The 144,179-nt window shown below is 41.6% G+C and overlaps 3 protein-coding genes and 1 long non-coding RNA gene across 10 annotated transcripts in view; 2 read left to right on the top strand and 2 right to left on the bottom strand.

Annotated features, from left to right (window-relative positions):
- The window catches only part of IL13RA1 (interleukin 13 receptor subunit alpha 1), an 18,819-nt gene extending 6,726 nt beyond the window's left edge, over positions 1-12,093 (top strand). The window contains exons 4-11 of the mRNA XM_017815360.1: positions 851-971; positions 3,123-3,307; positions 3,696-3,847; positions 5,054-5,186; positions 5,649-5,745; positions 6,012-6,096; positions 7,206-10,597; positions 10,990-12,093. Coding sequence (XP_017670849.1) covers positions 851-971; positions 3,123-3,307; positions 3,696-3,847; positions 5,054-5,186; positions 5,649-5,745; positions 6,012-6,096; positions 7,206-7,325 — 893 coding nt within the window. The 3' untranslated portion in view covers positions 7,326-10,597; positions 10,990-12,093. The remainder of the gene's footprint in view (positions 1-850; positions 972-3,122; positions 3,308-3,695; positions 3,848-5,053; positions 5,187-5,648; positions 5,746-6,011; positions 6,097-7,205; positions 10,598-10,989) is intronic.
- Positions 12,094-15,442: 3,349 nt separating this feature from the next.
- On the bottom strand, positions 15,443-37,259 carry CUNHXorf57 (chromosome unknown CXorf57 homolog). 3 transcript variants are annotated; one of them, XM_017815352.1, is made up of 16 exons: positions 36,876-36,969; positions 36,680-36,791; positions 35,209-35,351; positions 33,901-34,093; positions 31,342-31,450; positions 31,117-31,208; positions 30,899-31,021; positions 29,672-29,779; positions 28,389-28,556; positions 27,734-27,894; positions 27,062-27,270; positions 25,884-25,952; positions 21,039-21,118; positions 20,155-20,448; positions 18,792-18,974; positions 15,443-17,961 (listed from the first exon to the last, which is right to left on the bottom strand). In XM_017815352.1, the coding sequence occupies exons 2-16, from the start codon at positions 36,714-36,716 to the stop codon at positions 17,816-17,818; spliced, it is 2,115 nt and encodes a 704-aa protein (XP_017670841.1). In that variant the 5' UTR covers positions 36,717-36,791; positions 36,876-36,969; the 3' UTR covers positions 15,443-17,815. The 3 variants fall into 3 exon arrangements, with proteins under 3 accessions (XP_017670841.1, XP_017670847.1, XP_017670832.1); XM_017815358.1 differs by having other exon boundaries at positions 36,680-36,784; positions 36,878-36,936; XM_017815343.1 differs by having other exon boundaries at positions 36,680-37,259.
- A 3,905-nt stretch (positions 37,260-41,164) lies between these two features.
- On the bottom strand, positions 41,165-140,688 carry NRK (Nik related kinase). 2 transcript variants are annotated; one of them, XM_017815323.1, is made up of 31 exons: positions 140,631-140,688; positions 136,019-136,084; positions 103,334-103,390; positions 98,153-98,278; positions 97,273-97,383; positions 95,438-95,528; positions 93,246-93,376; positions 90,415-90,469; positions 88,199-88,277; positions 87,610-87,785; positions 85,751-85,823; positions 85,164-85,359; positions 83,695-83,859; positions 82,789-82,950; positions 80,866-81,018; positions 74,325-74,456; positions 73,584-73,651; positions 71,913-72,028; positions 69,936-70,033; positions 68,824-68,957; positions 65,049-65,142; positions 62,417-62,590; positions 62,015-62,144; positions 61,476-61,634; positions 59,674-59,817; positions 58,359-58,487; positions 56,473-56,573; positions 55,765-55,914; positions 52,623-52,782; positions 45,690-45,829; positions 41,165-44,903 (listed from the first exon to the last, which is right to left on the bottom strand). In XM_017815323.1, exons 1-31 carry the CDS (start codon positions 140,685-140,687, stop codon positions 44,820-44,822), a joined length of 3,711 nt encoding a protein of 1,236 aa, XP_017670812.1. In that variant the 5' UTR covers position 140,688; the 3' UTR covers positions 41,165-44,819. The 2 variants fall into 2 exon arrangements, with proteins under 2 accessions (XP_017670812.1, XP_017670819.1); XM_017815330.1 differs by having other exon boundaries at positions 82,789-82,947.
- Positions 45,772-52,470, top strand: LOC108497619. 4 transcript variants are annotated; one of them, XR_001874915.1, is made up of 5 exons: positions 45,785-45,824; positions 46,068-46,232; positions 47,194-47,528; positions 49,588-51,180; positions 52,036-52,470. It is a non-coding gene; the product is annotated as an uncharacterized LOC108497619 (long non-coding RNA). The 4 variants fall into 4 exon arrangements; XR_001874914.1 differs by lacking the exon at positions 52,036-52,470 and having other exon boundaries at positions 47,194-47,329; positions 47,404-47,528; positions 49,588-52,003; XR_001874910.1 differs by lacking the exon at positions 52,036-52,470 and having other exon boundaries at positions 49,588-52,003.
- Positions 140,689-144,179: the final 3,491 nt, after the last annotated feature.

Raw genomic sequence — 144,179 nt, 5'->3', positions numbered from 1 at the left:
TTGTATTTTCCCTGAAGTAGCAAAGTACATTGGGGTTTAATACGCATTTAATTTTTGGCTGATGGATATGTTGCTACTTGTTAAAAGGAAAAAATATCCAATATGCTGTAATAGGATAATACAGTATAAAGAACCTGTACCATTCAGAAATGCAAGATTGAATATGAAAGACTTTATTCCATAATTGCTCTGCCTGGGAGATATGTGGACATCTCTCTTTACAGTTGTTATGCACTTCCTTGTATTTATGTTCTGTAATTTGAGTTTTCCATATGTTGAATTTGAAAGTCTAGAGGTATATGGGTCTCAATTAAAAAGTCAACTTACTCAGTGTTGCTTTTGTCCATATTTAAGACCTACAGGCAGTTCCATATTCAGAATACCAAGAAACTAATATTGTATCTGGAGAAGATAAAAACAGTCAGCATTTCATTATAGTTTATGTTGATGGCTGTAATAGCACTAAGCTTTGTTCTAGTTTTCCCTGTAATTGCCAGTTACTTTGGCTCCTATTTAAAGTATCTGTCATTTAATAGAATAAAATATTTTCCTGACTCAACACCTTGTCCTTAGCATCAGGTAACTCTGAGTAGTAATTCAGACATGGTGAAAACTGAAATTTACTGCTGTGATTGGCTTGCATTTAGAAGTTACTCTGCTGAGATTTCAGCTATTGCAAGCTATCAACAACTGGAATTCATCATTTGCTGTGCTGAGACAGCCAGTGTAGTCTGAGAGATAACCAACCCATTTTTGCCTTCCGGACAGTTTCAGTTGTGTAAAGATGGAAAATGGGGGAGAAGAATTTGGCAAAATAAATCTTAGAGAACCTTTCCAACTTGCCTTGTAGGTATTCCAGGTACTGCTGCTGTTGACTTGAGCTGTGTTTGGCACAATTTGGAGTACATGGTTTGTACGTGGCGTCCTGGGGAGAATGTAAGCAGTGATACCAACTATACCTTGTTCTACTGGTTCGTATGAGCTTTTTATTCCCAACTCAGGTGCTTTAGTGCTAATCTTTAGTTTTACATTACACATTCTACTTGTCTACTTCCTCTGTTGCTTTGAAGGTTCCCAGAGCATTGTGTCCAAGTTAGTGTTCAGTCCTATTGAACTCAAGGTTCCAGAGCCTGCTGTGGCCAAGACTTTTTGGGAACTTGATATAACTGTTACATGAAGCACTGTCTGCTTCTGTCACCCATTTTAACATAACTGCTATTGCTTTCTATTTTTATCTAATTGAGCATTTGATTTGAAGAGGGAAGAATTACGAATTAAGCTAGACCAATATATTAATTGCTTTCTCTGCAGTCTGACAAACATGGGCTGTTCAAGTCAGAATTACTCAGTAAATGTACATGTCAGCTCATAAACCACTGGGAGATGTTATGAAAGGATTAATAACTGGGCAGTAGTTTGCTTTGCATCTTCGGTATCTTAAATAACAGATTCACCTCTGAAATTATGAAGAACATCTTTTTATCATCATCATCATCCCCGCTGGCCAGTGGATTGCCATAAATAGTGTCTTGTTCCAAAGGAGCAGAGTTGTGTGAGCAAACTCTTGGCGTCAGTATCTGTACATGCTAATCTATGCATACTTCTGCACCTTGATAGGGCTTGTGAAATGCCAGATTGCATGAGCTTCTGTAGAAATAGTGAAGTTTTGTTTTTGAAAGCCCTATGTAGTAGTTTTAAATCATGTTTCTGTCTTATTTGAACTAACTACATAAACTTTTTCCTATTCCTCTCCAGTAGCAGTGTCACAGGCTGTTTGATTCAGGAAATTTTGGGAACAAACAGCAGAAAACTTGATGCTTTAGTTAAATACGGGGGGACTGTTTGTTCTCTCTCTCTAGACTGCTACTCAAAGAAAGAAAGAACTAATGAGGCATTTAAGATCTGAATTTCTGGGTATATGGATATTTACTGGAATAATGCTTTAGATTTGAGCTATATATTTTGAACTTGCCCCTTAATTTTAATGGAAGATGCAGCTGCAGTGACTGCAAAGTGTTTTAATTTGTGCTGCTTAGAAAGAAGAATAATTTTTAGATTTTAAATCCAAAAACTAAAGAAGCACTTTATTTTTAGACTGAAAGATACATTTTCCACAGTGCAGGTGAGGTGGTGGTTTGTTTTGGTTTTCAGAAATGAGTAAAGAACTGCCGGAAAAATTATTACCTAGTTCCATTCTACGTTATTCTTTGATGTCTTCCTCTAAAACACTGTCTTTTCATCTAAAGTGGATGTGAATATAATGATAACTTAGAACAAATGAATCCAGCCAGTACACAGTAATTCCTGCTGAAATGGAGGCATATGAGAGCAGGTTGATGCATCTGCACTGAGCTGCCTGCTCTGAATGCCTCTGCCCTCATCAGCCCCAGGGCAGGGAGGTGGGAAAGGTGAATAAAAAATGGGTCTGTGCTGAAAACAGGACAGAGGGTTCAGCTTCCCGAGCCTATATATTGAGATATGAAGTAGGAGAATACCATTCCTTTTGTGCTCCTAAATGAAGCTCTGATTCACTCTATATCACTTTTAAATAAATAAATTGTTAGGTTTTTGGTATATGTTCATTGGGGCTTGGGGAACAAAGAGAAGCAAGGAAAAAGGTTGTCATAGCTTCTCTGTTATTGGAAGTGAATAATGACATTTTGAAAAGCAAATGCAGGTAAATAGGTGAAACTCGACCATCTCAAGCAAGAGCTGTGGTACCTGAGGCAGAGCTAAAGGAGATTGATCTGCTCATTCTGTCACAGAAGTGAAATTCTCTTGACAAGAAATGGTCCAAATTAGTGTGCTTTCTAAATACTTTTTTCCCTTGAAATTGTTTTCCCGTTTGGATAATGTGAGCCAGAGCTGACAGCAGCTATTATCTTTGATGCTTTGATATAAAGCAACCCTGCCTCTCTTTCTGCTCAACACTTAGAATATTCTTTATAACGCTTGAGATAAATTAGAGGCTTCTTACTTTGCCCAGCTTTACTTTTCTATATGCTATAGTACAGCTTTAATGCAAGATCAGTCTTTAGAATTTGTAACATGGGTTTAAAACCAAGTCTGTCCCTTGCTGTCCTTTTCTTCTGAAGTTTACAAAAATAATTTTTTTCCTATAGGTTTGATGGTTTGAAAAACCCAAAGAAGTGCAGCAACTATTCTACAGACCAAGGAATCTTTAGATGCGTTTTCAATTTTACCTTCCCAAAAGTCACCAATACTTACCCGACTATAAGTATTTTGATTAGAGATGACTCTGAAGAAATTAGGCCTGTGTGTGCAAGTAAAAATCCTACCACCCTTGGTACGTTTAACACCACATCATAAAAAAAATAATGAAAATAAGAAGTTTGGTAGTATATTGCTGTGTTTGAGAAACTTGCACCTGATAAGGTGTGGATGAGACAACATGATTAGATGCTTCCTTCTTCTACTGACCTTTGATTTGAAGTGATTTAGACAAGGTTTGGTTTCCAGGGGGGGTGGATGTTAGGGGTGGAGGGGTCATTTTCCATTCACTTCTACTCTTATTCTTTAGTTGGATTTATTCTTTTTTTACTTTCTGCTGCTAACTTCTTCCTCTTTCTGTTCCTCAACTGGCATAAGTGTAATATTCTCCAATACAGGACTTGAACAATTTTTGTAAGCATTGAAATAGACTTTTGAACTAATAGTGTCATTTTGCGTTTCAGTAAAACCTGCTACACCAAGTCAAGTGACATTGTCAAAGATTAATGATAAAATAGATGTAAAATGGAGTGAATCAGAAACCTTTCCAAAAGGCTGTTTGCTTTATGAAGTTAAATATCACAATGGTGATTTGGACACCGGTCGGATAATTCCAGTAAGTTTTCATTATTCATTTTTTTTTTCCTATATCTCTTTCGTAATTTGTGTTGATATTCGCAGTAACTCAAATATTTGCTGTTGCAATTGAGCTGTTAATATGCTGCATGTGAATGGGGTGGGTGCACTAGCTGGAAGTGTTGTGTGAATGTAAAGTTTTTCTCTCATACAGTCGGTTTCTGTTATCATACAAGTCTTGTGAATCCTTCCCATCATTTGTTAGGGCAAAACAGTAACGTGTAAGAACAGTCTGATAAAGAAGTATATACTAAACTATCAGGAAATGCACTGTGGTGCCTGTGCCTGTTTGCTTCTCAGGGATATGGGCTTTCGTGTGTTGGTGTTGGGTTTTCCTGTCGTGGTCAGATGTGGTCAGATGGGAGCCTTGTTTTTGAATGGTGGGACCTGATTACTGTATAGGAAAATCAATTGCTGGTGCACACAAGAACACAAAATGTCATACAGAAAGGGGAATAAAAAGACTGAAGATGGAGGGGAAGAAAAGAAGAAAGAGGTGTGCACTCTGAGACACACTGATTTAAATGTACATGTACAAGCGCTGAGTTCAGTGTCTGGATATACTTATGCCTGTATCTGTATTGCCAAACAGACTGTACTTTTGATCAGAATGGTAAACAGCATAATAAATGTCAAAGTAAGTGGCAGTCTTCTCTTGTGGAGCATATTTAGTTGTTTATTCTACCCCAGACTCGAATGATGTCAACAATCCTCAGGAAACTGGCATTTTGGATCAAAAATAAGTGATGTTGATACTATCTAGTCTGTGTGCCTCTCTGTAGAGGCATCACAGAACACTTTGGTATGGTCAAAGTTAGATCAACATTGCTGCCCTGACAGAGAGGAAGGCTGTGTAAATCATAGATGTTTTCAGAAGGGGGGGAAAAAAAAAGATTAGAAAGGCACCATTCCAGACACTGAGTCTTAGTTTAATCATTGATGCCAAGTGCTGCATGATAGATGTAGCAGTGAATGAGATTAAATGTTAGCTTTGGAATCGCTGTTTAAGCAGTGTGCTATTTAAGTGCTGCTTTGTCCTTTTTTTTTAATGAGGTTCAATAGTCATAAAAAGATGTTCTGTCAAAACACTCAGAATACATTATCTGCACAATGCAAATAGGCTTGTTCATGACTGAGAATGCATTGGTAATTGAACAGAGCAAATTACCTTTTGTTTTTACCTTAGTCTGAAGAGAATTCTGTGTCAATTGCTGGCATTGATCCCAACAGCAAGTACATCTTCAAAGTGAAAGCAAAGCCAAAGCCCGACTGTTACAGCAGCGAGTTCTATAGTGACTGGAGTGAAGAAAAGAGCATTGGTGAGAGCAGTTGTCCCTGTGTTTTGTTGCACTTTATTCTTCATCTGTAAGGCATCTAATACCTTTTGTCTGCTAAATAAATGGGAGTCAAAGATCATCTTCCTATGTATCTATTTAATTTTGGGTGAAAAGAGGGCAAGAGAGTTCTAGTCCTTCAGCAGCGCTGTCAGTTCCTGCCTGTGCTGCTAGATTTGCCATCTGTGTAGCTGGGCAATGACCCCTTTCCAGTGTGGTCAGCTTTTCAGCCCTGTGTCTTGGTGGTTTGCATTTTCTTGCCAAATATATCTATCTACATTATAATCCCATTTTTGAAAAACAAGTCTGTCCTTGCCTACAGAAGTGATAGTGTATTTGAAAAAGCATTGAATCTATGAACAAATTAGAGAATTAACTTATTTGTTGTCATTATTCCTCAAAAGCCTCTCAAAACATCCCTAAGTTTCTACAATTTTTGTTTTCCAGGTGAGAAGAGGGACTTTACATTCTCTTTGGTTCTAATAATCACTATTCCATTATTAGTAGCAGTATCTACAATAATTCTACTGGTTTATCTGAAAAGGTAAATAACGATCTCCCTCTATTTGCTGCTGTCTTTGTCAAGAGTGAAAGTTATTAAGAATCTGTCTGTGTCAACATTCCCCCTTCCTTTTGGTTTGGGGAGTAAAAATAAGAAATAAGTGCAGTTACACAGAGAATGAAGGCTGGCCAGTGATGCCAAAGCTGAGCCCACAAATTTTCTTGACCGTACCCAAATATGATTTTCAAAGGGTGATTTTTAAATTAATGTATCTCTCATCTAAATATTTTATTTTTAATTTTTTGAAGGCTGAAGATACTAATTTTTCCACCAATTCCAGACCCTAGAGAAATTCTTAAGCGCATGTTTGGAGAGCAGAATGAGGATTCCCAGGTTAGTAAGAAGCTGTTGGGCCAACTAATCTATTGAACTGTGATCTCTAGGCTTGCAATTTTCTTTTTCCTACTACCTATGTCTATCTTATAACTAACTATATATAAGTGAGTATATCATATGAAGATTAAGTGTTTACAATAGTAGGAGTTGTTCAGAAACACTTACCCAAAACTGAGATTTTCCCCCTTTGCAATACTTTTCTAGTTACACGAGTAGAATTGCATTATTCTCTTATTTCAGACTGCTAGCCCGTTAAATGTGTTTCAGGTTGGTTTTCTTTAGGTGAGGGTTTCCTGATTATCAGGATTCTTTTCCTGTGTGGGTTTTGGTTTGAGGTTTTTTTTGTTTGTTTTTGCAACTCCATTAGACGACTTCTGCTGAACATTCATGTGTTTTTCTGCTAGTTGCTCATATATATGATACTGAATGAAGCTATTCGTATTTGACTTCCAGAAACTTGTATTTTTAGCATTCTTACATTTCTCATAGTCAGTTAGCTTTGAAGGAAACCAGGATGTTTAGCTTCTCATTGGCAAAAGAACAAAACTAGCTATAGCCACTCCAAGCTATGGTGCCTTATTTTGGGAAAAATAAACATAGTACTGATTATGGAAACTTATTTCTAAATAAATGAATCTCAGTAGTCCTTTATAAAAACCCTAAGGGAAATACGCTGAGAAGCCCTAATTTAAGCAGTGTATGTTGTTCTCAAAGATGGGACTCCTGGCCATGAGGACTGTAACTGTGGTAGCTGTTACACTTTGTTGTGCTTTGGCAAGTGCACGATTTCTCCGTGTGCTCAGTGAAAACCCTGCTGAGTGTGTACAGCCTCACTTCTCCATCCTCCTGCCTGAGCTTTACCCCTTAGCTATAGTTGGAAGCACTATTAAGGTGGGGACCAACATTCAGTTTCTCCTCTCCAGAGAGAACAACTCTTCTGTCAACCAGGCCTCAGCCATGTCTCCAAAAAGTAGTTTGTTACCCAGCTACCTTGGCCTTTTCACCATAATATGGGGTATATGTTGTGGAACACGGGTCTGTCTTACTGGTCTGAAAAAACAACACCATGAGGAAGTGCTGTTAAAAATGTTGTTCCTCTCTTTCAGAGCTATGCAAAGGATGAGTCCGTGAATGCTTACGACAAGTTAATTATGGAAGAAGAAATTCATTCTTTAATTTTAACAGAAACTTCGGAGACTCCTAATTCTGAAAAAGAAAACAGATGAACTGTGCTTTCAGTGAAAGAGGAGGAAACTCATTCCTGCTCATACCTCAGGTGACAGTGTAGATGTGAAGAGGCCCATGAGACATTCAGCTCTCACCTCACTGAGTCCTCCTCTGATGCACAGGAGATCCATCACTAACTGTGGCTGTTCTTCCATCTCTCTGATCATCCAAGATCACTCCAGAGGAGCATGTACATAAATCCTGTCACTGCATTGCATCATTTCCCAGCTCTGCCCTGTTACTTGTCACTTGCACTTGAGTTTGTGCCTCACAGGAGACTGTCAGTGCGTTTTTTTGGAGCAAGCACTGTGACTTCTCTGAAATATTTGTCTCTGTTTTGCAGTAGGTGAGATAAGGTTCATGTACAGTACATGGCTCATTAGTGCTCTTGCATGGAGCTGCTGCCAGGTGTGGTCCCAGAGCACAGACTGTTTGTGGATGACCCCGTGTCCGTGTGTGCCCTGGGCACTTTCCGGAGGGCACTTAAGGACTGACCTTCTTGTGTTTCTGGTTGATGTGCATCAGCTGTGGCCTGCTCAGATATCTTAAAAGAGGGTGGTTTTTTTCTTTGAAAATGTGTATGAAAAGCCTCTCTGCTTTCCAGCTGGTATTCAGAATATTCATAGAAAAGGCTTAGTATTGTATCCTTTCAGTGACCTGTCCTCAGATGCCTTGCCTTCATGGACTTCTTGGGTTAATTATACTTTGTTTCAAATTATATAGATTTTTTTACCTGTGCTGTGCAGAGGCAGATAACTGTATTGAGTCTAACCAGACTGTGATTCTACTTTGGCCATATTGGCCTGAAAACAAAATTTTTGGAAGCAAAGTCATCCTGAGTCTGTCCAGCAGAATTACCAGGATGGATGCTTGAGTCAAAGGAGCTGTGGTCAAATTGATAGCAAGTGTTAACCCACCGAAACTGAAATAATTCAAAGGCTTCAAGACCCATCCTTACTGCCAAGCTGATGCTTTTGGGAGAAGGGGGGATAACAACCTTGGCCTGTTTTCTAAGGGATAAGTTTTATTATTTCTATAGTGATGAGACTGTGATTTGAGCTTCCCTTCTAGGAGCTTAGCAATATAAAACAAGGTGCTGACTGGACTTCTAAAAAAAAAAATTCTTCTATGTTTTACTGCAGCAGGTTGATTTTTTTTTTTTTTTTTAGTCATTAATTGTTTTGCTCATTTTTTGATGGTTTTGTTTTGAGGGTGCTTTACCCAGCAAAGCTCAACAGATTTTTTTGGCACAACTGTGGTGTTTGGTGTTTCTCTGCTCTGAATTCCAAGCATTGGTTTCCATCCTGTGCTGCAAGGGTGGTAACAGCAGTACCTTAATTGTGCAGGAGGAAGAAAGTAATGTAATGAGCAGAAAGGGATCCGTGGAAGCCCTTTATAGTTAGTGTTCAGGAATTTCTTGCTCCTCCCAGCTAAGTGCAGACATGTTAATCACTGATATGGTCAGTCTTAGCAGACTGGGAAGAGATCTCCTGATAAGTTTGCTAGGAACAAACTCTATAGCCACTAACCTTTTATAGTTCATCCCTGTCCTCAAACTCCAGTCAAAAATCTGAAACAAAATGCTACATTCTTAGAACATAATGTTCTGTGAGAAATAGAACAAATGTGCATCCTTTACCCACTTGTGTATGCCCTCCTCAATAAATTCAATTCTTTCCCCAGTCCCTACTGAGCCTCTCAAATATACAGTTTCTTCCACATTCTTACCTACCTTCTGTTAGTGGTAGAAAGGGGAGGAGAAATGTAACAGAACTAGCAGACTCCATATTAGCATTTAGCTTTTACTTACAGCAAGGCTAAAAAAAACCCCCAACATTATAAAAATTGATAAATGAGACAAAGTGAGAATAAAGCCTCAGGGATTTGAGTGAGATAAAACTCAGGTTATAAAAAGTCAGTTAGCAGCACTGTGGGAAATTTCAGAGGTAAAGGAATAGCGTGGGGGAGAGAGTAATTAAATTCCTGTGCCATCTTCATTCCCTCTGCCCTGCAACATTTATATCATTATAGTGATACAAATATTTTTTCAATCTACCTCATCTAGAATGTTGCTCATCACAGACCACTAGACAAGCAGAAATGTATGATTTCAATATAAGTAAGCATAACAGTGTAATGTAAAGTTTTGTGGCTTTCAGTATAGCCCTCTAGGAAAATCAGTGCTTTACCCTAAATCCTTTTGACTTTTGTGCTGGTGTTTATGGTAAAACCAAAGTTTATTGTTTCTTAAAAAATCCAAACTAACAGAATGACCCCAAACAAATTCATTAAGCCAGAGAAGTAGAAAAAAACCCAGATGTAAGCTGTAAGGCCAAAAGGAAGACTTAAATACAAAGGATGGTTTGGATTGCTGTATAGAAAAGTTTTGGATAACTCTCCTGAATAACAGCAGTTGACATACTTCCTAATGGATTAATTTCTTGAGCCTGTGTTTGTGCATGTAAAGCAATTGTCTGAGTGTACTTTCATCTTTAATGTGTATTTTTTAAGGTTAGAGGGGTTTTAGCTTGAATTTTTCCGCATTTTGCTATCATTTGTTTGTTCTTCATTGCAGTTACTTGATCTGTAAATTTATTCAAAGAATTTATATTGAAAAACATTCAATAATATTTATTATGTTGTGGCATTTTGTTCTTGAGTTGAGTAGATAAACTAATATAAGAAAGATGGTGTTTTGATGGGAAACCATGTTCAAGGGTTGCAGAACCCAAACAAGAAAAACTTGTGTGTTGCTTTGGCCTCTTCCCTCTCAAAAGTGAACTTGAGCCACACAGGCAGAGGGGAATACTATAGCCATATGTTTTTGCTGGGATAATGGAGCAGAGATGGAGCTGTGAGACTTGTGCTCTCACTCTCAGGGTACTCAAGGCCACACTATTTTCTGACATTGCCATGTTGAGACTTAATAAATGATCAAACTGGAATTTGACTGAGAGTGCTGCAGCCTTCCCAAATATAGCTCCATAGTCCTTGCTAACTGCTGAAGTCATTGAAAATGCCAGGTTGCTAAACTACTGAAAGCCATTATTACCTAGTTGCTGGGACCCAAATGTGTTTATTTGGCGCTTGAACACATTAGTGATGGCTTCCTGAAAAGATTCAGAGAAAGAATACTTTGTTCCCTTCAGTTCAGCAGATCATTCAAAATTAAGACATAACCATGACATGACCATCCAAGACACTCTTTGGATTCCTCTCTCCCAGTCCTCCTGTTTTGGTGGTAATGGTGACCAACAACAAATCTCTTGCTGTAAGTGACTTTTTTCTATGTTAATACATTCTGTTAAATAATTTTTCTGTATTTGGCATCCTAGAAAAATTGAACAATTAATTTCTATCTTTTTTTGTTAGTTTTGATTTATTTCAATTAAGGAATGCCATGACACAGTTGAACAGCTTTAAAGGAGTCATAAAGGCACACGTCAAATTTTAAGCCATGGTGTTTCAGCACTTACTGGGTAGAACTATTCACAAGTTGGGCATTTCCATTCACTGGAAATTATTCAATAAGCTTAGTTCTGAGCTGGAACTTCAAATACTCAAAATTTCCCCTGGAAGGAAAATTATTTTTTTAATTAAAAAAAATAAAGAAAAAAAAAAGAAATAAAAAAATGCTAACAGAAAAAATTTTTTGGTTTGCAGGGTTTTTCCCTCACCCAAGCAAGAGCAAGAGGTAGGTGAAAGCCCAGGTATGGCCAGGACATTACAGGAACCTCTCTCCCTTGTCACTCTACTGCCATGGTCAGGCAGCAGCTGAGATCTGCAGGTCCAGGAATGGGCACAGTGGGGCTGGGAGGAGCAGATCTGTGGGTTATTTAAGATTCATCAAGATGATTCTCAAATACTTAGGTTTTATTCAATATTTGCAAAAAAGTTTTCAGGGGAGCAAGCCCCACGGGTTGCACTGTCAGCTGTAGAAATGCAGCCTTGAAATAATACTGAAAATCCAAATACAAAACCAGATTAAAATCTCTCTATTTGGATGAGCTTCCTGCAAGCTGTCTTGAATCATGGTGATAGCAGGAGACTTGAGATAGTTGATGTAACTAAATCCATGCTCTCACCACAGCAAAGCAATGTGGGTTTGGGTGGGTGGCACGGGAGAGACAAACTTTCTCTCAGGCCCGGAAACTCTGCCTCAGTTTTGTAACATCTGAGAGCCTGAAAGCTTGGTGATGACTCTTGGGGGTTTTTTGTGCAGCTGTTTTTTTCCCCCTCTCTTTTTTTCCAGTTATATTGGTTAGGTTAATTAAATCCTTTCTCTTTGCTTTTAAAGCTTGTAGAAGCGTCCTTTTGACAGCTGTTCTTTAATTATTGCCAAGTAGTGTTCTGAAGGTAATAATTCAGTGGGGAAAACTGTAAACTAGGCAGTGTATTCTAGTAATAGTCTCTGTTCCTTGTTTTGCTCTTGCCAAAGTACTGCAAGTATTTTGATGACTCTTGCACAAAGCATCTACAAAGAGAGACTTTCCAGTTAACCAGTGCTTCCAGTAATCATACTCTTTGCTTAATACATCAGTTTTCCTCTATTTAATTTAGCTCAAACTGCTAAAATGGACTTGGCTAAGTGCGTGATGAAATTAAAAGCTTACTGAGAAAGAGGTTTTGTTAAGCTCAGGCACTGCCGTTTTTTGGAACTTGGGCAAAATTTACAAATTTAGATCAAGTGTTAGGGGCAGGAGTTAAGCTAATGCTCTAAACTTAGAGCTGCCCCTTCATCTTCTGTGCTGAAAAAAAAAAAAAAAAGGAAAAAAAACCCCCAAACCCAAATAGGTATGTTCTCCATGTTATTAACAAAATGGTGTGTGCAATAGGCAGCCTCTTATTGATATACTGAAATTGCTGTCAGCAATTTCTGTCTGTTTTCTCCTCTGAAGCACTAGAACTTAAGGCACTTAGCAATGTCATTGCTGCTTCTTAACCAGTTTTCTTGTAGCAATAGGAACAAAATCCACTGATTTTTTTTTTCTTTTTTTTTAACGGCAAGAGATCACCAAAATTAGCTTGTTTTGCCTCTTGGAGCCTTTCTCCCTCCTGCACTTCAAAGCCTCTTAGCCTCACTAGTTTCTTTCCTTCACACAAAATGTCAGTGTGGAAACTTCAAAAATGCCAGCTAGGTACTCTTAAAAGGTGTGAAATTGCTCAGTCCTTCAAATGTCAAAATCAGCTACAAGGAAAGCTGTTCATTGTATGGCTATTCAGTTTTAATGTCACACCCTATCATGTTCTAGGAGAACATTCCTCTGTAGACACTGACAAGAACAAGATGAATGGGTCTGAACAAAACGTGTCTATCTGCTTGTAGATAAGGGGAATAAGAACCAATCAGCAAAGAGAAGGATTTTGGGGAGTTCAGCTAGCCTGGACTAGATGCTTCTTGACCGAGGTTATGCTGAACTTCTCAACTCTTCAGGCTTAATGAGGGTTATACATATTAACTTCTATGCCCAGAGTGGGCTTAGAGCTAATTTTAGTGCTCATACATTTTATGTGTAACGAGGGGGAACACACTTGTACCTCCCAATTACCTCAGGCAATGGGGAAGGGGAGAGGGTGGTATGCAGCTGGGAAGTTGGGATAAAAGTGAGGCTGTATCCCTCGTCTGAGAAAGTTTTCATTGGGCATTGCCTTAATGACCTTTCTCCCTTTACCTGGATAAAGCTAGAAAAAAAGGTAAAACCAAAAAGGCTCTTCTGTCTCCTTTGTGGACACTAACCTCCAGCAACGTGACTTTTCCTCACAATACCCTTCAGTACCTTGGCAGGTACTAAGGCAGAGCAATTAGCTGACATTTTTTTGCAGCTGACTTTCATAGCACTTTTCTTGCATTCAGACTTTGTGACTTGTTTTCCTAGGAGGTAGAAAAGCTGGCAACATACCAGGCAGAGAAAAGGGCATCTGCCATTCTGTACATGGGACTTCAAGGACTGTGTCTGAGCTTGGTTTGGAGCAAAAACCCTGTTTCCAAATCCTTGGAAACACTGAGTCATTTCGTTTTGTGCGTAATACTAATTCTTTTGTTTATGAGCTGTATGTAAAATAGTATTGATCATCTGTTTATTAAAGCTTCCTTATAAAGAAGGAAGATTTATCAGGGGACCTGCTGCTGTTTTCTTCTGCTGAGTGGTGCCAAGGCAGAGCATTCTTGGTGTAGATTTGTCCAACTTGTAAAAAAACTCTAGTGAAAGTGTCTCCCAAATGTTCTGTCTCACTGCTGTTTCCTCCTTAACTCAAAAACTCCCCCACAAACTGACCTGAATTGATTTTGCTGCAAATTGAGTTGCCTTCCCCTCTGTCCTCCCCTAATCAGGGAACAGAGTAGTTCAGCATCTGGTTTGCACTCTGCTCACGCTGTCCTGAGTTCTGTTCCTGCTCTCTTCTGCTTTGGAGAAAAAAAATCAAAACTGAACCTTTCAGTCTTATCTCCTAAGTTATGTTTTCTAAATCATTAATCATTGCCATTGGTCTTCTGTAGAGCTGAGAGTGTTGCTCTCTAAGCCAGGCTGCATCATCCCCAAGCCAGCAGAACAATTACCTTGTTTGTCTCTCGGTCCTCTTTCCCCAACTTCCTGCAGAACTAGTAGCTGCTGCTTTCTTGGCAACAGCTCGTTGTATAGCTGCTCCTTGGTTTGTGGCTTTCTATGATTTCTGATTTTTTTTTTTTTTTAGTAACACTGCTGCTCTGTCAGCTACTTTCCTTACTACAAAATTGCTTTCTCCTGCCTAAGAGGAATTGCTTTTGACAATTTTACTGGATTGTATTTTTGTGTTGCTCTGCCAATTTGGAAAACTGGTGCAATTTTTTATACTCTAATTGTGGTTTTGAACATCCTTGTAATCATTCCTCCTTGGGTATAATCCACAGAGGGTCATTTTTCAGATAAGCAAATTGTTTAAAATGCTGAATAAAGCTGCTAACCTGACACATTCCTGCAGAACAGCAGCATTTGCTGTCCTGCTGGGTGGTCAAGTGCTCTTTAAGACTTCTTTTTTTTCAGATAGCTGCATACCCATCTCAGTGATTAATTTGTATTTCCTCAAGCTGATTAGAAGGATGTTGCCTCATATGTTAGGTCTGTCCTAAAGGGAAACTGGACTTGTTTGGTACAAGCTGTTCTTGATGGTTAGTAAAAACCCAGGGAAAGGATTAAAAAACAAAACTATTTACTTTGGTCCAGAGTTACTCTAGGGAGAAAAGCTGGGCAAATGGACCAATAATTCCTTGGATACTTCGTTTCTGAGGACAACATGATGTTTGTCCTTCAGTTTTTAAAGACTTCTCCTGTTTTTTACAGACCTCAAAGAAAACTGCCCACATTTCAGGTTGCATGAAGTGTTTAGATCGTTACATGCTGCAAGATTAATAAGGACCTGTCCACCTGAAGTCATCCACTTCAGCTGATTGTTCTCCAGCCTGTTTGTCTGAATGTATTTGCTTGGAGCTTGTTCTGATCTTTCCTATCTGGTCTTGAGACTGCACTTTGTCTTCCTTTAGCCTGCAGGGTATCCAAAGGCTGTCCTCCAGTCTGTTTTGTTCCGTCAGTCAAGACTTGGTTTAGCCTGTTGCCTTCATGCCCTCAGCCATGTCACAAGCTGGATTAAGTTCAAGGCCCCATTCCCAGTGAGGTGAGGGCTGGAGGGCAAAGAAAGGGCAGGGCTTGGGGCAAATGAAAGTCATCAGCGCTCCTTGAGATAGTGACCACAGATTACAGCAGACAGAACAGCCTGGCCAGGCTTTTCCTTTGTCCTCATTTCTCTACCAAATATGGTACAAGTGCCTGGTGGGGCTGAGGGGAGGCAGAGCCCTGCTAGTGTGCTCCTCAGCCCATTTCCAACATGCAGCTTTCCCCTGCCCCGAGTGCTCTCAAAGGTGGTTCAATGTCACTCCTAAATAGTTCACTACCTTCTTCCTGTTTTTCTGCAGAAGTCACACAGCACAGTGTTGAAAGCCACGAGAAACTGCAATTGGTGGCACATATTTTGACAGAACCTCAGCCATCTCCACAAGACTGGGGAGAAGATTCTTGGAAAAGTGAAACAACTTTCAAGAAGCAAAAGGAAAAGGGAAAGAAATGGAAAGAAACGATCCAAGATGTTTACATATATTAATTAATTTATTTATATTCTTTACTTTTCAGTGTTGCACTAGTTCTACATCACATTAATTCAAAATCGATCTTTCTTTACATGATCTATGACTTAGCAACTATTATACACTCAAAAGTACCATTAGCTACACACAGTCTGCCTGCCTCTGCAATTAATGCTGGAAACATAAGAAACATGCAAATATAAGGTTTTAGAGTACGGTTCTTTGGTCGGGTACAAATTCTGCAGTTAAGGAATGTGCTTCCATAGTATTTTGCCCTCAGCAGTGACAATACACAGCAGCAAGAAAGGCAATTCCTGTGACATTTTTCAGGAGTAAAGAGTCCATATCTTGGCTTAACATGGCAAAACAGGTGCTTTCTTTGCAGAGAGCACTTTTGCTCCAGTGCGACAGTGCTGGCTTGGCAGGGAGGAGGGAGACAGGCAGAGTGGAACTACACAGTAACACTGCAGCACTTCAACTGAACTCGATGGATTAAGTTCAGTGTTACTTAGATGGTGCCTCTGTGGATTGATCCAGAGTAGTAAAATTAAAAGTCTACTACAGGCACTGGATATTCTCCAGCTACACACAGAAAGCCTGTGCTTCTAACATTGGCACTCCATTCTGCAAGAGTAAACATCTCTCCTTCACAGCTTTTCAAACAACACTTGTGTAAAATAAAATTATATCCTTTAACATTTTAAGTATGTTGTCTATATTCCACACCATTCTGATATTCTTTTAGAGTTAGGAAGTCCTAATATATAGGGTGAACTGATTAATGCTACGTATTACAGGTGTACTAAGCAGTGCAATGCCACAAACAGCCTTTGCTGCATTTCTAAGGAGGTGGCTGGAACAACTCAACAGGGTGGCTCTGTGACAGCGTTAGCCACATCAGTCCTTTTGTACAAGGATAATTACTTTAAATTGCTTTGGGAAATAATGATTTCATTAAAATTAGACTTCGACCTGAAGTATATCTAAATAAAAAACACTGGCTGACACAGTCAGCATTGGCTCAGTTTGGAACATGAAGTGCTGGTGCGTCTCCAGAACAATGGTCGCTCAACTTCACATACCCATCAGCAACCCAAGTACACAAATAACACTGCAAGCAACACCCTGCTCTTCTAGGGTTGGTATCTTTTCATTTTGCCTTTTGTGGGTACTCTGAAAGGTATGAGTTGACAAACATTGCTCTAGAGCTAATACTAAGGGTCCATACAAAATAGATACATACAATACATAGTCACATTTAATTAAGTTTTACTCCTTATTCTCCTTAATACATTTTTAAACTGTAAACTATATCAGAAACAGAATACTTTTTTTCCTTTTCATTTTTTCTTAATTTGAAGTTGCCTGTGAACTTATATATAATAAAATCAGTTATGGGTTTCCTTCAAAGTACCATTAACTGAAGATAGGGCACAGACTTGAGGGCAAAGTCCACTGTCCTCAGGGCAGACAAGTAAGCTACTGGTTCACAGAGATAATCCCCAATCACCAACAGGCTGCTAAAATATGCCTAGAAGTTTTCCACAAAAGAATATGTCTGTTCCTATAAATTAACTCTGTGGGCTTTGGTCAATAATGTTACAATTGAACTGGCAAGCTTCCATAATGCAATTATTTCTTCTTAAAGAATTGAATGAGACCAGCGTTTCAAATGGGCAAGTAGTCAACTGCCAATAAACTCCTGCTGGAGAATAATTTCCAGTTCTGGATGAGAACTGAAGCTATTTAACATGGGAGGAAAAAGTGCTACTTGATTCTGAACTCAGCAGGAGTCAGCTGCTACCTAGTACACAGGCAAAAAAGAATTTTACAGAGTGTCTTGCTCTTGTGGAAGTAGCAGCTTCTTGTAGGTGCTGAACTCCTTCATGTACTCAGAATACAGCTATAAGTGGTGTGACAAACTGTGCATACTGCCATGTTTACCACTCCTTAAAGACAGTTTTTCTCTTGCAAAGCTAGAAGCAAGTTCCAGTAAAAAATTTTGTTTTAACAAATATTTCATTACTTTTTTATTCATGAATAAAACATGTTAAAAGTGTTTGGGTGCTATACTCACTACCCAACAGTATGTACAAAAGCAGACATATAAAAACACAGGAGCTGCCCTTGCTAAGGCAAAAAAGAGCAAAGTAGTTTCTTGCATTACAGTACTAAAGGCACCATGTTTCAAGACTGAAAAATAAAGGCAACAATTGTCCTTGCCAGTTCCATGGATGACCATTACAACTGCCCCAAGAATCATAACTTTATATTTGTGCCTGCTAGTTCTAGAAAAGTGCAATGTTTACGTTCAAGTTACAGAAATTTTATTTCCCTTCTTTTGAACAATATAAATTTGAAAAATAAGTTATTAAATTATACTGGATCCAGCACACCTGGTTCCTCTGTCTTGTAGATTTTGCTCAGAAAGACTTCCACCTTGTCATCACCCAAGTGACAGATGTCCAAGATGCAGACAACATGTTTGCCATCGAGATCCTTTGCTGCTTTTACAATTTCATCTAGAAGTTAAGAAAGGGTGTTTTTAAAAGGTATTTACTGTATACTGCGTGTACAATAAAGAGGTATACTGAATTGATACTGTTTGCCATACAGTGATGTATGTATGTTCAACCTTTTTTCAGTGAAAAATTTTATTAGTAAATTCAGTCACTAGAAATGATAGCATCAGAATTAGATATGGAAAAGCTGATATATGGATTAATTAACCACTAGTGATCTCAGATTTCATAGCGCTATTGAAGGAAAAGTAATGATGTATTTAAATAAAATCAGGTCCGTATGTTCTATATAACCATGCAGGAAAACACAATGTTTATCTAGCACTTTGCAGTATGACACAAACAGTAATGCTCATCATATTTGTTCTGATGTACTAGTAATTAGAAGCATAATCTGAAGTAATTCAATAGCAGGCAAATAGTTCAGCACATAGGCACTGCAGGTTGTGTTAAAACAGCTGTTCAAAGGGTCATCACTTAAATGAACTGAGTTACTCCATTTTTTTTCAAAGCACACACTGACTTCCATCTATACCAGTATAACTTTGCATCAACAAATAACTGCCAACACTATCTAGGTCACTTAGGAGTTTGTGGTTTGGGTATTAAAATACTGTCTTCAGAGTATGAGAACAGCTCCAGTAAAAACTGCCTTGAAAGTTCAGTTACATCTATTTACTAAAGGTGGAGACATAGAATTCATGTCTCTCTCACTGAAGAGGTGAGCAATGTCTGACCTACACCAGAGATTTCTACAGAGAACTACCTCTTGCACTGAAAAATAAAACAAGAAATGATAAATGAATAATGCCAGTGAAAGCCAGTCTCACCTGAAAGAGAAAACACGTCACAAGGCCTTCCATTGCTAGTGGCCTTCTGCTGATGTGCAGAGATGCAGCTCATACAAGACAATAATGTGTCATTTTGAATCTCTTCCAGTTGAAATAAGTGGGGATCTTCAGGACAAAACAGCGGGAGAAATGCAACATCTATTGCTACATCGTGGTTTATACCTGTTGAAGAAAAATATTTCAGTTAGCAGAAAACTTCATGTTCAGCCCATCAGCAACTTCATGCACCATTTCTTTTTTTTTAAACACACTATTGCACTGATTTTACATGTTCTTTGACCATTAATTAATGACTAACATCTAAAATATGTTTATATTATACACAAGCACATTCAAACTGATATGATGTTATAACATACTATGGTTTAAGGGTAACAATGCTGTTAGCTCAGAAAATATTAAACCGACATTAAATATTAAACCTGCAAGGGCAGAGAAATTAACTTTACAACCAGTGTATGTATGCAGTGTGCAGTACAGAGTTGCTTTCATCTTGAATATCAAATTGTCAGCCCCAGCATTCTAATGACTGTAAATATTCAAACACCTTCTCTGCAAATCCCCATTAGCAAATAATGAAAATTTTTAAATTATGGGAACTTAACATAAGCAATGTTAAGCAAGGCAATTTCCCTCTCCTTTTAATGGAAAGACAAAATCAAACAAATTAGTAACCTACAATAATGGTAGCAAACAGATACACATCGACTTGCCTATTTATATTTTAACAAATAAAGATGAATAAACAGACACTTTCTGTTAGCCAGAAGCAGCAGAGGGCAGTTAATGAGTATGGCTAAAATACAGCCCTTCCTTTTTTAACCCTGGAAGGGAGGCACTTTAAGAGCAACAGAACAACCAGCTCAATAAAGCTGAAAAGAAGCATTTACAGTTGTTCTTTTCTCTTAGAGAACACTGACTCATTCCTGATGAACACCTCTCCAGTAGGAAAGCCGGCTGACAAGTGCAATTGAATAATCTACCTGATTATGTCAGAATGGTCGAACTACTGAACAGGACCTACTTCTAACTGAACTAATCAATAGCTTAAGGGCTGCACACATTCTTAAAATGACAAACAGAAGCCTATACACAAAACTGAAATTATATGAAAAGTGATACTAGAAACAAAATATTCAGTAACTTCACTGAAAGGTATTTCTTATGAGAATTACAGCTTTCTAGTAAAAAACTTACCCTAAATGAGGACTCTAACAAAAATGTAAAACATCAGTAATTTTTATACTCAGAATCCACTGACTGATTTAGAGAAATCCATGCAGTTTCTGATGAACTTATATACTGCTTTTGCTTAACCTTTTCTACAGGACAAGTTACTTACCCAGAACTGTCACTTCATAGTACCCAAGGCCACTAGCACTTTTAAACTCATCGATACTTTTCTCTGCTGTGGTTTCTTTTGGCTGGTGCACTGCTGCATGAAGGTTGTACTGTTGCATAAGTAAGTCTTTGTACACATAATCAAATTTACGTGGGATACTTTCAGGGAAAATTTTGCTGTGATGCAAATATTTCATTAATTTGTCTTTCACTTGTGTCCACAGGTCACTCTGCCAGGAATCACAAGTTCTTCTAGTCTCTTCAGTTTCAGGTATATCACTCATTCCTTCTTGGTCTGTTATAAGCACAGAAAATATTTAGTTGCTTATAGGCTTACATAATTGTTATCACTTCTCTGCTAGATGAGAAATAATTTCCATTAGAACATTTCAATTATGAAGACATGGAAGAATGTTGGAAACACAACACAAGGAATTAAATTAGAGTTGGAATGTCAGTAAATGGGTAACCTTAGAGGCCAGACTTGTAGTAAAAATACTTATTTCACTACATGAAGAGCATCATCATGGCTTGTTTCTGGAGAGCACTCAATTCGTTCAATTAACAGCCAGAAACCATAAAAACAGGTTTAAAATGGGTACAAGTGAATCATAGAACTATTTACATCGGAAAAGAGATTATCTTACAGCCCAGACTGCAAACTGTTCTTCTTTCTTCTACCAAAAATAGATACCAAGAAACTAACTGCATGAAACATGAGTTTATTTTTTGATTGCAGAGAAAGAAAGAAAAAATTAACACCAACTTTTAAAAAAAAATCCTTAAATCAAACATTATTCTTATTACTGCCTTGCACATTTCATCCATTTCCTCCCCAAATCTTGTATTAGTCTAAAATTAATATAACAACTACTTGCAATGTACCTGTGCAGTACTGCAAACTGGCTGATACAGCCTGTCCATTTTTATCTTGCACAACATCTCCGTGTTGATATTCATCCAACCTAAAAAAATAAAGTTATAGTGTGTATACATATATATGTATATATATTTTTAAAACCTGTTTAACCTCAAATACAATGCAGGCAAAAGTTCAAACCTTGACAGATTTCTAATGATAAAGGATACAAGCCTGAATGAATGAGCACTAGTACCGGTTTCATATCATGAGAGTTCTAATACAGCGGTTTGACACAATGAGACCTCCTCAGCTCAGGAAATCGGCTTTGCAGAGGTCAGGACAAGCCCCGCAGGATTCCCGGGCTTTGGGAAGCTGATGGGGAATGATTTTACACTCAAAGCCCGGTGTCTGCTGCCCTCTCCCGGGCACCTGCAGGAAATATCACGTTTGACACGGCTCAACATCGCAGGTGACCTGATGCTAAAAAACGGTGCATCAAGTGCTGCTGCACTTTCATCCCATCACCCTGCAGCAGGCAAAAAGAAAGCACGAATGGAGCCATGTCATCACTCCAGAATCCAAAATGATACTTTCCTGTGGACATACTACCCTGTTACAGAAACCAGTTCAATGAAGCAAACTAGATTTTTGTTATACTTTCTTTTCTTTCTTTAACTGCGATGTTTTGAATTAATGGTAAGAAACTATTCTTTACCAATCTCTAACGAATTACGCAAGATATCAGGGAGGCGAAAAATCTATCAGATACTCTGCAACCAAACATGGTAAAATAAGCTCTTAGGCTCATTTATTCCTGTCTTCTTTGATCCATTTTTCTTACTATAATATGAAAACTCACCAGGATATCTGAACAAACTTAGGAAAAGGACTATCTTGATTATCTTGCATCACAAACAACTGCAACACGGGTAAGACTTTGTTAAGGTACCATTAAAATTCCAGACTGCCAAACTAGTTACTAATGAAAGATTGGAACTGCAAATACACAGAGACAATATACAGAGACAGTAAAAAAGGAATCAAAGATGAACATGCTGTTTAGTGGCCCATTCTGTATTTCATAAAGATTTACAGGGTTTATTTCAATTTCTCTTATTTCATACTAGAATGTATCTTGAAAACTTCATGTCAATGTTTCTTAACATATAGAATTACCTAAATATCTAGTGAAAAGATAAAAGGAAATACACTGTGGGTTTTGAGTAGGAAAGTACATTTTATGAAATGCACTATCATCATGGATATCATCACTGAAGTGATCACCTTCTCGTGATCTCCAACTCTAGGCACAGAAGAATCCTCACTTAAGCAGCACCAACTATGCAATTACTGCCCACAAAATTAATTTTCACTTTTGAGATTTGGACTTCTCAAAAAGAGACATGAAACCCCAGCACAGTGTTAGGAAAGGCTTGCTCAGAAACCAGTATGTCAAGTCAGACACGTGCCAACTTCCCTCTTCATAACAGCAGAGGATTAAACCAAGTCATACTGCTGATGGGGATATTATGGAAATGGTTTTTTCCTTTTAGTGTTGTCTAGTTTGGGAAGTGAATAGGCTCTGATTTAGAGCTAGTAAAGCCTCTGAATAATATGAAAATAACTTGTCATGATTTTCCCCCACTTCTTCCTCAGATCTGACATATCATTCCTCTGGGACTGCTTTGTGTTGGATGAGAGTACAGCCTAACTTGAGCTAGGCTTGTAAGGGAAACCTACAGGTCTATACATACAATCTATTTGCTTATTTGCCAGCCAGTACATCTGCAAGGCATCTGATATAACCCAAATCCTTCCATTTACTGCGATATGCTTTGGCTGTTGTACACCCACATCCTATTTTGCCCACACCAGCTTTAGGAGAACTTGTGCCATGCCACATTTGCTGTTCCCAGCCTGCATTCTGCAGGCCCACCTTTTCACAGATGCCCACTTGCAAAAAAAAGGCCATTATACACTATTTCTAGACACTGGTATTCACCTTTTCAGTCATTTTACTTTAAAGTATTGTCAATGAAAATAATGTCAATCAAAATAGATGGCAGATCAATACTTATAGAAAATACTGGGAAAATAAGCATGTCTCGTGCTTCACACATATTTCCTTAAGCACTGGGACTGTGATAAAATTAAGAAAGGAAATAGTTGGATCTTGAAGCTATGCTCAAACAATGCAAGGAATTGAAGTGACTCAAAAAACCAAAACACCTCACTCACTGATATGACAGGTAAAACTTGTTTTATAGACTGAAGTCAACCTAACTGTCCTGCCACCATTATGGTAAACACATCTATCACAGCAAGTAAGAGAAACCAAACAGCCTTCTGTGATAACTTGACAAGTCTACACAAACTGATTATTGGTACCTACCAATTTCTCCCTGAAAAATTCTAATTTATGTGAAAAAGGGCTCCAAAGGAAACATCACATTCTAGGAAAATTTCAGTCATGCAAACTTCAAGTTGAATTTCCCCATATTACAGAATTTCCATCCCTTAGCTCTCATCAGAGGGGATGAAAAAGGAGAAAAGGGTTTAGGTTATATAAACATTTAGAAGTGAAACTGCAAGGACAGAATCAATCAAACAAGTTACTTTCAAGCAGTGTGGAGTGGGAGCAGGCAGTGCACCAGCAATCCCACAGTAACACGCTAAACTTACAAACATTAAAATGCTATGAAAACTACTGTGGTTTTTTTTCACTTCCACATAAAAATAAGCCTTTCTGAAGTTCCCAATCTTTTCCCACTCACAATCACTTAATTCACTATAAAGTAAACTACTTTCGGGTGTATTAAATGCTTAAAAGTACCTTTATGTGGAAGATCTTTACTAGCAAGGCAATAAATATTAGCAAAACTATTAAATGAACCAGTTTCCTTGTTCTTTCTGAAACCCTTAATAATCAGGTAAGTTACCAAAGAAATGCAGGAACTGAGGCTGTCAATAAAAAAAACTCAAAATAAGTTTGCTTATTCCTTGCTTAAAAAGGAAATTAAAAATGCAACCACATGCTGAGAACAAAACAGAAAAAACCTTGATGCTAAATAGTCTAAGCTAGTCTAAGCTAGAATATGTACTTCAAAATGTATCTCTGCTGTTGGACTTGATGATCCTTGTGGGTCCCTTCCAACTCAGAATATTCTGTGCAATGTGTGAAGTTTATTAAAACTAGTGTTGTTATTTCATTAACATATGAAAATATTTCAGTGAGAGCTTACATTCTGCTGCATCTAAGCAACAGAACAGAAAACAATGCAATTTTAAGGTAAGTCAGCTAACTTTCTATTTTTCTTTTGCAAATTGGAGAATTCAGCACAACTTCATAGTTAGTTACAGAAATACACAAGTTACCTTTTAATTATATAGAGTGAAACAGCTTTCCATAATCCAACACAGACTTTCTCCTCCTTTAGCTGGGGTTCTAGCATTAATGGCACAGAGAGGACACACAGGTAGCAAGGAGAGTAGCAGATTGAGAAAAGCAGAGAACAAAGTAAACATGCCTTAACTTTCTGCTTCACCTACAAGAAATGGGGAGAAAACATTCTTCACCCTCCACCCCCAAGAAAAAAGGGAACATTCCTCAGCAAGCAAAAGAAAACAGGATTCTTCACAGTCAAGAAAAACCTCCTGATTTTCCTTTGGATTTGTGCCATAAGTCCCTGCAAACTCCTGCACCACCTGCAGAGATGGGACCCTAAAGCCAGGTGATGCTTTTAAATGAACCAGCTTCAAAGACAGGCAACCATTTCCCCTACAAAATGCAGTTTCTACCAAGAGGACCAGAACACAACAGACACACGGGCTCAAAAGAGACTAATTTACTCCACAGAGAAACTTCTGCAAATTAGTCCCAAGGAAAGGGGCATGCTTTGTAGGGGGGGCAATACTGGCAGAATGGTCAACAACTTTTGATCAGCTCTCTCGTTAGCATTGTTGCTCTATCCCTAGCACCATGATTCTTTCGTTTTAGGGGGAAGGAAGAGATGCTAAAAAGTAAACTAAAAAGGCAACTGAGCTGTAAAAGTACTCATGACACACACCCAAATCACCACTGCCAAAATACATAAACATCTTAAGTGACTGACACCAAAGTGTTCAAATACTCAAGTTGTCCACACTGTGTTTCGAACAAATTACAAGAATTTATGACTCTTAAACAAAAGGCACAAAGAAAAGTTCCTTTTTACCCCAGACTAGCAAAAAAGAAAAACACTCATTCAGTTTTCTTAATAATTTTATATTTGTGGTTATTTCAATAGGTTCTACACTTGTCAGGGCTTGGATTTGAAATTCCTACCTGGATTTCAAAAAACCCCACCTTCTCTGGATCCAAACTGAGTTCAGTAACAACTGAGTGTTGGGGAATGGAAGGAACTAAGTGGCTTCTCAGGGACTATACTTACCCCTCTGTAGCATCAAGGATAATGTATGGCTCAGCCACCACTAGCAAATCCATTAATACTATTACATTTTCACTGTTTGCTAATTAAGCATCCCTCCCTCCTACCTCTGACTTCCCCACTTGAACTGTAATACCTCTGAAACAAAAACTACATATAGTACACTATGATGGACCTCTGTAACTATATATTCCCTTAGCAGCACTAGCAGCAATATAAAAAGATGTTTAATAACACACTCAAAATTATGTTTCACAGTAGTCCAATATATTTGAAGTAGAATCAGTGCAGAGGACTGAGCAGAAAATTAATATTAAACTCTACCCTGATCTGTTTTTTCATTTCACTTCCACACTGAATCCCAACCTGTAAAATTTTCACTTCAAGTATCTTTGTTTCAATATTGCAATTATTCAACATAATTAACTTCACATGACTTACCTAAATTTTCTTCTTGCAGACCGTGTAAAATAGGGGCAAGATGATCCAGCAATAACAGATGTACTTCCCCTTAAAGTAGGAAATTCACTATTATTTTACAGTATTTATTTAAATAGAAATACACAAAGCAAGGAACATTCAAGTTTTCCTTTCAGGCAGAACTAAACTAAGACACTCAAATGCTGTAATTTTTCATACAGAACAGAATCCACTAACAAGTTTGCTGTAACACTGCCAAGACGGAACTTCTATTCACTAGGGTCTTCTTAATCCTAAACTTTGATTCAATCCCAACGATATTTCATCTCATTTTTCCTCAACGTATTCTAAATACCCAACCTCTTCACACATTATGACTTATGGATGCGAAAAGCCAAGAATAAAAATATACCCTTTACAACATGAGAAATCCACTGCAGAAAAAACAGATGTGAGTGGCCTGACTCTTGCAACATTCCATCTGTCAATATAACACCAGGCTTTCAATAGGGAGTATGGCTACACTAGATTTTACACAAACATTGCAACAAAGGGCAATCTTATGCAAGCAGTTATTTTACTCTTGAATCTGATGTAGTTGTATCAGACAAATTGTCTCATTCCATTTCCTTACACTGGACTGATATCCTTTGTCTATGTCTGACCAGATGGGATACAACTGGATGAAATCCCAGCAGAAGCAGAGCCATAGTACTACAAGTTACTTTGAGCCTTTAGGTTAGCACATGATCAGCATCTACTTGCCCTTCTTACAGCAAGTTACAGCTACATGCTATTACCCACAAACAAAAAATAAGGTATGTTTGAAATTCTGTGTTTTCAGTGAAGAAATCTTATTTCCTCACACCACTAACTGCTGTTTGTTCCATGGCTATGTTACTAAACTACATATGGTTCAAGTATTAACAACTTTTATTTCAAATCTGTGACCTTAACAACAAAGTAGTATAATATTAATCAGACGAAAGCACTGCAAACCTGCTTTAATCAATTCCTCATTAGCATTAACAGTATAATTGTCATCACCCGATGCCAGTAAAAGTTTGTAACTCCACTTTAAAGATTAAACTATGTATGCTTTTAAAGCTTTCTTATATAATTGCTGTGGCCTGGGCTCTGAACTAATTTCTGTAAAGACTTTTCAGAAGATCCACTACGTATTTATGGAGAGAGCTTACTGTTCTGCATCTCTGTTTAATCTGCGTATCTTTCTCTTGACCGAACTCTCCTTTGACAGCAGAGCTTGCTGCTGATGTTGTTCCCCAGGAGAGCCATGTGGACCCAGAAAAGACTTAACTTCTTCATTTTGAAGGCTGGTATTTTTTCCCCTGTCAACAGAGTCTTCTTTGGAAACAGCAGAACTTTCAAGAGACTGAGAAGCGTCTTTCTGCAACAACAGTTAATTGTTTAAGATTTTCAGTGCACTTAAAGCTATCGCTTGCAACTCAAAAACCTGCAAGTTTCAGAGTAACTTTCTAAGGAACAGAACAATTTACCCTACTTTCTGAAAGTCATCTTTTATCTAGCAAAAATTATCTTCAAATCATATTAATAAGATAAATTCTGTCTCGGAAGTGACAGTGAGTGTTGCAGTAGTTGCCTCTCCCACTTTACATTAGGTTATCCAGTCAAACTAGCAATGTCTAAACAGTTACAAGTTTTACAAAGGACTGACAGAATACTTTCAGAAAAGCACTGAATCATTGCTTTTTAAAATTTTGCTCTCAAAAAGCAAATTAAGTTAATCAAGACGCAATGTAATTAAGTTCTGAACTCAAATGCAAAATTCTCCATTCTAATTACAATCCCAGCCGCTCAAGTGCTAAAGCATTAACTCTCTCACACTGTACCTGAACAAGTTCCACTCCTGAAACTTCTTCAGCTGTGTTGCTAGAGCTGATATATCTTATGGCACTAATTATTCCCTGAACAGCAATGCGCTTGTGTTCTCTGTAGTGCAAGTCTTCAATCTCTTTCCCTGTTTCACTTATGGTCTTCAAAACTGATTCAACTGCAAAAAAGAAATTTCCACAAACAAATTTTAAAGAAACAGAATACCAAAATCTCCGAATGCAAGTAAAAAAAAATAAGTTATTATTTTGTTAATAAATATTAAATTAATTTAATTTGAAGAATTTTAAATCTTTTTGTTGTCCACATCACAGGGGAAAAAATTTAAACAATAAACCTTTTTAGCTCACGTGAATCCCTTAGTATGCATTATCAGATATCACAATTCATGTTTCAGGTGAAATTTCTAATTCACTGTTTCATCCAGAATAACTATTTTTAATACTGATTTAACAGAATATTCAGAGTAAAACTTCTGGGCATATCTGCAGCTCATGTAAACTTCTACAGTTCTCCTGAGCTAATAGTGCTGTGATACTTTTTGTAAGATGAGGATTTAACCTGTGGAACATTTAGTCACGCAAAGGAGTTTCTCCTGGAGTAAGATTGAACTGAAAAAGGCCACAAATTTTACAGATATTTGATGCACGATACCTTTATTGCTTTTACAATAATCTGAAAAGTTATCCGGAGGTCGTGGAAAAGGGTAATAGCCACCAATGACAGTTCTCTTTATTTGATCAGCTTCACTTTGTGATTTCATCCACTGAATGAAGTTTTTCACTTTGGTGTCCTTAGTGTATGGCTGACCCTTGTGCCACCCTTTTAAAAGAAAAATAATCAGGTATCAAAACCAAAGCAGGTTACTGTAATCTCTTATTATCTTTAAACTTCCCTGAATACTACACAAAAAAACCAAATTAAGAAAATCTTGACTAGCGAGTACAAAAGATGTCTTTGCACTAGTCAACAGTGTTTTATCAAAACAAGCATCCTGAATTCCTTAACTACACTTGCATTTGACACTGAAAGTCAAACAAATATGAAGTAACTGAAGGAAATAAAACAACTAGCAAAAAATCTACTAGAATACTTTCTCACAGGAGCACACAAAACAATAAAATGATCAGAATTGGTTTTTTAGCAGGAAAGAGCAGGTTGGTCTTCTCTATAGGGTTCAGCAAAGACTGTTACTGACAGGTAACTGGCAAAGTATGTATTCATTGTTGGCTGGTTTAAAAATTAAGGTATGGATTAAATACCAGTTTTATCAAGTAAATTTTAATGTGAGCAGGGCTTCATCCAGCCTGTTAATTAAAACAGACCTTATGCAGTGGTTTGCTATCTCCAGCTGTAGTCCTCATTTAGGACCCATACAGATATAAAACGAACTAAAGCTAGACTGGGGGAAAGCTTAAGTATTTAATTGGAAATTAAGCCCAAATTATACTGAAGGAAAGCAAAGGAAAAAAATGAAATTCTCAGACCCTTTATTTAGGAGTAAATTAAATAATTAGAAATCTATGAACAAAACAACTAATTTGCTAGTCCAACTAAGCACAAAACACCCTACCCAGCCTGTTAGAAAAGACTGTGTGCAGAATTCGGTATGATCAGGTACTCTTTTTTGCACATATTTTTCTCTATTCCTACTTGCCAACAGAAGGATTCAGGCTGGGTGACTGATTTGTTAGGAACACTGAAGAAATGAGCTGGATTAACAAAACCAGGAAAGATACTCCTACTGCACCTTATACTGCCTTGCAATTCAGTCACTACATCGCTCGCCTGCAACACTGCAAAAATCTGCCTCTGGATTCAAGAGCAAAGACACAATTTAAGACACCTATAGCCTTTTTTTTTTAATTAAAAAATACCCTTTCCAAAGAAATAAGATGAGAACTACATACTACCCCAGCAGAACTCGTTTAAGTTACCTGTAATGAATATTTGACTTTCATTTGAAGTCGTGAGGTAAATTGTGCTGGAAGGATTCCCAGTGAGGTCCCGGACTACTCTCATCTGTGTGCACACCAAGTATGTCACTGGAGGAAAGAAACACCTTCATTCTTTTCCCGACAGTTCATTGATTTTAGAATGTCAAGACTGACACACACTGTATAAATTTTATTAAGTGGTCTAAACAAGACAATTTAGTTTTTGATCCTACAAATGCTTCAGCATGTTTTGAGTGTCCGGTATAAATTATAATATGGAGATATAATTAAATATTCAATTTAATTTCAGCATACACATCAGGACTAAAAATAAGACACTTCATCAGGTAGGATATCAAAGAAACAAATAGTATTAGATGGCTGTGTTTTTTAAGGATAAAAAGCATAAAATCACGAGAAATCATGACATGTCACTGCAAAACTTCTAAATAGAGTACAAACTCACTCTTTTGTTAATATCTCAGTTAAACACTGGAATGTCATTCTTTGCCATTCCCCCAGAACACTCAAGATGAATGCAGCCATAATCTTAACAGGGTTGTGCAGCTGGTCCTGCATCATATGATATAAAAAATGCACATGACAGCAACCAACCAGTGTTAAAGCAAGAATGAGTGCTTGGAGAAGAAGAGAAAGAAGGCAAGAAGAAAAATGTAAAGCTCTTTTAAAATCCTTAATTAAGGATTCCCCAGTTTGAAATCTATTATTCTTAGCTCACATGCAATAAATAACACAGCTGGGTGTTGACTGCTATTTGGACAAAAATATTGACTCAAAGAAATTAAGCTTTTCCACTTTCACCTCTCCCTTCATTCAATCCTCTTAAATAATTCCTGTCTATAAAAAAATCCAGATATTTATAGGACAAAAGGAATAATAGACTTGATCAGCTGCTGTCTTTCATTGCCTCTGATGTAGATGTTGCCCCAGGTGCTTCACTTAAGTTTCTGTCTGAAATTAATGAGACCAGGTGAACCCCACCTATCCATCTAATTCTTCACACTAACTGACACTGCAATATGATGAGGGTTTCAAATATTTAAACCATTTTTTAAGTTTTATCTGTTACTTATCTGTTTAAGGAGATAAACCTCAAACAGAGGCATTTTTTTATTCAGTGGCAGTTATGCTCAGAATTTGAAATTAGCAACGAACTAGAAAAACACTGTAAGTAATTATTAGTAAATATTATAGAGAGATGAATACTTGGGTGAATACGCTCAAACACATCTGGCTGAGAAGTTGCAAACAATTCCAGTATGAATGGTTGGTCTGAGGTCCCATCAATGGCATGAGCCCAACGATAGAGCCAGAAGTCTTCACAGTGATCTGTATAAACAAATATTAAGAAAAATGTATAAGCATTTATTCAGAAATATAAACATAATTTGATAAATTCTGAAAATCATATTTTATAGAAAAACCTCTTTTTCTGGCTCGTTCAGCCCTTCCTACAAATGTCACAAGACCAATGACATCACAGGAATAATTGTGTGGTAAGTCATCCAGTTCTGACCTAAAACCAAAACAGAAGAAATATGTGGGTAAGTTTTCTCAGAAACTTTGCAAAAAAACATTTCCAATTAACATTCACTGTAATGCAGTGTAATTTAAGTTATAGCTTGATAACCAACAAAATTCTGTTTTACCTTGTGATAAACCGATATTTAACTTCAGGTAATCCCCATTCTGGCTTAACCATTTCTTCTGGAATAATGCTTATTTTAGTAGGAGGATTTCGATCATTAAGGCTAATTTCTGACAAAGAAAAAAAAGGTAACATTTAAGGCATGAGTACAAATCAGCATCATCATCAATAACAACAACAGGTGCTACAGAATAGACACAAGACCTTCTGTTTTCCTTCATGGCCATGGTGTATTTATATAATGTTAATAATTACTTGAACTGGCATCAGGTATGGAAGTTCTCATCTGCTAATTCTGTTTTAGTTTATTGTCTGCACATCAATTTTAGAGCTTACTGGCATTTGGCAATAGAGCTAGTGTAGAAAGTACTTTGTATCTAATCAGTACTGTGGTATTAATGGCTGTTAAAATATCTGGCAGGATCGGACTTGTTAGCTCATGTAGGGAATTGGAAAGTTTAAATTACTCAGATTATAAAATTGCTTTGTTGAATTCCGTACCCGAATTCCTTACTTTATTTTGATGAAAAGGTAAAGTCACAGGAATTGATTAATAATTTAACAAACAGTGAGATAAAGCTGGAATCCTTAAGAAACTTTATCCTGGTTTCTTTATGGGTTGGTTTTTATTATTATTATTGTTGTTCTTGTTATAGACCATATAGAGTACTGGTGTTTTCTAGATGGTGAAGCCATTCTCTCTATTATTTATTCTGGTTGCTTGGGTTTGGGTAAGGGATAATTCAAATAATGTACCCAGAAAAGTAATTAAATAAGTATAAATAATGTATACAATTGTTTATATAACTGTATCTGGCCCCTCACCCTAGCAGAGCAAAATTAGGAAGGTGCTATACTTAAAGTCAGCCTCTCTACTTAGGAATATTCTTTTGGCTGCTGCTTTATAGAAATATATTTGGAGGACAATTGTGGATTTGAATACAGTGTTTTAAGACAATACCTCAGAGAAAATTCTGCAACCCAAAACTTTCTCATGCACTACTTATCAATTGTTTCCTAATTCTGAGATTAAATGAAAGTCACGAACTCAACAAAGGACTACACCCTGGAATGAGTCAGAAGATAAGATCAGGCTTTTGTCAGTGCCACACAAATGCAGTGATCTGTGAAATGTAAACATTGCCTGGCAGAGGAATTGAAGGTGGTGGTACCAACTATTTAAGCTGCAAAAGTTTTAGGTCCTGAAACAGCACCTCTCTGCATGTCATACAATGCTGCAGCTGCAGAGGCACGAAGTGCAGAATTCACTCCAGAGCAGGGGAGGGATTGCAGCAGCACACTGCCTTGCAAGCACTCTTAGTGTGGAAAGCCCTTTCCCTTGGGGACTTGTTAACTCTCCAGGTACACTGCACAATGTTTACAGGTGAATGGTCGTTAGGAAACACTGGATAGTTGGGATTTGATGAAATTATAAATTGGAAATAAATTATGGAAAAGGTAACAAGAAAACTTAAGCAATTCAGTGTAACTGAAACCTGAAATACTGCCCCATATTGGGCATATACAGAGATACTTAGTGAGGTATTAAGTTTCACTTGATCTGAACACAAACTGTCATCACGTTCCCTGACAAACTTCCATTCTTGGCTAAAAGTTTCTCTCTCCTGCCAACTCATCACAAATTCTTCAAACATTAAGATCTTGTTTTAATGCAAATATACATCAGGCAGAGAATACACTGTGTCTAGCAGTGAAAATATTGTTTATTTTTGTGCACTGTAGCAAGTGCTTTAGGAAACTGTCATGGTTAATAGGTTATACATACATCATCCTTCACTAACATGCATATTTGCTTGGTTCAAGGAAGTTATTTGAATTTTCTGAGTGCTGGCTGTCATTTTCTTCTGAGTATAAAAGCACAAAAGGGAAGGAATTCATGTTCAGTGAAGTAGGAGAGAAAAAACCCCAAAGCTGACCAAATCCAGTTTGAAAAGGCCATTACTGTTATACTGCAGTACTTGTATTTCTGTAGTGTAGCTCCTTTGAGTATCTGCCACACTAAACAACTGCAAGTAAGAAAATGCTTTTTCATAGCCAAGGAACATTCTTCATACACACACTCCCATGGTGATGCTCTCTCAGCACACAGCAGTCATCAATGCAACTTTTTATTCAGTGGAGCTGTGCAGTTGCTCTAGGCCTTGGGAATAGACACTAAAATCTAAAGTCAGATCAGGTGATAATGTGCTTCAATGGCCTGGAAGAAGGTGTGAGCAGTGCACAAATAATATCTGTATTATTAATCAGGAAGTAGAATCAGATTAAAATTCAGTACCAGAAACTTGTGTTTATAATGCCACTTGCTGATATCAGAGACTTTTTTTTTATTTTTAAAATAAATGTTTTAACTAATTGTGGCAGTAAACTTTGTAGACGTGATCCAAATATAAACAGGGAACAATAAGAACCTGGACGTTAACACACCTTTCAGAGGTGCAATTATACCTTATCCTTTAGTCTCAGCGATTGATAATTTTCTATTTTATTTCTATGAAGAACTAACTTTCCACAGCCAAAACAGGTTTCTGTAATACTTAACCAATTGTAGCAAATCTCTTCATCTGTGAATCCCCCGGTGTTGGCTGTGTTTTAAACGGGTAACTGTCTTTGATTGCGTACTGTTCAAGGAGAAGGACTGTGCCAACCTTCATGCTGTTATACCACTCAGGACACAGTGAACTCCACAAAACCATTGACGTCATGCCTGAACCATCAGCAACTTCAAAATAAGCCTAGGGGGAAAAAAAGAGATAATATTTATTCATTTTTTATTTATCATCATTCTGGTATGTGTTTATTTTGGGTAATGAACCAGCTACTTCACTGGTGAGCAATTTCTCTGATGATTACAATGGATATAGAGCATGTTCCAGAACTTGTATTGAATACTAGAGCGGAAAAAATCCCCACTTTCCGCAAAGAATTCTTCCACAATTCCCTCAGCCCAAACTCTACCCCTCCCAGTGCTCAGTAATGGTAGGATGACGCCAATTTCACTCCATGACTTTTGGAGGAGGTCGGGGAAATCCCAACCACAAGAAACAGCATGGAAAAGATTCTTCTTTATCGCAGAGAATGCTGTATTTAGAGTTACATTTCTAAGGATCCATGAAGGAAAAACGTATTTTGGAAGCTGAGAAGTTACAGGGACATTCACTAAACGTTCCTGATCAAAAAACTATACAAGTCTGATTTCCCGGCAAAAAAAATAATGCAGAGAACAAGGTACTTTGCAAACCACTACGTTATCATTGCAGTTTTTCTCACTACAAAGTTTGCTACATGTTTTTTTTCAAACTGGGCAAACACTGAATCCATAACTGAGTAGATCACTGAGCAGTAAAAAAAGATTTTTAAACAGTCTTAGAATGATCTTACAACATAGCAATCCACTGAAAAGAAAACCTCAGCTAAAATATATTAGGAAAGTAATTAAGAATTTTACAATAAAATAATCTATCTGGAAGTTACTTAAAAGTTGCTCAAATGTATTGCCTTTTTTTTTTTTTTGACAAGACACTCCAACTTCCAAAGCATAAAGAACAGAAACATTAAGGCTAGCCAACTACTAAAACCTCCAAATATCTGTATTTCTTCACAAAAAGTTCAACTGAACTATACTAACTGAAACACATCCACCAGTTTGTACATATGACCACTAAATGCAGCATTTCCTACTCCGAAGGGCTCAGCATTTTTACAAGGCAGCAAATTTTTCATATTTTTCAATATAAAATAGCTACAACATAAATCTTAACTTCATGAGCTTGTAACATGGGAAAAATTATTTTCAAATATCCTACACCTATTTGTTTGAGTGTTAACCTACGTATTTATGCCTCTTTACCTGATAAGGCATATCCATTGCTTTCCCTGGTTTTCCGTAGTACCTTAGTCTGGATTTGTGCAGGATTCTCACAAGGAGTGGATGGAAGCACACTCTGCTTCTCCATGTCATTTCCAGATGACCAAGATTAGTCAGCTTGGACACTAAGGTCGGGAGGGGGATGAGAGGTGGGGGAAAAGATCAGAAAAGAGCATTCATGACTGAGCATTCAAGTTTTCAGGAGTAAAGTTTTCAGACCAGGATGTCATATGTATTTTCATAATGTTTCCAACATCAAAAAAGGCTCATTTGTTGATGCCATTCACCATTAAATCCTGTTATGAGCTATCTGCACACAGCATAGTTTTGCTTTGTATTTTTAATTGAAAGAGAGTGATGACATATTTAAAATGACACAGAAGTGCTGTCACATGACCAGAAGAGCTACTACAAAAAACAGGCATTAGCCAACACAGGCACCACACACACTTGTGTACAAGTCCTGCTTGTACCTCCCTCCTCACCAGGCTTCATGGAATGGCCCAAGCCCCTCAATACTGAGCACGCTTTAGGTGCCAGCTGCTGGATCTGAGCACCCTGTCCCACAGACCAGACATGAGACTACTACTGGACTGGCTGTTTTTAACACTTCAGAAGACTGGGCACAAGCACCACAGCTACAGGTTATCAGTCAATGTTTCGTAGAGTTTAAAAAAAAACCTCTCAAAGTAACACAGTCATAAAATGGGTTAGGTTGGAAGGTATCATCTCCCAGCCATGGGCTGGGACACCTTCCACTAGACCAGGCTGCTCCAAATCCAGTCCAACCTGGTTTTGAACCAGGGATGGGGTATCCACAACTCGGCAACTCTGGGCAACTTGTGCCAGTGCCCCACCACCCTCACAGGGAAGAGTTTTTCCCCGCTACCGAATGTTACATGAGCAAGTGAACTGTGATAGAGGTGGCACACTTTGGCAGTGCCAAACACAACTGGCGGGTCACCAGGGATCTCGGCCCTGCTGACAAGCCATCACAGAATCAATTAGGTGGGAAAAGACCTCTCGGTTGAGTCCAACCTATGACCCAACACCACCGTGTCAACTACATCAGGGCACTGAGTGCCACGTCCAGCCTTTCCTTAAACACCTCCAGGGACGGTGACTCCACCACCTCCCCAATGTCTCATTGGGCAGCCCATTCCAATGTCTCATCACCCTTGCTGTGAACAAATTTTCCCTAACTTCAGACCTGAACATCCCCTTAAGACTATGTCCCTTTGCCCTATTGTCTGGGACAAGAGCCCAATTCCCACCTGGCTACAACCTCCTGTCAGCCCTGAGCCTCCTCTTCTCCAGGCTAAACACCTCCAGCTCCTCAAAGGACTTGTGCTCCGGACCCCTCCCCAGCTCCGCTGCTCATCGCAAACCACCGCGCCGCCTCCTCACTGTGGGATCCCCAGGAAAGGGCACCTCCCGCCTTCTCCCCTCTTACCGTCCACATCCACCTGCGCCGGGGGTCTGTCGGGCATCCACACGTCTCCATAGGGATCCTCGTTGTTCCAGAGCGGCAGGTAGTGCCTGTTCTCGCCGCGGAGGGGCTGGAGCGGGCGGGTGCCGTCGGGCGGGGTGCCCGCGGTGGCGGCGGTGTCTCCCGGCCCCCCCGCCCGCTCCAGCCCCTCCAGGCAGAGGAACCCGCGGTTCAGCCGCTTCTCGTCGTAGCGGTACGAGCAGCGCGTGAGGCGCAGGCGCGCTCCCGTCCGCAGGCGCGCGCGCTGCACGAGCCCGTTGAGGCGCGGCGCGAGGTGGCAGCGCTGCCGGCGCGCGCCGTCCGCGAGCGTCACGTCGTACCAGTACTGAGGGGCCGGGGGGGCGGCCGGGGGCGGAGGGGCCTGCGCCAGGTACCGCTCCACCGCCACCACCGTCACCGCCGGCGGCTCCTCGGGCGCCACGCTCAGCTGCGAGGAGCCCCGCACCTCCTCGAACACCTTCTGCAGCCAGGAGGCCCCGCCGCCGCCGCCGCCCTCCGCCGCCGCCCGGCTCTCCTCGGCGCGCTCCGGGGTAGGGTCCTGCATGACAGCGTCCTGGCGGCCGCTGCAAGGCGAGAGCCGCGGCCCGGGGCGCTGCCTGGGCGGCGGCGAGGGGCGGCAGGGACTGCGGCGGCCGCGGCGGCGGGTTCCTGCTGTCATAGGCCGAGCCGGGGCGCCGCCGCCATGGCGCGCGGGGCGGGGCCGCTGCGCGCGCGCGCCCTTCAAACCGCCAACGGCCGCCAACGGCGGGGGCGGGGCCGGGGCTGGGGAGGGGGAGCGGGAGCGGACCGGCACCGGCACCGGCACCGGCACGGGAATGGGAATGGGAATGGGAACAGGAGAGGAAGAGCGGCTGCGCTCGGGTGCAGGGACGAAGTGGAGGCCCGGGGAAGAGGTCGGCGATGAGCGGCCGGGTAGCGGCGGAAGAAGGGCGTGAGGGGGTTCCCGGTACCCGGCGGGCGTTTCCCCGGTGGCCTCGGGTCCGTGGCTGCTCCGGTGTTGGCCCGCTGCCCGCCCTGGTCTGTGCCTTGTGGCGGTGCCCGGGAGCTCGGGGGTGCCGGGGACGCCCCGCTCCCCGTTGGTAGGACAGGGGTGCCGGGCCTGGCGGCCTCCTGGGCACCGCCTTGGTCCCAGCGTCCCTTAGGGACTTTCTGCTGCACCTGTTCCCGGTTCCGTTTAAGTGGATGCAGGATACTCGTCATACCTTCTACCTCACCATCCGAGCGTGTTCCTAGTTGGAATGGAAGAGTCTCGTGCTAGCTCCTGAGATTGTATTTGCCTTTTACATAGTTACAGTGTCTGGGTAATCGTCATCAACCTGCCATTAGAACACTATTGAGTCTTTTTTCTTTGTTGTTTCCATCGTTAGAAGAAATTCTTAGCAGTGGACCCTAAGCCTGTGACCTTATTTATATAATTGATTCTTGTTCCACTGCAACTATCAAGATCATCCTATTCTTTATTGTACCATAAAATCACAGAATGGTTTGAGTTGGAAGGGACCTTAAAGACCATCTAGTTCTAGCCACCTTGCCATGGGCAGGGACACCTTCCACTAGGCCACTTATGATATTAATGAAGCTTCTGGAAATTAAGAACTTTGTATTCAATACTTTATTAGCACTCGCTAATACATATATTATATGTATTTTTTTCTATTGGAAGACACATCTCTTGTATGAGGAAAGGCAGGGAGCTGGGCATGTTCAGCCCAGAGAAGAGAGGACTGAGAGGGGACTTTATCAATGCACACAAATATCTGAAGGACAGGTGTCAGAAGTATGGGAGCAGCCTCTTTTCAGTGGTGCCCAGTGACAAGGGGCAATGGGCGCACAGACTGATACACAGAAGTTCCATCTGAATAGGAGGAATACATTTCCTTACCTTGAGGGTGACAGAGCTCTGGAACAGACTGCCCAGACAGGTTATGGAGTCTCCTTCTCTGGAGATATTCAAAAGCCATCTGGATACAATCCTGTGCTCCCTGCTCTGGGTGACCCTGCTCTAGCAGTGATGTTGGACCAGATGATCTCTACACGTCCCGTCCCACCCCAGCCATTCCATGGTTAGGCTAAAGAGCAACAGTACATAGTGAGGAGAAAGGGGTAAAAAGAAAGGCCAAGAAGAGCAGCAGCTTCCAGTCTTTATAGTGTTACTGCTCCAGATAGTCTTTGGAAATCCAGAGGACGAAAGGGGGGCTGCAGCTTAGGCAGAGCTGGTCAGGTGCTGGGCCAGAAGAAGCTCTCAGTTTACAGCTTGAAAACAATTGTATTCTTAATCTACTCCCTTTACCACTGTGGAGCATTTGCCTTGGGGAAATTGGAAAAGCTGCTGCTTGAACCATTTCAAACAGAGTGAAAAACTAGACAAAGGGGTATAAACCCCAAGCTTTTTCTGGCCTTTAGACTTTCCTAGGAATGGTATGAGTTTATGTATTTCATGCATGTATAACATGCATTCCTTAGTGAGAAAATTTAAAACAAATCAGTCATTTGTCTTATGTTGAAGCCAAGTATTGAGTAAAACTTGCACATGGTGTCTTTTTCCCCCCCAGTAAACACACGACTTGTTGCGTGGACTGATAAAATGGCATTTACCACTTAAAAAAATGAACATGACCCAAACACTGAGGTTGCACAGAATGTGATTTCACATCACATACAAGCCTTACCTGGAGAGCTGTGATGTAGACTTTTTTTTAGTTATTAAATGAACTTACAGGAATAATGAGGAAATCTGTGGACTGTTGCCAGCTTATCCCTACTTTTGTCTGTCCTCAAGATTTGATTTGCAGAAGAAACCTATTTATACAGAAGTAACTGTTACATGTACATGTGTTGCCAGATGTTTTTGTTATTGTAAGTCACTATGGTTTTATTAATGGAAACTGAAGCTGTAGCTTTTGTGGAACAATAATGGACTGATGTGGAGTGTTAATACTTTATATTGCATAAATGTGTATGCATTGCAGTTTCAGATACAAGATAGTTCGTTCTCTTAGGAACTTGGTCCTGTTACCTTCTCTCTCACCAGCAGAGGTCTAGCTTACATACTGATTTCAAAACAGGGTAAATCTCTCTTGCTGACAGCATGTCAACAACATGTTTTCATGACTGGTTATGTCTTTGAGTTCCTCTAGGTGTGATTTCCCTACCATAACTGAACAGTGGGACCAATGTGATTGTATTAAAAATGGGAAGTTCAGAAACACTTGGAGAATCAGTAATCACTGGAGATGAGCCATCAGCAGGTGGCTGTATTGAATCACAAAACCAGAGATTTGTGTTATGTTGAGCCTGTTCCATCGGGATGTGTGAGCAGCTCACTGAAGACAGTATCATTTTTATATACTTACAACCAAGTGTGCTGAACCATACCTGTGTTCACCTCTGGGGAATCAATAGTCTGGAATTCTCAGAGATAATGAGCAGTCAAGCATCTTGGTTTTTATGTACAACACACCTTAAAAAAACAGCAGTTAGCCTCTACAGCAGTGACAGTGAGGAATGAGCTATGCTGTGTAGGAGGATGTTATTACATTCTGTTAAATATTACATTTAAAATATGTTGGAGAAATGAAAGACACAAAAGAATAAAAGGTGAGGCTCTAGATTTAAAAATATTAGTTGGTGGGCAAGATCATGAAGCTTACTGTAAAAGCTGTTCACCACAAAGTGTTTTGAGGACAAAATGGGAAAGTTTTCTGATGCATTTCACCATTATCTCCTAGGTGCTTTTGTTGAATCTTCCTAGAGAATCACAGGAAGCGGTTAAATAATGCTAAAATAACATTTTAGGTGATTACCCAGCTGACATCCCCTTGCCCTTTAATCACCTCTATGCACTTTAAAAAGCAGTTTAAAAAAGTGGTGGGCTATCAGCAGGAAAATCTCTTACACTTTTGGTGTGTGGAACCTTGATATATTGCACAGGTTTTAGAATCTATAGAAGTTTTTTACATAGACTGCAGGTTTGCTTATGCTTCATTTAACTTAAATACAACTGCCTAAACATGGAACTGAACTTTTAAGCCAGCTTGTATGATGGTCTTTGGAGAAACAATTTCATTCTAGAGCAATCTGAGACTGCGAAACAAAGTACTTGTAAATGTAAAACAAACCAGTTCTTGTAGCATCAATGACTGCAAGGTGTGATTTTTGTCTAGTTCCACTGCCCTCATCCCACCGGGTATTTGTGCAAAGAGAAAGGTGGATGTGCAGAAACTCACCTGTGAAGCTCAGCACTGGCTGTCACCGTTACTGTCACTCTGTCTAGGCTGGACTCACACTGTCACCTCGACATCTTTATCCACTGCAAGGAAATATATTCATTTTGTCCCTATAGGCAGATGTTGATGTTTCCCGAAGGACAGTGAATGGATTTGGAAAACAATAACAAAGGTTTCTAAGATTTTTACAATAGCTTATGTCATTATAACAGCATGATACTAGTTTTGAATTTCAGAGTATTTTTATTACTGTTTCAATTGTACAATTTCAGCATTAGGAAACAATACATAATATACAGTACATGGCTTGCGTTGTTCCCAGGTTTTAAAGTTATGTGTCAAGGTTCAAGCTGCAGAATAGAGTTCACCTTTCCTAAATTGAAAGCAGGCACATACATAGAGTTCTGTTAGCGCAATCCTGTGTGGCAAATACAACATTAGGAGCACCACCTGCCATTAGGACACTGCATGTACCAAAGGATTACTGACACGGATCCTTTACGTTCTGCCCCACTGCCCCTGTGGCACTTGTTCATGTCAAAGTGATATCACTAGAAAAACACATTAAGCAGTTCACTCCTTGGTTTCAAAAGTTAGTGAAAGGCCACAGCTAGTGAAACACCTCACAAAATGAAGCTAGAAATCTGATACACATTTTGCATAGTTAAATTTGTGTCGGATAAACTTAGATCACTGGATTTTTGTTTTCTTCTGGCCTTTGTACTTTTGCTTCAAGCTGAACAGTTATTCAAAGCACACTCATTCAGTGTCCCCCAGTCACTCCAGATACCTTTCCATTTCTTTGGTTGCTCTCTTTTCCTTAACACCTCTTAACCTTTTGTATTCCTCCTACAGCTGAGCCAGACATCCACTCCCTCCCCTTTGGCTACTCCTACTTATTTTTCTTCAGCTTTTCCCTCTCCTCCTCTTCAGTCACTTCCACTCTCTTCTGTTACTCTTCTCAACGTCTCTGGGCTCTTTCTCATCTTCAGCCATTCTGACTGTCTCTTGATAGACAATGCTACAGTCTTCTTGTTCCATCCAGTTGCTATTGCTATTTGCAATACCACTTCTAAATCCTTTAAAAAGCATACACCTCTAAGGGCCTCATTCTTTCCATATTTACACATGGGTATAACCCCAAAAATTCCAACCGTTTTACCTAGTAAGTAGAAGATGAAAATTCAACCCGCTGCCTTGAGTTGTAGCTGGAAAGAAGAGAGAGCTAATAGAGGAAGACAGAATGAAAAAATAAAATCCCAATGTAATAGTGCACATTCCCTCTCTTGAATTTGGAGTTGTTTGTTCTTTCCCTCTCGGTATGGAGTTAAACATCTCCACAGTGTGTCAACTTACTGTCACAATTTTCTGTTACAATAATCTTAAACAAGTTCAATGACATTTGCTTCTTTGATATGGGTTGTTGTTCTAAATTTCCACTGTTCTCTGCTAAATTCTTCTTAACTAGCATCAGGAAAAAAAACAGCCTTCTACCTGTTGACACCAGAACAGGGGAGGGGAAATATTCACATGCATCCCCTGTAATGCAGAGGCTGCTGAGATAAGCACACTTTACAAATATTATAGGGCAGCCTGGATCACTTGATTGCTTATAGCACGAACAGTTTTGCAAGCAAGTTTTGCACACCTACTGTGTGCAAAATGAAAGCTGTTCTTCCTTCACAGTCTCTCAGACTCTTAAATCAAAAGCAAGTAAGTTGTATTTCTGATTGTCTGCAACTTATTTTTTTGCCTATAATTGTAACTTTAATCTCTGTTTCTCTTACAGGTTTAGGCTTGTTTGGTTTTGTTGGGTTTTTTTGTTTGTTTGTTTGTTTGTTTTTTCTGTGAAAGTTGAACTAAACAAGCCCAGTGTTCAGTAGCATAGGAAGCCACGCCAGGTTTTGCTCATTTGCCCCAGCCCTGGCACTGGCAACAGGTAGGAACATTACTACAGTCAGACAGAGCTCCTGTTGTCACACAGCTCTGCCAGAGCACAGCTCCCATTCAGATTTCAAGTCTGCTCACAAGCTGGTTACTTACTTACATTAAGAACCACATTGAGTATTTAACTGCAGATTTTTTTAGTATGGCTTTAGGCTTATTTTTCTGTTAGTTAAACATTTTAAAGGGAAATACTTCATAAAAAAACCCCTACACATTATGAGATAAGCTAGTGCCTGTGAAAAGTGCGAAGTTAAAGAACTTTGGAAAGTACAGTCCTCCACATAGCCAAAAATATAGACAGCTAGAGTGCAGACATCTCTGACCTGCCTGCAGCAGTTGAGGTGCCAACATGGGGAAAGGGGAAAAGGGTAATTAGCCCCTAGTTTGATTCTCTGCTGACATATACAAGGATATGAGTTCTGAGCACCTGTCAGTCACTGCACGACTGCCAACACTAAATGAACCTGTCATACTGTACAGCACACCTACCAGTTTGAACAACTTCATTTCTGCCTTCCTTAGTCAACATAGAATCATCATCCTTGAGGTAGACGACCAGATATTCCACTACACTTTCCCTGCACCTTTCAGTATCAAATATTTCAAGTAAAAAATACCTATTTTCAAACACTGTAGCTAGTGATTTCACTTTAGTATCACCCATACTGTATCATGTCTGGAATGAGCTCTTTTGTATTACATTTGATGCTTTACATTTTCAAAGCACATACAAAAATCAGCTAAATGAGGATTGCATTAAACCCTACAATTTAATCATAGTATATGATTATATATAGTATATATATATATTATATCTCTATAGTTTTATGGCCAAGTTATAAGCCCCTGAGAACAGAGTTTATGCAGAAACACTGGCACCAATAACACTAGTGGACGCAGCTTTATTTAGATGTAATTGGCATAGAAAGCACCTGGAATTATTTATATTTTCTATTTATAATAGATTAACTCTTTGGATAATTTCATAACTATATTAAGAATACATTTGTTAATCTTAACATCCATTGCAGAAAGATTATATTTACACACAAATACACAAAGACTTGATGTGAAAGAGCAGAAAGAAAGAAAAGAAGGTGCCTGATCCTGTGCCCTTATTTATATACATGGGTAGTGCCTTTAAGTCAACTTGTATGAGTGTGGGTCCCAGGTGTGGATAAAAATTACAGGTTCTGGTCCATAATACTTTATGCATCTATGATTTTGACAAACTACTATTTAAACTATTTTTACAAATACATTCTACAGTAACTGTGTCTATGGGCTCAGGCATCCAGCCCTGAGAGAAACACAAAGTCTGCATTTGTAAAAATCCCCACAACATGCTAAGAATTCACTGTTTTTACAACTCTGCACTGGAACACACCTGTCCAGCCAGCACAGGGGACGATCCCTCCAGTGTCCCAGGCTGCGCTGGGACCTACCAGGAACAGTTTCTCTTTATTATAAGACTTGGACAAGCGAGTCTTGGTGAAACAGTAACAGCTTGCTTGAAATGCAAAACAAGCCCAAATGCAACTCAAAATAGATTCAAATTGTGTTTTTATATCTACCTGCAAATGTTGCTGTCCAAAAAAGAGACTTCAGTTCAAGATAACAACATTACATTATCTGTGAAAATTAAACCATACACTTTTCAGAGTACAGGAGCTTCTTATATTGGCTGCATTCTTCATTAAAGTCTCCTAATACAATCTTGGTTTGAAACATACTTTAGAGAACAAACTAAACATGTTTGCAATACTTTGACAGGAAAACAGAATTCTTCCCAGACTGAAAGAATATGAATTTTGTAAGTCAATAATGACAACATTTTTGTAGGTAAAAAGTGCAAATTTGTGTATATTACCTCTAAGAATTTTACACTGCTACCTACAGGGAGTTTCAAAGCGTCCTTCTTTTGATGTGCTTTACCAGTTGAATAGTACATTTTGACCAAGAGTCATAAAGTATATTTGACTGCTGCCTCCTGACTGTACAGATGCAAAGAACACCTTGAAGGGGGAAAAAAAAAGAACAAAACATTATGCTACTGTCAGTTTACATTTATGAGAATATTTTTACTCATATAAGAAGTTTGATAGAATGCCACAATCCCAAATACAAGGATATATGGATATCACAAATCAACTTTAATCCCATGAGAAACTTCTTAAAGTGAAACTCTACTTGTGGTACAACTAGATTTTTCTTAATATATATTTTTTTTCTAATTTGAAAAGACACAGGAGAACGTTTAAAAAGAATTTAAACAGTTTGGGGGCCCCAGATTTTCAAATATGACAGTGGGACTAAGAAGGTTTCAGAGAACATTTATCAAAATTGCTATATACAAGAAATCAGACTTGATTATCCATACTTTGGTGTCTGCAATTAAGAGTGTTGTGGGATTTTTTTCTCCACGATGGCTGCTCTGAACTGCCTGTAATTTCAGTAGCCCAGGAGAGGCAGTCCTGTAGCTGGGTGTTTTTGGGGCTGACTCACCAGCCCTCCCCACTATACCTGTGGTGTGGCCACTTAGCAACGTCTGTATTTATTATCACCTCTGATAGCAGTGAAGGCTGGGTGGAATAGGAGTTCCAACAGAGCTGGTGGTGGGAAAGTGCAGAATATCCATAGTGAGGGCTTTGTGTGATCAGTGACTACACTGGCTTTGAATGGGGAAGTTATACTAAGGTAAGAAATAACCAATAACAAAGTTACAAAAATTAACTGGTCTTCGTGTCATAGTCAGCTATTACTCATTTTTGCTAAATCACCACACTCAGTAACCTCTGTACCTTGTCATTTCTTTCACAAAGAAATTTTAGCTTCTGTGCTTTCTTGTGCATAAATACTCCTTCCAGATTTCCTGTCTCCACAGAGCGTAGTTCAATGGCTTTCTCTCCCCAGCCCATGACTTGATTAGATTGAAGGTAAGCTAAAAGAAAAAAAAAATAAAAAAAAATTTATACTATTTAACACCTGAAAGACTGATTCTTGCCTCATTTATATCAATTATGGATCGGATGCATTTCTCTTTAATAACAATATATTCTGAATTATTTGTATTTTAAATTTACATAAAAAGCCTTGGGGATAGTAACTCATTTTCAGTTACTCTCTCAGACTTATTCTGGACTCTAGACATAAATCTTAACTACTGTTGTATGTCTTAGATTCACAAAAGGTTGAAGGAAACCTCTGAAGGACATCTTTTTGAACCCCGAGCCCCAAATCAGGGCCAAATTAGACAGGGCTACTCAGGACCTTGTCAGGACATGTTTTGATGGATATCTCACAACCTCTCCAAGACACTGCTGCAATGCATCACCAATTTCAAGGTTAAAAACTTCTTCCTAATACATTTTTTTCTTGGTGCAACTTGTGCTCATTTTTGCCTCTCAGCCTTTCAATATCCAAGAAAAGTCTTGACTGTCTTCTCTGTCCCCATCAGGTACAGAGACTGTTCTCTGTCACCATTAGGAAGCTCGGTTTGTATTTACTATAAAGTTCAGCTTAGTCTGAAACCTAAATACTTCAGAATTTGAGACTATGGCATGATTAATTTGGTGTCCTTAGCTATTGTCTTCCTGTTACTGGTTACGTGCAGTATCTCCAAAACCAAAAGATATTCCAGCACTGTGGAAGCTTACTATGATAAGCTTTAGATCTGGCAATAAGAAACGAATAGTGATGAAGGAGTTAACACCACAAATTTCAAATTAGGCACAGTTTCAGTGAAAGCCCTCTGATTATTGCATGTATGGGCTTCCAAGGTAAAATCACATTAGTTATGCTCTACTGGTAGTCAATGCTCAGAAATTGTTCTTCTTGCTCATCTATCAACTGTTATTTCATTAGCCTGAGAATCCTGGTGCTCTGAAATGATGTAAAGGGAATGTGTGCATTGGACTGGCTTTAGCTTCAGTGGACAGGGCTTGCCTGCCCTACATTACTAGTGTGAGCAATGTCTGTTTCTTAAAACCTTTCATGTTGCTTTAGGTTTTTGTATAAAAGTTAAACTTTCAGTACAGACTGATACAGGAAGTGACAGCCCGTGATTCTACTTGGAGAAGGACAATAGAAAATAAGGGCAATATGCCCAAGTGTCTGTATATACTTCTTCTAGCAGTGTTGATTTAATATTAACTTGGAATCTTTGATTTATAATTGTTGTTAAAGCAAGTGTATGAAAGTCATACCTCCTTGGAAACACGTGTGGTTTGGCTACAATTCCGTGATTTTAGTTTCCTCAAATTCTATGAATTTCCCCTACATCTGTTCAGATGACTTTCTTTTCAGTTACTCTTCGTGCACACCGAAGGCTTCCCTGTCACTAGAGCTGAGAGCTAGACAACTCTTTCCCAGTATCCCAGTCATGAGGAAAGAGGAAGAAACCAAGCTGTTTTAAAAGCAAAGCAGCAGTGAGCAACTGAGGGTAAGTGGCAAAAGAGGAGGGGTGTTTTCTAAAACTCAAACACATGAAATCAATAAATTTTTAAATTTTTTCAGTTCCTAGGCTGTACAACAGGGTATCATTGCTGCAGGCTGTGAGGGTGTCATTAACATCTCAACCCACTGCAGCAGTAGCCGGGTGAGCCCCAGGGCAGCACCCAGTGAAGTCAGCATGTGAAAAGGTAAGCCCGGACCACACATACAGTGAAAAAGATAAAAATGATACAATACTCAGACTTCTGCTATATTTTGTAACTGACAGCACATTAACCTCTTCAAACTTGGCTTTTGAAACAACAGAGGCCGAGGACACTACGGTTCTGGGGGGTGGGACAGTGAGGCAGGTGTATATATAAGCAGCATGGAAGCATTCTGTGGCTACACTGTTTAGTATAGGTCAGACAGGTTTAGCAACAAAGACCTAATCCACTCGTAAGTCTTCCTGATCTTTTCCACCACTTGAAATCTGCACTCCAGGTGTCAGTATGCTGTGTTTGTATCAGCTGTATCCGTGCCTTTGGCAGATTTCAATTTGATAGCTTCCTTTCAGCTCCCAGTAACCACTTCATTAAGCTCTGCTGCAACCTCTAGGTCATTTGGGATAGAAAGCCTGCATGACCGGACCACTACTGCTGTCTTCAGAAGAGACAAGTATTACAAGTATCCAAGCAGTATTACAATAGGAACATAATAAACCAGACACATCACTGGGAACTTGTCAACTGACAATGGCTGATTTAAGTACAAGTAGCATAAAAAGTCTTGTCACAGAATCAAAAAATTCTCAGATTTCATTTGTGAAACAACTTGCCAACAAAATGGCTTGATTATACCATTTGCAGGGTTGTCCAGTTATAAGGATTTAACTATACATGGAGATTAATTTGGAGGATAGCAGGCTGTGAATTCAGAGGTCAGTACCAAGTCTTGATAATCTTCCCATATGGGAGCACTTTACAGGTGTCTGATGTGAGATGAATTGAGAGCAGATACTCAAAGTTGTCTTCTTTTGGAACAATAGCTCCTATACTACAGGAAACTTGGGAATAGTTACTGTGAGTCCACTTTTCACCTCAACAGGCTTTAGATAAAAATGTCCTGTGCTTCTAGCTGGCAACATACACAGGTGCTTATATTACAGATTGTACAGGTTTTTAGCAACTCTAGACTTAACAGCCACTTTGATCCTTTGCGCAGTAGCTAAGCAGAAAAGGCATATACTGACTCCGAATGATGTGCCAGTAGCTGCTTAACCTACTGGAACAAAGTTATTCAGAGTTCCCTGAAGCTCCCCTGCTTCACCCAGATTACTGTGTGTATTAAAAAACCTACAACTGTGCATGAACTGTGGCTCTTGCTACACCATTTACTCCAGCAGTACTCCCTGGACATCAAAGAATAGATGACACAAAGCCAGTTTCTTATAATCGTGAAAGCATTAGCAATGCTCTAAACTTGTGCAAGACTTGGTATTTCCTGTTTACCCTGTGTATTGAGTAGAGCCAGGGAGTGACCGTTTCAAGGGTAAATGGTTGAGGGAGATAGGAAAGGTTAAAGAAATCACTGAGCCATATTGAATCCATTAACTCCTATGAAGTGTCACTGACATGAGCTAATGATCTCACACCAGTAGCATATTCACTGTCTGAATGAGACAAGTGCACTTGGTACCACAGAAGCCAGGTACTGTTACAATCTCACTTCCCTTCTTAATCTTTTTTAAAATGTTTCTCTTTTAAAAAAATCCCTCTTCTAATCTCATGTACTGAATTTGGCTCGCTGCCCTGTAAGCAGTTATTCCCAACTGACCTCTGCATGAGAGCAGAATCAGGCCAGCTTTTAGCAAAATATCATAAAGTTGGGCTTTTCTGATTAGTGTTACAAAAATAGGGCAGGAAAGGATCTTAATGCACCTTCTCTTCTATCCATATCCCTATGCTGCATCAGTATCACTGGTGACAATTGTTTGTTTAACCTGACCTTAAAGACCTCCAGTGATGGAGACTCCAAAAATTCCCCATGCAACTGATTCCAGATAAACCAAGAAGTTTAAAATGAAGAAACAGAACATGATTTAAAAGAGTCTGACCCACTTTTGTGTATCTGAGTCACGATATCAAACTCCATTCCAGGGTGGAAGAAAGTGTACACTGCTTTACTGAATTCCTTTTTGGAGACAATCGGTATGTGCACAGGTGAGATTCAATGCAAAAAAGCCACTGAATTTTGCTTTCTATACAGGTTTGTGAAAATTGCTTCAGGCAAGTGTGGAGCTGGGCAAAACACACTGAAGAGAATATCTAGTGACGACTCTGGTGACAGTAAAAGGTACCATCCACTGCCGAGTACACTGCTATAGAACCCTTCTTTGGCCCTTCAGTCAAACTCAGTACACTCTATGAAACCACAATATATTCAAGCTTTTTTCAATATATACTATATTCAATATATATAAGGCTTTTATTGGTTTCCCAGTCTTTGGGGAAAACATGTTTGTTCATTTTTAGACAAATGGAGGGGACACATACATATTGAGGACTGGGAATGAAAAAAGCCCACAGAGATACCAAGTGTCCTGTGATGCAGCAAAGTTTGTTCCCACAAAAACCCAGCTGAGAGCTCTCCAGTGATGCTGCTGATTACTGATTAGGGACTGATAGCTATTTTGCATGCTGTCTCTAGCCCATGCTTTAATACTTACTGACCATAAAGTTGAGCAGTTTTGGGTAGGAAAACTGAGGAAGATAACTTCTCTTGTGCAATTCTGTTAAATAGTTTTACTGCTATAATTTATGTTACCTGGATACGGAAGAGGGTGTTTTTCTTCTTCCAGTCACAGCTGTGGAGAACTTTTATTAAAAAAGAGAGGCTAGAGAGTCAAAATAAAGAAGGAAAAAAAGCTAAGGCTGAATAAAGTTAGAAATAGACAAATTAAGAAATTGGCCCTGGAAGGCCGGTGTTTTCCTGTTGTACATTTTGGTTAGAGTGCACTGGGAAGAGGGCTAACATACAGTAGAAGTGATACCCCAACCCAGAAACGCACCTGAGGTGGCCATTTGCTTGTTTGAATGCCATTTGCTGTTCCCTTGGGGAAGAGTGTGCAGGAGACCTGACCAACATCAGTCACTCAGATATGAGCGGGCATGTTTTGTGCACGAGCTGGACAGCAACTCTCAAGAACTAGTGAGTGTGGTGGTAGAACACTGAGGCGATAATTCTACCGCCTGTTGGTAACACTGTCTGTTTCTCTCCATAATATCCATTTTGCTTCTAATATGTACAGGGAAAATGAAATAAGGGCTTTTACTGCTTCCGCACTCTGGGAATATCCAGATTTGTGTCAAACCTCTGAGATTACATACTGTAAATAATTCATTACTCACACAAAAAGGCAAAAGTGCTCCCCAATCTTATTAACTTGATGTTTCTTAAAGCCTTTTCTAATCCTGTTTTATAGAAAGAAAATATTACATCTATATTTATATTTAGCCCTACATATGTGAAGTATCTTTCAGCTTAAACATAGAATACTTCTACAATTTTAATTTCCCATGGGATTTGAGCTTCCTCTCTCCAATTTCTTATTAACAGATCGGTCACAGAGGTCCCAACTTTAAGACTATGAGTAAGTTATATTTAGATTCCCTGCCTTAAATCCATTGATTATAATACAAACTATTTTTTACTTTTTGTATCAAAATATTCTCACCAACTACGAAAGTTTTCTTTCAAAATACTTGTTTAAAGAAATCAAGAAATGAGCAAAGGATGACTAGAGAGCACCCTGAGGTTAACACAAGACCCTTCTATCTCTGCAACATAGAAAATTTTGAGGTAAGCTCATACAGACTTCAGGAGGTCCGAAATGGGTCTGGAAATGTCCCCCTGGAAAACAGTTTCTTTTAAGAAACTCAAATTTCCACCAAGCTGGGCCATGCAAATAACAGTTAATTCACACTTCTGTCATAATAGTTAATGTTTCTGTCTGGAGCCAAGAATATCAAAGGATTAAGAAAATTAATAGGAGTTAGTGGGGAAAATTACTACAATAACAGTTAACAGAGGTTCTTGTTTAAAGTTTGAGTTGTGTGTTGAGTTATAGGTTGGGTTAGTTTTTAGTGGAAATATGATTCCAATCAGAAATCAAATCTGTTTTGTACCACATCACAAAGATTGACAGTTTCTGTTCCAATGAAATCCATTAATGAGATACCAGAAGTGCTGCAGCAGCAGCAGAAACTCAAGTGTTCTCAAGGTAATGTACTGGAAACTGTTCAAATGAAAACTAAGAGGGGCTGTTTGGAGACTGCCCTTGAACTGTGGAATCTGCCGAAGTATAAACAATGAGAGAGGCAGAGGGATGGAGACTGACACCACTCCTTCCAGAGAACATCCACAATCAAACCTGGCACTTACTCATGGGTGTTATTCTATTGATTTTAATGGGCTTTTCCTAAAACTACTCAGCTAGAAATGAAAGGAGAAAGGTGTACATCCTTGATTTTCACTGTGGCATCCAGTTTCTTCAAAGCTAACACCATGCTTCTGTACAGTCTAAGTGTCTTGGGCTTGTTTTGTTTACTGGCATGTTTGTTTTAAAATGCAAAACAACAGGAGTGAGACAGAAATTAAAAGTAACAAGTAATAAAACCAAAAATCTGCCTGTGTTGTTCTTGGTTTTCCCCATAGTGTTAGCTTGAAGCCCTCCAGGGAAGGTGAAACAAACAGCTGTCCTGGCTCCAGTACAACCAGAATCTCCTCCTACACAGACAACTGCAAGCATGGGGAGCTTGAGAATCTGTTATAAATACCCTGGGATGGCAGCCCTGTGAATTTAAAGTGATAAAATTAAGGGGCCATTTGACAGCAGTTACAGATCTCTTCAGTAACTGACCTCTGTAGCTGTGAATTTGTACATAAAACGTTCTGAGCTATGAACGACCAAAGCACCTTTTCCCCCTCTGTAATTCACACAATTCTCTCTGTGAGAACTGGTGGCAAGCTGCACTGTCAGTGAGGTTTGTCTGTACAGTCAAAGTGTGATGCAATAAACAGCGGGGCAATAAACAGACTGTGATCCAAATGTGAAGCCCCTATTGCAATCATTGGCCACGTTAACACAAACATCCATAAATCTGTTTACTCTTTACACATCTGGTTTGCTCAGAAGTTGCTTTATGTGCCATACACTTTCACATGGATACAAACCTCGTAAAGAAGTCAGGCTTCATGCAGCAGAATCTTGTATTTAATAAAGAGCTATTTTTCATACATACCTACAGACGCTGGCATTTCTCCCCACTGTAAAACAGTCTCCTTTGTGAAATGCCCATATATATCAATGTAGATGCCTTCATCTTCATAGGTGAGCAAAAGCTCCATTCCGCTGGTGTTCGGGAGGATGATAATGGCATGTGGGCGAATAGTCCCCTGGATCTAGAATCATATTTTACTAAGATTTATATCAGAACATGGACTGCAATTTTAGTGACGACATCAATCTAACTAGCTTGGCAGAGCAATAAAAACAACTGGTTCATGGAAAGTGAAAGAAATGCCCGTTCTCAAAGGCTCAATAGTTTGCTAGTGAGCCTCTGAAACAGGCTTTCTCCCCTCCTCCCCCCTTGAATATGACAGTAGCTTGCAAACATATCAATGTTCAACATTTCTCTTTAAATTTACCAGTGTTAATTGGTTTCAAGAAGCCATGGAGCCATTGAGACACAATAATATTTACTCAGTCACTCACAAAACACTTGCAAAATATAAATAGAAGAAAGGTGAAATAAATTTGAATTCACAATTATTTCAGAAGATGGAGGAAGGACAGAAGCTTCCACATTCCAGGAGATCAGTGCTTTCACTTTCCATGATATTTCCCTATCACTACTCATAAGTTAAAACCTGCAAATTCAACAATATTCACTTTGCTGTGAAAAGTTACCTTTCAAATACAAGCCACTCTCTGTCCTTCCCTTCCCAAATCCCTCACTACAAACAGTTCCCCTTTAACTGCTGTTGGGCACACCTCTCTGCAAGCCACAGGAACAGTGCGTTTCACTCACACGAATCTCTTCCAGAAGCCAACATGTCCCAAACAAAAAAAAAACCACAAAAGTTGAGGTATACAACCATGAAGGTGGGATTTTATGGAAGCATTTTCAAAAGAAAAAGAGGACAGCCTTAAAAAAACAGTAACAAAGCATTTCCTTGTTTAAAGCGCTACTCAAAACAGGATGTTACATAGTAAATTAAACCACCACAATTAATATTTTTATAGGAAGCATATGACTGGAGCTTTACATCATTCTCACAAGCCAGCCACACACAGAGATGGTTTGTTTTGTTTCTTCAAGCACAGACACTTATACACACCGTGAGGGCACAACGAACAGTAAAAGAAGCACTGAAGCTGTACTTGCCAAACCGAATACACTCAGGCCAACCACTTGACTCCGTGCCTCCGCAACAACTATCCGCAACACTAGAACGGGTATCCAGAGCCGCAGAGCAATTTTAATGCGTTGCCTTGGTACTCGCATGAGTGATCGGAGCAGGTAAGAGATGAAGATAGAGGTGGGGAACCAGGAAAAGAGGCTACCAGAAAGCAAGAGTATCTAAAGTCAGCCTGTTAAAAAGTCTGGGCTGTTGCTACCAAAAAGCTCCTTGAGAGAATGATCCAATTCTAGCAGATGCTCTTTAAAATTATAAAATACCAAAGAAGATAGAGCCGCTGTAGCAGTCAATTTATTTCAGGTCTAAGACTCTAAAGGGAAAATGTATTTTTAGTACATGTTAACTTTTGGTTGAAGAGTGCACACAAACTCAGTCAGTCTTAGAGGTGCCCCACATATTCAGGGCAGTCACCTGGGAAATCTCTCTCATCAGGTACCTAATTGTATTTGCAGCCTGTTGAAAAAGTAAAGCCTGTAAGAAGGTTCACTTTTTTCTTTGCCTTTCTTCTCTTGGGCAATTATGCTAATGATCTCTTTGACAAGTCACTGTTCACCTTGCTCAGCAACCCACTTCCAGAATGGCATGTGGGTACCACGCTTCAATTTGTAAACTGATGTGAATTTATCATAGCTGCATAGTTAAAGGTACTAATTGTCAGATTAAATAAACCCTCTAACAATACACCCTCTAACAGGACAAATATTAAGTCCCTTAAAAAAAACCCCAATGCAGAAATAAACAGTACAAGCCTTTAGCAGGTGATTAAACAGTTCCAACAGCTAAAAAAGTCACTTCTCAATGAAGAGAAGTTTCTAAACTTAGCAGCCATCCTCAAACACTGTGTCCATCAGGAACACAGGTCTGACAGGACACGGAGGCTGTCACTTCCAGGGCAGCAGAGTGATCAAATGGCTTGCACAGGAGGCTTTTCATTTGAGTTGAAAACGTGGGACTGAGAGTGGAGAAAAGTTAAAAAATAAATGGATTCATGGCACACGCTGCAACATGCAGATCTGGGATGAGATTTCTTCAGACATCCCAAGCGTAACTTTAGGACACGTGGCCTTGGGATGCAAGGAGGCCATGGCACCTGGATGAGCTAACCCTTGGCCCCTGTGGAGCACTGTTGACTTCAGGGAGGTTTCCAAGTGTGCACAGAAGTTTCCTTGCCAGGAGCCTCCCATTAGACTGGAGCCAGTCTGGAACCCGCCAGTTTACTGAATATAAGCCCCCAAGTTTCTCTGGCTTTTGAAAAGAACTATCTAGAACAGTGAAAAAATAAGCAAACAAACAAGCAAACAAAAACATTAAAACCATAGCACAGACTTCATATTGGATAGCCCCATGCCCTGTCATTCACTTCTGCAGGGGAATTTGCTGCATTTGAGTTTAAGCAGTAATTTAGTGATCACCATCACCTCCAACAGAAACACAATGCAATCAATTTGTACACATCAACCTCAAATCAACATTTTCATGCCAACTTCTCGACAATCTAACGAGAAAGTCTAGAGGAAAATGTAAAGCCTCTTCTGAATTTACAGACTGATTTAACAGGCAATTGAATGGTAAGAAGATCCACAAATTTATTTAATCCAAAGTTGGGTTTTTGCAAAGTCTGCACAGTGGCAGATTGTAAAAGTCAGCTAAATTCATGTAGATATTATTGTGTCTTTGACTGTTAAGTCCTCAATTTCCAGGACAAATCGATTAGAAATAGTAGTGTCCATACAATAGGCTTTCTGATATTAAACTATTAAAATTGATATCCTAAATGTGATAAAAGCATTTTAACAGGACTTCAGTGTTATAGAAGTACGAGAAAATTGGTTTTCTATTAGCTGTCATAAATAATTATTCTCTTATCCTGTCTTTTGAAAAACAGCACAACTCTTAACCTGATCATCATCAATATACAGCCCAAAGAAAAAGGCAATAATGTTGGGTTTTGGATTATCTTACGTGTGTTGGAAGATACAGGTCATACACAGATCCAGAGTCCACATCAATAGCGTGAAAGCCCACTAGTGACCCATATATAACCTTCAATCTCTGCCCATTTTCAACAGTCAGGTCAACTGATAGTGGTTTGTGATGAAGTGAGGTAAAGGACTGGAAAAAAGAAAAACATAAAATATAACAAAATAAACCTGCTGGTTTACAGATCAACATATACAATCTTAAGAATTCTCAAAACTCAGAAGTTAGCTATTTTTGTTAAATAGTAGGTTATATTTAAGGAGCTGAGTATCCATCATCCACTGAGTTGCAAGGACAGTTTGATAGTTCACTTGTAGAAATTCAGATTCTAGAAATGGACTAGGCAAAAATTAGGTTGAGTACCATTTGTGTTCAGTTTCATCCCCTTCTGAGGGAAATCAGCATCAGCTCTGTGAATTCAAATGTACATTTTGGCACAGCACACGTGCTGCATTTGGCTGGGATAGAGACAAACAAGTTACTCACGTCTAACAATCGTGACAGTTTTATGCCTGCCATCTCCAATGTATGTCAAATGAGCTACACTTTCTTTAGAAGAATACTGATTTTATCTTTAACTCGAATAAATGTTATACAAAACAAAACAAACAAAAAAACCCCGAAAGCAAAGAGCAGATGAGAAACAGCGAGAGATACTGACACATCTGAACCAAAGGGATTTTCACGTACCTTAAAAGCCATGAATTTGTGATAAGGCTTTGGAGCCCAAGCATAAACCTCCACTGAGTTTTTCAAAGCAATTACGAGGAATTTTATTCTCTCATATTTTACTGTAATACAAGAAGAACAATTCCTTAGGTACCAGACAGACACTTAAATCAAAGGCCATCTCATCACATGAAATAATTTCAATGGATTACTTGTAGAGGTAGACATTATCCAGCAAGGGAGACTAATGCATTCAGGACATCAATGTTTAATACCACCAGTGACAATACCTTGACTGGAAACCTATAGTTCATTTATTTTCAGTAAAGCCAAATGACTGTTAACAACATTTATATATTGCTTTTCATATAGCAATCAAAAAATAATAATAAATCTTACCACTCAGGAAAAAAAAGGTCTTGACCCTGCATCTAAGCCAACCTATTCGATTTTTTAAGTGTGAACACACCCCAACAGCTCGTTAGAAATAAGCTAATGTTGGAGGACTGGTGGTTGCCGGCTGAACAATTCTGTAAGACTCTACAGGATGAATTTTCATTTCACTGTTCATCTGTGGGGTTAAATCCCCATTTGCCAGTGTGGGCGAAGGACTCCCAGCTTTCTGACATGAGTAAGCATTTACGAGATGAGCAATTTCTCCACAATTAAGGTCATGTTGGGCCCATCAAGAATAAATGAAGAACTGTGCATTGAAAATTAAGGTTTCTTTGGCAGAGTAAAAACACAGTGTACAGAGACAAGCATTTGCTTTGGAAGCAGGATGTTATCTCACATAGGCAGAAAACAAAAAAACCCAGCAAACTCCACCAAAATACAAACCAGCACATTCTTTTCCTCTTTTACCTGGAAAAATGGCTATAAAGCCAAAGGTCAAGATACAAGAAGATTCACCAAGAGAAAAACAGCAGCAGTTGTGCTGTCAAAAAACTAAGTCTGGCTTGTCATATGTAAACACAGAAGGTCCTACCACATGCTTGCCTAATTTTAGGATAAGTATTTTGGTTTGTGCTTTATTTTTAATAACACAGCAAACCCAATGATGACCAACTGAAGTGGAATATGCGAGTGCTTAGCTGTAATCACAACTAAAGTAACAACACACATCTGTTTCACATTCTCTCCTGGGTTTAATCCCTGCCTCTTTTAAAGCCAGGAGAGCCAGCTAGCTCACATTTCCTGCACTCCTCTGTAGCACAGCTCTGTTTGACTTTGAAGAATGTGTCACTGTCATATACTACCCTTCACCACAGCAAGACTTGCATCATAGTTCACACCCTCTCACACAGTTAAGTGACAGAAACTATCACAACACTGATGCTCATTCTTCAAGAATGAGCTGCCTGAGAGCCAAAGAAAAGCCAGATGGATCATTTCCAGTGTGTAAGTTTAAACAAAGGTATATTTGGGTCTTTCATGACCTAGAGAAAGGGATGAGCTGTAGCACATGCAGTCTGATCTACCTAAGGACATCCTATAAATACAATTCACTAGGACTTTAAATAGGTCCAGTTTCTTAGCAATTACTCAGGGGCAGGAGGGAAGCTGAACAGCACAGAAGTGGAAAAAAAATCAGTCTAATTAAAACCTTAAGTAACTACAGAACAACTAAGCCACTGACTAACCACAGACCGTGGCTGGCACTCCCTCCTTTCAGCCATCACAGGAAACAGCCATAACATCATCTGATATCTGCTGCAAAAAGAGCTGCTACCTGGAATGACAGGGACCAAAGCACCTGCCATGTAAAACAAGGAGGCTTGAAAGAACTCAAGAGATATTCAGAGCAATACAATCCTGAAACAATGCTGAACAAAAATGCTGCTCTCACAAGATGCAAAAAGAGGATGATTAAGTACCTCTCCAAGTTAAAAACAGGAAATCCTTACCAACTTTGTAGTGCACACAGCCTTCCAGGTCACCCACGGACACCCAGCCNTTCTCCACCTCTGGATCATTGCGCAAAATTTTATTTCTCAGCCATGACAAGTAATACACCCTCAACTTATTCTTCTTCCCTAGGGTTTGCAAAAAGAGACAGATTGCTTTAACTCTCTGAAACACAAACTCTTCCCCACTTACAAACTGCCAGAGTTTTGTGACCTTGAGTGCAGCAGGTCTTTGTGCCTTACCAAGGTGAGAGAACAGTCCAGTGGCATAAGAAGAAAGCTCTGTGTGATGGGGGCACACGGGGGGGAACTGGCACATGAGCAGTCCTATGGCACGTGCACTTACCTTGTTATTCAAGATTTTCACACCTGACTAAAATTCCTCCCTCAGGCCAAAGAACAAGTCTCTACAGACACGAGTATTATCAGAAACAATCACACTACCTGGCATTTACTCTGGAACACAGGCATGTCCTACAATGGCCATTTTGAAAAAGTGATTAATTTAGTTCTAATTAAATGACAATCTTCATTACAAGCAGCTATTTTTCTTTTAGATGGCTTTCCAGGTGAGAATTATTTTGTCATCTTTCATCTCAATCAGTCTTTCTGTTGCTTTAGTTCATAAATCCGTATTGTCAACAGCAGCCTGTGACCACAGGTTAGTCTGAAGAGAAGGACTATGTCACATCATCAGCTAGACCTGGCAATGTGGGACAAACAGCTCACGCTGTTGCCCACCACGGTGAGTCTGGACTGGAGACAAGGAACTGCCATTCCTTGCTGGACCTACACACCTCTACCTTGGTATGTGCTATGCATCCTTTGAGGCCACTCTCATCCATGGGGAATAAGGGCAGAGTCTAAGCTGTTTGCAGCAGAGGTTGAAGACCTGCACTTAATGTTACTGATGCTTTCACAATACAGATCACTCTTATGTTACTGTTCATTCATCTTGTTGGACACAGGTTATTTAATGATATGTTAACAGAATTGCACCTAGATGGTCACTCACCACAGAAACAAGCTGAGTGACAAACTATAACTTGCTGAGAATCAGTCCATTTTAGGAATGAAACACTTCGTACTTCCCACAAACCATTTTGCACATTAACCAAGTAATGAATTGTTCCAAAGCCTCTCTGGAATGAGAGTGTAAATGTTAAAAATTCAGGAGAGTTTTCCTATTAACAAGAATAACTGTCCTGTGATTTTCTGAAAGAGGAAATTCCTCAACCTAGTTTATAACCTAATTCTTCTTTTTAATTGCTTCCAACTCGAATGCAGGTCAGATACTTTTAGACACTGAACTAACCTGATATAGTAATTAGCACATTGAGTCCTTCCAAAACATCCATTTGCTGGAATCGTCTCCTTGTAATCAATGTATAAACTCTTCCTTGCCCACTTCTGTCCAGCAGCCACAATCCATTCTCTGTTCCCACCAGTAAATTTACTCCTGTTGATACATGAAAAAAAACCTGCATAAGTCACCTAATGATTCAGAGGCCACCGAGTGTTCACTGTTTTGCAAACTGATTCTTATTTAGTCTCACTTAATGGTACCCGATAATTTCTCTGTTGCTCTGTGGATGACCTCCCAGAAAAACAGATCTCACCATTACAGTTTTTACCCAGCAGAACACTTATATACCCATGGAACTTGAAGGTTGAATAGTTCTACTGAAGTCAATGTTGATTTAAACAAAAAGGAAAAATGTTTTGTGAACTCGAACTTCTCAGGATATATTGGAAAGTGTCTGTGAGCAGTGCAGAAGTCTCAGTCCAGCACCACTATACTACTGACACAGGGGATCCAACTAAGCGATTGAAGGGTCCCTACAAATTAAGACAAAAAAACTAAACAAAAAATTCCCCCCAAACACTCTTTTTCCAAATACAACACTCACAGCACAGGGGCACCAAACCTGTGGGAAGAAGCGCTGCTGTTACAAGGAGGTGCAGCGTTTGTCTGAAAACAGGCTGGGTTTTGGGAAGAATGCATTCAAATGCTAAATTAAAGGAGTGAATCCATCTGAAATCCAAGTGCTACTAAGGAAGCGAAGGCTCCAGCGGGTTGCTGACATCAGAGGATGTCAAAAATTATGTTCAGCTGGAATGACAGCTAAGTTTCCTAATCAGCAAGTTCTAAAGACACGACATAAGGTACCCTGCTGTAACAAGCACCCTCCTCCACTGCCAGTGCTCTGTTGAGTACCTGGTGCTCTTCAGCCTCAATGCACACTTAATTACAGACCTTGCCACACAGCTCTGTACTTAATTTAAAATCTTGGATTCCTGCTAACACATATTACACAAAATCTGTGAACCTATAAACTGGAAATCTATACTCGCTTTGGATAATGTTTCATCTACTTTATTCATCTGCCATTCCAGGCTCAAAAAGTGAGGAGTAAATGTCTGGGTGAGTCCCACAGAATATGCCTGTTCTTTTGAAGTAGAAAGACGGTCAAAACAGCTCAAGAGCTCAGCTAGTGTGCAACTGGGACAAGGTCTATGGTTGTTGAAACGTGGTCTGACTACACTCTTCTTGATTTTACACCACGTGAAATGGATCCTGTAAAAAGTGTGTAAATTTACATGATTCAGTGAGGTTCTGAATAAACACTGACAGCAGGAACTAAGCCAAGCTTTTGGAAAGACTGATGCCTAACCTGCTTGAGATTCTTGGAATACCTAACACAGTGACAGTAAAAGGCTTCCAGTTTGGATTATTTCCACTGGGTCAGGGCTCAGTGTGATCAGTTGTACTCACATGCAGCTCAGTCAAGAGCAATTGTCATGAGCCGCCTAAGCCGCTAAAACGGTTGCAACTTTTGGCTCTTCCAATGAGCATGGTTTCAGTTTGGTGCTCAATCAAAACATTTTCTCATTCTGATGCACAAAAATCCTTTGCCACTGTAAATCATGTGTTTGCCATCTCATACCAGGATGGCAGTGCCACGCGAGTGACACAGGTATCTGCGCAGGGACGCACTCCAGGACCCCCTGCCAGGAGAGGTGCAATACAACTGTGAAATCTGCCTGGCATACCCTGCCAGCCTCCCCTGCTGCTGCCTTCCCTCCAAACACATGTCCAAGTCCTCTCAAGCTTACCCCACAAAGCAGCACAAAGGACCTCTGAGTTGAATTTCTTCTTGTATTTACGAATTTCGGGGCTGTCACTCTGTGGGCGGATATTTGTTGGGTTGACATTGACAACAGAGCCCTTCCTTGCATTTTCCCTCCTGACAGGCTCAGGTTTGGCACTAGATGCTAGAATGAAAGACATATGCAATCATGAAAAATGTGAGTGGCTACAGCTCATATTTGACCTGTTTGTGGCAAAATGAAAGAAGCTCCAGAGGAGTGAGAAAACAACTTAAGAGCATTACACAGTCAGAAGAAAAAAAAAATCTGGAAAATTCCTCAGACATTCCTGAGAAAGCACTGTGATAACAGAGCAGCAGAGTAGAGCAAGCCACACCTGGAAGAAAAGCAGAAGCAGTACAATGAAAATTCATAGTAATGTGAAGCTTCAGTTTCAGGAGATTTTACTCACAGTTTCCATTTCCAAGCAATAGGCCCTCCCTACTCCTGACATAAAAAAGAGAAGACCAGGAGTGGCATTTAATGCAAAGGTAAAGCATACTCACGAGAACTACAGGAAGGTCCTACTGGACTGGTGGGAGGGGTGATTGGCAGGAGTCTGGGATCTATGAATGACGTAAATGACGTCGTGGACGATGTACTGCTCTTGGGAGGTGGGCTTTCAGCACAGGGGCTCTGCAATGAAAAACAAGGGCTGCTTCAGGCAGAACTCTTGACAGAGCTGTTACCTGCTTCCAGTGCCACACTTCTCCCCTGGAGCCTGCTCACAGTTGTGTTAGAGCCTCTCTGGGCTGCCAAGACTTGCTGCCCTGGCCCCTGTGCTCCCCACGTGATGCTTGGGTGGGAGAAAGCCAGGGACAAGGAGCAGAGGCACACCAGAGTGCTGCAGTGCTGATAGGGCAGGTGGAGGAGCAGAGGGTAATAATTCAATCTAATTTATCTCTTACCTTGTTCAGAGGTTTGTTCTGAGGTTCCTGGCAAGTCAGTGGCACTTGTGGCGGGTTCACAGAGGAGTCTGTGATTTGGCTTTGCTGGAGGAGATCTGGCAGGAGATAGTTCTGGTTGTTTACGCTCCAAAGGCCTTCTTGGGTGTTAGAAATCTGTTTCCCTAAAATCTGGTCCTGCACAAGAACACACAGTTAAACTCCTCATTTAGCATATTTCCAATGCACTCTGCAACTCCTGTTAATTAGGATGAAAAATAATGAGCATACAGGGAGGGGTGCTCTGTGTGAGGCACCCTATAAAGAAAAACTCTAAGGAAAGATTAAATTAAAAAATTAAATACAAAAGAGCATGGCAAACACCTGAGATCACAACTTTGGCTTCCACTTCTGAAGTGCTCCACAAATATTCTTCATCTATATTACCTCAACCACAGGAAAAGAAGCAACTTCATCCTCGGAGACATGAAGTCGGATGACTCGCTCTGACATTACAGATCTGACCTCTGTGTACCACAGACAGAAGCAGGTACTTAATTCAGGACCTGCATTTAGTTCAAAACCCCTCACCATTCATTTCATTTCTACTTTCCATTTACTGAATTAGGATATTACTCCAGAGAGACAGTATTCAGTGGGATCAGCATCAGCATTTCCAGTAAACTGATATTTGGTTCTGCAGACCTCCTAACACTATCCCACCAGCTTCATGGAAATACTTGTAAATTACATAAGTACCGCACCAGCTCTGTCCCTGACAGCACAATCTATGGAGTCAGAAGTCAGTTTCTGGGAACAGATGGGCTGAAGTGTTCAGAGGAAGACTGGATGTGTAAAGCAAGAGGTGTCCCAGATGGGGAGGGCAGTGCAGAGGGATCCGTCAGGGTACCTGACCACCACTGGCACCAGAACATAAGGAGTGATGGGAGCCAAGTGCTACACTAGAAAATTCCTCCTGAATTTCACCAAAAGCAAAAAGCACCAGCCAACTCAAGCAGCTTCTGGCTGGTTGAACTCAAAATGAAGTCTGTGCTGTGTACTGACTTTGATAAACAACTGACTGAAATCAAATAATCTTTTTTGAATGCCGGCCAAAATAGGGGGAAAAAAAAGAAGATAATTCTAAATAAAAGACATTTGCCTTTTAGAAGTCAAGTAATTAACTAGAAATCAAGTTGATGCTCTAAGTATTTTACATTTTAAGTTAGACATAAAAAGTGAAACCAAAACATGGAAGTCAGATTTGAGATTAGGGAACCAAGCCAGTATAGGGCTTTTTTGTTCAGTTTTCAGTCACATTCAGCTGAACTGAACCAAACCAAAACCCCATTTGAATCATAAGGGCAGTTTGGTACACCCTAAACCACTTCAAAGCAGTTCAGGCTGATGGGCCAGGGAAAGGGATATTGGAGAAGTCAAGGAGAGTCATGATGGCTGTGGCTGGTGAAAAAGGAGGAATGGATAGAAGGCTCCATGAGAGGGAGGCAGAAGACTGGAAGGCATCAGAGAGATTTATGAGGAGAGGCATCAGTCATCTGCCTGTTCTCCCTCCCCCACTGTTCTCTCCAAACCCTCCAGAAAACGTGATCTCAACTCTTTTCCATTCTCCCTCATCCTAAGTGGCCCTCAAAGGTTCCATCCTTCTCCTTTCCCTCAAGCAGCCTATTTCCAATACCTGAATATCAGGGGAAAGGGAAAATACTGGGCTTGTTTTGCCACAAGAGAAATACTGGTTTAGGCCCTGTTTATAATTCTTTCTCCAAAGCAGGGTCTTTTTTCCTCAAGGATGGTGGGACAAAGGCCGTGTGGAACTCCTTCCCCAGTCAGGAAGGACACCATGCTGGCCTGAAGCCTGGAAATCACACCACAGGTAAAGAAAACTCCTTTTAGTTCCTAGATCTTCCACAGCTCATACCAGCAGCTCTGGGGAAAACACCAGCTTCACAGCAATTCATTTTTCCTATCTGTGAGGTGAGAGTACACTCAGTAATATGTGAGAAGTGCTCTGACGCCAAGTACAAGTCTTATTACTGTAATTTTTTTCTGTTTTCAACCACAAAGAACATTGTTCTGCTTTGCTTCTCTTCATCTTTTCTGTGCTAATATTTATCAAGGGGGAAAATCCACATGACTGGAAGCCCCTACTAGAAACTACAGCTGGAAGGAACCACAACATGACATATGAGAAGACAAGTATTTTTGCTAAGCCAGTAGGGAGAGATTAAGTGTTTTTCCCCTCTTCTATTTTAAGTAGTAGGAGGTAGTTCTCGTTACACTAGAATTAAAAAAGTCAAGACTTTTAAAAATAGCAACAATGCACACCAACAATAATCAACAGTATTGCTTTTTGCCCAGTACTTTCACAAAATATCTTGTCATCAGAAACTACTACAGGTCAATAACAAGGACAAGAAGAACTGCAATTTTGTACCTTAATGTAAGCAGTTTTACAGGAAGCACAAAACCTGAAACTACACCTTTTTTTCAAGGCTTATAGCTGTAATTTGCAATAACAGAGCAGGACTTCAGAGTGAAAATGCTGCTGAGAAGTAATGGATACAGCGTTTATCACGCACATTAATGATCTCACTTCCCCCCCCCAATGTACCCATCCCCTTACAAATGGCCAAATTACCTTCTGTTCTGTGACGGTGCTTTGGGGTTTCAGTTCAATTCCATCTGGTACTCTCGTCCTTGAGAAATCTGCGATTCTGCCGCTTAGCAGTTGCCTGGTAACAAACTCTAATTAATGAACAGAACTACTTCAGGGGGAAAAAAAAGAGCCAAAAAGAAAACAAAAAAAAACCAAAACAAAAAAGAAAACCACACATACCCATGTTCAAAAGTGAGCATAATTAACATTCACTAGTTACACTGAAAGGTTCTTGTACAAAAGGAAGCTGATTAGTCCGTGGATCTGCCTGAATGGACTCGAGCCTGAGGACCACTCACACACAGCAAGAAGATCTCCCCACCTCGACAGAGAACATCCCTTCATCTCCCTGCATTTCACCCATCATCCTTCAGACACTGAATAGCCCAGGCAAGTGGGACCTGATTCCTCACGCTGTCATTTGAGAAATGCCTACTTCAAAACTTCTGTCTCTCCTCATACTACGCCCTGTGCAGTGCAATTATGAGCCACCCTGCTCTCCAGAGAGAGCACCAGCTGCACTTGGAAGAGGAGAGCCACTGCTCTGCCATATGATGGTATTAGAGACCCCTCTGCCAGCACCTACTGGGACAGACCATGCTGGAATTCCATACTGTACATCAGTCCCTGAAACACAGACAACCTCACCTTATGTACAAAGAAGCACAGAAAATGTTGCCAAGTGCACACAGACAAAAAAAACAAGAGCTGTTGGACTGGCTGGGGCCAAAAGCCTCCCAGCCAAGTATCCCATCTTCAACAGTGACCAAAAGCTGATAACGAAAGAGAGCGAGGATAAGGCAAGTGTCTGTTGTGAATTCCCAGCACACCACTGCTTCCTGCACAACCTGAGGTATCTTAGTGTTTTAAATTTTTTCACCTAAGTGGAACTGCCTCAAACTTCCATCAGCAAGGCTCTGGCCCCATTTCCGTACAATTCTACCTCACATGGTTTATTTATCGCACTTACTTATTTATATTAATTTCTTTATTACTGCAGTCTATTTAAGCCCATTACATTTTTGCCTCCTTTCCAGTAATTATAAAACTGACTGGATTCAGAATGTGAAGGGCTCTACAGTGCTATGTGCCAACTGGTAGCAGACAGTAATGTGTTTTTTTTCTTTTAAAAGATGCCCAATGGGATAACAAAGAAGGTTTTGTGAGAGAACAACTGATTTAAGATGGTTATGAAAGAGTAGAAGTTTGGGGGGGGTGGTGCTTTGTTGTTGGTTGTTCTTTTTTTGTCTCAAATTAGACCCCTCTTCTTTGGGAGAGGCAAATATTTACATACTAAACTTAGGAGGAATGACAGGATATGGTGTAGGATCAATGCTGAATGCAAGGACCTGTTCTTATCAGGAAAGCAAGCAGTAGCTTATCTTAAATAATGTCAACCTCCCACTTAGTAGAGGAGAAAGCAATTCCTAGCCAAGCACACACCTGAACCCACTTAGTCCAAATGTTGGTAGGAAACAGCCTTTAAAGAGCAGAGAGAAAAAACTGAACTACACAATTGAATCCCAGGATGCTCAGTGTTTTAGGGGGATTGTAAATACTGCAGGCATCAGAGGAGGAAGTACTCCCAGTAAAGCAGGAGAAATTGGCATCAATGGAATAGATGTGCTATTCAAGCAGGTAAGATGCTAAATCATATACACTGACACCTTTTCCTTAAAACAAATACGTGGGGTGTGTGAGAAAGAATTCTGGCTCATCTCACTGTTAAGGAAAACAAGACCAAAAGTTGTTTTACTGGTGAAAAACAGCCACTTAGTCATGGCTTTCTCAGAAATGAGCCCTCTCAGAGTCTTTAACAGGATCAGTCCAAGAGAATCAAAATCTCTTTCTCTTGCATGTGTCCCAAGTGTAGTCCTACTGGGCACCTCCAGGAAAGCTGGAGTGTAGACACTGAACGCTGTTCCACAGCCCAGGCAAAAACAGGAATACACAGATTGTTTTCTGGAGCCAACTAAGACTTGGCCTAAGGTGTCTCAGCCAAAGTCCACACAGAAACATTTCCTTGCACAGAGTGCAAGGGGCTTCAAATCCTACAGTCACATTTTAGAGAGCAAAAACCTTCATACCCTTCACTTGTCCACAATATGCAAAGTTTCAATGCTGGCTGCTCCTTCCACTCTCATCATTATCCTTTTCACCATTTACTTGGTAGCAATCAGGATATATTTCCTAGTATCTATCTTTTAATATAAAAGATGTTTAGCCAAGATGAAGGAATTCTTTTAATAGCAAGATTATACTTCTGATTTTACAGGAGCTCTTGCAGTGGCTCTGTGCATGGAAAGGCAAACCTGACAGGGAGCACCCCTGCTAGTTCCATTTCTCCAGAGGGCTGGTGGATCTCACACACAGACAAGATGCAAATAACGCATGCAGCTTTCCAAAGGCAGTGATACCACTCCTTCAGATCATTGCAGCATGCAAGGACCACAACAATCCAACACTTACACAGCAAAGTCATTGCTACAAGGCAAATCCATATTTTTATGTAGAGTCTTTCTGAGGTCTAGGATGAATTCTATGACCTAGAGTGAATAAAACCTTTTACAGATCAGAATAAGGTGGTCTGGAAGAGGATCAGTAAGAAAATAAAGGCATTACAGTAAACAATTGCTCTTTCAGGTGTGCTGAATAAGCTACAAGATTTTTACCATTCTCTCTGCTCATCTCAGCTTTCAAAATAAACTTCAGAAATGCAAATCAGAAGCATATAAAATCTCTACCTCTTCAGAGCTGCACAGGGGAAAGGACCGGTACCATGCCAACACAATAACTTGACAACAATGCTACAAATCTGGCCACCTCTGCCTGAAACTGCATGTGCAATTCTGTCAGATGAACAAGAGCCCCATCCCAGAGCTCTGTAGCCCTGAGATGCACTTCAAAGTAAATCTTAAAACCTGAATTAAACTGAAGTTTCATTCATCAGTACTAAAAAATAATTCTGTTTGCTGTTCCTAACAGCAGGGCTGGCCAGGTTACTCCCCTGACTCACTTCTCTCTTGGACTAGCAAGCTATTCCCACTCCACTACTTCTGGGCAAAATACACATTTTGCATGACAGGTAGAACACCAGATGTCAGTCACAAAATCAACAAGAGCAATTGGAAAGCCAGGAGGACACAGCTCGGGTGAGATCAGCTTGGGACAAGTCACAGCATCAGCTGGAAACCACAGCAATTTTCCAAAATGTCAATATTAAAAATACAGCAAGTTTTACAACACTACTGTCCCTTTTTATTAACAGCACTAGTGAAGGAATCAGCTTTTCAGTGGTAATTATTTCTCCCAGAGTAAACAGACTATGTGAATATGAGGGTCATACTTGCCTTGCTTTTTTCACTGTAACCTGTATTTGGCATGAAGGCATACAGTTTTCTTTCCCTCTCCTTTTTGCTTTCAAAAAGTCCATGTAAACATAGATCAATGTGAAGTAATCTCTGTAAATGCACTAGCCAGTATATTCTGTTAAAACTAGACATTTCCTCATTGTCCCAGGGCAGCAAGTCATCAAAGCCTATTACACTGCACACATCTGATGGAGCAAACATTTACCCCCGGGAGTTCATTACAGTGCAATTAAACTGCTTAATTACAACTGCCAGAAATGACTGATAGTAACTTCAAAGGAGAGGTAGTATTTATGCATGCCAGCTTTTTTCCCCACATATTTAGAAGTGTGTAATAAAAAGAAGAAGAAAATAATAATAATAATAATAAAATAAATCAAGCCAACCTTGTGTGGTTCGTGTCATCTTCATCACTGCTGCTGCTGCTGCTGCTGCTGACCTCGTCACTTGAGGAGGAATAGTCTGCTGCTTTTAACAATGAGTTGGCACTGTCCTTCACCTTGGCAAAGGAGACTGGACTCTGAATAAAGAAAACTCAGCTGAAGAATCCATCGCTAAACAGCACGTGCAGTACTTTACTGCCCCAGCAAATACAGTTATTGTCACTTCCACACCAAAAAAAGCTTTATTAGGAAGTTGATGCTTTTGTTGGTCCATCACAAGCAGGTACTTCACACTAAAAAGTGACCTGAGCCAAAACACCCAATTTTCCTAAAAGCTGAAAGGTGACTAACTTTAGTTAGTATGTTATTTTGATGTTTAATCATTCAATCTCGCACTTTGCAGGAGCAGAGAAGTACTTCCTTTTTCACACAAGAAGAGGAGTGTTCTGAAGCAGGACTAAAGGATTACACTGGCTTCAGTGTCATTCCAGCCCTGGACTACCCTGAGGCTTGCAGGGCCCTGCCCTGAGCACTGTGTGCCTGCACAGAGAAGGTACAAAGCACCTTTGGTCTGGAAAAGCAACACCAAAACAGACACAGCTCACACCCACAGGGCAGTTATGACACCCCAGTCCCACAGAAATTCATATACAAGTGTCCCACACTGTGGGCAATGGCCTAAAAACAGAGTCTTCTGCAAACCTCCAGTCCCTGACAAGCCAGGAGGGGCTGGGGACTCTGCTAAGCTGTAGCTGTCCCTTGCTACACACAAGCGACCAGCATGGTCTTGACTTCTGTATTGCAAGAAAACAGGTCAATGGCTTCCTGAAATAATAAAGACATTCCCTTCCTTTCTAAAGACTTAGGATCAGAAAGGTGCAGGAAAACTGAACACTCTGCTGAGGATCTGAGCTGGACACAAGTCAGACCTGGACCGGGAGCTGATGGACACGTTACTGCATCAGCAAAGCTCAATCCAGCCCCACACATCCCTCAGGTGGACTCACCAGCAACAGCAAAATGAAGCACCAAAAGCAGAGCTGTCTGCACAGATAGACTCTCAGTGAAAACCATAAAAAAAAATCAAAAATATCAGTGGATTTAAAAGAACCTACTGCAATCTGGCCTGGATGAGAAACTTTTTCAGCCTTCTTATGCAGCTGCAAGTGGTTCTGTGACAAAACGTTCTCTGCCTTGGCCGGTCCTGGATTCCCTGGGGATAAAAAAAACCCCAAATTTTACTTTTTTCTAAAAATGCATGTGCAGCAGAGTGAGTGAGGGGACCAGTAAGACAAACACACACACAGCTACCACTCAAAGCAGATACCACAATTCCTGGTACAGAGAGAAGGGAGAGAAAGCAGCTGTACCCTCACCTCACCCTGGAACACACTGGCCAGTTCAATGTCTACCTTGTTCAGCAGCTTCTCCCATGACTATCCCACTGCTACCAACAGGAGTCCTTGCAAGTTAAGGGAAGAAGAGTTCAAGCTCACACAAATTAGGATCTGTATTTGGTGATTTAGATAGTTTTGTCGCAATGGTTTTATGTCTTCATGGATTTTGCAAAGCTTTCAAAAATCAGAATTCCTTACTGGTCAATGAGCACCTAAGCAACTCAGCAGAAGTATTAGCTTTAAAGTATTTATAGCCTTTTCCTGTCCAATTCATTATCCCTGTGGGTTTGGGAAAGCAACAAACTCTATCTGAAAATGCCATATGCCAGAACTTGCTGTAATTTAATTCACTTAAGAACTCAAGAAGACAGTTTAAATCACAAAGGAGGTTTTCTATTCTTTCCATTGCTGGTGAGATTTTCATTTCCCCATGCCAAAATAGCACAGGAGTTACACATCACGCGGACTTTGCAAAGTTGAGCTGGGCTGTTGCATGTTGTTCAACTCTGTTATTCAAACACAAAATGACATAAGAGCAAAAGGAAATATAATCCAAGGAATTTAAAGTGTGCTCTGGATTTCTCTTGAAGCAAAGTTTCCTATTCTGTGTAGTTTAGTGAAAGCAAAACTGGCTTGATTGTGTAAGCATAATAAATAAGCAATTTGTTCTTCATTTATCAAGGGCTTATAAATTAACAATGTAAGTCTCAACATAAAAATAAATGACCTCAGCAGCTCACTGGGGTGGTTTCAGAACATTTTTAGCATCCACCCTGCTTTGAACTGGGTGTGCATGATTTGCAGTGTTCCCAGTCTATAGTAGTCAACCTGGACGCAAGGCGTTGTGACACACCATGGCTTTGCGAGGAGCTACACAAAAAATTGCCCTACAACTGACCCACAGAAAACACCCTTAGGAACAGCAATAGAGAAACAAAGCTATTCACTTCTGCTCTGTGGCCCCATCTGCCAGAATCTCAGATCACGTCTCAGGAACCAGAGTCTCTACTGCAAAAAAACTGCACAATCACGAGCAAGCCCACTGCGTTTCTACACCACTACCAGTGATATTAAAAGAGCTTACAAAGCCATACTTTGTTAAATTAGATGAGGTTTTCTCTTCCTTTTAACTTCTTTTGCCCCCTTTTCTTTTAGTTCCACTACCTTTCTGCAAATAAAGGAATATTGGAGGAATATTTCATAAGGTGCTGTACACAGTCTTATGCTTCCTTCAGTTATTAGAGTGCAGAACTACTAGTGTATATCAAATGCTCATCTGTATCATCTTATCAGTGGGCAATGCAAAGAGCAGCACATGGTTATGCAGAATTTGCCAATGGGTGAACACTAGTACTGAATTACATCTGTATGTCTGGAATGTTGGCTCTGCTGACTTTCAATTGTGTCAGTAAGTGCACCAGAAATGATTTAGTTTTGGATTCTTAAATGAGGCAATTCAAATTTTCCATGTGAAAATATGTTCATAGTCGCTTTTTGACTCAAAAGAGGAAATGCTTATATTTTAGGAATATGGCACCATAAAATCCAGAGGACTTTCAAAAGCCTCTCACCAGAAGACATCGTTAAAACGACACATCCCATTTTCAATGCAGAACTTGACACTCTGCAGAAGCCCATTTCATGTGATAGGAGTTTAGTACATTTTGACTGATGAATCTTTGACTTGGGAATCACCTGAGGTTGACCAGCTGCTTTGATGAGATCCCATCTCCCACTGCTTGTTGCCAGGAGTGCTGCTGCTACTGTTTAGCTTCAGAGCGTGTCCCACAGGAGATGACTGATGAGTGTTACTAAACAGAAAGACAAAAAGCAGATCAGACCAGGTCGTGTGGAGGAACAGAGACTGGAACAGAGCTCTGAGGCCACTGAATTGAGTTCCCTGCTGTTACAGTGTGATATCATAGTCCTGATCAAGAAAAAATTTATCTTCATTGCTGTTCCAAGTAGGGCCATCAGTAATGAGACAAGATGAAGGAGAGGACAGTTTCCTCTGGGCAATCGTTCTGGGAGATTACAGAGATTCCCAAGTAAATACAAAATATCCTTCTATACATACGCCTCCCTTGGATTCTTCAGATCTGTGTCATTCCTGATTCCAAAATCTCACGTCTTTTAAAACTAAACAAATCTGCTCCCCTACTTCCTTAGAAGATGCATCATCAGTCACTTATCAATGAAGAAAGGAATGTGTTGGACAGTAATAAGCTCTTAAGCCAGTGGCTCACCCAGAAACCCTGTCTCAGGAGCCACTCACTTGTAACACTGTTGATTATTTACATATTTCTTTTCTGCTTTGCCTTCTATAATTCCCAAGTGGAGAACATTTAGGGCTTGACTTCACTTGAAAGCTATTTCAGATGATGTTACTTTGGCTCATCAGAAATGCTGAGCATTATTTTGTTATTTCAGCTAAATCTACTTCACTTTCCAATCTCTCCAAGCCATTCTGTTCCCTGATTAGACACCCAGATGGGGCTACCCTTTACTGCTGAGCTCTCTGCATCCTTGGTCTTTTCTCCTGGGATATAAAAAAGTATACAAGCCTTAAGGGCAGACTGCCCGAATTGATACATCTACAGGCAGCCTGTTCAAGCTACTACCAGACAAAATAAGCATCAAGCTATAATTAAAGTGCCTATACAGGGAGTTAGAGCCAGACCTTCTCTCACCAATGCATCCATACACCCCTTTGAAACCAATGGCACTGACACTGATGCAGAGGATCTGCAAGAGCATCCAGGCAGCTCTGACCAGCACCACTCCATCTTGGAATCATCAGTGTTGACATGCCAGGACCTCAGGTAACCTGCACCTTCCACAGACTCTCATTCTAATGTGAGGGGAAAGTCCAGCATCACCAAATCACAAGTCCAATGACAGCATAACATGCTGCCTGTTAACTGGGAAATGGATATAGAGCTGGCCTGCAACTTACTCAGGCACACCAAACAGGCTGAGCCAAAGGAAACAACTCACTGCAGGATTTGTTACAGATGGAACAGCTCTTGTATGTCAAAATACTGCTTTCCAGCAGAAGACAGAACTACCTTGCATGAAAAGGAGATCCACAAGAGGCTTGTTTCTCTTTAAGTTGGTTATGTCAATCATTGAAAGGAAGCTGGCTTAGACACTTCCTTGAGGTTTAAGATCAGGAAGTCTGGTTAGCTATTTTTGTGGACAAACTGCCTCAAAAGACAAAATAATTGTAAGTGCTATGAAATGAGGAACGAACCCATGTCACTTTGGTGCTACTGACATTATGGCTTTATTTTAATAAATTTGCTTTAGTTTTCCTATTGACAATAAAGAAGCATTAGTATAAGCATAAAACACTTAAGAGCTTACCTTGAAAGGCATCTCTGATGGCCAGGCTGGTCCCTGCTGTAAAATTTCGAGGTTGTCCTTTCTGGAACCTTAAGGATTTAATCAAACGTTTTAAGGTCACTACTGATATTTTAGATTCAGTTATTAAACCTAATGCTTACCCTGTATCAATGAAAAACTAAGCCTAACCAACAAAAATGAATAATGCTTCCGTGGGATTGGTGGAGAGGTCTTCCATGGTATCAGCACTGGAAGCTGCAAGTCAGCAGGAGGTGCTTCCAGTTTGCTCCAAGCCTGTGCAGTCTATGAGGGTGCAGACAGACAGAGGTTTGAACCTTTCCTTAGAGGCAGCAGCACTCTTGGTCAATACTTAAGGCAGACAGTGAAATGCATCTGCAGTCACTGAATGCAGCTTTCCCCAGGTGGTGGGTTACCTTCTGTTGCTACCACAGGCTGGGGAGTGAGAGACACACACATCCCCCAAGTACAAAGTAATAATATGGACACACAAATGCACAAACACATCCTCACTCAAATATTCTTGTACCTGTTTTCAGAAGTTCTGTTAGAAATACACCATCACCTCCATCATACAAACTAATGAGCTTTTCTGCGACAGGCCAGATTTTTCAGAGAAAGGGCAGCTACAAATACCTGGTCTAACAAAAGAGGTGTATCTGCATTCACAGATCCTGCAGATACTATACATGTACACATAAACCCACAACACTGACAGTGTAAAACACCCCGATTTCCACATACCTTTGGGGGCTGCTCTTCGTTTTGACTCACGCTCCAGAACACGTCATCCTGCACAGGGCTGAGTGGTGCTGTCACCATGTCTGACAGTGAACTGCTGTGGTACACGTCCTTACTAGCCCGGAAATTTTCACACTTGAAACAAACAAATACATGCTGAGTTGTACTTCCCTGCCTATGTAACAGGTCCCAGTCTCAACAGGCATCAGTGGTTCTGTTTGTGAGATCAAGTTTTTAGTAAATGCACAAGGACTGCGTTTGGATACAGCCCTACTCACCTTGTTCACTGTGAAGTAAGTTATTCATTTCCAGCAGGTTAGCATGTTAGGCACAAATATTTCAAGGTGAAGGGTACAATAAAAAGAAATAGCAAACACATTGATGCCATATATATATATATATACACACACATATATACACACCTTTCTTAAATCTATGGAGAAGCAAATAGGTCACTAGTAATGCACAGTGAACAAGTTACGTGGATGATGCAAATAATACTGTTGAATATATTTCATTCAAACCTGACCTCTGCTTCCATTGCAGAATTTAGACAGTCTAATCACTGGGGGAACCCACTTTGCTAACAGTGATGTTGAACTTATAAACTAGTTTTTGCAAGCCCACCACCAGCCTGGAGTCAATGGAGATAAACTGTCAGCTCAAAGTGCTTTCAAATGCTCCAGTGGTTATGAGGGGTCCCTGGCCCTCCTCCATAACAAAGTTTACAATTACTTGGAAAAAAAATAATCAAACTTGAGAATGCAGTTAAGAATGAATGAAACTATGCTCAGACTACTCCTCATGGGTGGTCATGTACAGGTGACCCCATTGTGATCCCACAATCCCATTGTGACCACCTGTGTTTAAAAGATCTCTTCAAAGGTGTCAAATTAGAGCATGAGGGTAGCAAAAACCCCAACCACAGCACAGGAAGGGGAAGGAATCAAATTATTTCTTTACAAAGTTTTCACTCCAAGGGAACAAGAAGCAAGTATTGTAAAACTCAAGCTAAAATATTCAACGTTTAGTGCTCTGATTCTTTTGGCATTTAAAAGAAGGAAAAAAAAAAGAGACACAAGAATAGAGGTCCCTTAAATTCTACACACTGATGATCTACCACACTAGCATCTTCCAAAGGGGAAGAAACACAAAGCCAAACATGTCAGCTGAGTGTACTGCCTCCTGAAATGAGAAATCCTCTTGGACACAAGACCAAGACAGAACACGTGGAAGCTCTGCGTGAGCTGGGCCTGTCTGCAGGGATTGCTGTGCTAGAAGCAATTTGATAGAAACAGAAAAAGTATTAGAGAAATGCCTGAAGCTACACCACCTTTATCTCATCAGACCTCCCATGCAAAGCAGGACCAGGGCTTTCTGGGAGGTGCCTCTTTCACATGGAAAGACCATCATCCCCAACACTTCGAGGCCTAAGAAGGAGGTTTGCAATTTTTGTCCAAGTCAAAGTTCAAACTCTTGTGTCCCAACTGAGCTACTGCAACAGTCGCTGCAGTTCAGTTTCCCCAAAGAATGACTCAGATGAATATTTTATTGATTTATCATCAGCCCAAGTCTATAAAATTCTCCAGTTCCCCCATCCTAAAAAGTAAAACACAGAAACTGAGAACTGCACACAGCTTTTCAGAAGATAATATGATTACAAACTTTCTGTAACTGTACAAAACTAATTATTTAATGGAAACAATGTTCTACATCAATTAAATATTGACAGGTAGTAATACTAAAACCAGCTAAAGATACAGAAGATGTCTCATCACAACCTCCCAGACCAGTATGGCAAAATCAACTGTCAAAAACCAGTCTGGATAAGTTCACCTAGTTAAATATTCAGGTGCTTTCCCTGCCTTTTTGGGACAATATGTTCTGTTGACTCCCTTTACAGAAAATAGCTTTTTCAGCAGTTATAACATCTCATAATCTATGTCCTTTCATTTTGTCAAAATTACCTTTATGTCCAACATGATTGTCACTAATAACAGTTTTTAGTTAACCAGAATTATTTGAGCAGCAAAGTGTTCCCTTGAAACGATTCATCGTAGCAACAGGAACAGGTCTTACAGCAAGTGTATTATTATCAGAATATAGGAGGATTTTTTTTTTCTTTGTCACTTTCTCAACAAGATACATGCATTTCTTTTTAAATTCCAGCTTTTGAGTCCTGGAGTCTACCAGAAAATTATTTGTACTTAAAAGCATGGATGAGCTTTGCTGAATCATGATATAAATAACTGAGTGAATCCAAACTGTGCATATGGTGCCCACATACCTTCTTTGGGCAAAGAGAGACCAGTACACTAGTTCCATGTAAAGCCAAGAAGAGACACCTGCTTCCACAGCAAGCCCAAACCATCTCAGATAGACCCTAAAATTATAGTGCCTGATATTCCTCTTAAATTTTACAGATAAAATCATTTGTATGGGGAAGAAAATTTAAAAACCTCAGCAAACAATGATTCTAAAATACCAAGATTTGAATCTTAAATTGGTTTTAAGTAACACTGAAAGAACTGTAGCTCTTCTCATCAACAGAAAGCAGTAGAGGAGACAGTGTTACCTACTGTGTGTCTTCAAACCATAAAGGGACACATAACAGAGCTAAGGAAAAGAACCTTTTGATCCCTGAAATGATAACATAAGGTGATATGGCACAAAGACTCATTACTATAGTTAGTTTAAAAATATTTACATGGAATAAGTTTTAAAAAGACAGGCTGCACTGCTTTTTGGAGGATGCCCAAGTTACTAATTTGAACTGAATCTACATAGAAGAAAGAGATAAAGTGCAAGTGTTGTTACAAAACAGAATAAGGAAAAAGAGTTTCTTAAAATCCTGAGCAGATGCGCTCTGGGATACCAGGACAGCCCATGACTTTATGCACACCTATTTCTTGTAATATTGTTAGCCTTCTTGTTCTGATTCAACCACATCACTCCAGACAATAGAAATCTACCTACCAAATCCTACAGGAAAATTACAGAGTCAATTAAAAAATGAGGTTCATTTCAGATGTGAGCTAAATTCCTCCACTAGTCAGGCAGCAGGAGGTGCTGGGCAGAGGAACAGACTCAGTGACTTTGCTCAGGAAGCCTCTGTGAAATTCTGCAGGCAGCCCAAAACGGCTCATCCCACACCATCACAACCAGAGAGCCAGACCTGCTACCATACTGCAGCAAACACAAAATTGGTACAAAACAGGGGGAAATGGTACACTCTGAACTGATAACATCTTGCATTCCCCTTAGCAGACATAGCATAGGTAGCATATTAGACACTGAGAAATCATGCTCCTTGCACCTCAGGGGTTGTGTTAAGTTTTACCGTTAAATAATATTCCGAGAGAGATTTGGGCAACAAGGATCTTGCCACATGATCTCACAGAATATAATTGTTGAAAATAAGAAGTCATTTTTGTCTGAGCAGAGCAGTAACAACAGATGATTCCTCTCTGACAAACCCGGCTGGAAGTTCTTCACTGCAGCATCTGTAATGAATTCAGCTTGCCTTTTAACTCCACAGTTCACTTTTATTTTAAATCAACAAGGCACCCACGTACTGAACCTCACAAGTATATTGCTGTGAGTCTTTTAATCTTCAGGTGACTAACTGGCCCATCACTCCTATTGCCTGAACACTTCACACAGTTCATGCAGGCAGCATATCCAAACATGCTGTTATTGACATCACCAGCTGCTCCCAACCAGCAGAGGGAAAGACAACCCTCCAGAGGATTTACAAATTACCCATTAAAGTTCATCTGGTCTCCATGCAAACACAGCAGGTAAAGAGTACAAATTGGCTTCTCCCTGTCCACGTGGGCTGTCAGCTGGAGCTCTGCCTTGTGAGTGGGCAACAGGGCAGCTCCCAGCAGGGCATGAAATCACAGGCAACAACTGTACATCACTTGCTGCTATTATCCTTAAGTAACACCATCGCTTTAAACAGCATAAAATTTTTATAGTGTAGTTTCCATCAAGGAACGTGAAAGAGGTTAGTAAATACTGCTTCATTCTTCACCACTCCTCTTGGCAGCTGGGAGAGGTGCTACCAAACAGAGAAGCACTGACAGGGTGCAAAGGAATGATCACTTGTCCCACGTGAAGAAGCCAGCCTAGCATGTAGCTCCTCTCATCCTGGGAATGGCACCTCAACAGGGCAGAACTATCCTCTGTACAGCCACTGTGCTACTGCAGAATCTCAAAGGCCCTGCAACAAACTATGGATGCTCCCACTGCTACTACAGGGCTGAAATATTTGCCTCAGGGAAGCTGCCAGCCTCTACCCAAGGCTAAGATACAAGTGTCCTTCTTGTAGACCTTGCAATAGCTCTCCAGTGATTTGATGCTACAAGCCAGGCCATCAACTCAGCCCACTTACAATACTCGTGACTTGAAACAACAAACAGGCCCTGGAAAAAAAGGATGTGAGAAGACACACATAAATATTTTTCCATGAAAAAGCTATCAGGTGAAACGAGGCCTTTCTGCTCACAGCATCTGTCTGTGGTGACTTTTGCATCATCACCAAACAGCAACCTGAACAGGAAAGGCAGAGGGAGGCTTTGACTTAGAGACACTAACAGCCAGCTATTACATGACTCCCAGACTCCACAGACTCCCTCTAGGGCACAAACTGAAGCAGAATGATAAGGAAGAGCTGCTTCCCTATATCCTGCTGGGGAATTTCAACCACCCTGACATCTGCTGGAAGAGCAGCACAGGGAACTGTAGGTGATCCAGAAGACTCTTGGAATGCAAGGAGGGCAACTTTTTAAGCCAGGTAATAGGCAGCCCTACCAGGGGAGATGCCATACTGGACCTCAGGATCACCAACACGAGAGAGCTACTTGGGGACATCAAGATTGGAGGCAGCCAGGGCTGCAGTGGTCGTGCACTGGTGGAATTTGCAGTACTGAGGGAATATGGCTCAGGTAAAGAGCCAAGTCAGGATCCTGAATTTCAGGAAAGCAAAGGAAGAAATTCTTTACAATGAGGGTGGTGCAACACTGGAAGAGTTTGCCCTAAGATGTTGCAGATGCTCCATCTCTGGAAACAGATTAAATGACCTTTAGAGGTCCCTTCTAACCCAAACCATCTTGTGATTCTAAAATCTTTCATGTAGATGTTCAGCTGAAGCTCATGCCAAGGAAAATTCCAGTTGCCAGCAATGAGTTTAAAAAAGGTTTGGGATAATATAACCTAATCTCATAGCAATAAGCCATAACAGCCTCAAAGAAGTACACGGGCCCACCCTGCTGCCTGGGCTTGGCAGTGAGGCAGCTCAACATTCTCTGGAAGCAGCTGAGCTGAAACCAACAACCCACCCTCTCTGCAGTCTGATCCTCCCCCTTTGACTCTAAGATCCAACACAGAAGGAAATAAGGCCACAGCAGCACACAAACAATGCTCAAGCCTGCTCTGAATGCCACTCCCCTGTGGGTACCATGAGCTAAGTCCTACAGAAACAACTGGAGAGGTGGATCAGAAGCTGTACATCCATCCATCCACGCATCTGAGAGCCCAGCAGAAACTGAGAGCTGCCAAGAATAAAACAAATGTTGTAACTGTATATCCTCTCTGTGGGGATGAATGAATGCACAACTAAAGTGCTGTGTAAAATGTAGAAGCAGTAAGATTATTGCTGCCACTGCACGTTTTCAAAGCAAGTGGAGAGATCCAGCTTAAGTGAGCTGTGCTCACACTTACAGTAGTTTATTCAATTTCTACTTGCTGTTTTGTTTTGATTTTGTTCAATATGCTTACAGTCCTTTCACAAGAGACTGGAGAAAAAAAACCCTGCAGTCTCAGCTACTTACCTCATACCCTTTGAAAGAGTAGGAGGTTGAAAGGAAGTCGAATTTTTGGGCACACTGAGAGAACTCTGAATCACCTCTCCCAGAACTGGTAGAAAAAGCAGGAGATAAAATGTTTTGAGAGAAGGATTTCAATGAATAGCTTCATCAGAGTGCTTTCACTGCATAGGTACTGTTTAGATACCACTTCTACCTCTAATACCGAAGTTTTTAAAGTCACAGACTTCCTGGGCTCTATCCACAGCAAAATCTGACTCTGCATTGCCCTTACTGCATCTCCACTTATTTTCAGATTATTTCATAAGCTCACTTAAAATTTTTATTTTTTACATGATTTCACTTATAAAAATTCTGGTTTTGGACTTTTTTTGTAAAGTGCCACACACATTTATGGCACCACGTAAATAATACATCATCCAGGGACTGCAACAGCTCAGCCATTCAGGCTTTCTGTGAAACATCTAAGAGGAATATCATGGAACCAGCAATCAGGCATCAAGTATGTAAAAATAACTGTTATCTAACCCTGACCTGCAGTGCTTAAGTATAATTCCATACAGAACTTAGCAGCAATAGTGTCACTAAAAAGCCTCTGAGATGGTTTGCACAGGCCTCAGTCATTTGTGCCAGGAATGAAGAAAATCACTTTTCTCATGCGTTTTTCTGCTTGGGAACCACCCACGGTCCCTCCTCCCCACCTGGGGCAGCAGTACCTGCACTACCATGGCTCTCTGTGGCGCGGGGGTGCAGGGGCTGGAGCTGCTGCCGGAGCCCATCCTGGAGTGTGGTGTGGCCTCGTGTCCCAGCGCCGCTGGCCACTGCAGGGAAGGCTGGGTGGCATCACTCTTCTTTATTCGGTCCTCGGCCTGAGAAGGAGAAAAGCAACAGCACGTTGCACACTGAGCCCCAGGCTTCGGAAGCTGGATGTTCTCCCACAGCATCACAGAGTGCACCACCTCTGATGGACCTTCTCATCAAGGAGGACAGCCCTGGCACAGTATAAACCACTACTTTCTCTCCATTTGCAACCCTTCCTTTTCCATCAAGTTTCCAAACTGCAGTAAAGAGAAGGGCCTGAGTTTCCATCTGAAGTACTCTAGGTCATCTCTTTTGCTGCAGGCTGGGATTTTAACTGGGACGAATCATCTGTCTATATTTACTTATCTTTGACAACATGCAGCCTGTTTTGCTGTGCATTTATTACCCCCTTCTACAGAGCTCACATTACTGCACGTTGCTTTCTACTTTAAAACACTTTTAACACTATCTTTCGCTATGTTACTTGCACTACGGAAAAGACTGAGAAACATGATTTAGAAGGAATGAATTTCCCGAGGGCACTGTTCATTACAAAAATCTTTATCCTGTGGTTTTGACCCCTCTACTCTTTTCAGTTCCATTCAACATGACTCATTCCCATTCTCTAGTGTAAATCTTTAGCATATCCTCTGATTCAGCAGCCTAGGAAAGGCTCTACACAGTAAACTAGAGATTAATGCCATAAAAATACCCAGTTATCTGTGTCTGGGTGGGCTTTCTTAATGGTATCTCTCACTATATCTGGATGTTTGTGCCTGTGTCAGAAAGGTAAGCATATTCTTAACACAGCCAAGAAACTGCTGAGAACATGAAAATGGTTCCACTTAGTCTCACAGATCTCCACTGGGGAAAAAAAGAACACCAAACCACCCCCCTCCCAAAAAATACCTTATTAAAACAAGCTACCACAGCCAAACACCATGAAATTCTAACCCCAGTGAACTCAATCATTATATGCTCTTGAGGCCACATTTTCATTACTTGCAACTCCTAATAATGAAAGGCAAATTCTACCATAGCAAGAAAGAAGATGTAAAAACTAGATATGATAATTCACCCCCCAGCTCTGTGCCCACAGGGAGCTTCATGCAATGTATTATGATCCAGATGCAAACTCCTGCAGGCGACACTCTGGGCTCCCCAAACTGACCTCAGCCTGTGCAGTGTCAAGCCCGAGCTTGGAGTCTTTCCCTCTCAGCTCATTCACTTTGGTGCTGCTGGGACCAGATACAGCACACAGTGAGCTCACAGCTGGACACAGATGTGCAGGGAAAAACTGTCCTGAGCTGCTGGTGACAGGGTAAGTGCAATGGCAAAGCCAAGGAATTCCCAATAAATGGTTCTGTGGCCCTGATCCATTAAATCTTATCCTGGGACATAAAAAACAAGAAAAGGCACCACAGCCTGATGTTGGGGAGCAGAGGTCTGTACTTGAGAGGCATGATGCTGTTCTGTGTCTGGGTCAGTTTTGTGAACCCTCACATCAGGCAAAGACCTCTGTTAAATGCCAGATGATATTACCTTAATTCATTCCTCTTTGAAAACAAGGGAATGACACCTAGTTGACCAGAAGAACTGTTTCCCCATTCACCAGTCAAACCCCTCTCTAAATTTAAGTAGAAGTAACAGCGATTTTTCCCTTTCCTTATCTTCTGAATATTAATGGCAAGCAAAGACTTTACTGTAGCATAGGTGTGTAGTAAGACACAGGTAAAGCTCCAGATTGAGGTTTAAAGATCAGTCTGCTTTTGGCTTCAGCATAACCACAGCATCATAAACTGCAGAGCACCAAAATGCTACACTGGCCAAGACAGTACCTCTTTGCTTGTGCTGCTTGATGGAGGATGCACTGCTGCATTTGAACTCATGGAAGGCTCCTTCTTCTTCTGCTTGTGGTCATGTTGGAGGGACAGCAGCTGTGTCTGATCTTTGGGGAGAGTTCGATGCACCCTCCTGTTGTGCTGCACATCTTCCATCTTCTGAAAGCAGAGAATGATGAACCTCAGAGAGAACAATGCCTTGGAAGACAACCCAGTTGCCTGCTGGAAATAGTGGCTTTTCAAAGAACGGAGTGAGCACAATTCCAGCAGGGCCCACAGAAGAGCCAGAACCCCGAGCAACAGGAAGAATAAAGTGACACCAAATACCGTATTTGGCTTTTTAGACAGCATGTCAGAAAATCATATTTCTTCTGTTTACTTTTCCTAAAACCGGAGGACTTTAATAAAACACTCCATGCTTCTACAAATCAATTTGCAGCTGAAACATCAGAAAAACATGGTGGCCAATGTACCAAATCTGATAGAGACTTCAGTGTTAAAATTAACCTCTGCTCCACTATTTTTGTGAAAAAGAAATGGTTCTCATTACAACCAGAATACAAAATGGAGGCTGGAGATTTAAGCTTAGGTTTACTTGATGCTGGAAGCTTTAAGGGAAAAGGAATTTTAAATCAGAGTGAAGACCATTTCAGCACAGAGAAACAGTATGGACAGAAGTGGGACAGGTGGTGTCCCTGCTGTAGATACAGAGGATGACTCAGTAACATGTAAGTTAATTCAAAAAAAGGCCGAATCTGAGAACAAGAGGCAGTGAATGCCTTAATAAAGCCCTCCTTTGGTCCATGACTCAAGAGGATGGGAATACCCTCAGGGAACAGAGAAAGACATCAGATACAGGAAGAGGAAGCTGCAAACTGCTGTCAGTAAACACTCTCTGCATACCTGCTTCTTTTCTAATTTCCTCTGTCCATCTACTATGAAGTGTTCATCTTCCACAGCCCTTTTGTCTTCTTTACCCCTTTCCTCTTTCCTTTGACCGACCTTTGCCTCTGGCCACCTCTGCTCACACTCCTGCTGCCTTCGTAGCTCCTGCTCTCGCCTCTGGTGCTGGAAGAGAGCCAGGGAATAACGTTGCTTATTTCACTTTATTTTTGTACCCACCGATTACTTATGCCATTGTTCATTAATCACAAGGCCCATTTCCTGCTCTGCAGTCACTAACAGGGGACACCCCACACACCACGCAGCAGAAGCTGCCACCACCACAACTGCCAAACTTGAAGTGAAACCTCTGCCCTTTTGGCAGCCCAAGGCAGCTTTGTCATTCATTTAGGCAGGCATGCAAGATCTCCCCGACAGCTGGCAGCTAATCTAATGACAAATGTCTTCCTGTCATTTCAAGAAGGAAGGGTTTTTCCAGAGTGCCCCTGTTCTGCTGGAGCAGCACTGTGCTTCACAAACATCAGCTCCAGAGTTCACACAGTGCTTGAGTTTTGTCAGATACTCATGAGAAGAGACATGCTGGTTATTTTTGGTTTGCGTTGGGCCGCTCACTACAAGAAAGATATTGAGGTGCTGGAGTGAGTTCAGAGAAGGGCAACAGAGCTGGTGAAGGGTCTGGAGCACAAGTCTGATGAGGAGTGACTGAGGAAGCTGGGGGTGTTAGGCTGCAGAAAAGGAGGCTCAGGGGGGACCCTGTACCTCTCTGCAACTCCCTGACAGGAGGTTGTAGCCAGCTGGGGGTCAGTGTCTTCTCCCGGGTAACAAACAAGTTGTGCCAGGGGAGGTTTAGATTGGATATTAGGAAAAATTTCTTTACTGAAAGGGTGACTAAGCACTGGAACAGACTGCACAGGGAAGTGGTGGAATCACCATTCCTGCAAATGTTCAAAAAACATGCGGATGTGGCACTTAGGAATGCGGCTAGTGATGCACTTGTCAGTGCTGGGGTAAGGTTGGACTGGATGATCCTAGAGGTCTTTTGCAACCTATGATTCTATGACTCAACGCTGCCTCCAATACCACAGCATGTCAAGCAGCTGAAAAGGCAGCAGCTATCTTTTAACATCTCAAACACAAGCAGGGCCAGGACTCTGGACCAGACCGACTAACTCCAAACTGGGATATGCACACGGGAAAGAAATGGGGATCTCTCATCCCATCTGCCTGGGCTTCCCACCAAAACTAACTCAAGCAAATTGGCCTTCCTCTTCTATTTCCAAAGCTTGGGGCAGGTTGTCAGCAGGAAAACGACAGAGCCCATTTAAAATCACTGCATTCAAAAGTCTCACAATTCTCCCAAGGTGAAAAGCTACGCTCCAGGTTGTGCTGACAATTTAACACAGCCCTTCTTGCCTTTCAAAGCCTACTTTCTACAGACACATGGAATAACAATACAAGCCAGTCCCTACATCTTCCAGCCTCCTCCTCTGCTCCTTCTGCTGCTCAATCCGCTTCTGCCGCTCTGTCAGCAGCTGCTTCTTGTATTTCTCCTGGTCCTTCAGCTGCTGCTGCTGGCGCTGAGGGTCAGAACGGTTCTTGTTCTCCTGCTGCAGCCTCAGAAATTCACGACGGAGAGTTGACTCCCCTGGGAGATTAACTATGGAGCTGAAACAAAGAGGAGGTTTCTACATGACTAAACGTAACATTAAAGACAGAATACAAGGTGCACTGGGAATTGTTTGGTGTCTCGTGTTAGGAAATTAAGATTTATCTCCAGCATGTTGACTGTGTAGCCACACTTGCTGTGCTACAAACCAGCCTGAAGGTGATTATTGGGTCCTTCATTTGAGAGTTTCCTCCCTATTGCAGGGGAACTAAGAAGCAGCTTATTACAGATATTTTATACCCAGCAGTTACGTTTGACAGCTACAAAACTGTTAAAGCTACCAAAGGGGACACAGGAGATTAGGGATTCAGAGCAAGTTAAGAAAGCTGTTCCAGCTTCAATGAGAACAGCTTGGGCAGTCAAATTTTCTATTCCAGTAATAAAGTTAACCTTGGTTCTCCTTCATCTTCATTCAGCTCATCATCTTCCTCCTCACTTCCACTGTAATCATAGTCCGTTTCTTCTAAAAAAGAGAACAAACAAACCCCAGAGGAGGATACTGTTATTTAAGGTATGATCTTCAACTTTGTTTCTGAGCACTCAACCTGAACTACAGGCTCAACAGGAATTGGAATTTAGAAGTCACAGATTGTACTGGGAGGCTGAGGGGAGACAAAATATCCACATATATAATTCAAAATCTAGTTCAGGTAATGTTTCAGGGCAGCCCCTTTACACACACACACACCTTTTCTGTTGACTGACTGTGTTAGTTTTGAAAAACTAACCTATTTCCACCCCCTGAAACAAATTAGGCTAAACCCACAGAGGATCCCAACCCCCACGGAACCACCAGCAGAGGAGTTCTTTAGAAAGACATTTAGATAGGACATAAAAGCCTTGCACTGCCCTGCTCTGCTGCTCATAACTGTTGTATGGCTATGCTGAGGCTTTCAGTAAATCCAGGTTTCCTTTTGTATCAAAGTAAATAAGTAAAAACCCTCCACTAATGCTAGTTTTAGCACAAAGGTTTAGAAGAGGCTGACCGGTAGTTTAAAGTTCTCTTCAAGACTAACATGAATGCAGTTTTAACGGGATAATGAAGGCAGTTTTAACGGGATAATTTCAAATGAGTCCTACCCTGCATTGCTGGCAATATTGCATGCTAAATTGGGGTTTCATTTTTTTTGAAGTTACTATTTTGAAGTGTATAGTCTGGCAATTTTACACGGTTCTCCATTACAGGGGAGCCTTGATTAAAATAGCACTTTTCAGGTCAAAATATGACTATTCATCAAGAACTGATTGTTATCATTGCATTTCCCTGCCCCTCCCCAAGGGCATTTGTGAGAAACTCTAATTTACTGTCTCTCCATTCCAATGTGCTTTGAGATTCATAGCTGAAAGAGGTGGCAGATTTTGCAACTACTACTGGAGTCAGTAAATCTACATTGCAAGAGCAATTTCATTTTAGGCACAAATATTCCTGTTGTCAAATCACTACTTGGTTGGAGTTTATAAGACACCTCCCAACACCATAGTGCTTTCCAAGTTTGCCCTCACAGTCACTGATCTTCACAGTGCCTCTGCCATAAAAATATACAAAAGAGGAAGACAGGAGAGAAGAAAGGGGAAAATTGTTGTTCAACAGGCTACGGGTTTCACTCTCCCTCTGCACAGCCCTTAGTCTGCCATGGCATTTACAGAGGCATTTACACAAGTATTATCCCCTCTCCAGCACTGCTTCTTCCAGGTTTTGCTTTGAAGAGTAAGGCTGGCTTTTGTAACAAACTCAGATTCTCTCTTTTTCTTGATCCACTCTGTGAAGCAGATGATTCATTATATCCATTTGTGTTTTGCTGGAGGTCTTCTCTAGGTCTCTTTTGTGCACTCCACTGCAAAACACTTAAAGAGCCCTGCTGCCTCCAAAGAATTCACAAGATAAAATTATATGGAGACACAACAGGTGGATCTGGGAGAGAAATATGAACTAAGAGACCAGAAAATGTTTGTAGAGCACCACTTAGATGCTCCAGAAAGGAGACCCCTAGGCTTGGACTCCTTGCTTCTGCTAGCATCAGGGTCACTCTCAGTGACTCAGGTCAGTCAGGTTCCAAAGACTTTGGCACTTAAACAGCATGAAGGACCCAGGCTTTGACAAAGAGATCTTCAAAATGGCCCCACCACTATCAAGGACTACGCTGTCTCAATTTTCCTGGTTCTGCTGTTTCAGTTGTATCTGCCTTGTGCCAAAATTCAAACAGGACCTGCTCTCTGAAGTGCCTTTTACTTTGGTTTTGCCACGTTACCCTTTTCTCCTTTTTTCTTCCTGGTCCTGTCCAGGTGATCTTTCAGCATGATGCGCACTTGCCGTTCGTTCTGCATGTCTCGGATGAAAGAATGCTTAAGCAAAGTTTCAGTGGATGGACGGTGCAAATAATGTTTTACAAGGCAGCTTTCAACAAAGTTTAGGAATTTCTTTGACCTGAAAAAGACAGAACAGATGAAGGCTTTCTTTATACACTTCATTTAAAAGTAACTATCTGTGGGGCACACTGACTGCCATTAGCCCCACAGTGTCCATGCAGTCTTCTGCACAAAGCACTGACCCCAAGCAGCCCATCTAAGCCTTCCTTGCCTATCCTGCAATTTCAGCCACAAACACAAAAATTAAACAACTGCTGCAGTTTAGACAGAGTTCAAAAGAAAGGTGTTGCTTCCCAAAGGTAAACTATATCTGCCCTCTGGCTTAACCCAGCACCAGCAAAAGCCTAGGAAACACCTCCTAGATCACTGTAAGATTTAACGGGATCATTGTCTCTGGACAATTGAGTTCAAAATCCTTCTAAGCCCAATGCAAAAGCCAGAACTATAGGGTTTTTTTACACATCTGTTTACCATTTTCTGGATTTCAACTTTGGGGGTGGGTTCCGTGGGATGAGGAAGAGAGCTCTCATGGGGTGCATGTCACACAGGGCTGCAAAAGAAACCACAAATTACTGAAGGGTGCACGTCCTCCCTGTGTCCCTCCCACAGCCAGACCATGCTAACCCAGCTGTGCCATGAGCCTGGCTCTACCAACAGAGAGGAACAGTCCTCCACAAACATCCCCACTTCAAACACCACAGCACCTGCCCCAGAACCACACCAGTAGTCAACAGAATTCACACTACAGCCAAGAAATCAAGTCTCTGAACACACAGAAATTTCCAGATAAAAGAGATTTGAAAGAAAAGCTGCAAGGCACAAACAAGTAAAACTTCCTTCATATTTTTGATATATATAACGCTTCAGAGGGACATAAGAAAAGCTCACCTTTCTCGGATGCCAAAGCATGTTTTTACATACACAGAAGTTAAAGCTGAGATTGAAATACCTATCTAGTCATTATGTCTGGCTTATGGTTCAGATAAATGATAAGCTCCATTTTAACCAAGCTCTTCACTACATTGTTCATGGCATATGAGAAAATGCAGGATGAAGAAAAGCTGATGCGAAGCGAGGAGCTCATAACCTGCATCACCGGCACAGAGTGGAATGACTGAGCACACAGTTCATCTGTTCTGTGCTTGGCAGTGTGAGCACCATTATTAGGCAATCTGCAACAGATTCTATTCCTGCATTCATTCAGATGCTGGTTTCTCTCCAGCCCAATGTACTTCTCTTTAGCGTTACTGTTGTGGGAATTGAAGCTATGAAGAACTCTACATAAAGTAAATACTGTCACATCTCATCTATCTCAGGCATTTTGTATGGAATTATGAGTGTGCTCCATCTGCCACGGAGAAACATCAGGGGTCAAAGGCTGGCCTTCACTGAACAGAGCTACTGAATGGGGACTGATAAGAACTACACAGAGGCTGATTTCTTATGATATGTAGGTGTCCAGCAGTGATTCTCTTAATAGGAATGGACTTACAGCATTACAGCATTAGTACAAGTGAGAAGACTGCTCTGGTAAACCCTTCTCTGCTTTCTATTAATTTCTCTATCTGCATCCACCTGCTATCACTTCTCACATTTGGGTTCTGGTTTTGACTTCTTCCTTTGTATTGTCGATAATACAACACATCGTGGAGATGGGGGACAGAAGTCTAGTTTCTACCTCTGGGTCCCAGACACTGCTGTACCACAGTAAACAAAACAAAACGCAACAGAATTTAATCCATAGCATTTCCCTGTCAAAACTAGGGAAAACATCAAATACAAGTGGCATGAGGAACTGGCATGCAAAGCTACGAAGTCTCTCAAAGAAAACTCCCCATGTCTCAGGACCAAGCTTCAGTTATGCTGAAGCACAGGATCTGAAAGTGCTCCTGAACTCCAGCTGGCTCCTGCTGAAAACCAAGTCTGATGGGAGAACAGCCAAGTGTGTTTTTTAAAAACACAGCCTCCATGCTCTCGGGCTCAGGCCAGAGCATGATTTATTTCATCCCCCGTGCTCTCAGCAGTGACTGGATACCCCATCGCATCACATCTGCTCTGCGGGAGCTGGGGCAAAGCAGCCAGTCCTCCATGGAAACCACAACACACGGGGACTTTGCATCCACAGGTCTCTGCTGCCAGAGGCTCACTGGAGGAGCCAGAGGGACACCTGGCAGGCACGGGCAGGCTGTAAAACTATGGCAATCTGCTGTCAAGTTGAGAATGTGGTCATGGACCAAAGCCATTACACGTGAGAAAACACAGTATTAATCCCAAAAACTGTACAGAGTAAAAATATAACCTTTAGGCCTACCTTCTCCTACTGCCATAATTATTTTTACTGACCTAAACCAAAAACCACTCCTGTCAACGTTTTCTGCTAACATGTCAATCACTTCTGCTCAGCTGAACCCACAGGCAGCGGTCAACAAAGCGATGCTAACAAGAGCTTTAAAACAAATAAATTTTGTTTCCCTAGGAAATGAAGGCAAGGAATCAAAATATAGACTGAAAAGGTCTGAAAGGAACAGGGAAGCAAAACAGTCCAAAGGAGAAAAAGTCATACATTATTTTTAAAGATACAGACAGAACCAGAATTTTGTAAATCTATGTTAGCCAAGCATGAGTTACTTTAACACAGAACATGTTACAAAGCACAGACCCCCCCACCTTTATACCAAATCACTTACGAGGAGCTCCTTCAGCCATTTCAATAGCAGTGATTCCCAGAGACCACAGGTCACTCTGCAGGAGAGAAACAATGCACATTGCAGCTTGCAGCATTCAAGTTTTTTTGTTTGTTTTCTTCTGGATTTTTAGGTTTTGGGGTTTTCTTTGGTTTACTGTTTTTTGGGTTTTTTTTTTTACAGTTTCCCTAGATTTCTCCTGGATCATGTTGTTTTAGCTGGAGTGACATATATTCTGCTCCCTCCCACTCCCTACTGAGCTTTTAGGAAATGTGCTAATAGCCAGAAGCTTCCCATTTCCCATGCAACTCTGAACAGCTGAGTCATCATTTAAGCAGCCAGCCTCAAAATGCAGACCTTCTGCATTCAAAAAACAAGAGCCAGAACATAGCAGGCACCACTTAAATATATGTCTTAAATCTCTTTTCATGAGGTAGTGAGACACAGCAGTGCCTCGCCCTCCTCCTTCTGGCCCCAAAAATTCTTGGTCTTAATGCTTATTTCAGAGCAGTCATTGCTGAGTTTCTACACTGATGGAACAGAAATTATATTCAGGACTTAGGGTCTGACTTCTTCTGTCTACAAAATCTCCGGTCCCACGTTTTTGGGCACATGAGAGCACAGCATGCAGTCAGATTTATGCTGCAGTATATGTTCAGCCCAGTTAACAGAGTGGAGTTCCCTTTATCAGCTGATCTGGATGCCAAGGGCCAGGTTTTAATGATGAAGGTAAATCGTAAACACCACCAGTGACTGTAAAAACTTCACAGGTTTCCACTTGATTAATCATGTGCATTATTTCACTATTTCTTTGTGTCTAAATGTAGCCAAATGAGAGGCACGCGACCAAACCAACTTGCAGAGCTTCTCCAAAACTATCTTTTAAAAAACACGGCAACAGAAAACAAACCTTCAAAGATTAGAGGGAATAAACCATTACATAAATAGCAGCTCAGACACAGCACAGCTTTCTAACTAACCTGACTTTATCAAAAGAGCCTTCTCAGTCCAGCTGCTCTGAACTCTTTACACAAGCTGACAGTGAGTTCACATCACAGTTTGTGAAGGGATTTGGCAACAAAACCAGTGGGAATTTCATGGATTCATGATCCGGACCTCTTAAGTAAATGACTACTGGGATAGTACCACAGGTTTTGGGACGATGAGAGAAACAAACAGGCTACAAAGACTTTTGGAGTTCCAAAGCACAAGAGGCCGACAGGTGACAGGGAGGATGAAGAGTGTTTGTAAAGCTTGGTGTGTATACACACATATTTATGTGTATATATTTTTACTCTTTTGGCTTCTTTTTTTTTTTTTTTTTAAGACCAAGAAGTTACAGAGTGGCTTCCTGCTACGTAGCTCAACCTATCAGCTATAAATCTCTGTGGAAAAGACCGACCCCGTGCCACCTTCTGAGTCATAGCACTGTTTGCATAAGTGCTTCCAAAACCCTCTGCTGATCAGTTTTAAACTAGCATCTGCAGAATCTATTTGAAAACTGACAAACTGTGATTATTACTGAAGGCAAAGAAACCTCTAGAATTAGGAGTGCACATTCTTTATAACTATCTTCTGATAAGTACACATTCTGAGAAGGAAATCGACTGGGGACAGGGAATGAAGACAAGAAATAATTTGAGTTTTCAGAAGATTGGTATGGTTTAAAAAATAAAATCCAAGAACATTCTTTGGTCATGACTGAGACACACAACATGACCTCACTCTGCCAGTGCAGCACAGAAGGTCTCAGCAAGGGAGAATCACAGCCCCTGAATCAGCAGGAAATGGAAGCAGTAACAGGTTCTTCTCATAAACATTTCTGAAGCCGCAATTGGAACGAGAGGTGCCAAGTGGCAATGAAGAGAGCACCTGAACTAAAAGAGTGACTGCAGGGTCACCCAGAAGATGTCTGCTCAGAAAGCCATCTCTGGAAAATATCCTGCATGGTAAGTGTAGGCAGACAAATGACAACACTGCTGGAAAGAGGCCAGAGGACAAAGAATAAGCTTTGTGAGTCTCTTTGGAACAGCATCAACATATTATGGGTTAGGAAGAAAACCATAAGAAGTGCTTAATAGCTGTTCTTGGGCTCCCCAGTAAAAAGAAGTCATAGACACACTGGAGGGGATGCAGTGAAGGGCCACAAAGGTGCTTAAGGTGTTGGAGCTGGGAGGGTCTGGGCAGAGAGAGAAAGACCAGTTCAGTCTGCAGAAGGGAAGGCTAAGAGGGATCTCATGGGTACAAATACACGGGTACAAATTCCTACCAGGAGGGAAGTAAGAATGACCAACCCAGACTTCTGAGTGGTGCCCAGTGACTGGACAAGAGGCAATGGACACAAACTGAAATACAGGATATTCTGTGCCTTCTCACCTCAGCCACCCTGCCAATGACCAGAAATCATTCTGGTACGGGAAACCTCTTGCAGTCACATGCTCATAAATGAGTGAAGTGATACTAATTACTGCCAATTAATTCGGGATTCACAGATGAGTACGGAGCTCTATTACAGAGTGCAGCCACTTGCCATGTTCATATTACACTACTCCAAGTATTCCTTTGGAACTTCTCTCTTCCTTCATATATCAGTACTTTTTTATTGCAGAGAAGATCATGAAAGTGTATTTCATGCATTAACAATTCACAAAAAATAATTAATAATGAAACTCCAATCTTAAAAAGAGCCTCCACCCACATATTACAAATACTCCTATTTGTGCAGTTCTAGTACTATTGTGGTTTAAAAGGCAGGAAGTTTGAACTTTTCAAATTAGCAGAATTTCAGCAATAACCTGCATGTTTTTGTACCTTATGCAGAGTTTAACACGTACCCTGTAATCATATGTAGAGTCTGGGTTCTCCTCACAAGCAATGACCTCAGGTGCCATCCAATAAGGTGTGCCAATAAATGTGTTTCTTCTCCCAATAGTCCTGTCCAGCTGAGCACTTACACCAAAATCCACTGAAAAGCCAAGAAGAGGTGAAGAAATCAGTAAAAAGTTGTATTCACATGGCAGAGCGTGTGCTTGGTTACTTTCATCCTGTTTGGAATACCAAATCTTTGGGCTAAAATGTGTATCAAATCCAAGTTCTTCCAGCACATCTTGTCCAAGAGTTGAAATTTAATTTCCTTTTTTTTTTCCCCTCCTTCTTTTTGATCAAATAAACAGCATGCTAAATCTGCCAGGCGGGTTACAGCGACATGAATTGGGCTATGAAGACATTATAGAATAATTTATGCTTAATTTAAACACTACATTGAGTAGGACTAGTGTGCGAAAGCAAAAATAGTATCTACAGACAAGGCAAATTTGGATGTGTCTAATATGGCCATCTTGTGAAAGCTGCAAAGAACCATCACATCACTTCATTTTGAAGTGTCTGGAATAACTCCTTCTCTACACTCATACAGTATCTTGAAACAAGACAGAGAGTCTACTACTTTATTCTGATCTTAGACTCATTACAATGAGAGAATCGTGTGGTGCTCCTTGCACTGAAAAGCGTTTTACATTCATCAGGACTGTACAGCAAAATGTTTTTGTTCAAATATGAAACCAAATAATTATGTGACTGTACTTCCCTTTGAACAACCCTCTGAGATACATTAATTGGATCCCCTGGGCATAGCACTGGAGGGGTATTCATAGGGGAGGCAAACTAGCAGGGAAAAGAAAGGACTGAAAGGAGACAGCCCTGTGGTTGCCATCGAGGAACAGATTTTCCCATTTATGTTGCCTCACTGCAGATCATCTGCAAACCTCAATCACTTTTACTACTATAATTTAATGTGCCTGCTTAGCAAACCTTCTCCAAGAATAAGGTGGACCTGACCCTTGGGATCATCGTGCACTCTGTGCTTCTGATGGGAAGTGTGCACTCTTACACTGAAGTGGAACGGAATTGGATTGAGGACCTCTTGGCTTTCTAGATTCTTTTGTTTAAGACACACAAGCTAAATATATCTGGAAACAACTGTGGTTTTTTTTTTTTTTTTAATTGTTGTACTTAGTAAATCTGTTTCATCTTTACCCAGAGTAAGAAAGGTTTAACTTCCTTGTCAACCATGTGGAAAATGGTGGGACTAGTAACTATACAAGACCATAAACACACCCAACCATCCCATCTCACCTGTTTTAAGAGGGACCAGTTGACAGCTAGTTCATATGTTTTAGATACTATAAGCAAAATCCTGCCTCTGTTTAATACAATGCAAAACTCCCTTGGACTTCAGGTTTTGCTACAAGGTTAAACCATAATGAGATTTAAAGTACTTACTTTCACTTGTTCCAAGTAAACATCCTACCCCACATCCACAAGCGATGTTTATTATTTTTGTTTTCCAACTCCGCAGTGAATTTTTTCAATTAAAGAGAGAGGGACAGTAAAGATCATCACAAATAAGAGAAGTGCTTCCCTTGAGACTTCTCCACTGCCACGCATTCCCTGTGATGTCTTTCCAAAACATGAAAGACATGCCCTCCTCAAGAGAGATATATACTTGAGTTTAGTCTTAGGAATTCACAAGTTGTCAACACTGACATGTCACAGGAAGTAAAGGAAGTGAGTAAACCCTCCAAATTTTTGGAAAGATGACTATGAGCTCAGTGGTAGCCCTTACACATGAGTAATTTCACATATTGTCAGACTTATAAAAATCTGTAAGACCACTTCCCTTAGAGAAATAAATGGATTAGTGTAATTTGTTCCCACTACTTTTTTACTTTGGAAGTCTTTGCATGCTGAGATCAGCTGTGAAGGCCTGATGCTGCTGTGACTTACTAGACAGGCTCTGTGTTTGACTGACCAGAAGTAGCTGGATCCCCCACAGGCTGTGAGCAACATCCTTGCAGAACATGTCACATTTTCAGCCTTTTCTACCTGACAGGTACCTTACAGGCACAACCATTAACGATACTTTGCATACCTGTTGCTTTTAGGTTACTGAAGGTTCTTTCGGAGACAAAATGGAAATCTTACACTTTAACAAACAGGTTTCTGGCCCACCTTTAAGGGAACTTACCCAATTTTACTTCTGCATTTTCTGTGAGAAGAACATTCTGTCCTTTAATATCTCGATGGATGACATGGTGAGCATGAAGATGTGCCAAGCCCTAAAAGAAAACCACACTTTCCTTATTTTCTTCCTAACATTATTACCATTAGTGTGACACTGTTGCCTTTTTGCACTTTTACTCTTCTCAGACTTTATTTGTAAGGAAAATCCTTTAGATGTCACTAGCAACATGAAGAGCCCATTTTGGGGGAGGACAGAGGACAGCAACTGCAAGTTTGATTGACTTCCTTGCCACAGATCTGACAGCAGTGGAGCATCTCTGAAGTCAAGTGTGAAGAGAACAAGGTAGAAATACTTTAAACTTCTGTCTCATAATCAAGGGATGCTCCTGACATTATGTGCTAAAAGCAGACCAAAGAGAAAAAAGAACAAAGCAGAATGCTCTGTATGAGGACCAGAGATAGCATTCAGCAAAATGGTAAATTCAATAGTAAATGCACTACAGAAAGTTAAAAATACCATGTCAGACCTCTTTTTGGATGCAGCAAATATTGTTTTCAATCAGCCCATATTTGCTACGTTCTCCTTCATTTCAAAATTGCCCATGGTTGAACTAGCACAGATATAAAGGAACATGCTGAAATAACCCATTACAGTAAGCCAGAGACGCTTCACACAAAACATTTAGCCTCTCCAATATTAATGGCTTCAAACAGAGCTTCCACCCACCTTGTAAATTTTCCAGAAGGAAACACTGTCAATCCATGTGCAACTGGGTCATTATGTTTTGAAACCAGCATGATTAAATCCAATCTCTTGTTTTTACAAACACGCTGTTGTGGCTTTCAGTTGCATGAGGGTAAATCAAATGTTCTAACATCAGTTGCTTTAGCAACCTGACCACACCATTAAGGATTTTTTCTTTTGCAGAAGAGCCCTCCTCACACTCTCCAGTATAGTTATTATAATCTGCAGACTAGTGCCAAATCCCCATAAGATGGGCAATGCTCTCTACTGAGCACATTTCTCAACTCCTAGAACAAAGTTTTACCCCTATTCAAGCATTACTTTGGCATGCCATTTGAATTCCAACTCCCAGAATACACATTTATCTTACCATTACTTAGAAAAGATGTAAAACTCCATTACAAGGAAGATGGATCAGTAACCCTGTAATGGGTTTTGAATTTAGAATGACAGGTTCCAACATTATATTTTTTTTTCCAGGCTAGTTCACTAGATTACACTTGGGAATTGTTTTATCCTCTGTACTTCCCAGGGAAAAAAAAAAAAAGCAGCCCTAAGCCTGCATAGAATGAAATATATCCCCAAGAATTGTCTTGGGGAATACTGTCCCAGCAGGGCCACCTCTAAGATTTTGGAATGGTGTTTAGTCAACTAAATAGTCTCTAATAGTGTGGAAAAGGGACCCTTGAATGTGTGCAGGTAAAGGAATTATGAACAGAAAGTTCTTACACAGCGTGAACAGCTGAAGCAAATGAGCAGTAACATCTCCTGATGCAGAGGACAGACTTACTGAAAACACAAAATTTATTTATTTTTCTAGAGGCCCAGTGTCTGGAATTTTAGAAAATGGCTATTTGCCATAGGAAACAGGAATTTTCTGTTCTTCATACAGAAAATGGGATTAACTACAACAATGTGGGATGTCAAGCAGCCAGCTCTCAAGGCTCTTCTGAACTCAAGGACCACAGACCATGAGCCCCATGGATCACAACCTTTAAACAATAATGCTCATTAGTGACCTATTTTAGCAACCAAAAGCTTGAAAAGCCCTTTTTGTTGCAAATGAGCATCAAAGCTCTGCTGGCAGGACTCACCCTGAGAACCTCTCTGCAGATGTAAGCAATCCAGTCTTCCTTGAAACAGTTCCCTTTTGTCTTCTTTACCAGGTCAGTGACAGAGCCTGCACCACAGTACTCCATCACCAGCTGCAGGGAGACAAACACAGTGCACCTTCACCACACCTCTGCCAGGCTCCCAGCAGAGATGCCATGTGCAAACACCCACCTCACCACAACCCAGGTGTGGCAAACCACAGGTGGCCTTCCCGGATGCCAAGTGACTTAAAATTTCATTTCCTGAATCACACACATTGCTAAATAAATAAAAGAACTCAGTAGTGTTCCCCTCCTATTGCAGGTTATAGGTAGGGGGTTTTATATATAAAATACAAAATCAGAAAAGCAAGAGCTAATAGCACCAAAAAACATGGGAATTTTTTAAAAATTTCTCACTTTGCTGCAGAGCTTTAAAAATCTTGCCTCCAAAAAATTGGAGTATTCATTATTCTTCTTTGCTTTATTGCCAATTCCTCTGCTCCCTTTTTTATTTTCCAACTGAAAAAAGGAGAGGAAAGTAAGAAGAAAAAGGAGAGGAGAGGAGAGGAAAGGACAAGCTCTTTCACTTTTGAAAAAAAAAAAAAAAAACAGAAGTGTTTAATTTGGACCAAAAAAAGACTCAAATAACAAATCAAAATGACAGCACAAGTCACAAGTATCAAAACGTACTTTATACCCATCCTCAAAGGAAATCATAGGGATGGAAGATGTCTAGGGAGGAGCAATTTTTCTCTTTTATATGTTATTCTTCAGAACAATGATTTCAGAGCTTTGCTGAGACAGAGTCCAAGCCAAGCACACTGGAGCTCTAAGGAAGGAGCTGTAAATCTACTGAAGAGAAATGACACTGAACATTTACCCAGAGCTGATCATCTTGACCTGCAGGACTTTTCTTTACAAAAGCACCATAATATGTAGCAATATTCCGGTGATGGGAGTACTTTTTTAGCATATTTATCTCCAGCTTGATTTCCTCCTCTTCATTCTGTAACAGAAGAGAGCAGAAGGCTCCTTAGGTGACCACAGATCACCAAGCAAAGCAACCTCTGTCTTTGGAGGCTTTAACACTCATCTGGAAGCGCCCTGAGCAACCTGGTCTGATTCCATGGCTGACCCTGTTTTGAGCAGGAGATTGGATCAGTTATCCTGGAATTATGAGACTGCAACTGATGGACACCTCTTAAACTGCCAACTGAAACACCCTGATCCACAGGTCTTGAACAAGGAATTGCTAAATTGACCTAAAGAATCAAAAATGTCGCCACTGGGGCACAAAAATCGCACGTTGTCTCCTCAGGGAGCTTACACAGGACCTGTTACTGCCCCACCTGTGGTTTCTGTATGCAGTAATTTAGTCTTGGAGAAACTAATCAGATTCAAACAAAAACAAAAGTATTCCTAACACTCCATTACTTAAATACTTGGAAAAGCACTTAGTGCACACATCAGCCAATTCGTCTTCCCAGTCCTGTGGAGGGTCCTGATGGGAGGAAACCAAAGCCAAGAAGGAGGTGACTCGCCACAAATCAAATTCCAGTGCCAGCCAGGGTTGGGATCTGCTCTTTCCTTACAATTGTGAGGCTGCCCTACCTGGACCATAGGCTTTTTCTCCATTCCATGCCATCAGTGAAGTCTCTGGCATACTGGGAGCTAAGTGCACCTCTGGACATTCCCTTCCAAGCACCAGTTTTCCCATGGTCTTTGTTTCAGTCCACTCAGACATTCCCTTCTGCCCAGTACAGCACTGTGCACAACAAGACAACTAATGGAAATACAAGTTTTTATAACTACATTAGAAGGAAAATACCCTTTTTCAGAGAGACTGCCTGATCTGAAGAAGCCCCTCAGATCCAGCCTGTTTGCTATGGTGCATAACACCCAGAGAAGTGCACGTAGATTTTGCCATCTCATTCACTTTAATAGGAAACAAGTGGTGCTGCAAGGTATCCCTCCATCAGTAAAAAGGAGTACGACCAAGTTGAAAATTAATTTACCTTTCTGCAAAACATCTCAGTCAGCACTTACTAGCTGAAGGGAAAAAAAAAGAAAAAAGAGGCAGCAAGAACAACTCAGCCCCACAGGACATTTTTCTGCACTTTTCCTCTATTTTCCAGTAGCTTTGCCATCGAAGCATTCCTTTAACCATCACAACAGACTGCTTACAAAAACAGACACATTGTCCTTTCTATACCTGGAGTAACACATTAAGGCCTGACAAGCTAAAGCCAAATTCCCTTCAAGAATATTATGTGTCGTATTAAACCCGACCACACAAAAATCATTCCCAACAGAGGGGGACCAATAAGTTTTCCCGAGTAACAATCCATAGGAGACACGTTACCAGACCAAAGCCTAATTGTATTAAGCCTTAGGAAATGGGAAATGTAAAATAACTCGAAGCTAAACAAAGTATTTCAGGTTTCAGAACAGTCTCTTTGTTGAACACAGGCTCTCTAGCTGTACACATTACACTATAGATTCCATTTATCTTTTGTATGCAGTTAAGGAAAAAGGAGGACCCTTGCTCTTTGCCTTAATACAGCCCTGGATATTGTATGACTGAATTATCAAGGGTAAGGAGGAGCTCCATGCAGCACCTGGAGTCTCCAGGACAAATCAGAGCTGACTTCTAGACAACAAACAGGAAACCCTCCATGACCAGGGTCCTGTTTCTCCCTGTACATGGCCAGAGCACATCCAAAGGGAGGAGAGAGCTCATGATGATGTTTTCTGGGAGGAGAGACAGAACTGGGACTCCGGATAGTGCACATGAAAGGCTGTAAACAGGCAGGTGAGGAGCAGGCAGAGAATAAGGACATGGGAACTGTCATCCTGGACCTGACCACAAGGGTCCTGTCATCTAAACGAGTTTCTGGATCTTTAGGGAAGAAAAGCAGAAAACAGGGAGGATGACTCCTTTCCCCCTGCTGCTGTCCCTCCTGCATCCTGCCCACTCCTTCTGTCACAGGAGAACCAAACATGGAGGGGAAACATTCATCTTTGGTAAAGGCCTTCCGCAAATTACTTAAGATCTTTACAGACGTCAAGGGTTTGGGGTTTTCTTAACTCTTCCCATCTGCATGAACTTTGCACAGGCAGAGCCTGACTCCCTGCTGTGCCCTCAGCACCAGCCTGCAGCTTTCACAAAGTTCCCCTCGGGGAGCTGGCAGATCCCAACCACTTCCTCAGAGCCGCTGCCTATTTTTCAGCTCTTCTTCCTTTGCCCAGCTAATTTGCTAGATGTTGGAACCATGCTGGCACAGCACCTTAGTACTTTCCATTCCTCTGCAATCTCACCTCTATGTTTTTAGAACAAAGCCAAGCATGAGCCTGTCTGTGAACACAGCCGGGATACCCGGTAGGCTCTTCCACACCCACTGGCAAGAGTAAAGAGTAGCTGCACGTGTGTAATGCTTCTTTCCCAGTACCAGCAAGATGATGCAGTTCCTGCTCTATCTATTTACCCTGCACCTGCTTCTTCTTCTCTTGCCCATCCTTGCCTGTAGAGGCAGCTACACGTGCCTGCACAGGTAACACTGGGCGGTACAGGTTGAATGCCCTGGGGAGACACTGCTTAGGGCAGACAGCAGGCTGAGCTTCAAATATCAGTCAGTCTGTAAGGAAAGGGCTGCACAGAACAGCAGCTGGGCATTTCACAGACAAACGCACTCTGGCTTCCCAGTGCTTGAGTGATTTTTGGAAAAATTACTCTATGCCATGAAAAAACCAAGGCAGAAGGGTAAAACGTGAGCGATTCTGCCTCATGTCTGAGGCCTGGCCAGGAACTGAACCTGGACTTGCTAAGTCTCAGTGCTACAACATCCTCCAAGCAGGGTGACTGGGGACAAAAGCACCCTCAGCTTCTCAGTGCATGTCCATGCTCAGGATTTCCACTTTCCATCACCCTCTTGTCAGCGTTACCATCAGCCCCATCTCTCAGGGGTCTACAAACCTGCTCATAAATAATTGCTGCTTAAGAAAAGGAAACAGGCTCGCAGATGTGCAAGTGCAAAAAACTGTTTCCTTTCACAAACCTACATGTTCCTGGGCACAGATGGCTTCATGCACAAAGATGACAGGCTCATGATCAAAGGCTGTTTTTGAAGATGTGGGCCTATCTGCAATGGCATTAGGAAGCACAAAACCAGAAAGCACACGCCTCTGATCTCAAATAGAAACAAGATATCAGCTGATAAATACTGCACCAAGAGACCCCTTAGTACTGGGGCAGGTCTAACAACAAGTTTCACATTTAAATGTTATTTTGCTCTCTACAAAGAATGAAAGCAAAGACGGAGAGAGAACGATGTGCTGCCAAAGAGCTCTTTGATCACCTGCACCGACAGCTGAAGAGACAAGCAGCAAGAATCCAATCTCTCTGCAAGCGCTCTGCTTGCTTGGCTCCATCAAATAACAGGAAGCAGAGCCTGCATGGAGAGGCACACGAGTGCACGTTGCCATCAGCTCCCCTTTAACCATTTCAAAGGGCTCCCCCCCCACCCCTGCAACACGACACGGCAGCACTTCCTGACAGATGTCCAGAGGATCCCGCAATGACCACAGCATCCTGCTGCTGCTCTTAAGAACCCGGCCCAGGGCTGCAGCTCATGACAGCAAAGGGCAAATTTGCTTAGCTCTTGGTGTGCCCTAAATCTGAACAATCACAGCTGCAGCTGGTCAGGTGATTTCTGATAAAATGACTTCTTGCTGGAAAGAGAAACCTGGTAGACTTGGTGAAAGAATCAGAATCTTTTGGTGAACGAGTGACAGAAGTAGCAGAATGGACTGCATCCAGGTCTGCCAGCCTGTGCCCTAGCAGCAGGAACACAGCCAACCCTGCACTGGGAAAGTGGAAATAACAGCAGAAAGCCTTGCACTCCCGCTGTGCCAAGGCCAGAAAGCAGAAACACTCGAGAACAGCTGAGCTGGAACTGTTCAGGGTTTAGTGGGGTACTAGCATCAGGGAAAACCCCTTTGAGCAGCTGCACCAACATGGTCCCCACTCAACTCCCAAATCTTTGCATGAAGGGACCCAATGTGAAAACAGCAGGATCTGCTACCACTACCCCTCAAGCAATGGGACAGGTTCCCCAGTATGATGCTGGTTCTTTAACCTGCAAAGAAGCAGCAAATCAGACTTAAGCAGCTGGTTTTTGCTCCCAGAACCATGCAAGTTTACCAAGGTGATTCCTGAAGCTGGACCATATGGTTGTGCTGCATTTAAATTCTGTTGCCAAGCAAGAAGGCACTACTGCATGCTACAGTTTGATACTTGCATACAAAGGAAACTGTTATGTATAGCAAAGGGAAGGAAATCTTTCCAAGGTTCCCTTCCTGCAGTTTTTTCTTCAATTGTTTCATCAAGGAAGAGACTGTCACTGGTGTTAACATGACAGCCCACAAGTGACATCTTTGACCAGCCCTGATGCACTGTTGATGGACCCACTACTGGTTGTGCTCTTCAAAGGATAAACAAAAAACAATATTTAGCAACTTTTTCAACACCCTGTTCCAGCACTGACACCACTTTATAAATGTGAGCAGGGACAGTGCCAATTAAACTGTCTCCTTCTCTCATCTGTCAAATCACAATAAAAAGTGCTACATTTGCATTTCTAACATGTTCCTGCTTGCTGACTGTCAGGGCAGCTACTCTGAGAAATGGCTGGTGAGGGATAGGATGTGATGAAACACAGCAGGGGCAGTGCAGAGCTACAGGAAATCTTTTACTTGTTATCTCTGGAAACAGATAATCAACTAGAAATAAGCAGCAAGAGACTTCTTCTCTTTGTTATTATTTGCCACCAAAATATATGGAAGTGCATTCCCTTATCACTTTGTCACCATTGGTCAGGTACAGTTAAAAAATCTGGTTGTGTTAACACCTCTCAGTACTTTATAAAACACAAATCAGTGTTCAGCAAGCATAATTTATACCACAGGATCTTCTTTTACAAGCTATCCACCTTCTAATGATCTGATTATTTACTTTTCCTTGCACCATAATAACAACCTTTTTTATTTTTGGTTTAGCACTCACCTCAGTAACATTCATCACTTTGATTGCTGCTAGCTGCCCGGTCTTAACATGACGACCCTGTTAAAATAATGAAAGATTGTACGTAAAACACACAGGTAAACTATGAATACAGCAACAAATTAGGCATATAACAACTGGGTTAGAGTAAATGCTTTCAATCATGTTCAAAGTCATGTCAGCAACTTGTTTCAGTTGAAGATGTGCCTGCTCATTGCAAGAGGGTTGGACTAGCTGACCTGTAAAGGATTCCCTCCAGCACAAACTATTCTATGATTCTATGTACAAAAAACCTTTTGATGCTACAAAACTACCAAAGTGAAGTTTGGTGATGTGACCTCACCTTGAACCCCCACATGTCCTGGTACACCTCAGGGTAAAGGGAAAACTCGAGGTTTCAGTACATCAATCTGTACGTGGATGCCAAGAAACTAAAGCTCTATGTGAGTTTTTGCCTTTTTTTTTTTTTTTTTTTTTTATTTTTTACAATTTGCATATTTTTCAAATCCGAGCTTACTGAGCGTCTCACTTTGGTTGTCATGTAAGAAATTCACGTTTTTTTCCTTACAAGTGCACATCTGCATAATCTATGCTGATTTTTTTTTTTTTTTTTTTTTAGTGCTTTTTACTGTGAAATGCTTAGTTTTTAAAATTCTTACTGCAGCTGAGCTAACTATATCTCAGCTACTTCCCAAAAAGCATGCAGGGGCTTTGAATTTAAAAATGTCATCTTCTATGGTGGTGGGGAGGAGCTCACCCAGGTTTGACTGAGTAGGTGCCTACACATGTACACACTTCACTAGTGAAATGCCCACACCCCACAGTCACCATCAAGCAACAGACAACTGGTAACTTCAGACTAGGTGACTGGCTTGTTTTTGAAAACAGAACTAGTAAAAGGGAGGTAACAGGGAATAAAGGTATTTAAAGAGCAAACTTGCTACTGAGACTGACAAAATGTGATTCACAAGAACATGTATTAGAAACATAACCAGGAATCTTGCTGTAAATTGCAGTTTCTTGGTTTGGTTAGAGCAAGTTGCTCAACAGATACCATAGGTGTAGTCTTTTGCCATGACAACCAGCATCTCATACTGGAGGATAGCATCAAAAGATTTGAATGAACAGCAGATTTACTATATGTCCTAACTCTTCACTGCCATTAAATGTTCAGAAATGGGTTTGAAGCTTTGAGACTGCAATTTTATTCCTGAAATAGTAGTGCCTGCAAAGCTGTATATTGAAATAACTAACTAACATCAGTTAAGGAAGCCATAGGAAATCAGGAAATCAAATACGAAATGCTGCAGTTTGCAGACAAAATGATTTGCAGGTGCAATTTACACCTGCAAAATTAAAAGCTGGGTTGATGTAATTTTAAAACCCAGGTCCTATCTGCACAAAATTGCATACAAGTGTTATTTCTAAGACTAAGCAATTTTGCATCAAAGAAAAATGATTCCTCGTTCTCAAGCGATATGTCACAGTCATGTTTTCTTTTACAAAAAACTAAATCCTGCTGAGTTTTTTGTATATTTATAAGTGTCCTCTTTCCACGGAAGCACTCCTGGGATTGCAAGGCTTTTTCTCATAAAGAGATAGGATTTATATATTATCACAGACCTCAGGAGGAAGGGAAATGGGGCGCTCTCCCCCCACAAGTCTCCGTGGGTGAGTGTGGATGGGCAGTGAACAGTGCTATCCCGACAGATGCCGGTGTTCAGTCAGCATCCATCCCTGCTGACGTCAGTCCGGGTTACTGAGCTTCCTCTGCACAACCACAGCTCCTTTCTTGGAGGCCATTGTTTGCAAATGTTTCCAGGCATTGAATGTCTTGGCAATACAGAGAGAGAGAGGGCCTTCCACAAAGCACAGCCACGCTCGACACGCTGGCACCCTGACTTCACTCCAGAGTTTGTCTGGAGTCAAGTATGCTGGTAATTCCATGTCTCTGGCCACCACAGGTCACCAGCAACCAAGCCATCGAAACAGTGAGTGTCCCCTGGGCTGCTCTAGATTCTGCAAAGGATGGTGTAAAGAATCAATACTAATTTTCATAACTGTAGTGAAGCACAGAGATGGCAGGTTTTTTGTTTGTTTGTTTTTTAAACTCTCAGAATTGATGTGGATTAAATGTTATAATCTACAATGAAACAGATCATTCCCGAAATCCAGTGCTAGAATTCAGCACATGACTTCAAACTGTTTCAAGTTAATTTTCCCTTACATATCTAAATGCAGTAAATATCCTGAACCCAGCCCTGGGCTTCTTGTTAACAGACTGAGACTAGTGCCTAAGCGAGGAAAGATTTCAGGGCCTGGACCCTTATTTTTTTTCATTTATCAGTAAATCTCAAAGGTTAGCCAGAGTTCATGGGAACTCTCACATTGCTGCTTCTGATGAAGCACTAAGTTGAGCATGTGTAAATTGTTTTGAGAAAACTGGCTGTTTTAACTGCTTCCCAACCAAATGATACCAAAAGACTCACTTCCAGTGACAAGACATGCAGAAGCTCATCCTTATTGATTTAATAAAACATGTGAGGAAGAACAAGGGGCATTGCCCTCCGAGCCCTCTGTCCCTGCCCATCCTCTCCTGATCATTAAAGAGAATCAGCTTGTTGTGATTCAAGATCCTCCCCTGCACATTTCCCCAGAAACTGAGCAGAGGGCTGGAAAGGTCCGTGGGCCAGTTTCCCTCATAAAAGGTTTCATCTTTCACCCAAAGGCTCAGTGTAAGAGCAGGTTTCAACTCTGGAGAATGTAGTCAAAACATCCAACAGACATCTGCAAGTCAACCATATTCCTACCCAAGAATACAGCATTAAACTCTATCAAGCTCATACAGAGCTTAGACATCAAAAATTCTGAAGCTTAATGACTTTCTAAAATTGAAGTTCCTCCCTTCATTTTGATGAGGTATCCAAGTTGGAAAAAATTCTCCCATTAGCTTTGAGTCCAGCTAAATTCCTGGACTCCTCCAGAAAATATTTCCGTATAAAGTCTACTGTAGCTGCCAGTTAGTCACTAAAGCAACATTCAGCAAACCTGGAGCCAGCACACACATTTCTCAAATCTGCGTACTGCTCATTGCAGCCAGACTTATGGGAGATGCTTTATGCCAAAGATCTGGTTCTGATGAGCTCCAGCTATGCATTATCTCTGAGGGGAAAGATACAGAGAATAGGGCAGAGTGCTCAGTGCTATTCCTATTGGATGTGTATTTATCTTTTTACCTCAATCAGATAAAGGAACTGCTTATCTATGTCCTCTACCAGGGGTCAAGACATGTACTTTTCTATTTACATCAAACAAGAGTGGCAACACTAGCCGTCAGCTATTAGCTGATAAAGGGGCTTTACATGAATTAAGTATATTTACAAAATGATGCATTCAGTCACATACAACACACCTTTTCCTGTTAGGTCCAAATAAAAATTTTGGAAGGTCCCTGGCTTGGGCCATGATTACAAGAAGAAAGCCAGGTTCCAATAAGATTGTAAGACTGAAGGTCACAGGCAGAGCGCTTAGTTGGACAGCTTCCCTCCCAGATCCCGCACATTTCTCTCTTTCTAGAGGTGGAAAACAGCTCCCATCAGCTTCTGACAGATCTGGAGCGGACAATTGCAAGTCCAGACGACAGAAGCCAGCTGTCCTGTTAAGTGCTGCACACCATGCCAAGGCAGCCCACGGCAGTCCCATCACACGCTTCCTTTTTGGCAAGGGGCACTCGTTCAGTGACCACGTGTTTCTGGGTCTGACGGAGTTATCCCCATTTAACCGCTGCAGGAAGAAGTGCACATGAAGGGCAGGAACTGCCTGCTGCTGCAGGACACCATGGCAGCACCAAGCTGGTGGGTTTGACTGTGCAGAAGTCCTTGTTTGTGCCCATGTTCTGCCAGCAACGAGAAGCACCACCTCACTTAAAAAGCAGGGGGTTTGGCGAGGCTGCAAGATGCCTGTGTGCAGAGATACCTCCCAGAAACCAGAAGATTTGGACACCTGCCAATTTGTACCTTTGTACGCACATGAAGGGCAATTTCATATCAAACACACCTGCTGGCAGACCACCAGGCACAGACACAACCAGCTCACAGTATCAGCACACGAGTGCGGGGCTCCCAGGTGACCCTTCACAGCACTGTAATCCTGAGAGCTGGTAGATACCACAACCTTAACTCCTGGGATCTTCTCTGGATATTGTACGTTTGCACTGGAAAGCCAGATCTGGCTGTTGGAGGTGTGAGACTTCAGATGCCAGAGGTCTTCCTCACCCAGAAGCATTAATTATGGGATAACTGATGCAGCCTGTGGCCACTCGCCCTTTGGGAGCGAGGTGAAGGCACAGCTGTCACTGCAAGCTCTTACCGAAAGTGAACTTGAGCAAGCAGATTTCCTGCTCAAAACCCACTGATGAACTTTGAGCCCATCTTGGGTAAATCTGTGTGGCCCTGCGGTTCCTGGTAGACTGCCAGCTCAGCCTGCTGTGTCCTGTGGGACCCGACCCCACCCTTTCGCCCCTCTCCTCTCCACCCTTTCCATCCTGGTAATACAAGAAAAGCCTTTAAGAGATTATGAACTGAGTGAACAATGCTCTGCACGGGGATCCAGGAAGCCCTGTGTCCTATTCCACATGACCTTAACAAAGTCATGGTCCTTCTGTTTCCCTTTCCACCTACACAGGGCTTTTCTACTAAGACCCAGCTCTTTAGAAGAGAAGAGCAGTGTTTGCCATCACCAGACCCTGTGCCAGACTGGGAACACAAGCTTTGCCTGTTCACACTGCAGGCAGGCAGGGCCAGCCTCCCATGGAGCTGCAGTGTGCTCCCCAGTGGGTCTGCACAGCAGGAGAATCCCAAGAACATAAAACCTACAGATGTGCTGCTCCCATGCTGCAGTTTAAAGACACAGCTGCTGTTTTACAGCATAAGGCTGCTCATGCAGACATACTGCTGTCCCTCACGGTCTTGACAATGTAAACAAGTGGTCAGGGCTTGCACACCTGGGGTGTAGTGTCTTGGTGCTGGTAAGCATCACCCAAGAAGACAATTTATAGGAGAGCTCTATCAGCAAGAGCAATCCATAATCCTCAGCTCAGCAACTGGTACCACATGAGATGACCCCCTTGAAAGGGGACAGGAATAAATTCCAAGGAAGAACTAATTGTGAGTTTGGGAGCTTATTGCTTGTTTTTGTTAGTCAATGGCCTGAGGCAGAGTTAAGGGCCAGTTGTTAGCTGAATTCTAGTGCTGGATTTCAGGAATTATCTGTTTCATTGTAGACTATAACATGTAATCCAGGTCAATTCTGATAGTTTAAAAAAAACCCCAACAAACAACAACAACAAAACCAAACAAACAAAAACACAAAACCCCCAACACACCCCAACCAACCCACATCAGCTTTGGACAGATTAGCACCAGTTTCAGGAAGTCTTTTTCTTTTTTTCCTACCCCCCCCCATGAAGAGCTCAGGACACCAACCAGGTGGTAATGCAGCTACCATTTTGATTACAGCTTCATCCTTTAATCACACAACTCAGGCTGCAGAAAGCCTACTCTGATTGACATTATAAAGTTTAGGTGGCACTTCTGTCACATCATCTCTGGATGTCTGTTGTATTTCAGGGCTGTAAATCAAAGACTTGTATTCCCCTAGAGAATTTCTTTTCTTCTTTGTGATACTGGCAGATGCTGAAATTTTGGAAGCTGTTCCAGGTCACCTTTAGGGTAGCTCCTCAACTCCATTTTCCAGCTGGAGCACACCCTCCTTTCCTTGTAAGTGGCTGCTTTTATGCCAGCAGTGCAGGATGCAGGGACTTCTGTAAAACCACAACCCAGCTGTGTTGCCCAAATGCTGACCATGTGGATGCAACACATTTGCCCTTTCACCCTCACATCTGGCACACAATTTCTAGACAGTCCTAGGTCTCACCAAAAACCACTTGGGCAGCATAACCAAATGTTGCATTTCCTCTCCCCATCCTCTTTTAACGCCCTCTGGATACCTTTGCTGCCATCAACTCTGTGCTAGCGAGAGGAAGAGCATGAGCTCCTGAGATCACTGCTCCCAACACAAAGGTCCTTCATTGTTCTCAGACAATCCAACACTAGGATTGTCCATCCAATCCCTCAGGATGAAACAGGACTGTCTGACTAAGTCCATCTTAGCAGTGCCTTCAGAACTGACCCGAGATGTCTCGTAATAGGGAAGGCAAAACACTATAAAAATACAAAATATCATCTAAAACACCTAAACACTACAAAATATCATCACCCTTGTCCACTGCTGCTGAACAACAGAAATATTAATACACTGTAGATAATCAAGACATGCTCTTCAAGGTTTATGTTGTTTTTACTTGATGATTAGTTATGTTCAAAGAAGTTAGCTCAAATTTACCACTTTCAGTATAGACCATACTATGATGTAAAATGTTAATTCACATACTCTAGAACTTGGGTTGCAAAACATCAACAGTAAACTCTAACCTGTCTGCATGTAGATATTAAAAAAAAAATTTAAAGGTAATTAATAATACTCAGTGCACTCTAAGACAAAGCCTGTTACATTAATGAAGAAACAGTAAGGACATATACAAATAATGAAATGAAACATTATTAAAAATATAATCAAAATGTTATACTGCATTCCAAATTAAAAAAAGGATAATTTCGTAAAGTTATCAAACTTATAGAGCAAAAATTATTTGAATATTTAGTGAAAAACAAATTCATTTCCTAGAAAACACCACTGCTCTATTTCTATGGTGATAAGCCATTCTATCCCTCCCATTGTGTACCTCTCCCCCCTCATCTCAGAAGTGAAAAACTATTTTGCACTCACTCAAAGGGAAAATATTTTTACAATTTTTTTTTTTAAATGAAGTTTAAGATGTTTCAGTGGTAAGATTGGAAAAAAAAAATCAGGAATTTCCCTCAGGGCCCCTATTTGTATTGCATGCTTAAACAAACAAAAATATCTGTAACTCATAACACTACAGAGATTAACGAAGTTGGCAGTGGTATAGGACTTCCCATACACTAAAATAGCAACATGTTAGCCAAGAGAAGAGATTAGAAAATACTACTTCTGCCAGTCACTTAAAATTCTACCCATGTCCACATTGTCTAGAAGGGAGGGATGGATAAAGGTCATTTCAAAGGTACCAGATCAAACCACCTCAATTTCTGGAGGAAAAGGACAGTTTTTTTATCCCCACTGAAAGGGTCTGTACCACAACCCTCATGAACTGTAAAACCTGAGAGGCACCAGAAGCAGTTTTTCTGTCCAGTTTTTTTTTTTTATCCTTTCAGTTCCTATTTCCTCCCATTGTACAAGTGGAAACGCAGATTGTTTGCTTTGCCTAATGTTTGTCTATGTCTGACTGCAGACCAGTGGGAAAAGAAAATGAAACAAAGGAGCAAATTCAAGCTCTTTCACAAACACATATTTGAGTATCTACATTTTTTTGCAATATCAGTATGTTCAGTTGATCAGAGATTACCATCCTCATGCAAAACATGAACCACTCAAGGCTACTGCATACTTGTATGAGACTGGACTAGAGACTGATCTTTTGGGATGTTGAAACCTGCTCCCAAACAGGTCATTCACATGATGATCAGCAAGATCAAGCAAAGCACTGAGCCCTTGGAAAATACCATGCTAGTCATAATATGAAGAGGTTTGTCCTCTACTTATTTGAAAAGGGTGGAGTCTGCAGCAGAATATCCTATGTAATCTGCTGCAGCTCCATACTCATTTGGAGGGAAGTACTCATTCCTGTGGCTTCTCCTTACTCAGCTAACATGCAAACTTGATGTTTTAGATATTCAACTGCTATTTAAAGTTTCTGAACAATGTCAACAATGTGCAAGAAGGAAAAGCAGGAACATTTCTCCTGGGGCAGGTAAAACCAGGGTAGGCTGTGGTGGGTGACAGCGGGAAATCGAGAGCTGCAGCACACAGTGCATCAGGCACCTCAGAAAAACAACCTTCAGGCTGCCACCACTGCCGTGCTCAGGGTCAGCCTGGCTGGGGATACACAGGATTACCAGAGGCATAGCTGCTCCTGGTGAAGGACCCACCAACTTTGATTTGGTCCAGTCTGTACCTGGAGACACTTCAGGAGTGTCTGAGGTGACAACAAACACTGAAACTCCAGCTCTCCTCTATTCAAAAGTCATCCAGGTGCTTGAGTTTAGAGGGAACTGTAAGGCCCCTGAGCAGGAGCTGCTGCCAACAAGTAAAGAAAAGCAACATTTTGGGGCCATACATGGGTCAAGAAAGTAACTCAGACAGCAGCATAGTGAACGGGAGGAGAGGTCTGACAAGCAAGTTGTGCGGTTATCCCATTTTCCTCACACTCCATTTATTGGGCTATAAAACCTGCTTTCACTGGGCCTAAATTTCAGTATTTGCACAAGTAGCAGCTTTAACAGCCTTGCTATTCATCCTGGGCTTTGGCATTTGTCACACCTCCTCACATCTGCTGAAATACTGTTGAGTTTCCAGCTTCAGACACCCCATCACAGCTTGCTACCCCTGCCAGGGGACATGGAGGCTTTCCTCTTCCAGCGGGTGTTCTGCCTTGGAGATGCTGGGCTGGTGGGTCTGCAGGCAGTCAGCAGCAGCAGGGACCCTGGCTGCCCAGCACATGGCAGTGGGAATGTGGGGCCATGGGAATGGGGGGAGTTTACAGCCCTGCAGGTCCCATTGGTGCGGGCAGGAGGGTTGGAACAGCCCTGGCCCAGAGCCAGTCCCGCTCAGCACCTGGGGAGCTCAGCGATGATTTACGACTGCAAAGGTCCACTGCAACGAAAGTCTATTCATCCAGAAAAAAAAACAACTTCGGAAAAGCCTCAGCCTTTGGAAGGCTCTCATTCTGCACAACATGGGGTGTCAAGAAGCTAAGTCTGGGGAGAGGTACAAAGCCCTCCACCCCAGTGAATTTTCACTGCCTGACTCATATGCCTCTGTTTGCAGAAATACAGGGCACTAGAGAAAACCTGTACACAGCACAATTCCGCTGGATGAAGTCACAAGCAGTTAAATGTGTCCCGCCAGCCCCGTCCTGCTGCAAGGAAGTCAGGGCTGGACTGCTGGAGGTCAGCTGATGGGTGGCCGGACTTTCAGAGCAGGAATCCCTCAAAGGGAGGTTTTTTTGGCTCACCATTGCTACAAAGCTCTGAAGGTCAAGCTGCACACAGCAATTACAAATCTCATGTTATGAGAGTCATCTGTTAACTTTTCCAGTAATGCAGCCTTCTCAGACTTATGCTAATGAAGAAAGGCTTTATTAGCCTTCTATAGCATGTAAACATAACCTTGTGTGCACAATAAGCTCTCAGCAATTATAGCACTGAATTTTTAAAAATCCTCCATTGTTGTGAACAATGTAACATAGTTGAATTTTCTCTTTTATATAATGCAGAACACAGACAAGGTTCTGCAAAGGTTAAAACTGTGTTCTTGGGTTTTTTAAAAAGGCTTTGAGGCAGGCAGGGTATACAGCTCGGACTACAAGTTACAGCCCAGACGATGACAGAGCTACAACCACCTTAGAGGTGATTTACTTTTTCATTCCAGTTCTGCTGGTGTTTTTCTCACACAGATTGCAATACCATGCAGGTCTACATTTCTGCAGACGACTGTGTGAGACAGTACACACAGCACAGGACAGCCCAACCCTAACTCAGGGTCTCGGAGTCTTGCCTTCAGTGTTTCATGGCCAATACCCTCCCTATAACTCTGTTCACCTGAGGTGAATCCTGAAATCAAAAACTCTGCTGACTATCACTGTCAAGTCAGAAGATCTGTGGTTTGCCTAGGAAAAGATCATATTTTTTGCACATATACAAAAGTCTTCACAAAGCATTTAACTGAGGAAAAAAAAGAGCATTTACTCTCAGTGCCTTTTCCTTTGGCTCTATTTGATGAATCCTCTCCAAAAATTAAGAGAGTTAATGGACACAATTAGTCTGTGAGAAAATACATCAGCCTCCAGATTTCTGAATGATCTCTGTAAGAGATGAAGTACATGGCACTGATCTCGCAGCAGCAGTCAATTCCCATTTCCTTCCAAAATCCTATTGGCCAGATGGTCCACAAAACTCAAGGGAAAATTACTTAAGTGTTTGGAAAGGCTTTCAGTGTTAACTTGGTCTCCAAAATGACACCAGACTACCCTTCTAATTATTCTTACAATACCTTGCTTTCCTAATGAAGTTAAAATGGAGCAGGACTTCCAAGTTCACTTTCCTAAAGAAAAAAAACTGAATTCATGAAGAACCTTGGTGTTATTTTTTTCTAAACTGACCTAATCAGCTTTAAACAGCAGAAGCCTGGCTGGCAAAGATTCTCCTCTCAAGCCAGCTGTAGGTCAGATGTGCAGTAATAGTTCCTCAACAGCCACAAGCAGTTACTGTTCAATGCTGTATCTTCTGACTTTCTGTATTACTTGTAGGGATTGAAGTCAATCACAGCAGGAGAGAAATGAACAGTAAACTCTACAGAGGAAAAAAAAATTCAAGAAAATGGCTAAACACGTCACAGCTGAAGAACCACAGAGCCTTAAGCAATGCAGACCAGAATAATTACCAGCTCAGATGAAGCAAAAACAGCAGCGAATCACTGAAAGAACTGGTTGCAGGAGGTACCAAGACTTTCCTGCAATTAACCACTGAACAGCTTTACCAGATTTTGAAACTCTCATCTCTTGTCTCACCCTGTTTAAACAACCCAAGTTCATTTTGTACAGCGTAAGACAAAGTAGTGCCCTACATAGTAAACTGGGGGCGGGAGGTAAAACAAAGACAGAGCCCCAGCACAGGCTGGTACCCCCCTGCCCTCCTCAAATGCACTGCTGGCTACACCTCTGAGAGGTTCCCTGCAGGACTTCCCACCAACAGCAGCTGATGGATTCTCCTGACACTTGGGTTCTTGCATGCAATTCTGGCTCCACTGATGTCGACTGGACTCTATGATCTTAGAGGTCTTTTCCAATCTTAATGATTCTATGTCCAAAGGAATTTCTGCTGTTGAGTTTATTGGACCTGAATTTGCCTCATAAAAGGTCAAATTTCAAACAAAAGAAATCCCACTTTACACTGAAAAAGAAAAGTGTATATTCAATGGTTTCTCTGTTGGAGAAGGTGTGTTTGCATAGATCCTGTCACAGACTTGAGCCAGAGCTTGTGATGGAAAAATTAACCTGAGCCATTGCTGCAGAGCCTCCATTTGTGTCACGGCTGCCACCCAAAGCTCACTGCCCATGGGAAATTGGTCTCTCCATAAAACTACAGATGCAGGCCAGATGGAAACTTAGAACACTCATTATTCTGACTGATGACACATACATTCACATTGGCAGGCATATAGATTTGATTGGATCACTCTCATACAGGATTTGTCAGCTGGTGTGTCACATGAAGCTTTCCCAGGCAGCAATGGCATCTCTGAACTTGTTCAACACCAAATGCAATGGGGCCCAAAGTACTAGGGACAAAACTACAGGCACAGAAACATATATAGAAATATTCAAAACTGCAAAACTGAAATCCCTTGACTCAGCCCAGGGTACCTCAGGTATCAATGAACCTGCACCAGAACCCTTCTTGTGACTCAGTCTCAAACCCAGTTCTCGTTTTCCAAGGTCTGAACCCTATCTGCTTCCTTTACCTTGTAATGGCAATAGGTTCTGCAACCAGCTGCATCACATCACAAAGCAGCTGTCAAGAAAGAACAAAACAAAACAGCAAACAAACCTAAAGATTTCACAAGGCATCCAGCTAATGCCAGCAGCTTCCTGGTTTACATGTATAATATAAGCCTTAAAAACTAGCATCTCTGCTTTTAACATGTTCTAGCTGTAGTCACTATAAAATTTACTCAAAAAGTTTAACCATCCACAAGTTTTAGAAGAACTTCCTTTTACATATTCCGTCATCCACATCCAGATGCCAAAATACACCACCAAGAGCTCACTGCTCCTTAGGATAAATCTGGTATTACGCACCAGAGAAAAATTTTGCAGGGTCAGCTAAAACTCTACAGCATTGCCAGCGAACATATTTAAATAACAGAAATTTAAATAACTAGGTCTCTATTTAAAACAAAACTCTCTTAAAAAAATAAATAAATGAAAGAGCATATGAAAACACCATACCAGAAAACCCAACTCCCAAGTGCTTTGCATTGCCTTCTAGTTTCTGAACCCTTGGGTTCAGGGGGGAAATAGGATTGCAGGGAATTGCAAGCCTTCCTCCATTATCAAAGACAGAAGCCACGTTTCTTAAGAAAACAGGGCATATGGGATTGTGCTCAAAGGGCACAGACAGCCATAGGCAGCAGCTGCTGTGCCACATCAGAAGGGTGGCGAAGGACTAAACGGGGGCCACGGGTCTGTGTGCTACATAAAAGGACTCAACAAAGCAATTGGGACTGCTGGGGTCGGATGTGGAGGACACAAAAAGGACAAATTTGCAAGCAACTGCATTTATTTAATTTTACCACTTAATTCTTCCTCAAAACCCAAGAAGTTTAAACAATTTACCTTGATAAACAAAGCCATCTCTCATCAGCACTTACAGGTTTCTTTCCTCTACTCTTAACATTAACCTTACAAAAGCGTTTTCATCTTTGCACCACTCAGGCTTACAGAAGATACACAGAAACGTGTCAAAAATACAAGAAACTACATTCAGTAACAGAAGGGTTACAGGAAAACAATTACCTAATAAGAAGGTGTTCTGAAATTAGTCACTGAGTCACCTTTAGGGACTGGCTCCCCTGCAACGATTTGGATTTGTCATTTACTCTGTAATCAAATGAGTGCAGGGTGAGCATAAAGCACCATCATGCCACTGTTAGCATTTTACATCTACTTTGAGTAGGTCAAACAAATGACATCATGTGCAAAGGACTGGAAAAAACGAGGTTTCAAATAATTATTTTTAAAGACCTGGTTTGCACGCAGTTTGACCCAGTTTAATTAGAAATGTATTTCCAGCTCAATTTTGTTAAGTGTGGACATGCTCACTGGCCTGAATCAGGTTTGTTCCTCATTTCCTTTTCACTGATACTGGACATCATTTTCCAAAATGCTCATCTTTTGCATAACTCCATCTCTGTCTACACACTTTCACAGTGTCTTTAATAGAAGAAGGAGATAAATGCTGAGTTTTTTTGAAATTTTTGTCTATTTCTGTCACTAGCTTTTTCTTCTTTTTGAAAGAATTTGTTTTAGAAAAGTCAGCAATTAAGACTGATCAAAAAGCTGACTGGAGTAAGTTTAATATTCATATGCATCAGGATTCAAAGAACATGGGTTTTATCACTAATTGGGACAGCAAATGCTGCACATAGCCAGGGGTGGGTCCAGCTTGTGGTTTTGCCCTTACTGTACCACTAAGTGAGAACATGCTTCTGTGGTAAGATAACAACCTCCTACCTGCTGAAGCTTCCTTTTGTTTTCACCAAGATTAAAAAAAAAAAGAGAGGAAAAAAGACAAGAATAGTAATGTAAGAAACTATTTTATGTCAAACCTCATGAGAGCTGTGGTTCTGCTTCACCACTGGGTTCAGGCACACACCCTGTCACAGACCAACACCAGCATCCACAGACCCAGTCCAGAGCACACGAGCTGGAACTGTGAGACCTCAGAAGCACATCTGCAGAAATGCATGGCTGCACTGATGGCAAACACAGTACAGGGGGGAATAATAATAATAAAAAAAATCAAGATGCAAAGCCCTCTAAGTGGTCTCATGTACTGCAAACACTGCTTGCTAACCAAGGGTCCTTCAGGCAGCACTGATGCACAAACATGGATGTCCTCCTTGGCAGACAGGACATGAGCCAGGCGTGGTTTATCAGATCACAACCAACTCCTGAACAGAATTCTCCTGGAGAATTGCACAGTCAGCAGCCTGCCCTGGGGTGTGGAAAAATGCAGAGGCAGCAGCTTCCCCATTTCTCCTTCTGGTCATGCTCCCAATTTTATGAGAAGATTCCTGGGAATGAAAATGCATCATAAAGTCTCTGGGGACTTTTCATATCACACAATGGCTATTGACAGTGAACAGCTTAGACAATAGGGCACTGTCTGATGACATTCATGCTACTTACTTGGCAATAAAGGAAGACAGAAAGGAAAGAAAATCCACTGCTGGCATATGCTCCCCTAATCTGAAGGAACAACCCCTCCTGAAATCCAGGCAGCATTTAGACACCACTAAGAACCACACCTCATAGAGCACAGTGTCATCTCCATCCCAAACTCCAGTGGGAACCTACAATCCCTGTCCAGCCGTGGTCCAGCTCAGCACTGACTCCACCACAAGGGCAGCAGAGGTGCCTGGAGCCTCCCAGTCAAGGCTGTCAGAGTTGGACTAGAAGGATACCTCTGTAGAACAAATAAACTATTTTAATATTAACAACATCAAAAGGGAGTGGTCTGCCAGAACTCAGTAATGTAAAGAATGCAGGATACAGCAACCACAAAAGCTCAGACAGCCAGGTTGTATTTAATGTACTCACTACAACATTCAAACCCCATCTGCATGACAGGGCAAGTGCCACGCAGGCCTCGACCATCATCCAAGGCTGATAAGGTGATTTTCTTTCGCTCCTCATAAGAGACCTGAGACTTTGGCAGATGCCAGAAGCCAAATGATGTTATACAGCCTGACCAGGAACTTGCTGTGACTATTTGAACAGCTTCACAAATGCACTTGGTGCTTTGCAAACACAGGAAGAAACCTGATCATTCATGCAGTGTCTGTGTGTGCTGATTCCTGCGCCAACATGAAAATACTCTTAACTCCATCAATGCAAGCCACGGATACAGGCCATGCAAAGTCTTCCATCAGGTGGGTACCTAGAGACCAACATAATGCAAAGAAAGGAAGAGAGGGTGAATCCCAAATCCTAACCTTTATTCTCCAACCTGTGGGATTCGGGACCTGAGTTTCCAGCCTTTGTTTTGCGACTTCCTCTATTCAAAACAGTTCTGACTGAAAACTCTCAAGTGTTCAGAAGAAAGGAAAGTTAGTGCACCTCCTTATTCCTTCATCCTTTCTTCATTTTCAGGCATACTTATGGAGAGCACGCTACAACACATGCAGCTTCTCCACGTGCAACCTCTTTTTCTGCCAAAGAAACCATCCCAACTGGGCATCCAGCAATCTGCTATGCCCTGTGCACGTGCACACCTACCCAGCAGCATGTGAGCCGGGGGCTCAACGCATTTGGGAAACGTCAGACCTACTTAGGCTGATCTGCCCATGCACAAAAAGCCCAGTGTGCCCTGAGTGCACCACACTCACTGGCACGTACCCCTTCCACGATGTCCAAGCCATCCCAGGATTCCCAACTGCTGGGTTCACTGGGCACACCCTGTGCCCCAACTGCTAATGTGCCTGCCTGCAAAAGTTGGCCACCTTCCACTGGGAGAGATGACAAAACGTATTCTAATGTCTCTGGAAACAAATCACCCTTCATCAGAAAGGGATCCCACAGGACGAATGGTCTGGTGCACCCCAATCATGTACCGGCACTGCCTGTCCTCTTCTGCAGGTCAAAATGCACACACAGGGAAAACTGGAAGACTCCACCACAGTAATCTGATTTTCAAAGCAGGAGGGTTATGCTGGCTCACAATACCTAACTTTTACTAATAAAGGGCAATCAGATATCTACTGATATGATTTGGCTTCTGGGGGCAGAATGTTTGCAAGAAGCCTGTTACGATAAATATTTCATGCTAGACTGCAAAAAGCAAATATTAAAGCAAAACCATTTTTTGCTAGCTCTTTCCTTTTTCCATATAAAAAGACAACATTATGAACAATCTGTATAAATAATACATTTGAGAATCCATTATCTAAGTCATATGCATATTTATTTTATGTTGGTTTTGTTGCATATTTTAGTATAATTGTTCACAGGTTTAAAGCCAAGAGTAAAACAAAAGTAGACAAATCTACTACAGCAGAGATAATCAGTAAGCTAGTTACTCTTTTGTTACTTTTAAATACTGGGAAAAAGCCATGCTAAAATTCAGCATAATAAAGAAGAAATATATCTATATTTTACTGAACTTGAGGAATTTTCCTTTCAGAAGGCCATCACACATTTCTCTTATGCCCTTTTCCTCTAAATGTTTACACTTCTAACAAAAGAGATATAAGAAAAAATTGCATTAAAAAAGTTGATATCAGATGTAGCAACTGCACATTTGGAAAACAGAATTTAGTAAATTCCAGTAATCAGTAAACATCAACAAAATGTCAGTAGTTTCCAATCCGTCTCACTTTTGGTGGTAAACACTCCTCACAGAATGGAAAGTCAGAAGAACTCACATTATTACTCACATTTATTTTGTTAATGCCAAATTATTTCAGTATGATAGTACTTTTTTCCCCAAGTATGCAGTACTAAAGACAATCTATGAAATATTAAACATCCTGCTAAACTGAAATGCATGTTCCAATGAAGCAAATTAAATGCACTGTTTTGACGTTTCTAAAGCAAAGTTTGAAAATGAAAGCCAACTAATTTCTTGAAATTTTCCCACTAAGGGTTCTGTTGAACTCATGTTTGGATTCAAGTGAAACTGTTTGCAAACAGCACGTTGTTCAGTAACTGGCTGCTAACCAATTCTCACAAATCACCTCCACAAGCACACTGATTCCTCTCAACCAGAACCCTAAGATGCTTTACAAAAACAAGGGCTGGATCCATTTTCACAACTACACTCCTAAGGACAGCTCCATTTCCAGCAAATTCATGTGTTTTTTAGCAATGACAAGAAGCAGAGGAACCAAGAGTAGCAAGATCTCTTGAGCTACAGCTGCCCACCCCCTCTCCTACCTTCATGAAAAAGTGTATTTCTTATGTGCCAGGAGCACCTAAAGGCACTGCCACAGATCACGTGCCAGCTGTTACACAGGAACTAATAACATTATTTGTGCAGGACACTGAAAAGGTCACAGTTTGCTATAAAGTGTGTCTTCTGGATTGCTCAATCTCTTAAGATGTCAGAAGTTACTAAAACTTCATATTTTCATGGGGAGGAAGAAGGGGATGGGGAAGAAATGACCTTTGAAAAGATGCTTCTAAAGCAAATCTTGAAAACCTTTCGGGAATCCCACAAAGTCAGTAAGTTACAAGGGCAGACTTATAACACACAAGGGCTTTGAAAAATAATAAAGTATACTGCAAACAGCTGAAAAATAGTTTCTTCTTGAATTTTATTCCCAATATCCATATTCACAGGTCTGCACAGGCCAAGAAAATTACCGCTGGCCAGCAGCCTGAGAACAGCTGAATACCAGACAGGAGATGCATAATTTTATCACATTTATGAATTTTACAATAGAAATTGGATTAGAATCCAATAGAAATCCAATCCAATCAAACAGACTACGATCCAACAGAAACTGGATGCAATAGAATTGCAAACCACTTAATGGAAACTTCATTATGATGCGACAAGGAGCTGACTTGCATCTGCGATTATTGCCCAAGGAACACCCTTCTTGTTCCAGCCCTCCTCATCCCCAGCACCAACAGTCTGACTTGGCAGACTTCTGTGCAACCTTCAATCAGCCATAAATCAGTACGTCGTTTGCAGGACAAGTTACCAGGCTCACAACTTCATCCAAATAACAAACAAAGCCAAATCTTTACTTGTTTGCTTCAGAAAAGCAACACTGAACAAAGGGCTGACTGCTGCCACCAGCTTGCTCCAGTCCTATCCCAAGCACTGCCTTAAGCTCAAGTACTGAGGACACACGAAACATTTCTGGCAAAAGCATGGTAGAGCTTTTAACTGCTCCCAGAGTAAAAATTACCTCTACAGCTGCAGCTCAACAGCTGCTCTTAGAGTGTTATTTCATGGCATGCTTGCTCTCACACAGCCAGGCTGACTGAGAGGAGTTAATGCAAGCTCAACTCTGCAGTGAAGATACATAACTGAGGGCAAAATGAACTACAGATGCATTCTGCAGTTCAAGGAGCATCCTTTCTACCTGAAGGAGAAAAACCCACCAGAGAGACTGATCAGGTACTGGGGCAAACAGAAAAAGGTGAAAGGGGGAAAGTCAGAGGTAGGACAGAGTTCAACCAAGCCTGAGCTCACGGTCACAGTGCCAGTGCAGCAGGCACCTTAGCAGGAGACTTCAGAGCTCAAGTTGCTGAAGTGAAACAGGAGCTAAAGTGAGCAGTCACACTGTGCACAATCACTGGTCTGGGCATGCTGGAAATGCTGTGTGACATCCAACCCATGGAAAACAGACCTCAGTGGGAGAATTTGCCTCTCTGTGGAGCAACATTTCTGCTGCTGGATCTTCCAGTGACACTTGTAACAAAGCACTACTGGTACAGGAGTACTGGAGACCACGCTCAACACAGAGATAAAACTCTTCCTTCAGAACAGGGTCACAATATATATACTGCAAACTCAGACACGTGACGCTCTGGTCACTCTGATGTGTATCTCCATGCTGGCACAATTCTGGATGGTACTGAGCACTCAGGAGTACTGAAATAAATGTCACTAGTGAGGTGCTTCAAGCACAGCAAAGTGCTTGGGCAGGGAATTAAGAGCTTGAACTATTTCCTACTGTACTCACATTATCACCAGTGCATTTTTAGCATGTTCCCTTACCTTCAAAATAGCATGACCCAGTGCCAAAATCTGAGGTGTTATGCAACGTGAGCTCAAAATGCCACCAGTTTAGGATGAAAATGCTTTGTAGTCTCCCATATGGACTTTCAGGTCCAAAACATGGAAGAGCTGCAAGCACTAGGCCTGCCAACAAATTATTTGCAAGGATTTTACTACTCTCTAATGGCTGATATGGCACATCTAATTATTGTACACTGCTCTGTTCAGTCAGAGCCTTTATTGTATAGAGGCACTCCACAGCTGAGAGGTTTTCTCACATCCTTACTCTTCTATTTTTGATAAACTAGTCTCACTCTTAAGAATCTTAATTGAGTTCCTCTGAAATATTCACTAACAAGAACCAGGACTTCACAATTTGCTAATTAATTTCGCATGTATGATCCATTATTTTAAATTCCAGTACTGAACACAGTTTGGCACTGCCATGCAAATAAGCAGGGAAGCCAAGATTTAGAAAAAACAAAAAACAACCCCAAACGCCAAAAAACCCCAGCACTAAAATGCTCCTGGATCTGATGACTGAATACATACCATATACTACTTATTTTATATATATATATATCTCAATAAAAGTAATTTCCCCTACTTTTTTTTTCTATCCTCCAAGTTAATAATTCACAATCCAGTAGGTGTGTTCTCTCCACTGAGATTCATGTCTTGTACTCAAATCAAGATTGGAAAAGACCTCTGGGAACATACAGTCTCACCTTCTGTTGAAAGCAGGGCCTTAATTTAGGTTAACCAAGACAATGTCTAAGAGTCTTTGATGTTTCCAACAAGGATGACTCCACCACCACCTTAGGAAACTTATTTCAATTGTGACTTGTTCTCACAGTACAGAATTTTTTTTTCTTACATCCAAATGGAATTTCTCTTGAGCAACCCACATTAGTCCTGTGCATCTTCTATACAAACCACCATTGAAGCATTTGAAGACTAACTAAACTGTCCCTGGCCTTCTCTTCCCTAGGTCGAAAAAGTCCATTTCCTTCAGCCTTTCTTTCTTCAACCCTCTAAATGTTTTAGTGGCCCTTTCTTTCATCCTCTCTGTTTCCCAAAGTCTCTCTGGAACTGGGAGAGCAAAGATGGGACACTGCATTCCAGGTGTGGCCTAACAAGAGCAGGGGAAATAATCACAACCCCTGATTTGCTTGCTGTGCTCTTGCTGACACAGTCCAAGGCATGGTTTGCTCTCCTTGCATCACAAGTGCACTGCCAACTCCACATTTCTTCTGATGGGGAAGGAAAAGGAAAACGGTGGTGTGGAAGCATTAAGGAGACCTTTATGAGAGTGTATTTCAGAGTTGCAGACAACTTAGAGAAGAGGAAGAAACACACCTAGCAGTATGCACACTTCACGAGTGCTATTAAAAATCAGAGGCTTGAAGAAGTTAAGCACTGAAATGCCAACTCACATCTCTCCAGTGTATTAATGGTATTACAGCCATGCACGCTTCAGTTTTCAAGGCAATTTGTTCATAGGCACCACAGCATTTCAGAGCATTTTATTACAATGGCAGTAGCACATATTAAGCTCAGACTTATTCCTGAAAGAGATCCCTGTTGCCAGAAGTAGTAGAACATCTCCATTATTTGCTTGCACTGGTGAACCAAGGATCTGCACAATAAGTTGTTGACTCCATCCTCTACACTGCGGCAACATGTCTTTATCTAGTTTTTCATGTGGACAAGATAATCAGCTATGCTACTAAAACCCCAAATAAAGAAAATGGATAGATGAACAAGCACTTGTATCAACTGGTAGTNTAATAATAAAAAAAATATCAAGATGCAAAGCCCTCTGAGTGGTCTCATGTACTGCAAACACTGCTTGCTAACCAAGGGTCCTTCAGGCAGCACTGATGCACAAACATGGATGTCCTCCTTGGCAGACAGGACATGAGCCAGGCGTGGTTTATCAGATCACAACCAACTCCTGAACAGAATTCTCCTGGAGAATTGCACAGTCAGCAGCCTGCCCTGGGGTGTGGAAAAATGCAGAGGCAGCAGCTTCCCCATTTCTCCTTCTGGTCATGCTCCCAATTTTATGAGAAGATTCCTGGGAATGAAAATGCATCATAAAGTCTCTGGGGACTTTTCATATCACACAATGGCTATTGACAGTGAACAGCTTAGACAATAGGGCACTGTCTGATGACATTCATGCTACTTACTTGGCAATAAAGGAAGACAGAAAGGAAAGAAAACCCACTGCTGGCATATGCTCCCCTAATCTGAAGGAACAACCCCTCCTGAAATCCAGGCAGCATTTACACACCACTAAGAACCACACTTCATAGAGCACAGTGTCATCTCCATCCCAAACTCCAGTGGGAACCTACAATCCCTGTCCAGCCGTGGTCCAGCTCAGCACTGACTCCACCACAAGGGCAGCAGAGGTGCCTGGAGCCTCCCAGTCAAGGCTGTCAGAGTTGGACTAGAAGGATACCTTTGTAGAACAAATAAACTATTTTAATATTAACAACATCAAAAGGGAGTGGTCTGCCAGAACTCAGTAATGTAAAGAATGCAGGATACAGCAACCACAAAAGCTCAGACAGCCAGGTTGTATTTAATGTACTCACTACAACATTCAAACCCCATCTGCATGACAGGGCAAGTGCCACGCAGGCCTCGACCATCATCCAAGGCTGATAAGGTGATTTTCTTTCGCTCCTCATAAGAGACCTGAGACTTTGGCAGATGCCAGAAGCCAAATGATGTTATACAGCCTGACCAGGAACTTGCTGTGACTATTTGAACAGCTTCACAAATGCACTTGGTGCTTTGCAAACACAGGAAGAAACCTGATCATTCATGCAGTGTCTGTGTGTGCTGATTCCTGCGCCAACATGAAAATACTCTTAACTCCATCAATGCAAGCCACGGATACAGGCCATGCAAAGTCTTCCATCAGGTGGGTACCTAGAGACCAACATAATGCAAAGAAAGGAAGAGAGGGTGAATCCCAAATCCTAACCTTTATTCTCCAACCTGTGGGATTCGGGACCTGAGTTTCCAGCCTTTGTTTTGCAACTTCCTCTATTCAAAACAGTTCTGACTGAAAACTCTCAAGTGTTCAGAAGAAAGGAAAGTTAGTGCACCTCCTTATTCCTTCATCCTTTCTTCATTTTCAGGCATACTTATGGAGAGCACGCTACAACACATGCAGCTTCTCCACGTGCAACCTCTTTTTCTGCCAAAGAAACCATCCCAACTGGGCATCCAGCAATCTGCTATGCCCTGTGCACGTGCACACCTACCCAGCAGCATGTGAGCCGGGGGCTCAACGCATTTGGGAAACGTCAGACCTACTTAGGCTGATCTGCCCATGCACAAAAAGCCCAGTGTGCCCTGAGTGCACCACACTCACTGGCACGTACCCCTTCCACGATGTCCAAGCCATCCCAGGATTCCCAACTGCTGGGTTCACTGGGCACACCCTGTGCCCCAACTGCTAATGTGCCTGCCTGCAAAAGTTGGCCACCTTCCACTGGGAGAGATGACAAAACGTATTCTAATGTCTCTGGAAACAAATCACCCTTCATCAGAAAGGGATCCCACAGGACGAATGGTCTGGTGCACCCCAATCATGTACCGGCACTGCCTGTCCTCTTCTGCAGGTCAAAATGCACACACAGGGAAAACTGGAAGACTCCACCACAGTAATCTGATTTTCAAAGCAGGAGGGTTATGCTGGCTCACAATACCTAACTTTTACTAATAAAGGGCAATCAGATATCTACTGATATGATTTGGCTTCTGGGGGCAGAATGTTTGCAAGAAGCCTGTTACGATAAATATTTCATGCTAGACTGCAAAAAGCAAATATTAAAGCAAAACCATTTTTTGCTAGCTCTTTCCTTTTTCCATATAAAAAGACAACATTATGAACAATCTGTATAAATAATACATTTGAGAATCCATTATCTAAGTCATATGCATATTTATTTTATGTTGGTTTTGTTGCATATTTTAGTATAATTGTTCACAGGTTTAAAGCCAAGAGTAAAACAAAAGTAGACAAATCTACTACAGCAGAGATAATCAGTAAGCTAGTTACTCTTTTGTTACTTTTAAATACTGGGAAAAAGCCATGCTAAAATTCAGCATAATAAAGAAGAAATATATCTATATTTTACTGAACTTGAGGAATTTTCCTTTCAGAAGGCCATCACACATTTCTCTTATGCCCTTTTCCTCTAAATGTTTACACTTCTAACAAAAGAGATATAAGAAAAAATTGCATTAAAAAAGTTGATATCAGATGTAGCAACTGCACATTTGGAAAACAGAATTTAGTAAATTCCAGTAATCAGTAAACATCAACAAAATGTCAGTAGTTTCCAATCCGTCTCACTTTTGGTGGTAAACACTCCTCACAGAATGGAAAGTCAGAAGAACTCACATTATTACTCACATTTATTTTGTTAATGCCAAATTATTTCAGTATGATAGTACTTTTTTCCCCAAGTATGCAGTACTAAAGACAATCTATGAAATATTAAACATCCTGCTAAACTGAAATGCATGTTCCAATGAAGCAAATTAAATGCACTGTTTTGACGTTTCTAAAGCAAAGTTTGAAAATGAAAGCCAACTAATTTCTTGAAATTTTCCCACTAAGGGTTCTGTTGAACTCATGTTTGGATTCAAGTGAAACTGTTTGCAAACAGCACGTTGTTCAGTAACTGGCTGCTAACCAATTCTCACAAATCACCTCCACAAGCACACTGATTCCTCTCAACCAGAACCCTAAGATGCTTTACAAAAACAAGGGCTGGATCCATTTTCACAGCTACACTCCTAAGGACAGCTCCATTTCCAGCAAATTCATGTGTTTTTTAGCAATGACAAGAAGCAGAGGAACCAAGAGTAGCAAGATCTCTTGAGCTACAGCTGCCCACCCCCTCTCCTACCTTCATGAAAAAGTGTATTTCTTATGTGCCAGGAGCACCTAAAGGCACTGCCACAGATCACGTGCCAGCTGTTACACAGGAACTAATAACATTATTTGTGCAGGACACTGAAAAGGTCACAGTTTGCTATAAAGTGTGTCTTCTGGATTGCTCAATCTCTTAAGATGTCAGAAGTTACTAAAACTTCATATTTTCATGGGGAGGAAGAAGGGGATGGGGAAGAAATGACCTTTGAAAAGATGCTTCTAAAGCAAATCTTGAAAACCTTTCGGGAATCCCACAAAGTCAGTAAGTTACAAGGGCAGACTTATAACACACAAGGGCTTTGAAAAATAATAAAGTATACTGCAAACAGCTGAAAAATAGTTTCTTCTTGAATTTTATTCCCAATATCCATATTCACAGGTCTGCACAGGCCAAGAAAATTACCGCTGGCCAGCAGCCTGAGAACAGCTGAATACCAGACAGGAGATGCATAATTTTATCACATTTATGAATTTTACAATAGAAATTGGATTAGAATCCAATAGAAATCCAATCCAATCAAACAGACTACGATCCAACAGAAACTGGATGCAATAGAATTGCAAACCACTTAATGGAAACTTCATTATGATGCGACAAGGAGCTGACTTGCATCTGCGATTATTGCCCAAGGAACACCCTTCTTGTTCCAGCCCTCCTCATCCCCAGCACCAACAGTCTGACTTGGCAGACTTCTGTGCAACCTTCAATCAGCCATAAATCAGTACGTCGTTTGCAGGACAAGTTACCAGGCTCACAACTTCATCCAAATAACAAACAAAGCCAAATCTTTACTTGTTTGCTTCAGAAAAGCAACACTGAACAAAGGGCTGACTGCTGCCACCAGCTTGCTCCAGTCCTATCCCAAGCACTGCCTTAAGCTCAAGTACTGAGGACACACGAAACATTTCTGGCAAAAGCATGGTAGTGCTTTTAACTGCTCCCAGAGTAAAAATTACCTCTACAGCTGCAGCTCAACAGCTGCTCTTAGAGTGTTATTTCATGGCATGCTTGCTCTCACACAGCCAGGCTGACTGAGAGGAGTTAATGCAAGCTCAACTCTGCAGTGAAGATACATAACTGAGGGCAAAATGAACTACAGATGCATTCTGCAGTTCAAGGAGCATCCTTTCTACCTGAAGGAGAAAAACCCACCAGAGAGACTGATCAGGTACTGGGGCAAACAGAAAAAGGTGAAAGGGGGAAAGTCAGAGGTAGGACAGAGTTCAACCAAGCCTGAGCTCACGGTCACAGTGCCAGTGCAGCAGGCACCTTAGCAGGAGACTTCAGAGCTCAAGTTGCTGAAGTGAAACAGGAGCTAAAGTGAGCAGTCACACTGTGCACAATCACTGGTCTGGGCATGCTGGAAATGCTGTGTGACATCCAACCCATGGAAAACAGACCTCAGTGGGAGAATTTGCCTCTCTGTGGAGCAACATTTCTGCTGCTGGATCTTCCAGTGACACTTGTAACAAAGCACTACTGGTACAGGAGTACTGGAGACCACTCTCAACACAGAGATAAAACTCTTCCTTCAGAACAGGGTCACAATATATATACTGCAAACTCAGACACGTGACGCTCTGGTCACTCTGATGTGTATCTCCATGCTGGCACAATTCTGGATGGTACTGAGCACTCAGGAGTACTGAAATAAATGTCACTAGTGAGGTGCTTCAAGCACAGCAAAGTGCTTGGGCAGGGAATTAAGAGCTTGAACTATTTCCTACTGTACTCACATTATCACCAGTGCATTTTTAGCATGTTCCCTTACCTTCAAAATAGCATGACCCAGTGCCAAAATCTGAGGTGTTATGCAACGTGAGCTCAAAATGCCACCAGTTTAGGATGAAAATGCTTTGTAGTCTCCCATATGGACTTTCAGGTCCAAAACATGGAAGAGCTGCAAGCACTAGGCCTGCCAACAAATTATTTGCAAGGATTTTACTACTCTCTAATGGCTGATATGGCACATCTAATTATTGTACACTGCTCTGTTCAGTCAGAGCCTTTATTGTACAGAGGCACTCCACAGCTGAGAGGTTTTCTCACATCCTTACTCTTCTATTTTTGATAAACTAGTCTCACTCTTAAGAATCTTAATTGAGTTCCTCTGAAATATTCACTAACAAGAACCAGGACTTCACAATTTGCTAATTAATTTCGCATGTATGATCCATTATTTTAAATTCCAGTACTGAACACAGTTTGGCACTGCCATGCAAATAAGCAGGGAAGCCAAGATTTAGAAAAAACAAAAAACAACCCCAAACGCCAAAAAACCCCAGCACTAAAATGCTCCTGGATCTGATGACTGAATACATACCATATACTACTTATTTTATATATATATATATCTCAATAAAAGTAATTTCCCCTACTTTTTTTTTCTATCCTCCAAGTTAATAATTCACAATCCAGTAGGTGTGTTCTCTCCACTGAGATTCATGTCTTGTACTCAAATCAAGATTGGAAAAGACCTCTGGGAACATACAGTCTCACCTTCTGTTGAAAGCAGGGCCTTAATTTAGGTTAACCAAGACAATGTCTAAGAGTCTTTGATGTTTCCAACAAGGATGACTCCACCACCACCTTAGGAAACTTATTTCAATTGTGACTTGTTCTCACAGTACAGAATTTTTTTTTCTTACATCCAAATGGAATTTCTCTTGAGCAACCCACATTAGTCCTGTGCATCTTCTATACAAACCACCATTGAAGCATTTGAAGACTAACTAAACTGTCCCTGGCCTTCTCTTCCCTAGGTCGAAAAAGTCCATTTCCTTCAGCCTTTCTTTCTTCAACCCTCTAAATGTTTTAGTGGCCCTTTCTTTCATCCTCTCTGTTTCCCAAAGTCTCTCTGGAACTGGGAGAGCAAAGATGGGACACTGCATTCCAGGTGTGGCCTAACAAGAGCAGGGGAAATAATCACAACCCCTGATTTGCTTGCTGTGCTCTTGCTGACACAGTCCAAGGCATGGTTTGCTCTCCTTGCATCACAAGTGCACTGCCAACTCCACATTTCTTCTGATGGGGAAGGAAAAGGAAAACGGTGGTGTGGAAGCATTAAGGAGACCTTTATGAGAGTGTATTTCAGAGTTGCAGACAACTTAGAGAAGAGGAAGAAACACACCTAGCAGTATGCACACTTCACGAGTGCTATTAAAAATCAGAGGCTTGAAGAAGTTAAGCACTGAAATGCCAACTCACATCTCTCCAGTGTATTAATGGTATTACAGCCATGCACGCTTCAGTTTTCAAGGCAATTTGTTCATAGGCACCACAGCATTTCAGAGCATTTTATTACAATGGCAGTAGCACATATTAAGCTCAGACTTATTCCTGAAAGAGATCCCTGTTGCCAGAAGTAGTAGAACATCTCCATTATTTGCTTGCACTGGTGAACCAAGGATCTGCACAATAAGTTGTTGACTCCATCCTCTACACTGCGGCAACATGTCTTTATACACTGCTGCCTACTGTAATTAACTAGTTTTTCATGTGGACAAGATAATCAGCTATGCTACTAAAACCCCAAATAAAGAAAATGGATAGATGAACAAGCACTTGTATCAACTGGTAGTGAAACAGAAAGTAGAATTTTGTCATTTCTATATAGTACAACTGATTTCCTATCTTGACTCATCAAAATCTCAGTGCTTTGAAGACTATGATTGGCTTGAAAACTGTAACTGACCACAAACGATAACAAAATAACCCAAGATTACATGACATTTTTAACGTCTTTGCAGTGGTTTAGAGACTCTGAAATTGCATTTCAACCCCGAGACGCAAACTTCTGAAGGTGGTTACTCCTGACCCACCCACAGAAGGGACAGTTTTGAAATTTTCATCTTATACACATTCACCATCTGGATTACATTGAACATAACTGTAAAGTTTCTTACATTTATGCTTCCAGTTGCTGCCTGAGGTGTTACCATCAATTAAGGTTTTCAATAAAGTCCACAGACTACAACACTTCATAACTTAGCACGGTCCAATGATTCTTTCCAGTCAGTACCCAGTCTCAAAAAAAACATGTTGCTTCCCCTCGCCACTCCCAACTTGGTCTCAAGTATTTCAGCCAGTCATTCAATGAAACGAATTATGAAGAACTTAGCAGACTTTCAAATTGTTTAGGATAAACTGAAAAGTCACATTTATGCTTCGCTACACTCCTGCCACTGTACATCAACAGCAAAGTAACTGATAATTCATGTCAGCAACTGAAGAACGATTCAACGCCAAGAAGCAGCTGTGTTCAAAAAAAAAACCCAACCAAAATCCCATACACTTCCTTACTCAGACCTGCTTCCTTTTTGTACGCAAATTCTGATGTGACTGCGTAGAAATAAAAATATTAGCTGTGCAGAGGCACTACAAGAAGGCAGGTTTGCTTCCACCCTTGCTAAGCCTCAGCAACAGCACTGCCTCTTCATCAGTGCTTCATCATTACTGCGAAATCACATCTTCCCCTTACACTCTCACAGTCCCAAACCAGAGCACCTCTCTCAAGTTCTCTGTGCCCTCAGACTCCCTTAAAAATACAACTGTTTTGAACACACAGCAGCTGCAAATCTGTCAGGGTTTATCGTCAGCCTGCAAGATCACATGCCAAAAAACATCAGCCCCTGGAACTATCCAGAGACACTGACCTCTCCTTCCCTAGGCCACTCAAAATGCTGAGCCCAGGAGAGGGCTAATCCACATCATTAAAACAAAGGAAGACAAAAGCCCCAATCAGGTGCCTCTTGAAACCAGAAAGCAAGCAGATTGCACAGATGCTGTTGCTGACCTCATTTGGCCCATGAAAACTTTTTTAGAAGGAAGAGGACTCTCAGAGCATGGCTGAATGAGTAGGATTAGGAGCAATTCCTCTTTATCTTGATAACTTAAAAAACAAAGCAGCTATAAACTCAGACTATCACAGCCTCTTCCAGAGCTCAAGAGGAATTGTGTGACCTAAACACTTCAAAAAATGGCAACCACCTCAATTGGCTCCATGTCTCTCTTTCCCCCTTTAACAGTAGAAAGATGACCTTGCATTGAAGATCATAAGACAGAAAATGCATTAACAGGCTCCTACAGAAGACACACCTCTGATCAAAGAATATGAAACTAACAGCTGAAATCTTCGAAAAAAATATTTCATTTCCCTCAAACTTACAGTTCAGTTATTACTAAATGCACAAGCACAGACCAAGATACAACTGTTCTACATCAAGGGTGATGCACATTCACTATCCAGCGCTTCAGACCCACAGAGTCCAACCATGGGAAGAAAACAAGGCATCCATACAGTTAAACTTCTGGGGGTAATGGGAGTAGGCAAAGAATTACTCAAATGACAACAGTGCCAGGTCTCAACAGCCACACCCTACATTGCAAGATACTTCCACAAGCACACTAAGAGCAGCCCACACAGCCAGGGGCGTTAGCTTCACGATGCTTTCAAAGGTTCCAGCTTTAACATCACACCATGTCACAATAGTAGCAACTACTAGGAAATAAAAAAAAAAAAGGTGTTTATAAATCCCCTAGATAGTTTTCTGCAGTTTTACTGCCATCCCAAACAACAGCCATTTCAAGGTTCCCCAGGCAGCCTGTGAGACAGAGTTCCAAGGCAACTGGAACTTCCAGAGAGGAAGCAGATCCCAAGAACTGGCAGGTAACACCTTCAGCCATCTCACTTCCTCCCAGATGACACCAATACTTTGCTCTGCCCTGTCTTAAGGTCCTTAATGATCAGCAGCTCTAAAAAAACCTCCAACATGCTGACTCTCATACTTTGGAGAGCTATCCCACATCCCTCCCACAATCTCTGTGGTCCCTGGCCTCGTGGGTTTCTGGGAGGATGGGCAGCCCTTGCGAAAAGTAGTGCATGGCATGTTCAGAAACTTCTCTTTCCCGTCTGCACTCAATGGAGGTGGTGCAGAGACTGGACACAATCTCCAGCTCTCCAAGGTTTGGGGAACAAAGGCATGAAAGAGACAATACTCATACTTCTCCAACCACCAGCAAACACACTATTTCCAACGGCCTTCAGAGACGACCCTCTGCCACCACCTTCCCTGGCATTATTCTGAATCTCCTCTTACACAGGGCTGTTCTTCAGATTTCAGCACCTGGAAACCATCACTAGATGATGGTTAGCTCTGTCATTTCAAGAGGTAATGAAGCCTAAGTCTCATGACTTCCAGGTACCACCTGATTTTTTTTAATATCTAATTCATACTTTACAAAAGGCTGAAGTTGCCAGTACTGGCATATTTACATCCTACTACTTCATAAGTTGTCAAAAAACCTTCTCGCTTTTAGTCAATTATTATATGCAAATTCCAACTTTACAACATTCCTACACAGCTCTAACATTATCATGTGTACAATTTATACCTCTTCCATTTAATTTTAAAAGACACTGAGCTGGAACTGGTCTGGAATAATTCAGTATGAGTAATACTCTCCTTCAATAAAACTGCTAAACATTGTTTTCCAAATCTAATGATGAATCCTCAAAATTTTATTTTCACTTTTATGGAGCTGCATATATTAAAATATGAATCATCTTCACAGCCAACAAAGTAATTTAGTAATTCTGGACATAGTTTATTTAGCCTGAAATAAGTTTTTCTTTCATTATGTGCAAACTCCTATGCGTAGTGTCTGAACATATGGAAGATTCTGACACCTCCAGAGAAAGAAACAAAACGTGCTCTAATGATATGAGTATGGAATGTGGATAACAGAGATTACTTTATAACTTATTTATGATCACAAGCCTATAATAGACAAACTACAAAATTATCCCAAAATTCCATCCCTTCAATCTATCAGATCCATTATACAGATCAGATGACATACTACACAGAAGTGAAAAAGAAAAGTGAATATCACAGCCCAACTTCTCATGGCCATTGCAGAAGCAGTTGTTCCACTGCAGCTGTTCTCCTTCAGAGAAAACAGACATTTGCTCTGGTTGCAAGGCCAGCACTAGGGAGATACCACGAAGCAAGATACCACCTGAGCACGTTCAACTCAGCATCTTCTGCAGGAGGATTTCCAAACACACTGGAAAACTGTTCACAACAGAGACTGCCAGCAGTGTGGAGTATGCTTTTTGTACCTGTTCAGCTCAGCTGTCATCATCTGTCTTCTTCAACTGCACAGCTCACTGCCATCCTCCTGCAAAGAGCAGCTCCATCCCCTCAGCAAGCCTTGACAGAACACCCCACATTCAGTGATCACACGTATTTACAGGAGCAAAGCCTTAGTTATGGGTGTGCTTGCATGGAGCCAGGGCTACACAGTCCACCATGCCTCCAGTGCACGATGCATGTGCACAAAGCTTCCCCTCAGAGCCCCCAGCCTTGTTACACCCTTTCTCTCAGTGCCTTGCTTAAATGTTCCAGCCAGTCCAAATGCAGAATGAGCCGACACTCAAATCACTCATTTCCCAGAGCTGTCAGACCCTGGTCTCTTGCATGCTCAGTGGAAAGCAGCCTTTAGGTGCAATTTTGAATTGTCATTGTCAATATTTCTTACACATTTTGGCAACTAACATTCTAGTGAGCTACACGACAGCTCAAAATATTTTCTTCTGCAGCAGAGAAGCAAACTATGTTGCTCCTTCCTGTTTCTGCTATGATTAAGCAGCTGATTCACTCTCAACATCCTTAAAATATGACTGGACTGAAATTTTTCTTTCCCAATATAAAATAAATCCAGACACAAAAAGAAAGGCAACTATTTCACAGAACTTCAGGAGCTTTGGGATCTTTTTACAGACAGAAAATCGTGATTACACTGACAGCAGCACCCCTGAATGTTTCCTGGCTTCTAATCTGTCCATGTGAACCCCCAAGCCTCTATTTTTAATTTAGTAAATTCAGTATCTGAATGACAACCTCAGAAACAACAAAGACTGAGCCACTGCAGAGTTACATGAGAAAGATCCTGCTTCTGACATAAAAAAAAAAAAGGGTAGTATGGGAAAACACAAACTTCCCAGAACTGCTTCTGTAAAACATTTCCAGAACCTTTGAAAGAGTATCCATAGCTTGAAAGGGAAAGCAAAATGTAATTACAGCAGATCTGCCACCAGAGGATGGACACCAAAATGTAGCATGTACTCAGTGCACAGGCACTGGAGAAAGAACTGTCCTGCATTGCTACACCAGGGCCCCTTCTGCATTCCTCCTGCAGTAGGGATCAAAGCACAAAGAACCTGCACCAACACTGGGACTTGCCACACAGGGATTTATCAGCAGTGGGACCTGAGGGAGAAGCAAGACCAGACAACTCACTCCAGTGCCACTACTCTTCTAGTGTACCTCCAAGGGTTCAACAGCACGGGCTTTTCCTTCCTCTGTCTTCATTCTCCAAATGGGAACAACACAGTCTCAGTTCCCTATTTAATCACATCTATTTCACCTTTTCAGGGAAGGCTTCACACTGAAAGAACACTTCTAGGCTAGTTCTTACAACTAAAGGAAGGTGTGCACTGCACAGCGTACATAGCACTATGTTATGGCAAACAACATTAACTGCTGTAGTCTCTGGACTGGGGGTTCTGCTTTGATATCCCAGCAAACACGATAATGATGGAAATCAAAGACACCATTGCCTGCTTGCAGGGCAAAGTTAATTGACGCATCTTGAAGAGCACTGCTGTTTGAGTCTTGAGCTCCACTCAATCCAGGCCAAATTCAGCCATCACTGATGTGAATTTGTGCCAGACACCTATTTAATAATTTTGAAAATGAGAAAATAACTGCAGGACAGAAAAAAACACAGGGCATAGGGAAGTCAGTACAAAAGCCAACACACTTATGTGACCTGCAGCAGCAGAGAGACATGAAAACAGGACAGAAGGAAGGGGCACAGAGTTTCATAGGTGACAACATTTTGCATTACACAGAAAAAAGACAGCAAGATAAACCAGGCTATTACTGGAACAATACTGTCCATCTTCTTAAATGGTGCTCATTCTGCCTTAGGAAATACAGCTTTATAAAGAACTGCATCATAATTTAAAGATGCATCCAAACCTTATAGACTTGTCCATATGTTCCATTTCCAACAACCTGCACCAGTTCAAATATTCCTGCAGGATCCTGCAAAAAGCAGAAGAAACAACATTATTTGCATTAAAGCAATCACTTTATATAGGAGAGAAATTGTACACAATCAAAATGAAATGTCTGTGGTACATCTCCTAATGATCTGCATTACACACTGAAGGGGAAATAGCCAAACCACAGTATAAGAAATGCATTAATATTAAAGTTTTCAGTCAAGTTGCTCAAAACTCTATACACAAAATAACTCAGTGAAGATTTGCATGGCAATACAGCAGATACAACAAATAAATGAAGGTGTGTGAAAAATACAAGAATTCAACTGCTGACTCAGTTTAGTAGTAGAATAAGGAAAAACCTCCAGGCTTCCTAAGCCGTCCCACACTGAGCTAGCCTGGAGGCTAAGATGCTGCCCTCTGCCATGAAACACTTGGCACCAGCAATGTGTAACAAAGGAAAAAACCTAAACCAGAGAATTGAAAGAATTACTATATAAAGCACCTGAGCCCCGTTACCTTACAGAAGGGAAATGCACCATCCCAGGCAACCATAACACTACAGGCAGGCTGAGAACGCTCAACCATCCTGCTCTGCAAACATAACAAAGTGAACTTGACTCATGTATCGACCTCTTGGCTTCGAACCCAAACTAGATTGCTGTTAATTTACATAAAAGATTCATGAAGTCAGATGATCACTGTACCATTACACATGAACCAATTTCCACCCTCCTAGTATAGCATCAGTTGCTCAAAAACCAACCCCTGCAGCAGATGTCCTCCTCCAACAACGAGATGCTGCAGCCCCTCAGATACAGGCAGACCATCTTGTTGCAAGGCACGGGGAATGTTTGCTCCTGCATGGCTGAGCACATTAAAAAACCTGGTGCTTCAGTTAAAACTCACTCAGAGATTTATATAAAACCATTAAGAACTCAAGAGACCAGTTTCTTAGTTTCTGGCTAAGCCATTTATCAGTCCACTCATTTCTTGCTATGGTATCATTGAGAGATTTATATAAAATATTATTAACTCCATGTGTCAGTTTTACCACATCTGTTTCAGCAATCTGTCATGTTAGTTGATGCTTACTGGTACTGCTGAGGAATGTGATACAGAAAAACAATCTCGGAAGTACAATTTCAGTGACCCTGGTCGCAAAAAATCCTTTTTTAAAGGTATCCAGCTACTTCTCCACTCCATTTATATGTTTATCTTTTAATATAAGTAATACTTTCTTCATATCTGATAGGGAAACGTTTACCTCAACAAAATCCCAGTGGAAACATACAGGCTTTTTTTTCTGAGCAGATTTTGCCTTTACTGGCACAACTGTAATGATAAATGGCAATAGCTTTCAGTGCAACAGAGCCCAGACTTCCACAGCAGAAAGTACTAATGAGTTCAGTTGGTTTTGCCTTTAAGTTAAATGAGTTTTAATCTTATACTTCCAGGACTGTCAACCTCACAAGACTTTTTTAAAAAGCAATGCATAAACCAGATCAAGATCTGTTCTGTCTCTTATTTTTAAAACAAGTTAGTAAGGCATGGCCTTCTAGACTCAACCCCCAATTCCATAAGACCTCACACTAAACAAAATCAATGGGAACCCTTGCATACGGAGTTAAGCATAGGCATAAGAATGCCTACGACACCAGGATCTCTGTGAAGTGCTTTGCTTTCTTCTCCTTTCTTCAATTTTCTTTTTCTAGTCTGGATATAAATGAGCCATAGACTTTGCTTCATTGGAGCAAAAGTCAGCAAATAATCCATCGCTACCTCTAAAGCAACAGGTGGGTGGTACAAACCTGTGCTTCATGTGGAACCTCCCCACAGAACTGTGCTGTGGGTTGCACGTGGTCCGTGCAGTGAAACTCAGAGCAGCTCTTTGAGGAACTCTTCCAGACAAGGCCTTCCATGCACAATATCTACTGTACTCTGTGGGAAGCACAAGCAGCACGCCATTTCCCCACCTTTCCTGCAGAAAGCAGCACTGCTGAATTGAGAAGTGCTCACAGTGCACAGAAACCCAGAGGAACCTAAATTGCATTTTCAACTCCAAGTTTGCAATTGTCCCTCTCACTTAAATGCGTGTTCTGTCCTCACTCTTCTTCTCTAAGCTTATTTATTATGCAAATATGGTAATCTAAGGTGCCTCAAAATCAGCTTCTCTTTCCCCCTCCAATCAATTTCATTCTGATTTAGCATCCTAATAGTTTGCTTCTAATGGTTGCTGACACTCTAGGAAAAACTCAAACAATTATCTAAATAAAAATTAGCATCCACTTTAATACAGTGAAAATCCTACCATGCCCTTGCTAGCCAATTGAGCATTAAGATCTCAAGCCGCCTCAGTTCTGAGTGCAGCCAAAATACTTGGCCATCTCTCTTGTTTTAATCAGGACACCATAGTGAACCAAGCCTTGTTAAGAGTCATAAAGGATATTAATATGGGCTCTGACTTTGGTCCTTGGATTGCCCTTGTTTGCTTGGATACCACACAGCAAATTGCTGGCATTTTTCACAATGGGCCAACTTCTTAATTATCTTGGAGTTAGGTATCATCTTTGATGTAGTGCTTCCTCTCAGCTACCATTTAAGCCCCATGGTCCAGCTAACCCTTCACCAGCCAGCACCTGCCAAATTGCTAGGTTCCCTTTGGCAGATGCCAAAATCCTGGCCTGAACATTCATCACTTTAAGGTTAATTACCGTAACACATTGTACCATATGGTGGCTGCCTTGCTTTCCTGCAAGTCATCTGCAGAGCACTCAGGAGGCAATAGCAGGACTGCTGACCCAGAGGCACCCAGGCCACATCCATCTCCTCCCCGCAGCAGAATGAAAAGCAACACAAACAGTAAGAGCTTGATCAAATTGCACTTTTCACATCTCTGCAGCTAAAGAAGATACAGGAGTTTGAAGCACAAGTTGTTCTACAGGACCTCTGCACCTCAGCATGTAATGCAGAGTTCAGGGGCTTTTTAGCCCTGCAGAACACCCCAGCAAGATGCTCCAGCAACATTAGGAAACTACAGCCCCCCCTTCTTTCCAGCCCTGACAAGCACCCATTTGTAGAGGAGCAATGCCAGCTCATGCACTTTGAAAATTACGCCAATCACAGTCATACCTCCCTGCAGCTGGTGAGAGCAGAACAGCACCAAGCAGCTCCCACTGGGCCCAGGAACACCTCAGACAAGACAAAAGTAAGGCACCTGTATTTAAATAATTTCCACAGCTCAGCATCACCTGCCTCTCATTTCCCACCAAGCACAAACCCCAAACTAAGGCTGCTGAGTGCTTAAAAAGTTTCCTCCAAAAGGAGCCATTTGTCCCTTCTCCTGTCGAGGCTGAAACCTGCAATGCTCTCAGCCTTCAGAGGTTCTGAATCAGACAGTTCTGACACAAAGCCTGTTGTCTGCCTTGCAGCATTACTCTTTTTCAAACTTACATGATTTTCTTACTTATTTAAGGAGATGAGATTCATCTGTTAAAGCTCTAAAGAAGAACTTCCATTACTTTGCCTTACACCCCTGAGCAGAGCCAGGTTAAACTTCTGCTTGCCTAGCCAGAAGCCTTTTGCCATTCTCACAAACTTTACTGTCCCTGCTGCCTTTCCTCTTTTTGCCTCTGGTCTGGAACACCCTCCTCACCATGTGATCATTGCAAAGGCTTCTCCCAGCCCTCTTTTTTTTTTCCTGATATTTTTAGAAAGTAGCTGCTTTGGTTTCACTGTCTGGGGATGACTCTTTTTTGCCACAATTGAACTCTTCCCTCTTCTTCTGTTGAGAGTGCTCCTGCCTGGGTTGGAAGGGTTGCTAGGTGGTCAGCTTCTATGTAAAAAGGCAAAGTGGAACTCGGGGGAATCGTACCCAGCCCTGTCTGTGAATATGAAACACTGACAGCACGGCTTTTAACGTGGCCAAAGTTTGGATTACATTAAAGACCCCAAAACACAAGAGGATAACCATAAAAACTCATAGCAAACTAGGTGAATGCTGGCTTTTTTAGCTTTGGGAGAACAAAAATAAAAAAACCTAAACCTCGACCAAAAAAAGGCAAACCCCCACGCACACACTTCCTTCCAGAAGATCCTAATTCCTCAATCGTTTTCTCTCCACAGCATTCTCAACACCTTTAGGAACGTCAGCAGGAATTATTTATTACCCTGGCAGGGGAACGCGCCTCTCCGGTGAAGCGCTCCCGGCCGGGCATCGCAGCGCTCCCGCGGGACGATCGCTCCAGGAGGGAGCGCGACCTCCGGACCCCGCGAGCTGCGGGACCGGGGGAGCCCCGAGGCTGCTCCGCCCGGGGCTGCTCCCCCCGAGGAGCCCGCGACCCTCGGCCGCCGCTCGGGCATCTGCGCTCCCTGCCCGGGCGGCACCGCCGCGCTGTCCCCGCCGCTGTCCCGCGGCCGCCGCACGCCGCACCGGCGCCTCTCCCAGCGAAACCCCCTCCGACAAAGGGCGACAGCCGCGGGGTGAAGCCCTCGCGCAGCCCTGCACAGGCGAGGAGCGGGGTCGGGGTGTCACCCAGGGGGTTTCAGCTCCCGCCGCGGGGCAGCCCCCCCGTCCCCCTCCTTACCCGCAGCGCCGCCAGGTCGATGCCGTCCAGGCTGCGGGCGGCGCAGTCGCGGGCCATGGCTCCGCCGCCCCGCGCTAACGGTGCCGCGGGCGGCCCGCGGCGGCCCGGCCGTGCCCCGGCGGGCGCAGGGAGCCGGGCATGCCCGGCCGGCCCCCAACGCCCTCCCCGGCCCGGGCGGCCGCCGCCGGCAACTTTGGCGGACGGAGCTGCTACGGGGAAAGAAAGTTTGCGAGGAAGTGACGTGCGGCGCCGGCGGGGGGTCGGGGCCACCTGCCGCCCGCGGGCGGGGGCGGCCGCGCTCTGCCGCCCCACGCGCGCTCCCCGCCGGGTGGGAATTGCCTCTGGAATAGGAATTGCCTCTGGAACGGGAGTTTCTGTGCACGTGTGTCCCCCGGGCCGAGAGAGGGGACCCACCCCGAGCGGCGGCCGCCGCGCTGCTCTCGCCCCCACCGCGCAGCAGGGCGTTACACGAGCCACGAACAAAACCTCCTAAAGCCCCCAACAAACTGCGCTGACGGCATCCAAAGAAGAGGGTTACACACACAGAAACGCTGCTAGCCCCTTTCCTTCGGGTAGCGGGCGCTGCAAACGATCCCACGGGGGTGACAGCAGTGATGCTCATCAGAGCGCCGAGCTCGGAGCCGCTGCCTCAGCCCCGGGGGGATCCCGGCCCCGTGGCCCCACAAAGAACATGGGCACAGGCGGCCCCCACGGTGCGGAGCTGGCAGCAGCCCCCTCTGCCAGCACGGCCTCGAGTGCCGCAGGCGGCTCCACGGAGGCACCGCAAACCTCCACGGCCCCTTACGGCCTCTTTCCCCCCGGTAATTATGACCACAGAAAGAACACAGCTATAGTGGAGTGGAACGACTCGTGGGTATATTTGGGCCTCGTGTTTAGAGACAAAATTCAGTGGAAATGCACATTCAGTGGAAATGCACAAAATTCAGTGGAAATGCACCTCAGTCAAAGTCCTTAAATACTCTTAAAGGATGCTCAGGGTGTTGTCCCCTCCCAGAGAGCAAGAAATTCTGAATCTGTACTTTCATAGTTGCAGATATGAAATCAAGACAAAGTGGTCAGTGTGTTTTCGGTGCCTGTAAACACACAGGGGCAGCCGCAATGCCAGCAGCGAGGGGTAGTGTTGTAATAAAGGCATTTGGCAATTTCCTTGAAAGAAGTGCTGATGTATCACTCAGCTTCAAAGTATTCTTGTACAAAAGCCCACAATGGGTACGTTATCGCTACAGCAACCCTGGATTTCTGCTCTCTTCCTACCTGCAGGCCAGCATGTGGAGGCACTGCTAAGGAGTTGTGGCCAATTGCTGCATTAAAGTGGAAGTTTGTTGAAGAACTAAACATGTAAATGCAGCCATGCACGACATGGGCAGAAATCCACACACAACGACAATCCAGCCCCTCCACTCTCCCCTGAGCAGTGCTTGGAAAATTCTGGCCCTCATGTCGCCTTTGACAAAGTTAAGCCACAGCTTTGCTCCCCATTCTAGCCTTCCTGCCTCACATAAATCCATCATTAGCCTTTTTGCTTGTGTTATTTCTCACAATCCCTATTTATCTCTTCTCTAACCTCCAGGCTGTCCTTTGTCTCCTGCCACTTTCCACTTCCTTCCTGCTTCCCTGGTGAGAACTGGTGTGAAACTCCAGGCTGTTGTCTACCCAACGCAATCTCTCCTGCTCCATCTCTTAGATTCTTTGCCAAAATTAATCCTGCCTGCCTTGCTTACCTCTGATGAGTTCTCCAACCTGAGGATTCATTTCCACTTGACAGAAAGCTCTACCCAAAAAATGAGATGAAAATCTGGGTTTAGAAGCATAACATGGCTTGTAGTATTTCTGCAAGCAGGTGTCAGTATCTCTACTACGTGGTTTTATCACAACCTTTCATTGCCTTCCCCTCACTGAACCCTGTTGCTGGTAGTTTCTGGGGACGTGCCAGTCCCACTCACACCACTGCGGGCAGGGCTCCATGAGCAATTCTCCCCTTGCTGCCATAGGATGCGGTACATCTTTTCTCCATAAAAGCCTTGCAGGTCTAACAGAAGCAACAGCTGGTTTTGTCACCAATATTCACAGCAGATCTGCTGAGGCTACAAATGCCGCTAGGCCAAGCCTATTTTTCAGAGTAGAACCAGATTTAAAAGCCCTGAGTTCTCCCATCACCAGCCTGATGACTGGTTCTACAGACACAGAAACTGTGCTCCAGGTGTCCCCTGTGATCTTGTCCCAGCCATCCCCAAAGCCCTGTGCTGACAGGGCACTGGTGCTATTGATGACATGCAAGTGGGCTGTCCCACCTTGCTCTTCTGCATGAAGCTGTGTGGCAGAGTAACTCCCAGGAATCAGAAATTCAATGCCTTAGCACAGTTGTTAATAAATTAGAAACCCATGTTTATCTCACCAATAATAAAAAGTGAACAGGTTCCCTTAAGAATAAATTCAATTAAAAAAAAAACCACCCTAACAACCAAAGCATAACAAACACAAGAGACAATTAAATGCTATCAGTACAGCTTTCCTTTCCAACAGCTGTAGTCAAAACCCTGCAGCCAAATTCAGCAACCACAGACCTGAACATAAAAACCTTTCGAATGTCTATGTGCATGCAAAGGATGTTTTGTATTAGAAGGGAAGTGCAAGAATGAAGGGGGAAGAACTTCCTTTGTTTCAGCAAAGGAAATGCCATTGTACCCCAGAAGTACGGGCTAATCCTGAGCTCTTCTGTCAGCGTCCCAACTCAGATTTGGGTCCATAATAGTCCTACCAATAGTAATTGCCCCTGTCAGATGTGACACTCAGTAAAGGAAGAGAGTGTTTAAAGCCGAGGCTAGAATTGACATGCTGGCTTGTTTCCCTTAGCTTTGTTTACACTGAGGTCTCAGCTACAGGTGTGAAGTTGGCAGAGAAATAAACTAGAAGATAACTCATAAGAGAACAGGATTTCTGGTCTGCAGGAAATAAACAGCCTCTTAAAACCTGCATTTAGCCTGAAATGGACAAACTGACCCTTTTCAGCGTTTCTTGGTTCTCTGAACTGTAAATTCAGAGAAATTACCATTCAGAGAAACTTCAACACACTGAAATAATCCCCCAGATGTTGCTCTGGGAATGGACATCCCTGCTACCCCCATGGCTGCAGGAACAGCCAGGCTCAGCAAGCTCATGCCACATCTGTGACTCCAGAGCCAAACTTCTGCATAACTTCCCGGCATTTCCAAGATCCAAATTCAACAGGGAGCTCGAAACCCAAAAGCTCAATTTAGGCTTTCTGCCATAGAGGTAGAAGGAAAATCCCTCTTCAAGCTTCTGAGTTCCCCTGCTCCCATGGTGGAGAGCCACAGCCTGACCCACCCCAGTGTGCCAGCCTTCTCTAGGACTCCTCTCTGCAGCAGTTCCCCAGCACATGCTTCAGAGCCACAGGATCCCTGTGAACACCAGCTTTCCTTGACACTGAAACACTCCCTGAGATATTTATTTTGCTGGAAATTTTCTTACCTTCTGCAAGAAACCTGCATTTTGACAGTGTCTGAGGTG

Source organism: Lepidothrix coronata, unplaced genomic scaffold (assembly GCF_001604755.1).
Source record: "Lepidothrix coronata isolate B3197 unplaced genomic scaffold, Lepidothrix_coronata-1.0 Scaffold2, whole genome shotgun sequence".
In the NCBI taxonomy this organism is placed as follows: Eukaryota; Metazoa; Chordata; class Aves; order Passeriformes; family Pipridae; genus Lepidothrix; species Lepidothrix coronata.
The sequence above is the reverse complement of the archived record's forward strand: the minus strand, read 5'-3'. Positions and strand labels throughout refer to the sequence as shown.

Excerpts from the sequence above, each read along its gene's own strand:
- CUNHXorf57 (XM_017815343.1), bottom strand. The coding sequence starts at position 37,259 with ATGCAGGACCCTACCCCGGAGCGCGCCGAGGAGAGCCGGGCGGCGGCG. Across the intron at positions 34,094-35,208 it reads CAATGGATATGCCTTATCAG|GCTTATTTTGAAGTTGCTGA; the intron begins GTAAAGAGGCAT and ends TTTTCCCCCTAG. Across the intron at positions 31,022-31,116 it reads TGAACGAGCCAGAAAAAGAG|ATCACTGTGAAGACTTCTGG; the intron begins GTTTTTCTATAA and ends TTGTTTATACAG.